We start from the raw sequence: 113,722 nt of genomic DNA, 5'->3' as shown, positions 1-113,722 counted from the left end.
GGCAGCACAGGTGGCAGCAAGGGGTTCAGAGCGGGGTCTTTCCTAGGCCTACCAGACAGGGCTTCTACCCCGAATCTCCTTCGGAAGAGAGTGTGTGCGTTCACACACCAGCCAAACTTAACCCGAAGTCCCTTCGAGTTCCTTGGACCCACTCCACATACAAGTTGGGCTTTGTCTTGCGCATTCTAGCTTATCTCGAGGTATTTCCAAGTTTTTAAAATGCTGGTTTTAACCTACTTTTTCTGAAAACACTGGGGCAGATAGGGAGAGGCACTGAATGATTAGCATGATAAGAAGGAAAAGAAGAGCCTTCTTATATGATAAGAAGGACAAGAAGAATTATTCTCATGATAAAAAGGATACTCTCTTTAGAAATGCAGATGTAGCTCTTTGGTACTCTACCAGCCCGCGTTGGCTAGAAGGAAAATACGGAGGCAAACGTGAACTTGCACCAAAACAAAACTGGAGGGCAGAGGGGAGGGGCTGCTGCCCTCAGTGCCGCGAGTGTGATTCGAAGTGGCTTCGCTCAACATTTACCCCGCAGCATGAAGCCATGTGTGAATAACTCCCTGGAGATGCAAGGGGTTGGACTTGGGACCATCGGCATGGAGTGAATGTGCTCTACCACTTTGCTGCAGCCCCTCTGCAAACACGAGGTACGCCTTTGACACCCAAGCAGTATTCCCTCTAATAGGGATTCCCAGATGATGTTCACCGCAACTCCCAGCATCCCCACCTGCAAAGGCCTTTGGCTGGGGATTCTGGGAGTTGTAGTCAACAACATCTGGGAATCCCTGTTAGAGGGAACACTGCACCCGAGACATCCCTGTCTGCATCAGCCTCTATTCTGGGCTCCCATTGCTAACCTGAGAAGAAGGTTACATCGGAAGCCATCTTCTACCGAGTCAGACCCTTGGTCCATCTAGCTCAGTATTGTCTCTACTGACCGGCAGTGGCTTCTCCAAGTTTGCAGGCAGGAGGCTTTCCCAGCCCTATCTTGGAGACAGGGCTGTCCCTAGCGGACAGTGACAGGGTGGTGAGGGACACGTCACCCGGGGGTTTGCCCAGAGAAGAGCCCAACCCAGCCAGGGTCACCTCTGTGCACAGCCAAGTGGAGCACACTGCAGGGGTCTGGCTGGGTCGGGGGGCAGCAGCTGTGGTGGGAGCAGTGGCAATGGGGACAAGGAGACGCTACCAGGCAGGAATCTCCATATTGCCACTGGTGTGGGGCTCAGGGCAACACAGTGCTCGGGGTCGGGGCGATTGCACCGATTCACACCCTTTCAAAAGACAGGCTGCCCGGAGATGCCGGGGGCTGAAACTGAGACCTTCTGCATGTAAAGCAGGTGCCCCACAACTGAGCTACGGCCCCATCCCTTAAGAGGTTGCATAAAGACTCTTTATACAAAAACAGGACTGAAGTAGGCTGCTGCTTCCATGAAGCATGAATTCAATCCCCGCCACGCCCAACCAAAACCACATGTAACTTAGAAAGCATTTCTAAACAAAAGAAAGCATCCAGGTCTTACAATTAAATCGAGTGAAAATGAAGGGGTTCCTTCTTCTTCTTATTATTATTATTACATTTATATCCTGCTCTTCCTCCAAGGAGCCCAGAGCGGTGTACTACTACATACTTGAGTTTCTCTTTCACAACAACCCTGTGAAGTAGGCTAGGCTGAGCGAGAAGTGACTGGCCCAGAGTCACCCAGCTAGTCTTATGGCTGAATGGAGATTTGAACTCGGGTCTCCCCGGTCCTAGTCCAGCACTCTAACCACTACACCATGCTGGCTTATGCCGACGTATCGCTTCTCTCTTTGGCTTGGATGGTGTTGCAAAGTAGGGCTTAGATTTAAGTCCTTCGATGCCATGCTTATTACACTGTGAGGCTGTTCTCACGCACAGGCAAAACCGGGCTAACGAAGCCAAACCTGGTCTTGCCCACATGTGAGAACCGCTGGGACCGCACCCAATCTAGGCGGCATCTCGGCGGCAAATCCGCCAAGCCAGCCACTCTCTTAAGTGGGGTTAAGAGAGTTAGTGCTCTCTTAGCCCTGATTTTTGGATCATCTGCCAGCCGGATACTGTGGGGCTCCCAACTGGTGTCAGGGGACTCCCCATCATGCACCATGCACCTGTGCAGTGCATTTTGGGAGTTCCAGGGGCTGAGGCAAAGCATCCCAGCCCCCGGCCCTCTGCACTGCCGGGGGCTGCCAGCAACCGTGTGGAGGGGCAATCTGCCCACCCAGGAAAAGCAGAGGGATCGTCTGCAGGGCAATGAGTGCAAGCAGCCTTCCTCGCCACTCTCCCTCCAGCCCATTCTCACCAGTCATGAGAAAGGGCTCTATGTTTCCAAAAGCCCAATATGGCATAGCCCCATGGTTTCTGGGCTGAGTTGCCAACTCCGACTGAAGTTCTCCTGGAGACTCCCCACCCCCAATATTTTTCACAATATCAAGCCATGAAGATCTCCTAGATTGCTTCCAAGAGTTACCTGGAGATTGGTGCCAGTTCCTGGAAACTGCAGGCCAGTCCCGGAGGGTTGGCAACCTTATTTCTGAGTTTCCCCCACGTCCCGAGTTGTTGTCTGTTGCTCCTAAACCAATGTCAGGTGAAGCCCACCTACGGATCTCTTTCTAGTGTTGTTCCTGCCTTTTAAAGCCATGTGCTGGAGGACCAGTTCAAACTTCTGTGCTCTCAGGACTGTAGGCCAACCGGAGTCCTATGAGTCATAGCTAAGATCAGGCATTGGGGATAGGTGACTAGCCTCCTCCAGGTAACTCTGGTTATTAATGCTTCAGCTGATATAATTCTGCAGCAGGAAGAAAACAGATGTGATCTGCTCCTCTTCTCTGCAGGAGTGCCCAAAGCCCTCAGCAGACCAGAAAACTGAAGAAGAAATGGTGGAAGAGACATTCGCTTTTACAGTACTCACATTCCAAGTCAGGAGGGATGGGTTTTACTTTCTCCAGAACTGAGTTTAGTATTTGTTAAAATAGCAGCTGTCACGATCTGTTCCATGCTGTATTCCTTATATTTGTTCCTTTCTACATATTGGTTCTTATGTACCATTTCCCAAGGGCTTAATCACAATTACAAATGATCCAGCTGGTGATCATTGCTCCATTGACTTGTACAGAAACAGCTATGGTTAGGTAGTAAGGACTTCAAGGAGAGGCAAACTGTGTGCCTCCCTAAACAGGGTCCTGGGTCTTCTCGTGGTTCCTCTTCCTTCTGGCTCCAGCAGCCTAGTTCTCAAAGGCACCTCTCCCCGCTCCATGCTGCAAAGCTCCATAGCCCTCTGCACATGCTTAGAATCACTCTCTTCTTTAAGACTTCAGAATAACCCAGCGTAATAAAACGTAACCACAAATGATGCATTATCATACATTTATCCTTACTTTCATTGCAGCTTCATATATAGCGTTAAGTGATTTTTTTTTAAAAAAAGTCCGACTTCCTTTCATACCTTTAATGGACCCCAAATTACTCTCTTGCCCAGCCTCTGCCCCCCCCAAACCCTATGGTCATCGCTGGGTTAGGAACTTGAATCAGGAAGCCAGAACAAAGAGCCCCACCCCTTCCGCTATGTTTCTATCATTACAAAGCAACTCAGTGCTATTGGAGTGCTAAAGGGACGTCACAGCTAAGCAGACAGGGGACAAGGACCCCCTTTGGGCCTTCTCAAGTATTGCTTTCAGAGCTGGCAATTGTGCTTTACCAAATACAGTAAATGAGGGGGCTGTGCCCCTCCTGGTCTCTCTCTAGGGCAGGGCTGCTCAACTTCGGCCCTCCTGCAGACGTCGGCCTACAATTCCCATAATCCCTGGCTATTGGCCACTGTGGCTGGGAATTGTGGGAGTTGTAGTTCAAAAACAGCTGGGGGGGCCTAAGTTGAGCAGGCCTGCTCTAGGGCCTCCCCAGGAAGGCCTTTACTCTGCTTCCCCACCAAAGAATAACAAAACAACATAAATGTTTTTCAGGCAGGAGTATTCAGTGTAGTACCAATATTTTGAGCATGAGACATGATATATGCCTGTTTCTGGAAGCAGCTCTAACTTTTAATTGTTCTAGAGTTTGTGCACAGAGGCGTAATTCAAGTGATTGTTCTGGTTTGTAATTGCAACACAGAACCAGTAAATGTGATTCATATCCCGTTATGCGAAGTTAAGCTTAATTTTTGGATTTATGGCCAGTCCCCTATGGTCTGTGATAAATTGACCCCCCTAGTATTTCGACTCTTCCCTCACCAAAATTCCTTCTAAAAGGCCCCTGGCTGGAAACATACTTTTAATATGAAACAGATATTGCTGAGTGGGTCTATAGGGATCATTCCTATGTCTGCATTTGTGGGTCTATAAGCACAGAATGACTATTTTATTTCTTTTAAGAATTTTTACTCCGCCTTTCCTTCTCAGTGAGCACAAGGCAGAAAATAATGATACACAGGCAGTGTGGCTTCTCCAAGACAGGGCTGAGAGAGATTCCTGCTGGCAACCTTGGAGAAGTTGCTGCCAGTCTGTGAAGACAATCCTGAGCTAGATGGACCAATGGTCTGACTCAGTATATGGCAGTTTCCTATGTCCAAGGTCACCCAGCAAGTTTCACAGCTGAGGGAGGATTGGAATTCATGCCTGGGGGGTTGGGGGGCTGTAGCTCAGTAGTAGAGCATCTGCTTTGGGTGCAGACGATCCTTTCCAGGTTCAACACTTGCCACCTCCAGGTTACGGCTGGGATATCTTCCCTTCTGAAACCCTGAAGAACTGCTGCCAGTCCGTGCAGACCAAACTGAGCTAGATGGACCAGTGGTCTGGCTCCGTATAAGGCAGCTTCCTATGTTCCTCCCTGCTCCTACTGTGACACTCTCACTGCCACTCTAAGAGGCACCTTTTAACGTGGTGATTCTCTTTATTTAGCAGGGGGAGAGTAATCGGCCCTCTCCACCCCCAGCACAGGACCTCCAGTGACTGTTGCTGGTGTCTCTCTTATGTTTCTTTTTAGATTGTGAGCCCTTTGGGGACAGGGATCCATCTTGTTTATTTATTTATATCTCTGTGTAAACCGCCCTGAGCCATTTTTGGAAGGGCGGTATAGATATCGAATGAATGAATGAATGAATGAATGAAGGGACACAGATCAGATGGGACCCCAACCCCCATTCACGACTCTGTAGCATGACAGAGTAAGAGAGCTGTTTGCCCTATCCCACCAAGGGTGGCCTGTCCTGTACCTCTGTCTTCTGTGCGAGGGAACATTTGTAACCAAAAAAGTACTTATTGGATTTGGGGATTTGTGACAGCGGCAGCAAAATCTGCCTTTGGAACCCTTGACACTGGGCAGCCTGGCCTCTGCTAGCAGGAATTCAGTGGAGGGAGAAAATCTCTCTCTCACAAACACGCCCCTTCATGTGCAGAGGGACAGGGTGCACAACAGTCCTCCAAGGGCCTCTTCTGCACCATCGCAAGAAAGCAATCCTATGGATGCTTATTCTCACTGTCATGAAGCTTACTCCCTAGTAAGCATAGGAGTGCAGCATTGAAGGTCCGTTATGCATTCTAACAGGCATTGCAGTGACAGAAATAGCAGAGAAGAGCACCTCTGAGCATACACAAAGTGCATTCCCCTGCACCTTGAGGGCTGCTGTTCAAATTTCTTGCACTCTGTTGGGCACTGCAGCACCACAAGAGACTGAAGGGAGAGGGAACTGGTGAGCCCTTAAAAGAACTACTTACAGCTGCATGCCAGTAAATGCTCTTCTGTTCAAAGGCCATGCATTTAGGAACACCTATTTCACCAGCAGGAAACTATGCCAGTTCATGCAATCAAATTGTGTATCCATACTGTTCTCTGAATGCAACAGATCTTAGTCTTGAAGTGTTGATTGACAGCTGGGACAAATGCAGAAGTTGAACAAATCCAAATTTAAAAGAATTGTTTGTAAATATTTGAGTAGCATGGGTATGTACACATGTTCTTTTATTAATTGTTCATACTGTTTTTAAGCTAACTTTAAACAAAATTTCCCCAATAGAGCCTATTTTAAACTCTGGTTCTTTACAGCTTATTGCAACGCTGGGGTTTTTGAAAAACAGAATTAATAAGAGTCCCAAGATCTTAATTATATTGCAGTTAGCAAGTTAATTAAGAGGAGGATTTTAAAGGGTAATCAAGAACAGAGCATAGTTTATAAGAAAGCTAATCCATACTATTGTTGTCGCTGCATTTTAATGGTTTCATATATAGATTTCCAAAGAAGTACAAAGACACCCTCCACATCTTTGTGGGGCCTTCTCTCTGCCACCCAGGAAATGGTTGAATAACCAGAATACAATAGAACAGGGGTTTCTTAAGGCCATTGTGGCTGATGATGGGAACTGTAGTCCAATGACATCTGGGGACCCAAGTCTGAGAATGCCCCTGTGATAGAGCATGCAGCATGGTCTGAACCTCAGCTCCCAGAAACCCCACTGGGGCTGGCAAACTCTTTGTGCAAATCGCAGAGGTCCTGTACAACTCAAAATTGGCTCCAACACTTTATGAGCAAGAGCAAGAGACCTGCAGTAGGGTGGCAATGATTTATATTTCTAGCTTAATATTTTAATTGTGTCTTTTTTACCATCTTGTTTTTAAAATTTGCTGTAAACCGCCTTGGGATAGTTTTAATGAAAGGCAGTATATAAATTTAACAATCAATCAATCAATCAATCAATCAATGAAGACCTGCCACCCAAGACCCTTGGCTCTCCCTCCCATGCCACACTGTAACCGATTTAGATGCTGCATTGTAAATGCATACACGTCTCTGTTCACATGTACATGGTTGTGTGTGAAGCACTAGCCCTGCATTCATCTTCAGTGTAAGCCCTGGTACAAGGACCCTTCAAGTGACCACATGTGCACTGAACATGTGTGAATAAGATCTGGGCATGCCTGCTTTGAGCATCAGGGGCAGAGCTGTAAAAGCACAGAGGACGGGTTTCAGGAACGCGTTGTGCCCTGCCTCCAGGAGCCGCACAGCCTAACGACAAATCTCTCCCCTTGCTCAACGGTCACAACACCCCCATCTCCCACCGCCAGCTGCCTCCTTTGGTGGCTCACCTGGGCTTTACCCACCCTCCTTTCTGGTTGATGGGGCAAGGATGAGCAGAGCTGGGCAGGCAGCCCAAGGAGGCAGCTGGTGGCGACGTGCCCCCTATGCGCCTGGTCCTGCTCATCTGGCCGATGGAAGGATGATGGGAAGAGCCAGGTGAGCTGCCAAAGGCGATGGCTGTTGGCACCCACCCAGCTCTGCTCATCTCCTTCCAGCAGCTGGGAGCCCAGCCTATGAGAGAAGAATGGGCAGAACCAGGTGAGCAGTGGTGGGTGCCAGCAGCCACCTTTCTTAGCATCCCATCGTCCTTCCATTGGCTGAGCTGCTGGCTGAGGGAAGGAGAGGTGGTGGTGGGTCGGTGGGTGGGTGCTGCCCAGGGGAGACCACCCATGCTTGAACACAGGCCTCCTCTTCCCACCCTACTACACCCCTGCTGGGCATGCATGGGCAGACACTATATGCAATGAACATGTGTAGATAAGGCCGGTGTCACTCACTGATTCACACCTGCCATCCTTTGTCATGACTCTTTGTCAGACATTGCTCTGAGCGGTGGCTCGGAGTCTGATGCTGATGGTTAGGAAAGGCCAGAGCCAGACACAGCCCAGACTCTGACACCAGACAAGAAATAGAAATAAAGTCTACTAAATACCATATAGACTAGAGGCACCATCACTTGAGCCTTAATGTCCAAACTGGCCTCAGTCCACCTGTGGCCCGTTAGAGCAAGTTGCTCACTAGGAGCAATCTCACACCTGCCTTGCTATGTTTTAATGAACGTCCTTACATGCCTCATGCATTCTCACTTGTGGCTTGGACATGGAATAATCCAGTCCCGAATGATGGCAGGGCAGCAGGGAAATTGGATGAAGGAGCATGTTGGCAGAAGAGGAATGATACCAGCAGTACATAAGAACAACCCTGCTGGATCAGGCCCAAGGCCCATCTAGTCCAGCATCCTGTTTCGCACAGTGGCCCACCAGATGCCGCTGGAAGCCACAGGCAGGAATTGAGGGCATGCCCTCTCTCCTGCTGTTACTCCCCTGCAACTGGTACCCAGAGGCATCCTGCCTCTGAGGCTGGAGGTGGCCCACAGCCCTCCAGCTAGTAGCCATTGATAGACCTCTTCTCCATGAAGTTATCCAAACCCTTCTTAAAGCCATCCAAGTCATTGGCTGTCACCACATCTCATGGCAGAGAATTCCACAAGTTGATTATGCATTGTGTGAAAAAGTACTTCCGTTTGCTGGTCCTAGATTTCCTGGCAATCAATTTCATGGGATGACCCCTGGTTCTAGTGTTATGGGAGAGGGAGAAGAATTTCTCTCTCTCCACTTTCTCCACATCATGCATGATTTTATAGATCTCTATCATGTCTCCCCGCAGTCGTCTTCTTTCTAAACTAAAAAGCCCCAGGTGTTGTAGCCTTGCCTCATAAGAAAGGTGCTCTAGGCCCCTGATCATCTTGGCTGCCCTCTTCTGCACCTTTTCCAGTTCTACAATTTCCTTTTTTAGATGTGGTGACCAGAATTGTACGCAGTACTCCACGTGTTGTCACACCATAGTTTTGTATAAGGGCATTATATTAGCCGTTTTATTTTCAATCCCCTTCCTAATGATCCCTAGCATGGAATTGGCCTTTTTCACAGTTGCAGCACATTGAGTCGACACTTTCAACAAGCTGTCCACTGATCCCAAGATCCCTCTTCTGGTCAGTCACCGACAGTTCGGATCCCATTAGCATATACAAGTCGGGGTTTTTCGTTCCAATGTGCATCACCTTCCACTTGCTAACACTGAACCGCATTTGCCATTTTGTTGCCCACTCATCCAGTTTGGAGAGATCCTTTTGGAGTTCCTCACAATCCGTTTTGGATTTCACTACCCAAGAGAGTTTGGTATCATCTGCAAATTTGGCCACCTTGCTGCTTACCCCTGCTTCGGGGTAATACTCGGGAAGTGGTGCCTTTATGAGCATGCGCACAGCTTGGATGTGAAGTGTCCCACTATGCTCTGGGTTTCATCAGAATGGGGAGCACCCTTATATGTATCACGGCATGTGATTCCACCCACCAGGTGCTGAGAGGGCATTAGGGAACCTACTATCAGGAAGTAAGGTGTGCACCAGCTGGGAGACTACTCCTAATACACTCTCCCAGATGGCCTTCCAAGAGGTGGATTAGAGGTTGCAGCAGGGCCAAGCTCACCTTGGTGGGCCCTTCGAACGTTTGTGTGAAGCTACCTTCTACCGAATCAGACCATTGGTCCATCTAGCTCAGCAATGCAACGTTTATGCTGACTGCCAGTGGCTCTCCAAGGTTTCAAGCAGGTGCCTTCTGCAACCTTACCTGGATTTGCCAGGGCCTGTTTCCGGGACCTTCTGTACACAAGGCTCATGCTCTACCACTGAGGTACAGCCCCATCCTCTAACGGGAATATCTTGCAGCAGACAGCACTCACATGTAGTCACCCATGCAAATGCAAACTATGGTAAAACCTGCTTAGCAGAGGGAACAATTCATCCTTGCTACCTACTGCAAGGCTGGCTTCTCTCTCCAGGCCTCCCTCTCACCTTGCCAACCACTCAGCCTCAGTTGCAGTAGCCGAAGGCACCCTGATGCAGTCGTCATCCAACATCTAGGGCACGAGATTAGGAACGTCTACACTCCCTTTAAAGCTCCAAATGGCTTAGGACCAGGTTATCTAGGAGAGTGCCTTCTTCTGCATGATCCCCACCACACACTAAGGTCATCGAGAGAGGTTCGTCTCCAGCTGCCACTAGCTCATCGGGTGGTGACTTGGGAGTGGGCCTTCTCTGTAGTCGCTCTTAGGCTTTGGAATGCACTCCCTATAGACATTTGTGGCTTGACATTTTGCCAGCCTTCAAAAAGCGCCCTTAAGACACATTTTCTCAACCAGGCTTTTACTAATCTCTGAATGTTTTTAGATTCTAAAATCGCTGCTTTTAAGAGTTTGCTTTATTTTGTTTTTGTGTTTATTTTTTGTGAACCACTAGAGCCTTTGGAGTCAGGAGGTATATAAGTTAAATAATATTATACATATTTCACATTAATGTTCAAGGGCATAGATTTGTACTTACGGTAACGTATTTACCTGAATCCAAGACTAGTCATCTCTCCCCTGCCCACCATTTTTTGATATTAAACCAGGTCATTTTAAATTCAGAGTCTTGTTCCTTTTGAATAGAAGCAAGTATACGTGTACGTAACATCTACTTAATAAGGCGGTCATCTTAAATTCAAAGTTGTCTTTGATTCGGGTAAATATGGCATGTGCAGCAGTCTACAGTCATATGGGAACCTTTCTCTTGGGAAAATCACAGCCATAGGAAAGCCAAATCTGGATCAGGACCATAATGAGGCAAAGGGTAAAGTTCCTTCCCCCCTGCCATGGTCCCAATCTGGTCCCAGACTGGCCCCCCTGTGGCTGCTGTTGAGAAAACAAAAACCAAACACTTCCGCACTAACTACAAAACTTGTAGTTTGGCTTGGAACTTAATTTCAGAAAGGGAGCTGGGAGAATAGTAACTGTTGATTTGACATATTTAATACTCTGCCTTTCCAGCCAAAGGCTTCACAAGGCAGCTTTAGAAGAACAGTGACAATCAGAGGTGCAGCTAGGTAATTTTGGAGCCTGGATCTAAAGGCTTTTAGATGCCACCACCCACCTGCTGCAAGCTAAGCATCACTCACACACACACACACACACACACACACACACACTCACACTCACTCTCTCTCTCTCTCACACTTGGGTTCTTGAGGGCACAAACAGCAACTGTACACAAAAGACTGTAAGAATATAAAACTGGTATATTTATGCAAACATGCATTAGCAGAAACACTTCAACTTGGATAATAAAATATCATCCCATATATTTCTTTCCCCACTCTCCCGTCTCAGCCACCTGGCACAGGTCAGTCATGCTCGGGCCAGCAACATGCGCAACCACACCACCCAGGACAGACTAAAGAGGATTTGGGGGACCTCCAAGGGGTAGAGGCCCAGGACTTTAGCCCAGAGGTCCAGGGGTAAGAGCACCTCTGGAGACACTGACTGATCAAGGCCAGGAGCCAGGAAATAAAAAGACACATGCAGTGTTACACAACAGGAGCTGGGAACTCACTAGTAATTTGCTGCCAAATTAGGGGAAAAATTCAGAATTTCAAAGATGGTGTAGTCCAGCCATGCAAAGCCTGCTGCCAAGAGCGTATTCTGAGCCTGTTGCTTTGCAGAAGAGCTTTCGTTCTCATGAAGCTGTAGTATAATGTAGTAACGGTAAAGCGTGCTGTGTCAAGTCAATTTTGACTCCTGGTGCCGAGCCCTGTGGTTTTCTTTTGGTAGAATACAGGAGAGGTTTACCATTGCCTCCTCCCACGCAGTATGAGATGATGCCTTTCAGCATCTTCCTATATCGCTGCTGCCCAATATAGTACCAGCGGGGATTCGAACCGGCAACCTTCTGCTTGTTAGTCAAGCATTGCCCCTCTGCGCCACTTAAGGTGACTACATCATACTGTAATACAGGGTGGCAATCTCTGTCCCTAGGCTCATGGGGCAGATGTTAAAATGTTGCATAGAGAATGTGCAGAACAGAAACAAGCAGCAGGATTCTGTAAGCTGGTTTCACACAGCACTTACAGCAGCAACACAGCTGTGGAATCTATATTTTCATGCGGGAAGCAGTTCTTCCTTCTCTCCTGGAAACAGTGTGAGATCCGACTGCCTAGGCTTGAGCTAGATGGCAAGATGAAACTAAACCAGTCAAAGACAGGATTTTAATAGCATGTCTTCCATTGGTTTAATTTGATTTTTAATTGATGCTTAACAGAATATTAATGACATTTTTGAGAGATCTTTCTGTCCTGCACCCCTGGGGTGGGACAGGCTGTACGTTCTAACTCACATAATAAAGAGACGGCCTGATGCTATTTTAGGGAGTTGCACCACCAAACCCAACGGCTCAAAAGCAGATTCTCAACCCACTTTAGATTTCTGACAGCTTGTTTACTTCCCCTCCCAAATAGGTTAGAAAAGACAAAACATGGACAACTTTGCATGGAACAGTGCCAAGCATCACCCTAACCTTTGAGAAAACTGACAATTTATACAGGACGATAATTATGGCTGCATGAAACCAATACCTCCCTCAAACCTGCTGAGGCACCCCCAGGGTTTGCATACACCATTGAAGAGTGCACATTTTTAGAGACCCCGAAGAAATGTATGCTGCTGAGAAATGGAAATTGTTAAGAGCAGCTTGCTGCAGCCCTGACAGGCATTTCACATTCAAAATGGTTTTAAAGTGATATTTTCAGACTGTGTTCCGAGGCAGATAAGGTTTTTTAAAGAAGGTCCTGCACACAGAGGGAAAGATACCCATGAAACGTGCCAGATAGAGACTCCTGGGTCTCCAACCCTGTGTTGGGTGTGAAAAAAGTGAAAAAGTTAACAAGCTATTTTCCATACTTCTCTGTTGATGCCTGAACCCTGACCTTGAGATCCCATCAAGCATGCTTGGTTGTCTTGGTGACGGCCTGTTCGCTGAGGATGAGCAAGCAAGGAAGCAAGGCAGAGTGAAGACATTCACAACATCTTAACAGTGGTCACAGTTATTTCTTCAACTGTGCTGTGTGATCACGGCTTTGCAACTTTAACACATTTATACACTGCCCTCTATATGATCTCAGGGCAATTCACAATTTAAACAATTAAAACCTAAAAATCATATAAACAGATTAAAATCACCATAAATAAAACTTTAAAGCATTAAAACTTGCCTTAGGCACAGAGGGTTGCATCCAGGGAGCTTTCGCTGGAGGAAAGGCACCTCTGGCAGCAACCCCTATATTTATTTTATTTTATTATTTATTTTATTTTCCACTCTTTCTCCAAGGAGCCCAGAGTGGTTTACTACATACTTGGGTTTCTCCTCTAGGGGTGTGCATGGAACCGCCAACTGCGGTCTGGCACTGGGGTGTGTGTGTCCCTTTAAGAGCGGCGGGAGAGTTTACTTACTCCTCCTGCCACTTTCCCGCTCTGGCGCCCGTAATCCTTAGAGTAATTGGGGTGGCAGGACACCTCCCTGCTGCCCCTTCCCCGAGGTTGCTTCAAAAAATTCCCAGGAGTCCTTTGCGTGCACATCACAGAGACGAGCGTGCCCCCACCCGAACCACGCTGCCCAGGTCCGGACCGGTCTGGTCCGGAGGCTATTTTAATGGCCTCCGGACCGGTCCGGGCCCATCTCTATTCTCCTCACAACAACCCTGTGAAGTAGGTTAGGCTGAGAGAGAAGTGACTGGCTGAGTCACCCAGCTAGAATCATGGCTGAATGGGGATTTGAATTCAGGTCTCCCTGGTCCTAGTCCAGCACTCTAACCACTACACCACGCTGGCTCTCTTAATTCCATATATAATAATAATGATGATGATAATAATAATAATAATAATTCAATTTCTATACCGCCCTTCCAAAAATGGCTCAGGGCAGTTTACACAGAGAAATAACAAATAAATAAGATGGCTCCCTGTCCCCAAAGGGCTCACATTCTAAAAAGAAACATAAGACACACACCAGCAACAGTCACTGGAAGTACTGTGCTGGGGGTGGATAGGGCCAGTTACTCTCCCCCTGCTAAATAAAGAGAATCACCACGGTAAAAGGTGCCTCTTTGCCCAGTTAGCAGGGCATATACGGCATCACATCATTCTGGTTTGGCTATTTTACTTTCTCTCGTGTGTCAGCAGGCCAACTGCCTTGAAGAAAAGCACATTTAACACAGCAGCTTCTCTTTGCTGCCCATCTCAGAACAAGAACCAACAAAATCACAGAGATGGAGGAGATGAGAGGTGTGTTGAGGATGCTATAGGGGGCAGCCTGCCAATATTCTTCACAACCAGTTTTTCCCAGCTAAACATTGATTGATTGATTGATTGATTGAGTGAGTGAGTGAGAGTGTACGTAAGTGTAATCCCTGTGTTAAAGGGATGTGCTGCGATTTGGTGTCCGAATCATGTTTCATGCACATCCCTAATACTTTCAGTGGATTATCATGCTTTATTGAAGTGTTTCTCAACCTTTTTGTACTCAAGGACCTCTAAACTTTTCGTGTGGATTTTCAAAGACTGCTACATTCTTTGTGCGGTTTCCTGGACAGCAGTTAGTAAAGGGGTTTCAAGTTTATTAGTACTACAAGTGAATTTCAGCCCGTTGAATAACGGGTGCTAGTAACGGCGCTCCTGGCCCCCCGCCGCCATTCCCCCTCCCTCCACCCTCCCAGCTCCTTTGTGTCCCCCCCCCAGGCCGGGGAGACGGAGGCCGGGACCGGGGGCGGAGCAGAGGCCATGTAACTTTAAAAAAAACATTGCTCCGTCGGCCAAAGAAAGCCCTCAATTTAAGAGGCAGAGAGGAGCTCGCAAGCAGAGCTCCTCTCTGTGCAAAGCCTCTTCCCGAACTGCCGCTTTGGGCGCAAAGGACGCAAGCGCCCAAAGCGGCAGTTCGGGAAGAGGCTTTGCACAGAGAGGAGTTCTGCTTGCGAGCTCCTCTCTGCCTCTTAAATTGAGGGCTTTCTTCGGCCGACGGAAGTGGGCCAGGGTAAGGGGGACTCGGCAGCTGGGAGGGAGGGTCGGCGGCGTCGGCCGCAGGAGCAATTTTTTTTTAAGTTACATGGCCTCCGCTCCGCCCCCGGCCTCTGTCTCTTTTGGCTGAGGCGGCGGCTCTGCCGCCGCCTCGGTCATTTCCCCCCGCCGCCGCTTCTCCGGCTTCTTCGGGGCAGCCGCTTCTGGCCGCCCAAGATGGCTGCCGGGTGCTGGCGATCGTGTCTCCCTTGCCCTGTTCTGGGCATGCGCTGTGCGCATGCCCAGAACAGGGAGGCACGAACGCACGCTTGGTGTCCGTCCACGGACGGACACCAAGCATTTTATTAGAGAGGATACTACAGGGGGGCACAACTCAAATGACGTGGTGGCCCAAAACTTAATGTGACTTGGATCATGGGGGCCAAGGTCAGTTTTTAGGGTGCTGATTATTAAAACCATAAAGATCCCTATTAGAGTTGCTTTTTTTGGGTTTTGTTTTTTTTACAATTTTTAAATTGTAAACCACCCTGAACCATTTTGGAAAGGCGGTATAAAAATTGAATAAATAAATAATAAAATAAAGTCACACTCAATATAAATCAATTAATTAAATCAAAGTAAAATTAATTAAAATGAATTTAATCAAAATTTAACTTTTGAAGTTCTGGCAGGCCAAGATTAATTTAAATTAAAATAAAATTGAATTAAACATACTAATAAAATAAATACAATAAAATCTGTACAAAATCACTAACAATAAAATTCATTGTTCTTTAAAAATGCTTTCTCTCTCCACCACTTCCCCCTCCCTTCGGCCCCATTCCGTTCCCTCGTTCCCTGTCCACCGGCAGCTTTCCTTCCCCGCCCTCCTCTCTCCCCCCATCGGGCCTGCTCCCTCCCTCTCCCACCTGCCATTTTTGCCTGCCCACCGGCCTCCTCTGCCAGGGTCCACCGCTGCTGTGCATCCGAAAAATGGCTGTGTGTGAGCCTTCTACCCCCCCCCCTTGGCGGCGGCCAACACAAGAGTGACGCTGTGGCCTGCTGTCTGGCCCGGTGTCGCTTCCCAACTGCGAGGTGTGCCCAACTGTGAGGCACACTTGGGAAGCAACACCGGGCCAGACAGCAGGCCACAGCGTCACTCTTGTATCAGCCACTGCTGCCAGGGCGTGGGGTGGGGTAGAAGGCTCACACATCCCCAAAGCATTTCCTGCAGCAGCAGCGGGCCCTGGCAGAGGAGGCAGGCAGGCAAAAATGGTGGTGATGGGAGATCCCGGGGGGAGGGAAAGCTGCCGGTGGTGGGAGGAGGCATGGACCAGCACTCAACTCGTTGTGGACCACCAGTGGTCTGCGGACCAGCGGTTGAGAAACTGTGCTTTATTGCCCTATAAGACCTGCAGCAGCCAAATTTGCAAAGTTTTAAAAGCTTCAACACATTTTAAGCACACAAAAACTACTATAAATTTGTTATCAAATTTATCATTCCTGTCAAAGGAATGAAAGTGACAATGGGCAGGAATGCCTTCCAAAGATTGCCCCATGGAGCGAGTACAACAGTTTGTTCATTGTTATCCTGACATTTTCCCCTGTCCAACTGAAATTTACCATAATTGTTTGTGGATAGGGATAAAGGGGTGATAACACAGATAAAGCTGTAAGTGCAACAATGTTATCACATGCTTTCCATCACTAGGGCGTTAGACTTTGTCAAAAATCCCTACATGCATCTATCCTCCAAGATGGTACCCGTGGCCAAAATTTGAAGTTGTGGCTTATGAATGACTTCATGGAACCTTGCAAAAGCAACTATCCAGAGCTCATCCAGAACAAAATAGGCATGTTTGTATTGAGCGTGGCGAGCCACTTCCAAATCACTACCACTGCTTGTAAAAGGAATTACATCATTGGGAGTAGAGACCAAATACTTTCACTCTAGCTATCATGTCAAAGTGAAGGTGAGGGAAAATGGTGCACTCTACAACTGAGAAATACAGCCTCATTTCCAACAACTGCCTCAGGTGGAGGAAGTCTACCGATAGCCCAGCAGAAACTGGGAACACTCATCCAGGATACCAGACTCATGCTCATTCCGTTTGTATGGAAAACCGACCATGCCACACCAGCACAGGAGCCTGAGCTCATACGCAACATTGGCATGATGGGTACCCCTCAAATTGTGCCACCCTAGATAGCTACCTATGCCTTGAGTTGCAAGTCGGCTCCAAGACCATCTGATAGTATGCCAAGAGCCACTAAGAGACGCCTGTGCAGCTTCTGGGGGTGTCAGAATGACACAAATAAAAGTTTGTCACTCCGGTTGCTCATGCTGTCTTAACAACGATGATTAATACACAAGCATGGCTCATGCACCAGAGATATGGTCGCTGCCAACACTGCTACCGTTCGCCCTGCTCTCCAGGAGAGCTATTGCTTCAAACAGCTGCTTCCTTTTGTCATCACACAGATGAATATCCAACACACAAGCTTGCTCGCTAAGATGCCTCCTGGGCACTCTCCTTTTAAAAATCACTAGCAGTCAAACGAGAGCTGTGAAAGAACTGCGTGCTGTAGGAGAGCACCCCACCAACGTAGTTCCCACTAGCGTACAAAACACAACCTGACAGCACTTGCATTACAGAGGGAAGGGACAAATGGGAACATTGTGTGTAAAGGAGCACATCTGATGCGACAAGACTAGAGTCACAAGATGGGCAGCTGAGCAACAGACTATGATGTACCAATTGGGTGACTCAGCTGCAAATAAAGACAAAATAGTTATTTAGTTATTTCACACCTAGGCCTTCAGTGTGAAACTCCATCCTCTCTTTTGGCAAAAGGTTAAGCAACTACCTGCAATCTTTGTTCTGTATAGGTCCTCTACATCAGGGATTCTCAACGTTGGGTCCTCAGCTGTTATTGGACTTCAGCTCCCATAATCCCCAGCCCCAGTGGCCTTTGGTTGGGAATTATGGGAGTTGAAGTCCAATAACATCTGGGGACCCAACGTTGAGAATCCTTGCTCTACATCAGCATCCTTCCCCTGCACCTACCAACGGCAGGCCTCCAATTTTGCTGCAGTAGCTGATGGGAGAGGAGGTTGACCACATGAGCTTAAGGCCATCTCATATTTAGCATCCCTTTTTGCATTTCCCCATCTGGATTATGAATGCAAAAACCTATATGGATTGTGCACAAACTGGATGAAAGACTGCACTGGATAGGATAGGGTAAGCATCTAGACAGACTACAATGGAGCTTGTCAACTCCTCATATGCTGTTTAAAAGCATAACAAGTAGTAAATTGGGGCACGAGCTGATGAGTTTGCTTCTTAAGACAACATGTAGAAATGTCAGTGGTATCCAAAGTACCTTAAGAAAAGGGCAGAAGTTCCCCTCTCTACACTAAGGGAACAGCTCATTCCTCATATGCTCACTGTAATTTTTTGGTAGCCAAAAATAAAAGCCCAAAGATGCTTATGCCTTCTGCTTAAACACTCATCAAAATTTATAGTAGTCCCAGAAGAACAGCAGCAGAAGCGTTCTACTCAAAACTCCCCCAAAAGCAGAAGCAACTGCCTGTAGTTTGAGAACAAAGAGCAACAGCCACTATTGGAAAGAGTGTGGCATCATCTAAACTGTTCAGGACGAGACCCTGTGATACACATCCAATTCCTATTATGTCCCTGTGCAGGTCAGCAGCACAGGCACGCAGCTTGGTGCGAGCTGACATGTTCCAAGAAATGGCCCATATATACTGCAGCATCCGACTCTTGAGGAGCTCACCCATACCATGTAATCTAATTGAAGAATATGCCGTACAACATTCACAGATACACAACCTTAAAAAAAAACCAGCAACCCAGCAGGTATCAAATACAAATGTACCCATGAGCTAAATACTATGAATCACTATTTGACAAGGCTGTAGAATCAAATCACATAGCGTGCTTTAATCAGAAATCCACACACCAGGTTTTATTGAAAATGAAAAAACCCTTCCTCTCACAATCTGCCCAAGATGACTTCACAATGAGCTTGTGTTGAAAGACGTAAATCACAAGAGGGCGAATTGCCTACCAGACAGGAAATACCTTGCAAAGAGGGGCAAAGTGTTCAGTTTTGGTACAGCATTTATTGCTCTTAAAGTGCATCGATTCTCCAGAGGGTATAGCCATAGCAAAGAAACTTCTGTTATGTGCCTTTGACACACAAACAGGCGCAAAGACAAAGGAAATGAAAAATACTGTTGTAAGAAGTTTAATTTAAAAAAAGAGAAATTCAACAGTGCCTAAATCTTTATTTTTCATAACCTACATTTTTTTTTAGAGACAGTTGTACATTTTATGACACAAAAAGGAAACTTAAATTACCAATAGTTTACATGTAAGCTTGATTCCAGTATTAAAATGGAACAAAACAAAAACCCTCAGAAAAAGGCCTCCATATTACACCTTCTGTTTCATGACTTGGCAGCTGTTAGCTCAGGTGTCTTCGATTGTCTGCTGCTGTCAGTGTAACAGGCTACACAACATGTAAAAACTGCAGCTAGCTGGAAGAGATACAGAGATTGGTGTGGACCCTTACAGTCAGAGGTTGTTCATGATATACTGCATCACTCTGGGAAACAAGGGAATCTCTGTGCCAACTGGTTATGTCTTTAGATGAGGGCAGCAACAAAAAGTTATTAAAAACTAAAAATTGAGCCTGACAATTTACTGGTTTCTCTGTGAGAAGATGGGGGGGGGGAAATCACATGGCAGGAGGGTAATGCAAAATTAAAATGTACATATTAAAGTATTCAGAAGCAAATTCTTGTTTTAAATACATTCCTTGAACCAAGAGCCTCAGAAAAACCTGCATTCTAGTTCCATATGAAGAGCACCAAAGCAGTCCTATCAGTTAAAATAAAGCCAATCGTAATTGGTTGCTATTTTTCTAACCCGGGGTTCTCAAGCTTGGATTCCCAGATGTTAGAGTCTGGCAACATCTGGGGACCAAGTTTGAGAACCCCTATTCTAACCTGCAACTCAGATTTTCAGGGATAGTTTTTATTTTGTAAATGTCAGATATGAATCTCTCTATGTAAACAGTCTACAGGACATCACATTTCTGTTCTAGTAGTGCTATACTGCCTGAGTGGGGAGAAAGTATTAAAGTGATTGGTGAAGTTATTTGGCATGTCACTTTTAAAAAAGCTATCAATGTAACATTTTAAATGCTTTACACAGATTTGGGCGAGAAGTAATTACAGTGTATCAACCTAGTACAAGAGGCAGCAAAATGCAGTCCCAACAGTACAACTCACTTTCTGGTCTGCTCTATATACACTCAAATGAATGACCCAGCTGTCCATGTCATTGTGGCCAATTCCTACGTTGTTTGCATTTCTGAACAAGCAAACTAAAATCTTACAACTGGCCTAAATCATGCCCCAATCTAGCTGCCATTTCCACTGCTTACTGGGTAAAACGATAAAACATTAAAATTCCACAGCAGTACCAGTTCTGATCATCATTTGTTTTTTAATTGGGAGTTGCACGAGTCTCCACCTCCTCCCACGGCATCTCCAAGGGTGCCTTTTCAGGAAGGCATGCACACAGCTCCCAGCTTGCTCATTGTAAGTTCTGCAGTGCAAAAAGCAGGTTGTCTTCCCTTCTTTAAAATGGTCAATTAAAATAGCAGCAACTATGCTAGGTAATCAACTGCCCTAGGTACTTTATAGCTACATGGAAACTTAAATGCAACTTGCTAATATTTTGGCCTATGGCAAGGGTAGGCAACCTTGGCTCTTCAGCTGTGGAACTACCATTCCCATCACCCCCAGCCACAATTTATTGTGACTGGGGATGATGGGAGTGGTAGTTTAACAATAGCTGGAGAACCAAAATTGCCCACCCCTGGCTAAAGGGGCTTAAGTAAACTTTGGGGCTACTGATTCTGTGGCAATGTTATTTCTTTCCAATTCAGGCATTTTAAAATAATAATAATAACAACAACAATAATAATTGCAGCTTATAAGATGTGATTTTCCATTCTTTCACACAATGTTCTCACACTGGTTGAAATGTACAATTCAAGAAAGTTTTAAAAGATTTCACAGGGCTTAAGACAAACTTGCTCCAATTCCCTTTTGCAGTGAAGAGGCAGACTCAACTCAGCACTCCAGAATAAAGTAAAAGAAACAAGGAAATAAAAACAACAAATTAAAGTAATATTCAAAACCACAACATTTAGTTTTATCTACATCCAGCTCAACATCAACATTTATAATATATCAATAATTTTTATCAGTTTTTTTTAAGGGTACCTTTTTATATGTTCTGATTATTTACAACTGTACAAGCAAAGCACACACTTCCAAGTGCACATATTTAATACAGTATTGACTATTTCCATTTACAGATTTTTCAACATTTTGAAAAAAGATCAACTGCTTAAGATCTTTTAAGGTATATTTTACAAAAAAACTGCCACTAGTTTCTGTACTACAGTATGTTTACTCAGTAAGACCAGTGACAATACATACATACTGTTAACTGAGTAGTTCTGTCTATGCCCCCCCACACTAACCCTTGAGGGGGTCAGACTTCCATAACTCTAAGCTGTCTTGTACAAAAGTTAAGGCAAAGTCATTTTCAAGTTTAAATAAAATTCAAGTCTTTAAATATTGGATGGAAATAATTCTTTAAAAAAATCAGTTGTTTAAATAAACTTTTTTTGTGGAATAAACTGTATTCAGCAGGAAAACATTTTCATCTGAATCATCTGCTGCTTAAACACTCAAAAGAAAAAACTTTAGGCATTTTAAAACAAAAATAATTTATAGTCAACTTTATTAGAAACTTGCTAATTTAGTGCATCCTCGTCCTTCAGAAAAGCATGTCACTTTTAAAGTAAGTGTGACAAAATTTACCCCAGACGGAAACAGGGATCCCTTCCTCCACCACACACACACACGCTCCCCCCCGCCCCCCCCGGCAAAAAGAACTCCATTATCTCAGAGAATGAAAAGAGTTTAAATCCACATGCCAATCTTTGTAGGTACAGAAAGGTATCAGCACTTAGGCCAATTAAGATATGAACTCTTTCAAAGAGCACTTTGAGCATATAGTTAAAAAACCCTACACAGAGCACGGGGTAAACCAGAAAGGACAGTGGTGACTTGAAATCAATTTCCTCTGGCTGAGAGGGGGAAAAATTGAGAGTTTCTCATCACAAGAGTGCTATTGTGCTATCTTGTGAAACACAGCCATTAGCTGGCATCTGCCATTTACAAGGGCTGATGTACTTAATTATTTTCTATTCACAATGTGCTTTGTTTTTTCTTTTCCTGAAAATTCAAGGAACCATTTTATTCTGGATTGAGAAGCTGGTTACTTGCTTGCAGTCCATCAAAACAAATAATTCTAGAGAAGCCTCGGAGGTGATCTTTATGAGGTTCATATTTGGCCAACAACAAAAACAGCTCAATTTTAAAACATTAGAATCACATGTATATTTAAACCTAAAAGTATAATTTCTTTGATGTGCTACAGCATCCAGAATTTAAAAAGAAAATAAGAAAAATCGAACTTGTCGTACGATCTTATAAAACGCCTGTTTTTCCTTGCACTCTAAATAATAGCGGCTGTTATTAGTTTTCTGGACACATTTTAGAGGATATGTACTTACAGATCAGTTATTTAAAAACTACAGCAGCACAATTCTGCTTAGTAGATTAGGAAAAAACTCATTAGATAGAGCTTGTATTCACACAGCCACATGGAGGCTTAATAAAAAAATTGATTTTCTCAGATAAATGCATTTTCCATCTAGAAAAAAAAAAAAAGATTTTCGGCATCACCTCCATTTCAGCACCAACCTAAATGTAAGGTTTAGATTAATTAAACCCTGACAGAGTAGACTGTTTGCTCAAGGGGAATTTGATGAGGGGAGCAAGAGAATTGGAGGAGCAATCTATTTTACAAAAAAGGGGGGGGGGATCAACTTGCAGGCATTTCATATTCTTAATACCCACTGCAAGCTCCTAACCAGCAGCTCATTCTTTGTACTCTGAGTGGCAACAGGGATTTACTTCAGGGTGAGAACTTTTTGAACCTCCTCCTAAGCACTAGTTTCACTGAGGAGATTTGGGAGGGGTGCTCTGTTCTTTAACGAGACGTTTCCCAACAGCCGGAGGTGGCGATCTGCGTCCCGACTGCCTTCTCTGGTCTTTGGGCTGCCCTGGATTAGGCTTCACAGGAGGGGGTTCTTTGCTTCTTTCTAGTGTTTCTGTGGGCTTCCTTTCATCTTTCCCACAGGCGACCGTGTTTGGCTTCTGTTCCTTCTGGGGCTGCAGTGGAGGCGGGTCCTTAGTTGTCCTCTGGCAGATCTCTGCATAACTAGGTTTTCGCAATTCCTGTGCATTCAGAAGCACAAGACATAGATGTAGCACAAGACAGTGGACTTTTTTTGGGGGGGGGGCTAAAATAGCAAAGGTAATATTGATCAAGAGTAACTGCAAATGTCCTAAGCATAATGAGTAAGGATGGAAGGGTGATTGACGTGACAGATGTACCGGGGTGGGACTTCTGAACCCCCATTGCATGCTGTAAGCATGTACAGTGTGGGTTTGGAAGAACGCTTGCTCTGGGCTTGGGTTACTTAAGACTACTAACACAGGAGTTACTTTATAGGGCCATGGAATTTCAACAGGACTTCCATCAAGTAATTCAGTCAGAGTGTCAGCCACTGTGTCACTACCCAGGTGTGACAATTCTGCCCACGACAAACATGAAATTGCAGGGACAGCTTTGAGAACGGAGAAAACATTTAAACTTTTTGTTTTCCAACAAGGAGTGGTCATGTTAAAGTCCTTTGAAAAGTAGGTTTCCATCTCCCCGAATCCCCCTTCTCAGCAAGAAATCGAGTTCTGACATGAGCTGAGCAAAACATTAGAGTCCATTTCTAGCTTGAATAGCTGACATGCATACACAATGCAAATCAATCTTTTCAGCCTGGAGCTGGAGATGCTGCCTGTGGGACAGTCGTCGTTTGGAAGAATAGTACAGGCGAGGCCGGGCAACTGAGTAAACCAACTAGAAGAGGCAGGGAGTACAGCACAGACACACCAAGCTGACATCATGAGATCATACAATGTTAATTCCTAGTACACAGCTTTTGCAGTCTAGTGTGGAACCAGTACACGAGGCCTACCACCACCAACCAACTCATAACACCAATGGGCAGGAATATGTAGCTAGTGAAAAACGACAGGTTGCTTACCTGTAACTTTCTTTCTTCTAGTGGTCATCTGTGCTCTTACACACAAATGGCCTTTGCAGGGACCACATCAAAGATTCTCCTTGGCATTTTGGCAGTAGCCCCGCCCCTCCTGGTGATGTGGGCATGTGCCTGGATCCCCTCCTTCAGTCCCCAAGTCCGTCAACCTAGAGAACTAGAGAGGGGAGGATGGGTAGGCATGTAAGAGCACAGATGACCACTAGAAGAACCAAAGTTACAGATAAGCAACCCGTCATTCTTCGATGTGGTCTCTGTGCTTTACACGAATGGGTGAACAGCATCAAGCTTTGGCAGTCTCCATGACAGTCGCATTCATGGGGAGAGAAATAGAAATAGTCCAAAAAAGGTCTGTCTTATGTTGGGTGAGTTGGACCCCTAAAGAGTTGGCCATGGGGGCGATAGTATGCATAGAGTTTGTAGCCTTCCAAAGGGGAACCAGGTTTAGAGTTCACAAAGTCAGATGGAGATGATCCTCGGAATGTCAGCTCTGATTGGGTGAACTGCACCTCTACATCTTCGTATTTGGAGTCTTGGTCACTGGTGTCATCATCCATGCAGTCTGGTTGTATGTCTAATTTATGTTCCAGGGGTTTGTCCCCATGTGAATATGGCTGCTCTGATGGGGCTGGAACCAGCCTCTGGGGCTGTGAAAGTGGGTCCAGAATGTTTAACACTGCGGAGTGGTGTGTAATGGTGCATGGAAGTAGTGGTTCTTGTCTCCAGTTGGACTGGTGACGTTGTGGAGATAACATTTCAGAGGAGAGAGCCTGTGAAGCTGACCTGACTGGATGGGGCATCTGTGTTGGGTTTCTGATGGTACCGATCTGTAGTGTGGTAGCCCCTAAAGGAAGGTTGCTTATCACAGGTGGCATAATAGTTATCTATACAGCCTGCTTGAGCTTGGCTATACATAATAGGAGCGCGTTTGATGGTTGAGTGTACAGTCGTGATCGACAGAAGGTCCTCTGTTTCGAGTTCAGACAGTCTAGTTCCTCGAGCTTGGAGACAGAGTCATCCATGTCTGAGTGAGGTTCCGCTTCACACAGAGGATCCTCTACCAGGAGCGCCTTGAGTTTAGAGTTGTTTACAAGTTAGTAGCAAACATCTTCCACTTCGCAAGGTGGATAATGTGGTTCCTCAGTATTGAGTGGCTCTTGTTTGGGACTGAAAGCAGATGTAAGGTTTGGTAAATTGGTACGGTGTTCCGAGGCAAGCGAATATTGCCGTGGAGCAGCACTCTTATGATGCTGCATGGTAGGCAGTATTGTCTTTGGCCTTTTCTTCTTCTTTGATTTCAGAATGGACTCCAAGTCCTCTGTTTAGAGTTTCTGCTTCGGAGGTTTTGGCGGGAGGTTGGTTGTCTGAGCAGAGGCTCTGTTAGGTTCTGTTCCCGTGGGATGGGGTCTCTTTTTCTTTTTCTTCTTTGGCGGAATCGGGCACTGTGTTTGTAAGGGAGCCGCATTGCAAGTCAATGGTACTGAAGTGCTCGGTACCAAGGAAAATATATTTGGAGTTGTGGGCTCATGAGAATGTCTGGATAGGCCCGATTTTTGGGTGTGGCCATGGCGATGGTAATGTCTTTTGTAAATTGTTTTTAGTGTGTTTTATGTATTTTAATCTGTAGTTTTTAATATTAAAATCTGTACACTGCCTGGAGATGTACATATCAGGCAGAATACAAATATGATAAATAAATAATTGGGCTGTGAGCCTGATTGAACTGTTGGTGAGCTTGAGGCCATGGGGCAAAGATGACTGTTGGGACTGTCTGATCCGGTTTGCAAGCTGGTGGGAGTCGCGGCCAACTAGTAATATTTAAGTGCCTTTTCCCAGAACCATGAATGTAAGCGAGAAACTCTGTTCTTACACGCTTGCTTAGTAAATTTAGAGCAATGAAGGCACATGTTGACCTTGTGGGCCTCTCTGAGGCAGAACAGGCAACGGCTGTGTCTGTGGAGTGGAGTTTAGCTCCACCATGGACACACCTTTCAAAGGTGACCTTGCTGGCCATACTAGAGGTGGAGGTGGGAAGCAGAGGTTTCTCTCCCCGGGGTAGGGGGTTGGATGGGGGTTGCGAAGGATAAACTAAACACACAAAAGGAGAAAAAGAGGAACTAACTAAAGAACAGTACGATGGAGCAAATACAAGAAGGAATCTGAGTAAATTCAAACTAAAGGGGTTTTTTAAAGCCTACTTTCCAGTAGGCTAAAGAGATCACCTGGCTGGGAATGTGAGTGTGTCCATCCACCATCAACTTTGTAAGGCTTGGACCAATATGAACCAAATCGGGTACAGTTGTGGCGACACATAGGGACACCTCAACCGCTTGGTTTGTGATCATGTCATTCACACCAATTCAAGATGGTGGACGTGCAAATTTTTGAGGCGCAAGCAGACTAACATGTGGACCACCTAACCAATTTGAACCAAATTTGGTACAGTTGTAGTGAATGAACCAGAGGGAACCTCAACATCGTGGTTTGCGATGATGTCATTCATCCCAATTAAAGGTGTCAGACACGTACGTGAACATCTGAGGCGCAATTGGCCTAACTTGTAAATCATCTAGCCGATTTGCACCAAATTTGCTACAGATGTAGGGGACACATAGGCTCAAGGGTGCAGTTTTTAAAGATGTCATCAACCCCGATTCAAGAAAGCAGATGCATGTACGTGTGAGGTGCAAGTGGAAACCAATTTGGACCAAATTTGGTACAGTTGTAGGGACACATAAGGACACCTGTCCAAAGCCTAGTTTGTGATGATGTCATCCACCCCAATTAAAGATGGCAGACGCATGAATGTTGGAGGTGCAAGTGGGCTAACTTGTGAACTGCCTAACTGATTAGAACCAAATTTATCAGTTGTAGGGATAGTGAAAGGAAAGTAGGCATGTTAGTTCTTACTAGAACTTGAGGGTTTTTTTTGAAAAAATCTCAGGACAACTCATGACAATGTCGATCTGTCGGCAGACAAAGGAAGACTGGAGAGGGGAATCCAGTCACATTCGCGTATCACCAGGAGTAGCGGGGCTACCATCAAAACGCCAGGGAAACTATTAGCTTGGAGAAAATCCAACGTGGTCTCTGTGCAGGCTCAAAACCTGGTCATATAAAGCGCATATACACGCGTATACACACACACCCCAGTTACACAGTGCAGGTAGTGAATGAGCCAGCTGGGGTGGTTGGTACAATCTAGGGGACGAATGCTCATAGTGATTTTTGACAAGGTCTATACCCCTAGAGATGGAAAATAGGCAATAAGCATTGAAATACTGGCAGCTTTTCATGTGTTCTCATGCTTTTATTGTCCTGACCATCGGGCCTGTAGCAGTCAAATTTGCAATGATGCCTTAAAAGCTTTTAAATGTTATAACACCACAACACACAAACTATAAAATTTTATGGATGTTGTCAGAGAATGGAAATGAATATTGGCAGGAATGCCCTCCAAAGACTGCTCCTGGAGAGAGTACAGGTTGTTCGTTGTTACCCTAACCCTTTCCTCTGTGCAAAAATGACTGCAATTTTACCCTAACCGATTGGGGGTAGGGATAAAGAAGGGGTGGTTACACAGGGAACTCTGTAAGTGCCACAATGCTATCACATGTTTTCCATCTCTAGGGGGGGTAGATGTTGCCAAATATTTCTATAAGCACATCCCGAGATAGTAATGATGGCCAAAAAGTGTGGGCATGGTTCAAGATCTAATGGCATGTTAGGGGCCACTTCAGACACCCTACTTGTACCAATTAGGTACAAACAGGATCCATTATCCTATTGTGATTAAATGATATGCCAAGAAAACAGGCTGTCTAAGCCCATCCAGAGTTTGAATTATGTAAAGAGAAATATATGAAACAGTGCTCATTTGTAGGAAGAACAGATTTCTAGCTCTTCCTTATTCTGCCCTCCCCAAGGAGCTCACTAGTCTGAACTTTGCAATAAATTGCTTCTATCACAACGTTAAGAAAACAAAGCACAGAGTGGAAGGTATCAAAGAGGACACCCTCCCCGCCACCCCGGCCCATTATAAAAGTCAAGATGAACTTACTACTACAGCAGCCCCATTGACTTGTACTGATTTGCAAGCAGTAGTGAGTGCGGAGGAAAGTCTTTCCATATTTTGTGTGTCTCTCTGCTGCTTTTCCATTGCTTTGGAGTCACTGCAAGAGATAGACATGAATCCTCAACTTCTGGCATTCAGCAAGTTTAAGGCAGCAAGCCTTTACTCAAGTTGGGAAGCAAGTCAGTCACTATCGTAGAGATCCAAGAAACTTCGCTCTCCAACTCAGATGCATGTATAATACTTCCCCCCACCCTCACCACAACATTAAGGACAAGGCTTAAAGTTAGTGTTTGAGTGCCCACTATCTAAATGACTGCGGTAGGTCATGGGGTGTTATTTACTGAACTGTTCAAGAGCTATTCACAATGTCACACCTAACTTTTTGAGGATGGAAAATACACCCTCTTGATTCAAAATATTGTATTTAAAGTCATGTGTAATGAAGTCCTTACTCAGGAGACTGGGATGGGGAAGGAGACCTCTCAAATGTTCCTGGTAGAACAGAAGAAACTGGCAGCAAAGGCTCTCGAGGAATTCCTGATGGAATAGTGTTTGTACTTGCATCCACGTTGAGGTTCTGCAGAAAATGAAGTTCAAGTCATTTTAAGTAAGTCAGCACCATGATACATACATAATCTGTGCTTGAATACACTAAGTGGCTTTATAGAATCAAGAGTTATAATAAAGACGCTAGCCACAGGAGCCCAATCCCTGCTATGGGGCACCAGCCCCTCAAAGATCACCCAATAAAGAAAGCAGGTACATTCTAACAAGATGCATACAAACACAAATAAGGAAATCAAGCCAAAGCTAGCCATGGGGGGAAATACTTCTTGATTCCAAGTAAGGTAATGTAATTAGATACTGCCAAAACAAGTATTTTTAATCCCAAAATGGAAAACAATGTTTTATGCTATATCGAGTTTAGGAATTCTTTGGTTTGGATCTAAAATGTTGCTTGTGTGGGTGGAACTTACTACCACTCACACAGAGGAGTTGCCGATTTCCCCATGCCTACAGTCCACTGTACTGCAATATGCATCGTTCTGGAAGGTCCCCTGACCCTGGAATGTAGCCTTTTTTTGGCACTGGAAAGGGGAGGTGGAAAAACCCCATTGTGTAAAGAGGACTCTACTTCTCTTTGGATTCAAGCCATCGACTCTGCAGTACATTTGGCAGCCTGACTTAGAGCTGGGAAGTGGCCACAGCTCAGTGGCAGAGCACCAGACATGCCACATGGGAAAGGGTCTCAAGTTCAGGGGTGGCCCTTTCACAAGGGCTGTCACTTCAGACAGCACTGTTGGGGTGCCAGCAGGGCAGCAAGATGCCCCCCTTCTGTTGTCACTGGAACAGCTCTTTGGGACGGATCTGACCCTTGGCAGCTCTGGAGGGAGTGCCTCTCCTTGCAAAGCTTGCAAACAGCAGGATAAGAACATAAGAACAGCTCTGCTGGATCAGGCCCAAGGCCCATCTAGTCCAGCATCCTGTTTCGCACAGTGGCCCACCAGATGCCACTGGAAGCCACAGACAGGAGTTGAGGGCGTGCCCTCTCTCCCGCCATTACTCCTACTCCTAGGATGACAGAAGAGACAGCTGCTAGCAATCTTCCTTCTCCCTGCCCTTCATGGGCTTGCAAGGGTTGGTTTTGAAAGGGGCTGGCCCCCACAGAGGCATGGGCCATGGCAGCATTTTGTGCTTTGCCTCAGGTGCTGCAATACATTCCTGCCCGTATGATGGCACCTCCAATTGGAGAACTTCAAGCAGGAGCAGGGACTATGGAGAGCCACTAACTAGTTTTGACAGTACTAGAGAAGAGAAGATGCATTTTTCCACTTGAAAAAGCAGCACTTTACAGCTATCGACCGGATATGGACGCCACAGATTGCATCTTGAGACATTGGGGCACAAAGCGTTTCTTCTGAGCTCTCTTCCCTCCACCTTTCTCCAAACATCTGTTGGCCAGTTCTGTGCCACTGCAAGGCCATCAGGTCATCAATTTACATAGGAATGTAGGAAGCTGCCATATACTGAGTCAGACCATTGGTCCACCTAGCTCAGTATTGTCTACACAGACTGGCAGTGGCTTCTCCAAGGTTGCAGGCAGGAGTCCCTCTCAGCCCTATCTTGGAGATGCCAGGGAGGGAACTTAGAAACTTCTGCATGCAAGTGCTCTTCCCAGAGTGGCCCCATCCACAAAGGGGAATACCTTACAGTGCTCACACATGTATACTCCCATTCAAATGCACACCAGGGTGGACTGTGCTTAGCAAAGGGGACAATTCATGCTTGCTGCCACAAGACCTGAACAAACTACACCAGCAGCTAGAGGTTTGCCTAATACAAATCACTGTAATTGTTTAATTATCACTGTAATTGTTTAATTGTTTTAAAATGTTTTTAAATTGTTACTTGTTATATTGTTTTTAATTTGTTTTAGTTCTTTACTGTTTTAGTGGTGTGTTTTAATTGTAAACCGCCCTGAGCCATTTTGGAAGGGCAGTATACAAATCAAATCAAATCAAATCAAATCAAATCAAATCAAATCAAATCAAATCAAATCAAATCAAATCAAATCAAAATCAATACATAATAGGTTTAGCCTGTGAAATCAGCGACACCAGCTTAGACAAATAAAAATTAAGTCACTTGTCACCGAGGACAGATCTGTAGCTCAGTGGAAAAAGCTTCCCCATACAAATGTTTGACAACCACTGTTGATCAGTTCTGGAGTTGGGATTTTCCAAGTGAAATGCAGGCTTCCCCAAAGCAGCAAAAGGCAGGTGGCTGGAGAGGATGAGAGTTCTTCCTCAGCCTGCTCCCCGCCCCCACCCCCACTTGTACATACTCACTCTTTCCTTTGATGTTCCTACTATCACATTTGACAACCGGTTCTCAAACAAGTCTTCTGTCTTTAGATTGCCAGCAGCTCCAGGCAATGGCGGAAAACTGGACAGTCCCAATTCGAAGCTTGGAGATGGAGGTTTTTGAGGGGGTGGAGACTGTGTTTGCCCTCTCTACAAGAGAAATTTAGCATAAGAAAAACTGCAGTATTGGGTTCTGAGAAGATACTGTGAACCTTTAGAAATACCTTAATATTAGACAACTACTGGTAAAGTGATTTGTGTTCTTGCTTTACACACACAAATGCCCTGACATTCTCTAGAACAGGAGCAGGAAACCCCGGGTCCCCGATGTCGCTGAACCACAACTCCCAACATGCGAGATGGTGGGATGATAGCAGCTGTAGTGCCAAGTTTGCCTACCCCTGCTCTAGAAGGTTCCTCAACAGCCATCTTTAGTGACTAGAATGTACTCCAAGACTGGACTGCAAGAATCTGGCTAAAACCCGGAGGGTGGCATGCACACTGCCCCTGCTCAAGCACTTGTGAAGTACAAAATGCACAAAGCGACATCTAGTTACACAAAACAGCTTGTGCAGACAGAAGCCGATTTCCCAGATGCATTCTGGTGGTTCTTGGGAGGAAAGCAGCAGCTCTGTGCATGAAAATGTCTCTACATGGGGATTATTGGTTTTTTTAACATGGCCCCAGCTGGCTACCTATAGGTGATGGCAAACAGAGCCACAAAGGTGTTTTTGTTTTTTTTAAAGGGAGAAAGCTGCAAATCTCAATGTTCATTTAAAAATGTTTAATTCAGCATTTTGTCCATATGCGTAATTATAGAAACATATCATGAAGTTAGCTAGATGCAGTCACCAAGCCAGAAAGGGAAGGGAAGAACTTGAACATACGGTACATCCACTACACAACACAAGAGGCTCCTTTGAAGTATAGATGTGGGGGAAATAAAGAGGCAGAACTCCAGCGAGACGGGAAAATGGCTTGGCATCAGAAGGTGGGATAAGACAACTTAAGGGAACCAAAAGGCAATGCAGTGGGGTTAAGGGAAATGCAATTCTCTCTACCCACCAACAGGCTAGTTTCTGTCTGCAGAGCAGTGTTCCCACTAAGGTGTGTGCACGCTCACAAGTTGTGTTATGTCCACTCAGTTTATCTTATTTATTTGTTAATTTTAGCTCCCTCTCCGGTTGAATCAGGAAGGCCCCACTCTGACCACATGTGTGCACACACTGCCTTGATACTGCCGCTCAGGACAAAGCTTGTTCTGCACACAGATGAAAACAATTAAGAGGGGCCACTGCTGCAGAGGAGGATAGCGGGGGCGATATGGATTTTGGGGGGAGATGTCCCATTTTAATAAACCCTGAAATTCAACAGCTTCATAACCTAATGAAAGGGAAAGGGAAGCAGGCTTTAGTTCTAATTAAGAGGCAACTGCACCCTGGTTATTTAGAATGGCCTTTTTCTTATTTGCTATCTAAACCACAAAGCTATGCACATGAGTAGCCCTAACCAGGTTAGGGAAGCCTGACCTGGGTAGGGCTGCTCGCTTGTGCGCAGTGCCGGGATCAATCCCAGTGCTGCCTCCCCTGCAAGCCCAGGTTTTGTACTTGGGCTTTTACCTGGGTTAGAGGGTGCAAGCGTGCTCTTTACTCCAGGTATGGGGTGGTTGTGTGTATGCTCAGGCTGCATGCCTAGAGCACCCAACTCCAATGAGTCCCAGACTCCAGCAATTTGAGCTGCATGGAGCAGTGCAGTTCATGCAGGTATGCAATGGGGTGCCCACAAGAACACACAAGGATCTTCTGGGGGAGGTACATAGAACACTGCACCCCCCCACCCCAGGGAATCATATGAATAGCTTTCATGTCTGTTCTGTACAATATTATGTTTCTGTGTTGATCAATATTCTTCTACCATCCATCAACAGCTAGGCACAACAGTTGCCTTGACTCACCGTGAACTTGTCCTCTCTCTTCTTTCGATAGCCATATGAATTTTTTCTAGAAAGAAATCATCAAAAACTTACTCATTACTCTTGTTCTATATTTAACTGTTGAAAATATGTTAAGAGTTACACTGACACAGGCAAGTCGTCCTGTTATTTATAGAAAGGCAGAGCTATTTTGCGGAAATAGGCCAAGAGTAATGCAGGCAAGGCATTAGTTTCCCATTCATTATGTTTTAAATCTGCTTGTTTGGAGACCACAGCAATTCTCAACAGCAGTGTTGTTTGGAGAACACAGCAATTCCACACAAATTCTCAATGCTCAGAAACATTCCCAAACCTGTCTCAATGGGGGCCTTTAACATCCACCTGAAGATCATGCTTTGGCTAGATTACAGGCCTACTCAAGCTATGCCCCCCATCTGTTTTCGGACTACAACTCCCATAATCTCCAGCCACAGTGGCCAATAGCCAGCGATTATTGTAGGCCAACATCTGCAGGGGGAGGGGGGCGAAGTTGAGTAGGCCTCGGTTAGCTCACAGACCTACTTCAGTTGGCCCTTGGGCATGGTCTGCTTTGAAGCAGCAGCCTTGCTGGAGCAAAGCAGTCTGGTTAGTACCAAGATGCGAGTCTGCCTAGAAAACCCACTTCAAGTACTATGATGGCAGAAAGGGAAGTGATCAATTTAACCGTGTACAGAATTTATTTTTGACCTGCCGAGGGCAGAAGACAAGAGAGTCCTGATGCTTACTGAAGAATCTGTATTGGATTTCAGCAAGCTTTAGATCAGGGCTGATCAACTTGGGCCCTCCAGCTGCGGTAGGACCAGAATTCCCACCATCCCCAACAAGGCGCTGGCAGGGGTGATGGGAGTTCTAGTCCAACAACAGCTGGAGGGCTGAAGTTGTGCAGCCCTGCTTTAGATGTACGTGAAATCTAAGCTCCAAAGACTGCATTGTTTCTGCACACCCATCCTTTTTGACAAGTGGGCCATAAACACAGGAAACATTCCCATACCAGTGGGAAAACCACACTACATATGCTTTCTCTACAAACCCAACAGCAGGAAACCCCTAATGATGCCACAGCCAGGCATACAGGCATTCCTGCTCCAGGACACAAGTGTCATACATTCCCATGACTTATGGGACCGTATGAACACCCATGTTTCAGAGCACCTAAACACTGATGAGTTAAGAGTCACTTGAAGAAGCACTCTATGTATGAGGGACTTGCACCCTCATTTTTAGCCTACTTTTCTTAAGGAAAATAAGCTTATAAGATCACCTGGCAGTGAGTAAGTGTGTCTGGGTGGTCCCCCCACCCATCAACTTCGCAGTGCCTGGACCAATATGAACCAAATTGGATGTAGGGACACATAGGGACACCTTAATGGTGCAATTTGCAATGTCACCCACCCCAATTAAAGATGGAGGAAGTGTGAATGTTCGAGGCGCAGGTGGGCTAACTTGTGAAGTGTCTAACCAATCTGAACCAAATTTGGTCCAGCTGTAGGGACGGTTCAAGAGCACAGTTTGTAACATCATCCACCCCAAATCCAGATGGCAGATGCATGAACATTTGAGACACAAGTGGGTTAACTTGTGGACCACCTAACCGATCGGGACCAAATTTGGTGCAGTTGTAGTAATGGCCACAAAAAGACACCTCAATGGCATAATCTGTGATGATGTCATCCAACCCAATTCAAGATGGTGGCTGCATGAACATTTGAAGCGCAAGTGGGCTAACATGTGAACTGCCTAACCGATTTGACCAAATTTGATACAAGTGTAGGAACACATAGGGACAGCTCAAGGGTGCAGTTTGTAATGTCATCCACCCTGATTCAATATGGTGGACTCATGAATGATTGGGGCACCAGTGGGCTAACCTGTAGACTGCCTAACCAATTTGAACCAAATGTGGCGCATTTACAGTGCGTGACACACAGCGACTCCTCAACGGTGTAGTTTGTGATGTCACCCACCCCAATTAAAGAGGGCCGACGCATGAACGTTTATGGCTGAAGTGGACTTCAGGATGGTAATTATCAATTAAGATTATAGTGAAAGGAAAGTAGTCAGATTAGTTCTTACCCAAACTTGTTATTCTTGAAAGGAATTGCCTCACAACTCATGCCACTTTTTTTCAAAATAAAAGAGATCCTAAAGCACTCTTAAGACCAATCAGCAGGACTTTAAAGAGGGTTGTTAGGCAGGTCCACGTATGTCTCTTAAAGGAAATGGTATCTGACTTGTTAAGTTTAAGCTAAGACCAACAGTGCTTGAAAGGTGGAGAAGGCAAAGAGGCACCTATTATTGACTAGGCTCCACCTACTGTAATTAAATGTTACAAATTGGAGGCACCCTTCAGGCTTGCCAACTGGATGCTGGTCAAGTTATGCATTTGTTGAGCTGCTTACAAAATTCTACCCATCATTGGCCACCACCTGCTCCAGAAGGCAAGTAACTCGAGCCCATACAAGCTCCAAATGGTATTATCTGTTCACAAAGGCCTGCTCTTTTGTGGGTTAAGGTATGGACCACGAATATCAGAGGGACACAGGAAGCTGCCATATACTGAGTCAGACCATTGGTCTATCTAGCTCAGTATTGTCTTCACAGACTGGCAGCGGCTTCTCCAAGATTGCAGGCAGGAGTCTATCTCAGACCTCTCTTGGAGAAGCCAGGGAGGGAACTTGGAACCTTCTGCCCTTCCCAGAGCGGCTCCATGCCCCAAGGGGTATCTCTTACACTGATCATACTTCTAGTCTCCCATTCATATGCAACCAGGGCAGACCCTGCTTAGCTAAGGGAACAAGTCATGCTTGCTACCACAAGGCCAGCTCTCCTCACCTCATACCAGACTATAAAGCCAGAATGTCAAGGGTGGTTATGGCAGCAACTACAACATCTGCCTGCAAAAACAGGTTTCATAAACCTACCAACCTGCTCCTACCACTAGGAGAGCCATTAAGAAAAGCATTGGCAAAGATGACAACATTCAAATGTACTTGTGGGAAAGTTATTCCAGATTACAGCAGCTGTTTTTATTTTTTTTCAGGTGTCAGGAGTACCAGTTCTGGAACCAAACCTGAATGAAACTTCAAAACAGCTGCAAAGATACACTGCACTGAAAACTATTATGTAGCGCAGATGGACACAAAGTTCTGATGTTTCAGACCGCCCAAGCAGCAGAGAATCTGACTTCTGGCAAGAAAACTGGTTTCCTGAGAAGACATCCCTCCACTAACCATAAAAAAAAGAAAAAAAGAAAAAAAAAAGAGAGAGAGAGAGAGAGAAAAAGGAGGGGGAAAAAAAGAGGGGGGAAAAAGAGGGGGGGGGGAAGAGTACATTTCCAGCCTTGCCAAAGTGGCAAAGAACATTTTCCTGAAGGCTTAGAAACCAAAAGGAACGTTAGGCAGAATAATAAGATGGGGTTTATGGGTAGGGGAGGGTGCACTTTCCCCTCCCTCCGCTTTCCCCCCACTGGCGCTCCATTTGCAAAGGGTCCATCAGAGCAGCAGCGTACCTCCCTGCCGCCCTGTTTCCTCGTTGGACCCTATGGCAGTAGAAGTACCCAACACACCTGTGTGCATCATGCCCGCAAGCGTGCACGTTGGATGTGACTGTGCAGCATGTGTGTGTAGGTGCGTCGGGTACTTCTGCTGACGTAGAGTCCGATGAGGCAATGGGGCGGCAGGGAGGTATGCTGCCGCCTCGACGGACCCTTTGCAAACCCACCCTTAAAGTCAAACCCCCTGCCTTCGAACTGGTGGAACTGCTGGTCGTTTGAACCGGTTTGGGGGCCCATAAGGGCCTCTGAACCAGTTCTGTGCACAACCCTACTTGTGGGCCCTCCCCAATGCCTTTCAATCAATTCCATTGATTTCTGTCACAACTAGTCTGCATGCCATCTCGTGTCTCCAGCAGCAGCCTACACAAGTATTGGGAAACGTTCCAAAAACGTTCCAAAACATTTGATTTTTTTTTTTTAATCGAGCGTTTTCTATCCCCTTTCCCTGTAAAAACGCTACATGTTGGAAAATACTGAAAAGGTTAAATAGTTTCATTAGTAGAACCAGGGTGGTTAAGATACTAGGTTCTAGACCCGGGGTTCCCAGATGTTGGACTACAACTCGCACCATCCCCAGCCACAATGGCCATTCCGAGTTGGGAGCCCAACACCAACTAGGGACCTGAGGGCGAGAACACCACTGGCCTACCCTACACCATTTAGAATTCTGCAAGTCAAAATATGATTCAATTTGCTGAATAGGTGTACAATATTAATGCAACATTCTCTGTTTAGGTAAGATTTGTTTGCAAAACCTGAACAACACTGCTATCAAATGGCAAAAGGTGGGTTTTACATCATTCCACCAGACGGCGAACTTGCAGACCAACAATAAAGCTAACGGTCTAATCACAATATAGCTAATAGGCTAGTCTAGCATTCCTGACTGTTGTAATCCACTATATGCATGGTATCCAAAATCTTCCCTCTCTCATCAGGTCTGCCAATTCTAATCTTGTTAATACCCATCTCCTTTCAGTTCTTTACTGTGCTTGCCCATTTTCTATTGTGGCACCTAATCACTAGAGTTCCTGTTCAACGCTTCATTTCTAGCCATCTTTAAAGGAACAATTTCAAATTCATTTTGTACTCCCCATACCCCAACTTACTTTCCCTCCCTCCCACATCTTCAGCTTGGGGCCTCTTTTTCCACTTCAGTCTCTCTTATTCTCTCTCCTTTCATTCCTGCATTGTGGAGACCCACAAGTTAACTGACTGACCTTTGCACAGCACCTAGTTGATGTCAGCGCTTATCACAATTTCAACACTCACCTTCCTCTGCCTAAGCTTGGGGATGAGTCAGAAGTTGTGGGTTCGACTCGTCCACTCCCTACCTCCCGCTTGGTATAGCTGGAAGCAGTTTGCATGCGTGTTCTGTTTTGCCCTGGCTGTCTTGTTTGTGGGCTTCTAACACCATTGATTAAGCGGTCAGCAGAAAAATTGAATATTGTTGGGCTCTCTAGAAGTCCAGGCCCTCTGTCCGCACTGGGTATTGTATGCCGTAGATGTGATTTGCTGGGATTCCTGGAGGGAGAAGTCAAAGCATATTAACTATCATAAAAAACCTTTAGTTTTTTTCATTCACAATCTGTTTAACACACTCTCCCGGAGAAAAGTGCGTTTCGCTAAGGTTCCTCATCAAAGACTCTTGAGAGGATAAGGAGGCCAGTTCATGTGTGGATTGCTAACTGGTTGAAGGACAGGAAACAGAGGGTAGGGATAAGTGGACAGTACTCTAAATGGAGCAAACTAAGAAGTGCGGTCCCCAAGGCTCTGTGCTGGGACCAATGCTTTTTATATTATTCACAAATGACCTAGAAGTTGGGGTAAACAGTGAGGTAGCCAAATCTGCAGATGACTCTATATTATTTAGGGTAGTGAAATTCACTAGATTGTGAGGAGCTCCAAAAGGGTCTGTCCAAGCTGGGGAAATGGGCAACAAAATGGCAAATGCGGTTCAGTGTTAGCAAGTGTAAAGCGATGCATATTGTGGCAAAAAACCCTAACTTCACATATACCCTGATAGGGTCTGAGCTGTTGGTGACTGACCAGGAGAGAGATCTTGGGGTTGTGATGGACAGCTCGTTGAAAGTGTTGACACAATGTGCGGCAGCTGTGAAAAAGGCAAATTCCATGCTTTGAATCATTAGGAAGGGGATTGAAAATAAAACTGCTAATATCATAACGCCCTTATACAAATCTATGGTGCAACCACATTTGGAGTACTGTGTACAGTTCTGATCACCGTACCTCAGAAAGGACATTACACAACTGGAGAAGGGGCAGAAGAGGGCAACCAAGATGATCAGGGGCCTAGAGCACCTTCCTTATGAGGCAAGGCTACAACACCTGGGTTTTTTTAGTTTAAAAAGAGATGGATAAGAGACATGATAGAGGTATATAAAATCATGCATGGTGTGGTGGAAAGCTAACAGATTTCCCCACCTCTCGCGTAACACTATAACCAGGAGTCATCCCATGAAACTGACTGCCAAGCAATTTAGAACCAATGAAAGGAAATACTTTTTCACACAACACATAATCAACCTATGGGATTCTCTGCCACAAGATGTGGTGACAGCCAACAACCTGGATGGCTTTAAGAAGGGTTTAGATAAATTCATAGAGGACAAGTCTATCAGTGGCTACTAATCTAGTGGCTACAGGCCACCTCCAGCCTCAGAGTCAAGATGCCTCTGTATACCAGCTGCAGAGGAGCAACAGCAGAAGAGAGGCCTCAGCTCTTGCCTGTGGGTTTCCTAGAGGCATCTGATGGGCCACTGTGTGGAACAGAATGTTGGGCTAGATAGGCCTTGGGCCTGATCCAGCAGGGCTGTTCTTATGTTCCTTCCAGGCATGGCAATACGAATGCCATTATCTCACCTTAACCACAATTGTTGGCATTGTTCTAAACTGTAGTTAATGCTATCTTTCTTTTCTAGTCAAGATTTGTTGTTCCTATACATTGTTGATTGAACCCTGTTTAAGCAGGCGACCTAGTCAGCCTCAACTGCAGCACCCCTTCAGCAGTATCTGTGGAGGCAGAGGATATTTGCTCTAGGGAAGGAGTGCATGGTCCTTTCATCTGCTCCTGAACTCTTAGGCGGTGGGGTACACTCTGTCTGCACTGGTCCATGGCAATGTTAACTATCTTGCAACTCCAACATCACTTCTGTTCTACATTTTGTGCTACAGGAGACCCTTGAGCATCGTGGGAGTAACGCAAACGGAAAGTTGTGCACATGTCAAATTCATGATATACACACTCTAAACCTAACCCCCCAAATGGGGTTAGGTTCTGTGCAGGCCGCTCCTGGGGGTTTAAACTTTAAATACTCAATCTTGAAGTGCTTCTCAGGTGGCACATAGGGCTGGATATTTAAATTTTAAACCTCCAGGAACAACTGTGCGCCAGCTGAGAAGCATGCAGGCTGCTGCTGGAGGTTTGAAGTTTAAATGCCCATTCCCCTGCATCAGCTAAGAAGTGGCAAGAAAAGTGGCAAAATGCTGGGTGTTTCAACTTTAAATCTCCTGGAGCAGCCCGAACGCCTCATCCCAGCAGGTGTAACCGCAGCTCCAGCAGACCAGCTTCGTTAGGGGGTACTTGGAGCCATTTCCACAAGTGGAAAACCCACAAGTAACCAGAAGTATTACCCCAGTAACTGAACTGGCCTACAAGGAAGTTGCCTCCAAATGGGCAAAAACCACGCAAGATGGACCCGTGGAAATAATGGGTCACCTTTATGCTGATTCATATTGTATTCCTAGCCTACCATTTTTGTTCTGCCCTTCTCGCTCTGCAGCGTATGCCTCCCCAAACAGCTGTCTTATCTTGAGAAGTGGGGCTGCAGCACTTTGTGAAGACACAATGCTCCTAATCCTTGTAAAGTGACTATTCCTCCTTTCAGCAGATAGATTTCCATTTGGAGGGATCACATAGAACACTCACCTTAATCAATCCTCCAAATTGCTATTGTAACTTTTAATATAACTCAGGGCTTTAATTAAGTCTGCTACATAAAAATCAATTAATAGTTTTTATCCTGTTATTCAGCAAGGATAGGCCCAAGTAGCCAAGTGAAAGGAACATCCTTAAAGTTATGTGTTTCTCCCAAAAGCTATTGCAAAAGTTTTCTTGAACAGCTCACAATGAAAAAACGCATCTTTCAAACTTGCCTGTTTCTGGGAGTATACTGTCTTAGTGAAGCAAGTGGAGAAGTAGTAGGTTTGAAAGTAGGAGATGTAAAACCATTGATAAATCCAGTATTCGGAAATGGCGTTACCTATAGAAGAAGAATAGTGTAAATTACATAGTTGTAGCTTTATGACTCAAGAGGCCCAAAGTAACAGGACTAGTTTTTTCAGACTTTGTCTCTCTTCACCTTAGCCTCTGAGCTGACCATAGCCTTTTTAGTTCATACATTCCATGCTAACAAGCTTCCTAACTGGATTGAGCAACACTCTTTTGTTGCAAGTTTAACAGTACCGGCAATATGAACCATTTTAATCAATTCCAAGGATATTATCCCAAGTGAGATCATAATCCAAGTATGGTAAGTATCCTACCCTCCTGGGTCTTCCATTTAAGGTATCTGCTTCCTTGTGGACACAAAAGAGATTACATTGCTTAGTCCTTCATATGTAGGATGTACAAGGCTAGTACAGCAGGGGGAAAGGCTAGAACTGCTCTCCCTGATGTCCTATTTATTTTTTACACTACAACCCAAATTGGTATAACTGAAGAGAAAAGCTGGCATATGCTTTTCCTTTATCTGTAGCTTGGATTTAATACTTCAATTTATCTCAAGTTTATCAAGAAAAAGCAAGGGTCCGGGCCAGACAGAAAAAATCCAAGTTACTTGAGAAAATCACCCCAGCTTTATAGACCCCATAGGAAACTGCCTTAGATCTAGTCAGATCACTGGTTGATCTAGCTCTGTATTGTCTGCACAGACTGGCAGCGGCTTCTCCAAGGTTGCAGGCAGGAGTCTCTCTCAGCCCTATCTTGGGAGAAGTCAGAGAGGGAACTAGGAACCTTCTGCATGCAAGCGCTCTTCCCAGAGCAGCCCCATCCCCCAAGGGGAATATCTTACAGTGCTCACACATGCAGTCTCCCATTCAAATGTAAACCAGGGCAGACCCTGCAACAATTTATGCATGCGACCACAAGACCAGCTCTCTTCCCCAGGAACTGAGGTTTCAGATAGTAGGGCTATAATCTTTCTGCTCACTTAGCAAGAACAGGCAGCAAGCTGTATAAAAGTTAAGCAAACGCTGGGTAATTTAACCTAGTGCTAAGTGTAAAAACCCACTCTTTCTGTTCCTTCAAATTTTATATAAAACAGAAATGTCTTAAATACAGATGTGTAACATTTTGCCTACCCATAAAGACTGCTGCTTGGTTTAAACTCTTGGAAGAAATGGCACAGCCTCTCAGAAGTAAAGCTGAGAAGGACTGGAAAATGAAGACTTAAAGGTTCTAACCCAGCGTTAAACATTATGCAAAATATGGCAATTAAGAAAAGCTGAAGAATACCAGACCTAACCACTGGACTGGGGGAGGTGGCTTTTTAAAAAGTATTCCCCATATTTAATAAGCCTCCCTGCATATAGAAAGTGGGGAGGGGGGATCAGTGTTCCCTCCCAGATGATGTTGATTACAACTACCAGAACCCACAGTTGTAATGGCTTTTGCTTGGGGATTATGGAAGGTGTAGCAGCGGAACAATGCTTGACTAGCAAGCAGAAGGTTGACGGTTCAAATCCCTGCTGGTACTATGTTGGGCAGCAGTGATATAGGAAGATGCTGAAAGGCCATTAGCACATACTGCGCAGGAGGTGGCAATGGTAAACCCCTCCTACATTCTACTAAAGAAAACCACAGGGCTTTGTGGGGGCCAGGTATCAAAATCGACTTGACGGCACACTTTACCTTTACTTTAGACAACAACATCCGGGAATCCGTGTTAGAGGGAACACGGGGGGCGGGGGCGAGGAGCATAGCCCTCTTTTCCAAAATGTTAGTTTAGCATATGCAGGGACTATTTTATGTAGATTGCAATATGTACATCTCCACTTCCTCCTCCTGCTGAGTTTTCCCTCAGATTCTCATTTATTTGTGAAATCAGAAGAAAGTGTGGCTACCCAGTTTTTTGGCATTTTAATTTGAAAGCCTGCATACCATAACAAAATAAAATAAACCACTGGGTCAATAGATCTTTATCAACTTCTGTTTAGACTGAAATTCAAGAGACCTGTTCTCTGAGAATAATTAGTCTCAGTTACATGGAAACAAGCAACAAGGCACATCTCTGTAGGAGGAGCAAGACTGAGAATATATACACACAGACAGGAAGTGCTACCATACAATGGAATTACAGACTGGACAGAACAGGCCCCTGTAACATGCAAGGCCACACAACAGCACGAGAATTTAACACGGCAGCCATTTTCAAATGCTTACCAGTGATGGATCAAGATAGCTGTGGGCAGTTGACCAAGTCTGTGGGGCAATTAAGCTGTACAGCGGAAACTGCTGTTGGGGGCTGTATACTGGAGGTAAGTAAAATGATGCTGTGTAACGCTGCTGTGTGTAGATGTTCATGTCTAGAGGTCTGTATCCATTCTTTGGCAAAAATGTATTTATAGCTATCGCCTTCGCTTTTATTCTTGCCTGCAAGACAATGTTACACTCTTAGTGTTAAGCAAATAAGTCTAACAAGCACACATAAGCAACCAAGTAACATGTTTACCTTGATAGGTTTTCCTTGGAAAGTTTTCACTTCTTCTCTAAGGTATCTGTAAGCCTTTAAGGACAAATATTTCAGAGACTGAGCAAATCATTCATCAGTTAAGACAATTTAAGTACAGGCAACTTCATTTCCTCCCCATTTATGAAGGACACTTCAGCTCAGTTCAGACTTACAGTTTGTAACTAGGTCTTCAAAATAGTTTTTTATTTATTTTCATTTGAGGTTTTAAACCAAATGCGCAGGGGTCACCTGCAATGCCAAAATTCAGTACGCAGGTTGGGGCAGAGGGAATTTGCATTGGCTCATTATCTGCTCCCAATCCATAAACCCCAGTTTAGTTTTAGGTCTGAAGCAGGCCTTGACAGCAATCTAGACATGGCCAGCATAAATTAGTCCTACTGAATCAAGTATAGGAATAGGAATCAAGTGCTTCACTGATTTCAGTAGGATTTAACTTTCTTCAAACTGGTTTGGTCCACATAATCGTTCAAATTTAGTTTTAGAGTCAGTAACTCATTGTGTGAACCTATGCCAGGATTACCGATGCTGGTTTGTGCCCCAAGGGGAATCAGATCCCTGCCTTGGTGTGGGTTGCATCACACGAAATGTCAGCTACTGACTTTAAACCTAGATTAAAACAATTATGAGAACAAGGCCAATGTGACCTATATGTATTGCAGACTCTGAACACTGAAATTCTGCATAATATGCTACCCCCTTTACCTCTCATTGTCTAAGGCTTCTGTCCCTCATGAATTATGGACCAACACTTTAGGGAACTCTGAGCATTACTGAAGGAAGGGATAAGTGACAACGTGCATGAGCACCATGAAGCAGTGAGTGCTTACCTGCTGTGCATCTGCTTCAGACTCAAACGTAATAAACCAGTTGTCGTTATAGGCAAACTCACAGTTGATGAATTTAGGCAAGTTATCTCCCTTGAAGAGTGCTTCAACCTCCTAAGGAAAAAGAAAAAAAGCTGGAGGGCTCATTGACAACTGGTTTATGACTAGCAAAATAAAGTCCCCTTTTAGTACTCACAGCTAAGAAACCAGGCACTGATATACCAGTAGCTACACCTAAATTCAACAGGGCTATGGAGGACTACTTCAAGGCAGTCCTAAAATGCCAGTGCTGATATTCAGACTAAATTTCTCATGAGTAAACCATCCAGACACAACAGTTTTGGACACAACCATCCAGACACAACAGTAAACCATCCAGACACAACCATCCAGACACAAATAATCCCAGTGAAACTGATGGAGCTAGTCATTCATAATATCATTCATCATAGGGTTTGACATGAATTAAGGCTCCACCTAATTAGTTGACCAACGTCTTAGTAAACTAGATATATTTGTGGATTATATGGACTCTATAAATTTTAATGCAACTACTCATGAGTAATTTAGCCTGGCTGTCAGCACAGGCACCTGGTCCCCAATAAGGACTTTTCAACTTTCACTTAAGCACCAGCCATACTTTTGTATGTGAGAGACCAAGTGCCGATCTCCTAAAAAACCCTTGCTAAGTGTACCAACTGGCAAGCTGTGCTATTCCCTCGTGCGTGAAGGGGAGCTTCATTCCATCTCATAAGGCTTGCTCCCTGCCGGAATGAATGCCACTCTCGCAAGAGAGACTTGGCATTGCAGGTTTAGACCAAGGTATCTTAACCTTGGGCCCCCAGATGTTGTTGGACTACAACTCCCATCATCCTCAGCCACAAAGGCCATGTCTGGGGATGATGGGAGTTGTAGTCCATCATCATCTGGGGGCCCAAGGTTAAAAAACCCTGGTTTAGACCATTAGATGCAAAGATGTCTCAACTGCAAGTTTCTAGTAGTTAGGGTGTGCTAGAGCACTGTGTGTTAAATTCTATATATTTGGTGAAGTTCTCAACATCCCATAAATGAGCAAGCAAACTCAGACCTCCCATGTATCCAAATATCTATATATATTCTCCCTCATCAATTGATGTATCACCAATTCACACAAAATCCCCCCAAACCCATGCTCATAAAACACTTATTTCCTCCTTTTTAGACACATTCTCACTTTATGAAGTCCCAATAATAGTTTGTTTCCTAAATATAGTTTCTATATATAGAAATATACATATAGTTTATAATACTAAATATAGTTTATAGTTCCTATAGTTTTTTTCCTAAATAAAAACCAGTGGAATTCCATCTGCAGGTGTGCATTCAACCACCTCAACTGCCTGCTATCGAAGGGCCATAGAAAAAACATTAATCTCACTCCAGTGCTGCCCATTACCCCATATTTATTGATCATTTTATACTGGCCTCTAGTGTAAACTTTACAGATTATGCCAAACACATTAATTTAGCTCTTATTTGATAGAGTATTGGACCAGCATGATGCTACAGCAACCTGAGTAAAAACTGAAGTTAACCAGCATAATCCTTTTTATCAGCAGGAAAGAAAACACTTTTCAATGATTAAAGATGGGTGACGTTTTGCCTTGCTGTCAGGGTGAGTCATTGGAAGCATGCTGTATCAAGTGCACTGCAGTTGACATAATCTCCTTATTCCTTTCCATGATGATCACAACTTCTACTCTCTTTCCAGGAACAGCCTTATGGTAAATGTGTGCAGAGGGACTGTTTGTAAGCTCTAGAACTAATTTCTGATGAGGCCCAAAGGTCATCTCTCAGGGACAGCTCAAGGTATTCTTTAAAGCATGCATTTAGTAATCAGGGAATGGAATAGGATATTTTTCTTGTAAGCTATATGGAGTACATATATTTAAAGTGTACCTATAAATGCACAATTCTAAATAGCTGGCGCTCATGCGCACGCCCTCTGTGGAACCAGAGAAGGAGGAGCTTGAGGAGCAAGATTTTGCAAAAACCTTCAGTGAATATGTTTAGCCAAAGGCAAGAAAGAGGGAGGCTGGATCTAAGATTCTTTTGGAAGCTTATTGACCCAGAACCCAAATCTGTGGATATATGTTTGTTCCATAAATTTCCTGAAACCAGTGGAACTCAAGTCATAGAGCCCTCTGTTACGTTGCAGTTTGATTTTTTCCCCTATTCTGGAGAACAAGGAAGAATGCAAGAACTTGGAGTCTGAGAAAGCCATGTGTTAGCCCTGGAGGAAGAGTTAGTAATCGAAGGGCTTGTGATTTATGTGAACGTGCTCCAGACAAAGAACTCTATGAAACTACTGAGGTATGCACTGCCAGAAACATCAAGGAGACTGCTATGATGCAAGGCCTTGAAACCAAGAACTTTACTGACCTTGGGCCAAGAGAAGTCTCTGCTACAGAAAGATCCAGTGAGGCGCAAAGATTTCCACTTCTACACAGAAAGGGGCCAAAAATGGCCTCCAGTATTTCCTTGGAACCAGAGAGAGACTTGCATTTTGACCCAGGAGAACTTAAACCTGATCAGCCTCCCCATGTAGTCAGTGTCTGTCTGAAACCTGAACTGATTCTGGAATTTGAGAATACGGTAGACTCAAGGAGGCAGTATACCACAGACTTTGCACCAGAAACATCCCAGGAGACAGCCTTAAACCTAGCATGGTGACCGCTCTACCCAGCACCTTGTGTGTGCTACAAGTCTTAGTACTAACTTTATGACTTTTCTTTTAGGCATGGCTTAGGAAGAAAAATGTGTTCCTGAACCTCATATCACTGTCTCTCCTTATGTGAATGTTAAGCTTTCTGAATGTAGGCTTTTATCTGTTCTTGTTGCCAATGTAAGCCTAAACCATCAAACTAACTCACTTAGCTCTGCCTTGGCAACCTTGCTTTGCTTTTTCAGGTGTGCAGGAGAAGCTCCTAAGAGAACTACCCTGTTCTGGGATAAGATTATCCAGCAGAGAGCAACTAATTCTGAATTGTTCCATATCTGTGCTATTCTTGTGTCTGCTTCTGCTGCATTTACAGTCTGAAAGGATGCTGAGAAGCTACAAATGAAAGTCAACTTCCATCAACAATTTGCTGCTCTGCTAAAAAAGTCAAATTGTTTTATATTTGCTTGCTAATGCCTGTATGTCACCTTAAGTGGTGCAGCGGGGAAATGCTTGACTAACAAGCAGAAGGTTGCCACTTCGAATCCCCAATGCTATCTTTCCCAGACTATGGGAAACACCTATATCAGGCAGCAGAGATATAGGAAGATGCTGAAAGGCCTCATCTCATACTGTGCAGGAGGAGGCAATGCTAAACCCCTCCTATATTTTACCAAAAGAAATCCACAGGGCTCTGTGGGCTCCAGGAGTCACACACATACATATATATATATTTCTCTTAGGCATACCTGTCGCTAATCCCGTGTGTGGCAGCTCTCGCAAGAGTTCATGAGCAGCTCATGGATAGCGATGGGGACGGGAGGGAGGGAAGAAAATGGCGACAGCCGGGCCATGGAAAAATGGTGGCAGTGGTGAATGGTGTTGCCAGCCAGCCAGTGGGCAGGCAGAGAAAACAGCAGGGGCGGGTGGGAGGAAGGCGGCGGCTAGGCGGGAAGAAAACAAATGACAGTAGTGGCCAGTGGGTGGACAGGGGGAAACGGCGTGTGTGTGTGTGTGGGGGGGGAGAGCGGTGGTAAACTAGAGGCACAGATGCTCTGTGCCTGGCCCAGCTAGTACTATAGAATTTTTGGTGACTAACCATTTTAGCACTCTGTGTATGCTCAAGTTGACTTTTATCTACAACACTAGTCTGCTAAGCTTAAGGGTTTTTTTTTATTTTGGGCCAGAATCTCTGCATGAATGCCTGAGGGCCTTTTTGCTTACTACCACCCAAAGATGCTGGAAATGGACAATGACTTACTTTTGATGAGCCTTGATCAGAGATGGTCTAAGTTTTTAGGGACCTGAACATGAAAACCTTTGAACTCTAAACCTCACTTTTGGAGTCAAATAGCCATGTCTGTTAGGGCTTTTCAGCCAAGACGATTTCAGAGCTTTCTACTTTGGAATATTTGTTGCCTTTCTTGATTTATCTACATTTTCTGTGCTATATTGAATTATTTTTCTTTGTTTAGTTAAATGTTTCTTTGCTCATTTATATAGAAAATTTATAAATCATTGTTTTGAAAGAATTTGCAGCTCCACACCATGTGTATATTTTGTATTCCTAGTGATTGCCAATTGTAGCTAGCTGGTGTATATGTATATATTCTTTTAGTTAGTGGACCGAGATGGTTAGAAAGACTGAGTTTCCTATTCAGATGGTCATGTTTAGAAGAGAACAGCACCCTGATCTGAAACTGAGGGGAGAGAAATGTGACAAATGTAGACCTCTATCATCTTGAAGTGAGAGCATCACTCCAGAACATCTAACAGACCCTCCCTTCAACAATTCCCTAATCTTATCTGACACAGGAGATAGGGCCATTTTGCATCTCACCACCCAAAGCGGAGGAAATTAGCATACTCTTTGATCTATGGACAAGTGTGAAACCCACACCTGCCTGGGCTCAGCTCACCCCCTCCCTCATGGCTTTAAAGCTAGCGGACAAAGGCCTGGCCAGTGTTCACCCTTTTCCATCTGCAAATGCTGTGTTCCAGTGAAGAAGCTGTAGAGATTAACCAAGGACTTGCCTATTGACAGACTAAGGTAAAACTCAGTGCTAGTCAGTTAGTTAATGCTTTCATATTTTCTTTTGAATTCCTGTGTGCCTTTCTTTACTTCCAGTTTCTACCTAATTTCCCCCAATTCCTTATTCTGTGTGCAAGCCTTATTTCTTAATAAAGTTCATATACTTAGAAGTGGCTTCAGTCCGATTTAACAGGTTCTGGAGTGTTACTTGCAAAATTCTTCCCCATGTGCCTCGTAAGATCATTTGCTACTGTTGAGTTGTTTTCAGAGTAATATATCATTGTCTAGAGCTGGGATTTGTGGACTCCGGCTGTACAGTGCCTGTAAGTTCCAAGCTAGATAGTTCTAGGTTGTTGGGAGTTGTGTCTAAACCGGTTCAGTGGCTTTAGATCAGTCTTCAACTGCTGGCAGCCTACCTCAAAGGAGCGGCATGCTCCTAGATTGGGATCTGAGATATTTCTCTACTGAGGGTAGATCCCAGGAAAGCCTAGAGTCGCCCCCATTATGTCACACCTTCTCACTCACATTTGCTGATGTTCAAAGCACTTACTTCAATAGGTGTAGATTCAGGTACTTCACGTAAAATCACAATGCAGCGATTCTGATTTGGCCTGACCTTTTCACCCTTCTCATCCACTTGGACTAAAGGCAATGCTGAGAAAATACACAAGATACTGTCACTTAAGTACAGCAAATTCAGTAGTTTTCTTTTATGCTGGACACTCTTAACATCCAATTAACAGAACGACCCTTAATCAAATCACAAATTAGTTTACTTGCTTGATAACAGCAGATCTACTAGTGTGACAGATCTGCCCAGCATAACTCAGTGAGACCTTTAAAAAAAAAAAAAAAATGCCTGGAAGATGCATCATGCCAATAATCTCAGACATGTCATCTACTAGGGAAGAATTTCTCATTCCCTTATATGGGTGGCCAGTATGACCCCTAGAGCATTTTGCACAAATCTTAATGGTGCTTTTTGTGGGGAAATCCTATTTTCTTCTTTGCCATGCTTTCCTGTTTGAAAAAAAAACATTGTACACTCAAACACTACTCTTTCCAATACTATGTCTGCAAAAGGGAATCAGCTAAGCAGGGCTCCAACATTTTGGCTTGGCCGCAGTTGTGAGGCTAAAATGGTGGTCGTTTCTCCATTCCTGCTAAGCAAGCCCCTGAGCCTGCTCAGGTGTCTAGAATGCTGCCAGAGCATTGGTGAAATTACCTCCTGAACCTCCCTTTCCCGAGTAGGGGTGAGCAGGACAGAGCAGGGGCTTCCTTGGCCAAAACATTCCAGCCAGCCATGACCAAGCAGCGTCTTCAGCAGGAACAAGAGGGGCGGGGTGCACAGCCACTGCTCAGCTAGGCTGCTCTGAACCAGTCCCTCAACACTTCCCCCCCCCCCCCAAACGCAGGAAAGCAAGGTGGTGGTAGCAGTTTGCTCGCATGGCTAAGGCACTTCATGCACCTTGAAAGGCCATGCCAAACTGCCCCCAGGTTTTCCTCCCAATACTGGAGAGGGAGAATTGCTGCTCAGCTGTAGGGACAGGCCCTGCTCTCTTCTGCTCCAGGGGGCTTATCAGGCCTGCTAGATGGTGGTGTCACAGTTGCCAAGCCAAGCCCTGAGCCATTTTTGGAAGGGCAGTATAGAAATTGAATGAATGAATGAAAAGCAACGGAAGCCTGAACATCCCAGCATGCCCCATATTGATTTATTTTATTTATTTAAAATATTTATGCCCCGCCCCTCCAGTACACTACTGCTCGGGGAGGATCACAACTAATAAAATAAATTAAGTAAACAAGTTAAAAGGCCAGGCTAAAACCACAATCAGAATTAAGTTTCAAATTAAAAGGCATTTTAAATGCTAAAAACTGAGAATTATAACGACTAATAATAACTAACAACTAAAAGTCGTTGAAGTTTGTGCATTCAAATAAGGAGACTCTACCCATGATCAGAATGACCTCAGATTTGATCTACTTAATACTGAACAGGTTTGCAGGTAATATGTAATATGTGCTTGACATCAAACTTAATCATTCAAAACCAACCCCAGAAAGCCTCTGGATATTACACATTCCATATATATTCAGCTGCAACCTCCAATTCAGCCTTTGTCTTATTTAGATTATCCAATGAGGACTTTCATTGGTTTTCATTATTTTTTGGAAAGAAGCATCTATATATATAATTCTCCTGGGTGTGCCTTTAGAACGTGCGTCCCGGTAGCCCAGCTGATTGGCTGGGCTGCGGGGGCACCTGATTGGTCCTGGCACACCCAGGAGAATTGCCTGGCCGGGCGGCTGCGGAGGCAAGGTGGCGGGCCCGGCCACACTGGAGGCAAGGTGGTGGGCCCGGCCGCCCGCGGTGGCACTCTCGGTCCAGCCACCCGCCCACAGCGGCACTCTAGGGGGGTGTGGAGGGAGGAGGAGGAGGCGGCATGGTGGGGGGGGTGAGGCGGAGGGAGCTGGCGGCAGCGGCACGGCTGGCCCTGCCCCCAGTCCCCGAGACGGCGGGGAACAGCTGTGTCCAGCTAGAGGCGCAGATGCTCTGTGCCCGGGCCCACTAGTTTCTTTTATACATCTGCTTTATACCAAAGATTCTTTGGAAATGTGTCTCCACATGCTTTTTTTGCTATTACAGTGGATATTTAATACTGGTGACTTTTTCTACATTTCCCCCACTTTCAATGTAACTCTACTCCAAGAACTTTACACTACCATCCCACAAGCCCAGTTCTCAAATTCTTTATGGAACACACCAGTAATAAAGGAATATATGACAACACCCAACTTTATTTCTCTTTGTCATCAATATCAGGAAATAGCATTAGCCACTTAAATTCCTGCCTACAGGCAGTAATGGATTGGATGAGGGATAATAAACAAGCTGAAACCAAGCAAGACATTGCTAAGGGACATGATCTGCAAGATGGAATAGAGCTTCCTGTTCTGGACGAGGTTACACTCCCCAAAAAAGAACAGGTTCATAGCCTGGGAGTGCTCTTGGACCTGGGCCTCACCCTGGCATCTCAGGTTGATGCTCTGGCCAGGAGCCCTTTTTACCAGCTATGACTGATTTGACAACTCCGCTCATCCCTTCAGGAGAATGACCTGAAAACAGTCATACAGCAGCTGGTAACCTCCAGGTTGGACTACTGCAATGTGCTCTATGTAGAGCTGTCTTTGTATGTAGTTTGGAAACTTCAGTTACTCCAAAATGCAGCAGCCAGATTGGTCTCTGGGGTATCCTGGGGAGATCACATTATGTTTTTAAACAGTTGCACTGGCTGCCGATAAGTTTCCAGGCAAAGTAAAAAGTGCTGGTTATTACCTTTAAAGGCCTGAGTGGCTTAGTCTGGGTTACCTGAGAGAATGCCTTTCTCTACAAGATCCCCACCACTCATTAAGATAATCAGGAGGGGTCCATCTGGTGGCAACCTGGGATCGGGCCTTCTCAATTGTCATCCCTAGGTTGTGGAACACACTCCCTATCGATTAAAAAGGATTGTCTTCCTTGGAGGCCTGGATTATCTTCCTTGAGCCTTAAAGACCCAACTTTTTAGCCTGGTTTTAATGATATCTAGTTTTAATTTTGTTGAGTTTTGATCTGGTTTAAATGCTTTTTTATTTTAATATAAACCACCCTTTAGGAAGGGCAGTATATAAATGGACTAAAATAAATAAACCCATGTATTCACAATTTGTATAAAAGCTGAATTTATGAGCTGTGCTTCCAACAAGATGGTCAGTCACTTACATCGTAGCACTTCAACAATCAAATCCATATCGGTGCTCAGCTTCTTGACGTGATCAAGGTTAGCTACTGTCATTATTGGCACATACTGATCACTGTCCATCTGAGATATAAGGTACATGTCACTGGCAAGATTCTCTCTGGTGGAAGAAGAGGAGACATTTTTACTACAAACCATTTTTCTGTTCATGGAAGTGTAAAAGCTGCAGTTTTTTTTATGATTTAGCCTATGTTCTTGCATGCACTTCAACTTCTTTTGTTTTGTGTGCAAGCATATAGATAGCAGTTGCCAATGAAGAACTCTTAGCATCCTTGTTTCTTATGTATAAGACCATGATTTTGGGTTAGAGAGGCCTTCACAACTTGGATGCAATCTGTTTTTATCCCAGACAGAAAACAAAATAAGGTTTATTGAATACTTCATAGGCTGCAATATATGGGTAGTGGGTTGTCATCTGCTTGGTATATCTCAAGTGAATGAATGAAATTTTATTATGGTCAATTACCAGCTGTGTAGATCTCAAGTTGTACAGGCTTGGCTTAAATCATGGTACATGTCATTGCAGACAATAATTTAATGGCAATATGTACAAGTGATAAGAGGTCCATGAGAGTATTTGAGCGTTAGTTAATTCACCATGAACATAGTTAACTTCAAGGTTTCTAACAGCTTAGCACTACACATTTCAATGATCACCATGTGTAAAATGTACCAGTGCCAAACATTACTTCCTAATGCAGATGACAAGCTGCACCTTCTATTGCGCCAGGGGTTGTCCACCTTGCTCAGTATTGCCTACACTGACTGGCCATGGTTCTCCAATGTTTCAGAGAGGGCTGGAAAAAACCTCTACCTGGATATGCCAGGGATTGAACCTGGGGGCTTCTGTATGAAAAGTACATGCCCTACCACTAAGTCATATCCCCTCACCAATCAACAAATCTATTTAGAATGCTTCCTTTTTTCTTGAAATGCTGAAAACAATCTTAATGCAAACAGATAACCCATGTATCTCTTTACCAAATGAACAGCAGCTTTAAAAAGCTGCCATTTGGGTATATTTTAATGTTTAGATTTTGGACAAGCTGAGCAAACTAAACTTTAGTTTAGGACTTGATCATTGTTTGCAATCTTTACACAGGTTTACTCTGCAGGGAATCCCCCCGCTCCATTTCCCCCCAAGCTGTCTTCTAGTTTTCAAGGTATGAGCCTCCCATATCTGTTCCCCTTCCAGCCATACATTTCCAAGCAACCCCAAGACCACAACATAGTTTCAAAGCTAAACATTAATGCAGGAAATAAATGCATGGTTTATTTCATCGTTACTATTCAGGTAAAAGCAAATATATCAAGAGTATTCACTATTAGTTAAGTCCTGTCATTCTCACCTAGATAAACAGAACTCCAGTGTTTTTTTAAGTACTTCTCGCAAGTCTTCTTGACCTTCTGGCTGCAGCTGTTCTTTACCTCCTAGAAATGGAAAATATGAGGTCAGCCCAAAGAGACAGAAAAGGAATCCCAATTCTTCACAAAAGTTGCTCCCTACTCATCTCAAAACCCTCATTCATAGTGGCACATATGCAGCTAAACACAGACTTGTCTTATACATGTGCATTACAGAAATAATCTTGCACCTAACATGCAAGCTGAACAAGAGGTTTCAATAGTTCTTCCTTAGGTACACTTTGTATATTTGGACACACCACCACCAAACCAGTTTGGCATTACAAGGGGTAGGCACAAGCCTCTGACTCACACACATTCTCCTTCCTTCAGACACCAAAATTTCAGCTCTGGCTTCCTGGTTTTCAACAAACTAATTGCAGTTTCATATGAACTCAGCAAACTATGGTTTGCCAAGAACTATGAAGCAGATAGAGAAATATGCATGAAGGGAGAACGCACATTACTTTGATGTTTGTGTACCTTACCACCAAACTATGGCTTTATAGTGCATCTGAATGAAATATTAGGGTTGCACCCCCCACCCTATAAGAAAACCTTCAAAACTGTTGATATCCTCCCATAAAAACCTAACACCAACTTCCAGGGCAGCTAACAGTATTAGTTAGAACACTAAGTTACTATAATCAAAACACTAGGCAGAAAGAGAACAGATTACCCAAACTGGACAGTCAAGCAACAGTTTTTATATAAGAAACATGAGTCAGTACACAAATATTTACATATTAGTCATGATTCCTTTCCAATTGCAACAGCTTTTTAAATTTTCATAAGGACCAAGTATGTAAATATTTGAACCGTGGTTAGTTTTATGTATCTGGAAACAATCAAAAGGAACTGGAGTATTCTGTTACTTTGCTCCACTGCACGTCTTTTACACACTCATTGTAGACATAGCACTAATTCTGACTTATGTTTAAGACCTTATTGCAGAGGAGACAACTGAGTGTCTGATATAACTGATAAATGTTTGTTAGCTGCAGCTATGCTGAATGGCTTTTAGGGGGGGGAAACCAAATTCTATACAAGAGCATTCTTGAACCAGTAACAGTAAGTGTAACAGTGAACACTGTTTGGAAGTACTGTACTGTATAAGCAATAATGAAAACTCTTGCCATCGTATACTAGAAGCTAGCACTGCAACCAGGAAAGCTAGCAATTTGACTACATTTTATTAAGTGTCCACATATTCATTACGAGTGAGATTAGAGAATTGCAGACTTGTTCGGAAGAGCACCTCACTTCTCGGCTTTGAGTTTAAAGGCAATGATGCAAGAATACTATCTGTATCACTTAAGTTGCCTTGGATGGTAAACACATCAGTGGCTTTTTAAATATCTAGTGACCAGGAAGAATTTAGGAATGGGATTCTATAGTAACAGATCCAAGCTCAACAACAGACATTTAATGGAAGTGCAACTGCTACCATATCAGTGCAATCAAAACAGATGTGGACAGACAAGGCACTTCCCACTGACTCTGATCTCAACTAGTCCTACTTTTCATATTAAGAACAAAGTCACATCAAGAAGTGCAAATCTTCAAGTCTTTCCCCCAATTCTAAGTTAACATGCGACTCACGATTTTGAAGTGCAGAAGCATCCAGATGGATGAAGCAGGCTGGTTACAGAAAACTGGGTTTCTACAGGTCTTACTTTAAATTAAAGCAGCCCACTGTCAACTGTTAGAGATGATGTTCTGGTACTCTATCGAAGTATTAAAGTTCTGCATGTGGCACAACCCTAGCTACATTTTGTGCAAGAATAGTATTTGGCAGCTGGTGTCCAATTCAGCACTCTTAGGATCTCAGTAAGTAAAGTAGAGTGTGTCGTTGAGTTGATGTTGACTCCTGGTGACCAGAGCCCTGTGGTTGTCTTTGGTAGACTGCAGGAGGGATTTACCATTGCCATCTCCTGTGCAATATGAGATGATGCCTTTCAGCATCTTCCTATATCGCTGCTGACCGATTTAGGTGTTTCCCATAGTCTGGGAAACATACCAGCAGGGATTCAAAACAGCAACATCTGGCTTGATTATCAAGTCATTTTCCCGTTGTGCCATTAGGGGCCTTAGGATCTCAGTTTGGGTCCAGTCAGTGCCTAGATATCTGACTGTTTGGGAACTCCATGAAATTGTTCTTGAGTTACAGGATGGAAGCAAGGCAGATATGAGTATAATGGCCGGATATAGGTGTAGGCTGCACAACTCTGCATTTCTTGGTGCAGGATTTTTCAAGTATCCAAATCGACCTCTGATACCTGACACACACTCAGTTCATCCAGTAAAAATGTGAATTCAGCATTGGAAATTCAAAGCCCCATAAGCTTCTGGAAAGGTCAGATCTTTTCATTTGCAATGACCAGGCTGAAGAGCAAGGATGAGTGAATCTTCACCACATTATACCAACCAGCAGCATCCAGACTAGTTTTGTGCTAGCATAAATGATGTTGCACTAGTGTAACAATGCAGTGCATGGTCACAGCATTAAGAAATTAACCCAGAGTAATTCCTGTGCTAGTGCAGCCTCTGGTACAAGCCTATCTATATGTGCACAAATAGGCAACTCCTTGTACAACCTGTTATAAAAGCCCATGCATGTACAAATGGGGAATTCATTGTGCAACATGCATTTGGGTGCTCTTTTGCTAGCAGTTAAAACTTTTCAGAGCACCACAACTGCAAAAGGGCCTCCTGCAAGCATCACTGTGGATGCTACCCTATCTAGTCATTTTTATATTTAAGCGTGTCATTGCCTACCGCAAGGCTAGAGGATTGGATGGGCTAGGTTGTAGAACATGTTGCCTGTGGGAATAAGAGGTTTGTCAACACTGGAGGCTTTTCTAGAGTCTTGAAGACACACCTTTTCGGCTTGGCTTTTATTAATATTTAAGTGGTTTTAATGTTTTTTAAATAGGTTTTATGTTAGTAAATTAAATGAGTTTATTTTTTACTGCGATGTGGCCAGTATATAAATGAAACACATAAATTCTCAAGTAAAATGAGAACATACTACTGGCTCGATATTAAGCTATTGTACAATTATTTCTGGAGAGAGAAATATTATTGACCCCTGCTAACTTGGCAAAGAGGCACCTTTTAACATGGTGATTCTCTTTATTAGCAGGGGAAGAGTAACTGGCCCTATCCACCCCCAGCACAGTACCTCCAGTGACTGTTGCTGGTGTCTATCTGATGTTGCTTTTTAGATGTGAGCCCTTTGGGGACAGGGATCTCTGTGTAAACCGCCCTGAGCCATTTTTGGAAGGGCAGTATAGAAATCAAAATGATGATGATGATGATGATGATGATGATGATGATGATAATAATAATAATATAATGAAGAATGAAAACACTAAACAGTATCTGATCCAAAAATACCACCTAGATTCAAGGAAAATTAGAGAAGTCCTGGAAATAATAAAACAGCAAATAACAGCAGTGTCAAAGAAGATTAGCAGATACGAAGCCAGAATTACACAATGTAGGCAGAATCTCCAATTCTAGTTGAATCAGAGATGTTTCTACCAAAGCATATAAGGAGAAACTGCAAGAAAGGTAGAAACACCAAATAAAGAAGAAGCAGTGCAATTCTGGGGGAAATTATGGGACAATCCAATAGATTATAATAAAAAAGCAGGCTGGGTAAAAGAGGTCAAAAAATGTAACCAACAAATGCAAGATCTAATAATAACACCAGAATTAATAAGTGAAAGAGCAACGAAAATTAAAAAATTGGACTGCACCAGGCGACGATCAACTGCATGGCTTTTGGCTTAAACACCTAACAAGCCTTCATAAACAACTATCAAAACAGTTCAATCACATTTTGCAAGGAGGTGATATTGAACAATGGCTAACAACTGGGAAAACTCATCTCATCATGAAAGACCCAGCAAAAGGTGCAGTTCCAAGTAATTATAGACCGATAACCCGCCTGCCAACCCTGTTCAAATTATTAACGGGAATAATAGCAGATGAAGTAATGCAACACTTATTATTGTTAAGCAGCTTCCAGTTGAACAGAAAGGAAATTGCCTGAACACCAGAGCCACAAAAGACCAGCTGCTGATTGACAAAATGATTTCAGAAAATTGCAAGAGAAGAAAAACAAATCTAAGTGTTGCATGGATTGACTACAAGAAAGGCTTCAACTCATTGCCTCACACATGGATACTAAAATGTTTAGAAACAACTGGTGTCAGCAAAAACATTCAGATATTTATTTAAAAAGCAATGAGCATGTGGAGTACACAGTTAACAATCAATGGTGAGACACTTGGACAGGTTAGCATTAGAAGAGGCATTTTCCAAGGGGACTCACTATTCCCTCTGTTGTTTGTAATCGCCATGATTCCACTTTCACAAATACTAAACAGAACAGGCCTTGGATACATCTAAAACATCAAGTAAAATCAACCATCTGCTGTACATGGACGATCTGAAGTTGTATGGAAAGTCCCAGTCAGAAATTTGAATCACTGCTAAACACTGTCCGTATATTCAGTAGCGATATAGCAATGGAGTTTGGACTAGACATGCGTGCTGCATTAATAATGAACAGAGGGAAAATAACAAAAACGGAAGGAATAGAACTGCCCAATGGAAGCAAGATCAAGAACCTGGAAGAGAAAGAACATTACAAATACTTGGGCATTCTCCAGGCTGATAACATTGCACACGCTGGAGTTAAAAGAAAAATTGGAAGTGAATACATCAAGAGAATTAGAAAAATCCTAAAGTCCAAACTCAATGGTGGGAACACCATACAAGCCATAAACACCTGGGCTATACCTGTTATCAGATACACTGCAGGAATAATAGACTAGACCCAGGCAGAGCTAGAGACGCTAGATCGTAAGACCAGGAAAATCATGACCATCAATCATGCTCTGCACCCCCACAGTGATGTAGATAGGCTATACCTCCCTCGCAGCTCAGGTGGAAGAGGAATGCTGCAAGTCCATCAAACAGTAGAGGAGGAGAAAAGAGGCCTTGAAGAATATATCAAGGACAGTGAAGAAGATGCACTTAAAACGGTCAATAACGAGAAACTATTCAACACCAATGAAACAAAGCAGGCCTACAAGAAAGAACAAGTAAAGAACTGAGTAGAAAAATGGAAAAAAAGCCACTGCACGGTCAATATTTGCACAATATATGTGGAAAATCAGACATCACCAAGACCTGGCAATGGCTTAAGAATGGCAATTTGAAGAAACAAACAGAGGATTTAATACTGGCTGCACAAGAACAGGCACTAAGAACAAATGCAATAAGAGCAAAAGTTGAAAAGTCAACAACAAACAGCAAGTGCTGCCTTTGTAAAGAAGCAGATGAAACCATGGACCACTTAATCAGCTGTTGTAAAAAGATCGCACAGACTGACTACAAAGAAAGGCATGACAAGGTAGCAGGGATGATACACTGGAACATCTGCAAAAAATACAAGCTACCTGTAGCCAAAAATTGGTGGGACCATCGAATTGAAAAAGTGGTAGAAAATGAAGATGCAAAAATATTATGGGACTTCCGACTACAAACAGACAAACATCTGCCACACAATACACCAGATATAACTGTAGTCGAGAAGAAAGAAAAACAAGTCAAAATAATCGACATAGCAATACCAGGGGATAGCAGAATAGAAGAAAAAGAAATAGCAAAAAATCACCAAATACAAAGATCTACAAATAGAAATTGAAAGGCTGTGGCAGAAAAAGACCAAAATAATCCCAGTGGTAATTGGCACACTAGGTGCAATTCCAAAACAACTTGAAGAGCACCTCAACACCATAGGGGCCACAGAAATCACCATCAGCCAGTTACAAAAAGCAACTTTACTGGGAACAGCCTATATTTTGCGACGATATCTATAATAACCAACAGTATAGCAATAGCAATAGCACTTACATTTATATACCGCTCTATAGCCGGAGCTCTCTAAGCGGTTTACAATGATTTTAGCATATTGCCCCCAACATTCTGGGTACTGAGTATTGGGTATTGAGTACTGGGTATTGAGTACTGGGTATTGATGATAAAATTCAGCCATCCCAGGTCCTTGGGAAGGACTCGATGTCTGGATAAAACAAACCAGTCAATAACACCTGTCTGACTGTGTAAACAAGAAATAATTAATATTATTATTATCTTTGAAAGTTGGAAAAGTAGACTTTGTGATAATTTTAAATCAATGAAATTATTATTATTATTAGTAGTAGTACTTGTTCTTCAGCACTTGCCTGCTATTAACAGCACACATACGAGCAGAATTACTTTGAAGTTAAACTACATGCCAAGGGCAAGTAATGATTCCTTCTAGGTGAGTTAGACCCAGGTGCATGCAGGGGTGCTGGTTAGAGACTGTGGTTTGGTAAAGAGTGTTGTATTAGTCAGCACATCCTATTTCAGCCCATCAAAGGTCATTTTTGTAGCAATGCCTATAATTCAGTACTGCTCAAATAGTTCAACTAGCTTGTAATTGCCTCAATTTTCTGGCCTGGCACATAGGTATTTAGCATAAGCATTACTTCACTTTGAAAGCTGGAAAAGTAGACTTTGCGATAATTTTAAATCAATGAAATTGTTGGAAGACTGTTCCTTACCTGTCTGTGTATTTTCGTGCATAGATTCATATTCTGAATGATCTAGAGCCAAAGGGTTCATATCTGTTTGGTCTGATACCGGAACTGTTAGCGATGGTTCCTGCAGTTCCGTTAACGATTCATTCTGGTGCTTTTTATCACCATCACCATTTGCCTCCAACCCTGAAGGGAAAAACCACACATTACAAACCCCAAAATGTCTTATTTGCTCTAGTTACCGAGAAATACTTTATACGCTGAATAATGTCAAGGGATAGGTGTATGCTGTGTGGTTCCCTCAGCACCCTCTGCTTCAGCAGCTTAATAATGCTGTATAGCACACTTAAGCAGGTACAACTTTGGCCCTCTTGCAGGTGTTGGACAGTAACTCCCATAATCCCTGGTTATTGGCCAATGCCTGGGATGATGCCAACTGTAGTCCAGAAGCAGCTGGAGGGCCAAAGTTGTGTAGCCCTGCCTTAAAGACTAAAGCAATAAATGTTAGACTGAAGGTGACATTTAGCTATTATATACTGAACCAGAAGCTGAAGTATATTTCTGTTATTGTAGCCATGCCATATTGCACTGAACTGGACTTGTTTCCTGAGCCTGTTGCAGGCCTTTAACAACTAGAATCAGATGTTGAGGTAGTACCAGATTGGTTTTAGTAGAAGGAACAGTGCATCTGTGCTCACTGTTCTGAATTAAGAGAGATTCAGACAAGGAGAAATACAGAACATATGCACCACACTGCACCTTCTATTAAAGACAATTTCCCCAGCTGGAGACAACAGCTAAGAGTTGCTTTGGTTGCTCATTATAGATTTAAGATGGCTAAGAGGGGAGCAGAAAAGGGAGATCTTGGGCAATCAGGCCAGGGGATAGGCAGCTGCCTCTGAAAATCTCTGGCTTGGATAACTTACAAGCAGAAGCAAGCTCATGCACAGGGATTTCCTTCATCCTCTCCTCTCTACAGCAGCCCAGAACCCCATCCCCCAGCAAAAACAAACAAAAAAACCATTCCTGAGCATCAGGGAACCCTGAACAACTTAGGATGTTGCTCAGGGACAACTTAGGATGTTGCTCAGGGGCTCAACAAAAATGGGGGATCTTGCACAAGCAGAAATGCCTTCTGTATATACAAGAGCATTTTAGGATCCAAGTCATCATTTACAAGACTCAACTATTAAAATTATTAATTACCTCAACAGTTTTGCTTCTGAGAAAACAAGTTTGGCTTTTTAAAAATGCCTCCTACCTTCTTTGCAGGAATCTGGCGGGTGGTCTGGTATTTCTTCCCAGGTTTTGCTCACACTACCATCAGTGGCACCACTTGCTTCCAAGTGTAACATATGATTCCCCCATACTTTTGCATTAGGATTTAATTCAGAAACCTTGCCTGACTCCTACAAAAGAATATTTGAATTATGTATTTGAAGAAGAAGCATGTTTGATACAAAATGCAACAAGTACCACAAATTCTCAACTAAGGGGAGCCTAATCCATCCTTTTTGTAGAGAAGTTTCCCCATGAAGTTAAAAATTCCTGTAATGTTCACACTGATATTTTTAAACAAGTGTATCCATAGCTGGCGTGACAAGAGATACACACTACCAGTAAAAAGGCACTTGGTGGTGAGATCTCCCATGTAAATCCACCCCATTCACTTAAGGCAAGTTCATAAATATTTAGCATTTCCAGAACTCTTTGAAGCATGTAAAACAAATTTACATATATTATTGCAGTTGTCCTTACAACAGTCCTGTGAGAGGTAGGTGCAACATTTATTCCCATACTGGAGATGGGTTCTTAGACTGGGTGACAGCTTGCCCATCTCACTAAGTCTATGGCTGGGGCATGATTGGAATTAGGGACTTGTCAGCTGGCACACCTACCTTCGCTAAACTACTTAAGTTCTGAAGTCATAAGCACTTTGCCTTCTTCAGTTCCCTTTCTTGATATAGAAGCTTGACTGAAGTTAACCATATTATAGCACAGAAAGTCTGGACATGACAAAGCAAGTGTGAGAGTAGCTTACTGATAACAAGTGGAGTTTTTATTCTCATCCATATTAGCTATCCATCAAGTCATAAAATGAGCTCTCTCTCCTCCACCTTTCCATGTGTGATGTTCTCCTTTCGGAACCATAAGATTACCTTGTAACTAATTTTTAATTTTGTTTTTATGTGATGGTAAATTGTTGTCTTTGTTTCAAATGGATGCTATGCTTGTTAGCTTTTTGTAAGCTGTCATGTGAACATTAAAGTTGAACGATCTAGAAATACAGTAAATGAAAAACAAGCTTGGTTCAAGTTAATTTTTCTGCTTTTACTTTCAACATGTTTTGTGAAAAAACAAATTTTTACAAGTAAGAATACCAAAGGAACCAATAAGGCACCAAAGAGCACAAAAATGCAGGATATATATCTACACTGTATGGCCCTTGTGACAATGAAGCCTTACCACAGAAAGAAATGAGTATGTGAGCAAGATGGGCACCTGTACCCATGGGTACCCAGAAGGAGACACAGACAAGTGAGACAGCATTAAGGTGGCAGAAGCAGACAAGAACGTGTACTAGGTGGGAGAGATTCTTCCAGTTAGACGAAGTGCATGTAGTGAGAGGGTTGCAAGTGATGAAATCTGGCTGTCAAAATGTTAGCTGCTGGCTTCTAGTACAGTTCAAACTATTGGAGTATTTGAGAGCACACACTTCTTCATAATCAAAGACTTACGTGGATGCAGCATTAGGTAGCTATTCATTATTTATTTATTTTTAAATGCATAAGTATATGGTGGTGCTAAATGGGTTCATTTATGCAATAGTTCCACTGAAGCACCATTAAGGCTTAAACCATAGTGGGATCTTGTTGAAAAAATTATGCTTGGAGTGGACATTTTGGCAATGAATTGTGTTCACACAGCTTTAGCTCATCAGTCTTTCTATATCAAGTTAACAAGATAGATTTGCTCTTTCTTGTGGGGATAAGAGTTCTAGCCCTGACAACTACTCTGCACAGCTCAGTTGTTCAAGAACCAATTAAGAAATCATTACCTGGTAATTTCATTTTAAACATAATGCTTCTAAACACCTCTTTTATTAGAAAGGGGAATACAAGGCTCTAAGAATTTACAGTTTGTGTTAAGCAGTTAACAGCAATGACTTACTATAACCAATGCTAGAAAAACCAATTAAAACTGGGTACTTGTATGTAAGCTGTACTTAACAGCTTACCTACTTATCTATGACAGCACTGCTTTAAGTTATCATCAATTGCTCCTTCCATTTTCATGTCATCCCTGTGACAGGGGCATACTTGCATTTGAATGCAGTCATAGAATGCATGCCTGGATGCTGCTGTGATGGACATATGCAAGGACACCTTTACTATTCTGTAACGAGGAGCAAGATCTCTGTAGAACTGGGCACAGCTACAGTAAAGGACCATGCAATGTGGAGACTGTTGCTCTTCGAAATCTGAGCTCATGTGTGGCATCCCTCAGGGTTCCATGCTGTCTCCAATGCTCTTTAACATCTTCATAGAACCACTGGGAGAGATCATATGGGGATTTGGTGCGGGGTGTTACCAATATGCTGATGAAACCCAGATCTACTTCTCCATGTCAACATCATCAGATGGCGGCATAATCTCCCTAAATGCCTGCCTGGAAGCAGTAATGGGCTGGATGAGGGAGAATAAACTGAGACTGAATCCAGATAAAACGGAAGTACTTATTGTGTGGTGTCAGAACTCCAGAGATGATGTTGATCTGCCTCTTCTAGATGGGGTCACACTTCCCCAAAACGAACATGTACATTGTCTCTGAGTGCTTCTGGATCCACACATCTCCCTGGTATCTCAGGTTGAGATGGTGGTCAGAGGGATTTTCTATCAGCTTCAGCTGATATGCCAGCTGTGTCCATTTCTTGAGATAAATGACCTCAGAACAGTGGTACTTATGCTGGTAACCTCCAGACTTGACTTCTGCAATGTGCTCTAGGTGGGGCTGCCTTTGTACATAGTCCAGAAACTCCAGTTGGCACAGAATGTAGCAGCCAGGGTGGTCTCTGGGTCATCTCAGAGAGACCACATCACCCCTTTGTTGATAGAACTACACTGGCTGCCAATAGATTTCCAAGCAAAATACAAAGTGCTCGTTATCCTATATAATAAAGCCCTAGAGTGTGCGCCCGTGTCTCTGGTGTCTGCATCCGTGTCTCCCTTGGCTGTTCTGGGCATGCGCGGAGCGCATGCCCAGAACACGCCGAGGGAGACACGACCGCAGGCACCAGGCGGCCATGTTGGCTGGGAGGAGGAGAAGCGGTGGCCCAAGGAAAAGCGGCCGCCGCGGAAACCGGGCGGGAGGAGGAGGTGGCAGGGGAAGCTGGCCGAGGTGGCGGCGGAGCCGCGGCCTCGGCTGGAGGAGTCGGAGGGCCAGGCTGCGAGGCGGCGGAGGGCCAGGCCGCAAAACAGCGGAGGCGGTGGGCCGAGGAGAAGCAGCCGCCGCCAAAGCCGGGCAGGAGGAGACGGCGGCGGGGGAAGCCGGCCGAGGCGGCGGCGGAGCCCCCTCCCCGGATGGTCAGCACATTCGCCCCCTCCCCCAGCAGCCTCCTCCCCCCGCCGCTCCCAGCTCGGGTGACGCAGGAAGCGTCTGCAGAGAATGAATCACGCCGTTCCGGAAAGCACAGCTGAGACCGCCGACTAAATATAGTGGGGCTTTCAAATGCCCCAGTTAGAAGGGACGACCCACATAGAGAAGCTGCAATGTGGGGCGCTGTGGGGTGTCCAGAGTCATCCAGAGTGCCTCTGAGCACATGCAGAAAGCTCTCCCAGAAGGACTGGCTGGCTGGAATAGGGACTTTCTCGCTCCTCCTCCTCCTCCCGGAGTGGTTGGAGAAAAGGAGGCTGTGGCTGCTGAATGGCACGGAGGAGCGGCAGAGCAGCTCCACGCGCCCCAAACCCCCAGTGACTCGCTCTCGCTCACCCAGCGGGGAGAGGGGTCCGGAAAGAGACTCAGGCCACCTGGTGATGCCTCTCCGGGCCCATCCTTGGGTTCCTTCCCACTACGGCCAAGCCGGTGCCTCTGGGAAGCACAGGGGCCGAGGTGGCAGCTTCTTCTAGATGGGAAGAAGACCCTCTTCCTTGAAAAAGACGGGGGACTTTCCCGAGCACCCCACAGGGCTACAGCCGCGGGCTGCAGGGGACCCCTCTCGCTGGGGGAGGATTCCCCTCCCTGCCCGCAGAGACCTCCATACACGATAGATGATAGTTTCCCATAGATATTTAAATGAGCCAAGGGTCAGAGACCTGCAGGTGATGGAGAGTCCAGGAGTTTCAACTGAAGCTACACCACCTAAATGGGTGCTGGGAAGGAACAGCACGGAACAGCTGGCCGGGGAAAACATCCACAAGCGCTCACATGTGGGGACTCGGCCGCTGTCGGCGGCGGCCGCACTCAGCCCCGCCGGAGACGGGGGGCCGGAGAAGAGAGAAAGTTAACTGGCCCCAAAGGTCTACTAGCGCCCGTTAATTTAACAGGCTTAAGGTTACTAGTAACCTATAAAGCCCTAAATGGCTTAGGCCTTGAGTATTTAAGAGAACATCTTCTTCATTATGAGGCCCCACCACTCACTGAGGTCGTCTGGAGAGGTCAGTCTCCAGTTGCCGCCAGCTTGGCTGGTGGCCACATGGGGACTGGCCTTCCCAGTTGCTGCCCCGAGACTGTGGGATGTGCTCCCTCCCTACTGAAATACGATCCTCTCCATCTCTGACATTTAAGAAGCACTTGAAAACCCACCTCTTCACCCAAGCTTTTTCAGCTTTTTAATTTTTAGATTGCCTAAATTGTTTTTGCATTTTAATTTTTAATTGGTTTTTACAATATCTTAATCAAATTACATTTAATTAAGTAAATACTTACTTCCCGCTCACCAATCTGCGCAGTTCATATTAGCTCTACAAATCTACTATTGCTATAATAATTCAAAACAAATATAGTCCACATTGCAAACTCAATTTTACCCTACCCAACCAGCTGTTATTACTAAATTTCAAACCCTGCTGAAAGGTCCATATTTGAAAATAGTTCTTTAAATAAAGTAAGAATGGCTCCCAATCTTCTTTAAAACATTCCAAGTTTTCATCCCTTATGAGTGCTGTAGGTTTTGCCATCTCAGCGTATTCCAAAATTTTTATCAACCAATCTTCTTTTGAGGGTATTTTATTATCTATATTGCCTAAATTGTTAAGATTTCCTAAATTAAGATTTTTGTGTATGTTTTAACGTGTTTTTTGTTTAGGGATGTGCACGAATTGATTTTTTCAATGCGATTTGTACCCAATTTGAATCACCCCTGATTTATTTTGGGTCTGAATCTCTCCCCCCCTTCCTTCCAGAATCACCCGATTAGATTTATACCCAAATTTTCTGAATCCAAATCAGTTCGGGTGAAAAAAAGTGGTTCTGGGGACAAAAGAGTGGGGTGGGTAGAAGCTACCACCCAAATTTCAAAGAAATTGGGCAAAGAGGTGATTTTTAACAAATTTTTCAAGTTGGTGCTTCTTTAAGCTTTTCCCCTTAGGGAATAATGGGGATTTCAGCAGCTTTAGTTATAACTCCAGCAGGGGGAGGAGGGCACCAGGGTGGCCCAGTACACATATGGTACCAACAAACCCACAAGCCCATGGGGCACTGTGTTTTGTTTTTTTCAATGTCTGCGGTGTTCTGAGAGTAGATTATCTAGTAGGAAATGAGCACTCTCATTTCCTACCAGAGAATCTATTCTCAGAACACCTCAGACATTGAAAACAAAACCCAATGCACCATGGGCTTGTCGTTCTGGGGGTGGTTGGCACCCTACACCACCACCCGCTCTGGGTCACCCTGGTGCCCCCAAGTGGAGTGATAGGGCTGCTGAAATTACCCATTATTCTCTATGTGGGAAAAGCTTAAAGACATGTAAACTTCAGGGGGGAAATTGAAATCACCCCTTTCACCAATTTATTTGAAATCTGGGTGGTAGCAGGCACCCATTGGGGCACTACCACCTGACCCACTCTTCTGCCCCCGAAACCCCTTTTCTGCCCTGAATCTGCCACAAAGACATGCCAACTTCAAAAAAGTTTTTTAAAACACCCCTTTGCCCAATTTCTTTGAAATATAGGTAGTAGTTTCCTCGTACCCACTGGGCACTATTATCCTCCACAACCCGCTCTGGGCCACCCTGGTGCCCTCCCCACCGGGAGTTATAACTAAGGCTGTTGAAATCCCCATTATTCCCTATGAGAAGAAGCTTAAAGACGCACCAACTTCAAAAATTTGTTTAAAATCACCTCTTTGCCCTATTTCTTTGAAATTTGGATGGTTGCTTCCACCCATAGGGCACTACCACCCAACCCACTTTGGCCACAAAATGGAGGTCTGAATCTCCTAATTTTTCAGGTCCGAATCTAGGATCATTTGTTTTGTACCCAAATCTGGGCAAATGAGCACAGGGGTGACTTGTTCTGTTGACAAATCACCCAAATCAGCCAGAGTTGGGTACAAAATGTTTTGTACCCGAATTGATTCCCACATCCCTAATGTTGTTAATCGCCCAGAGACAAAAGTTTGGGGTGGTGTACAAATTATTTATTATTTATCATCATCATCAAAATGTTTAAGTCAGAATTCTTCACAAATCAGAATTGTGTATTAAAAAAGGTGGCGTAGAAGAGACACCTTGTAAACCAAATAATGATCATAATATACTTACACAGTCTTCATCTCTATCTTGCCATCCCCAAATATGGCTGTGCTGTTGAACTAGCAATTGATAAGGGTATCCTCCAATGCCCAAAGGAGAAATGGGCAGGTCTCCAGCTTGGTTCCGTAGTGCCTCATTAGCAGCACATGTGCTATCAGTTTTGTGTGGAGATGAATTAATCCACAAATATGCCATCAGATATTCCTGGTCATCAGAAAGCTCATTGTTGGAAAACGACTGACTTAATGGAGCAGATTGACAAAATGGATTCACCATTTTAATGTTACCTAAATTACCTTGGCAATCTCTTGTATCCGTTTTAGATGTATTATCAGATTCATTTAAAATATCTTCCATAAGATCTAGCACACGCTTTGCGTTGCCATGCTCAGATTCTTGGTCACTAGTAGAGATAGGTATTTCATATGATGGTGTAGCAGCATATTTATCTAGCTGTCCAAGGTCAACACAAATCCCACTTGAATTGTTCGTTTCCACGTTGCAAATTTGAGTGCTTTTAGGATCTGTTTGACAAACATGTCCTATCTCAGCCTTCAGTACACGTGGGCTACTTTCAGGAGCACAATCCTTTACATCTTCCTTCAATGCACTAGCATGGCAGGTTACTTCAGATTTCAAGGGCCTCACAGGACACGTTCCTTCCATCTCATTTTGTTCAGGCGTGTTGGGTAAAGTATTATCTTCATGGTGTTCTGAATTTTTTTCACTTGATTCCATGAGTATCTTAGTGAGACTAGTTTCCACTTTTGTACTTCTAGCACCATTTTCATGAATTGATGCAGGAAAGAGATTCATGTCAAATTGGCTGTTAGCTCTATCAATTAAGTATTTTGTCAAAGACTCCTCCTGAACTACAGGCCTCTTCTGCACATTTATATGCATACTGTGCTTTTGCATTACATCTTTATTGGCATTCAATAGATAACTATCGCAAACCATGGATCCTTCAGAATCTGAGTTGGTTTCCATTTCCCCTTCGTGCTGCACTTCACAATTCAACCCATTTACAGGTACTCCTATACTCTTGTTTAGTTTGCAAGGGTCAGTCCCTGCACTCAGTTGATTATCCGGTCTATGGAATGTGCATTTGTCCCATGGCTCACATTGTCTATCATGCAAATCCACTGCACTTGCTTCAGCATGTGCCAGACACACACAGCAGCTGTTATCGTTAAGTGAAGCGGAATGTTCATGTGTTTTGCCATCCTTTTTTGAGAGTTCATGTGAGAGTTGAACTTGCAAGCAATTTTCTTTTTGGAATATCTCACATCCATTTACATTAAACAGTTCTGAAGTTGCTAATGTATCTTCATTTGCCCAAGACACCCCTCCCAAACTACTCTGCTCTGAAGATAAGTTTTCTATTTGAGCAGACTGTTTTTTCCCAGCCATTGTACAGGTATCATCTTCATTACCACTAAACTCTAGAACGTGTGATATTTCTTCCTCAAAGGCCAAGCTGTTTGACGTTGAAAGCATTTTGATTGCATTTCCAGTCAGATTTTCATGATTGTACAAGCTTTCAGGAGCAGGAACACTTTCATATTTCAAGAGCTGCTGTAGATTGAACTGCTCAGAAAATACAGACGTTTCCTTATCTCCGCAGGAAGATATTGTCCAAATGTTATCTGAACTTCCTGTTGAGTTCTGCCTGTTTTCTGACCTCTGTGTGTTGCATTGACTTTGGTTTTCTGTATCACCTCGATACACAGAGATTGTGGCATCTGTGTCAAATTCTAGAATTTTTTTTGCATTTCCTAATGGTTTAGCGTATCTCTCTTGTTCGATACTCTTATTTTCATTTAAATCAAACTTTAGAACTTCAGTGTCATAGCTGTTTCCAGAATTGCTCACATGGGTCACGCTGTTTTGTTGGAGAGAATACAGATGGTCCTGCTTTAAATGCATAGGTATTGGAGAATTATTGTCTTTACCCAACGATTCATTCACATAGATTCTACTACTATCTAGCATATCCATTTCCCAAGTTCTATTTTGAGGAAGCTCTTCAGCCTCTACACTATCTGCATCTATGGCATCAGCATTTAACGTATAGCCCCCATTCACCAAGCCAAAAGGCATGTGTGTCTCCATTTTACTTTTTGGCACCACTAATTTATCGACTATGTTAGAAGAAGCCTCTTTCAGGACACTGAAGTCAATTGGCAATTGCACGGACTTCTGAACTAGAAATTCTTCCCCACTTTCTAGAGGCCATGTCAAACTGTACATTTCCTGAACAGTTGAATTTTTTACATTTGAAGCAATCTCTCCAGGCACAATGGCTTGCCCTTCTACATCCATTTTCAGATCATCATCAACAATACAGATACTGTAGAACTGTCGGGGGCTTATATCATGCCTGTCTATATCAAGATACACAAAGGTTGAAGCTGTCGTTTCTCCATCTGCTCGATTTGACTCTATCACACTACACCTATCTTTAACAGTCTCCGTTTCATCCTGCAGCAGCAAGCACTTGCCTATAACTGGGCTGTCTTTTAGACTGTGTGAACTTAAGCAAGCTTCTTTCTGAAAACCTTGGCTTAAAGCCACAGGCACACGTGAAGTGGAAGTATTCTCCAACGAACACAATGGCTTTTTTGCTATAGTAAATCCATTTTCACCATTTCTATTAGCATGGTTGCTGCCTGCATCTGTCACATGTTGAGCATTACTATGACTAATTTCTGTTAGCCTCTCTCCAGCCTCCTCTTCCATTAGTTCACAATCTTGTAAACTGCCATACATATTCAAGACCTTTTTCATGTTAGTAAGTGGACAGAGGTCAAAAGGCCTGTCGTAGATACTCTTGGTGATGTGGTCACCTTCAGTAACCCCCACACAATTGTCGGAAGGATATGTAATGGACTCCTTGCAATTGTTAATAGCAGCTGCCCTACAAACTGTCTTTTGAGCTACATGCAGTTCCTGACTTTCGACTGTCTCCAAAATGGAAGTTAAAGTTTTACTTATCCCATTTTCAGATGCCTCCTCTTCGATAGATTTTTGTAACAGGCTCATTTTCTCATTCTTTGCATTGAGTTCTTTACTGAAACAGCAGCCCATTTTAAGTTGTATTTTGCGAGTCTCGGAACATCAAGCTCCTTTCTGCATATACCCACTTCACTTTAAGGCTGCCAGGATGACAAGCCAACACCCAGATGCCAAAAATAGCACTGTTTAAACAGTGCAGGGGGCTCACATGCTATTGCCACTCAAAATCCAAAGCCTGAGTTACTGAGAAATGCCTTAGTATGCTGCCATATGCACAGTACTATGCGAAGTTATTTGAACTAGAAAAATATAATTATATTATTGTACTTCTATAGTATCAGCTGTATTTTCCCGAGTTATCTGGACATATTAGCAGTCTTTCCTCATGAATGTCTTGTCAAACACACCATACATACAGGTGACTCTGAAACAAGCATCATACGTGCACACTAATCCAGGTCATACTGGATTACTACTTTGATGGAAAAATGAAAAAACCGACAGTGAGAAAACAGGAGTCTTCCACCCACTGTAAATTCTTAATTTCAAAGGTATTTTTAAGGGACTGCAACTTCCACTGCTTGCCTTATGGGGACATCCACCCACCGCCTTTCTGGCTTGTCTACCTTATAATCTAATTTACATACTGTTTTACATGACAAACTGATCCTAGCTTAGCTTCCCCATCAGAGCTACATTAAAAATGAAGCTGATGCTGGGAAGCAAGACTACTCACAAAGTGTATGGCTTACAGAATAAATGTAAGAAAAGGCCATGATTGAATCATTCCACATAGCAGAACTCAACCAATACAGTTTTCCCTCCAGCTAAGTTCATCGGGATATGGTTACATGCCAGCTAAATACTATTCAACACAGGACTCCACCCCGCACTGCAAGTTTCCTTCCAGGAGACAGTCCCTTCTTGCCACCGGCTGAGCAGTATATGGATGCTCCAGTTTGCACTAAAGGGTTTAGACATAATAATAATCACAGAATCTAGGAAATTGACCTCAGCTACAGACACAAATGCCGCTGGTGACACCCACCAAATGCTAACTTGATGCCCAATGCCTGAGCTGTTGGTGACTGACTAGGAGACAGATCTTGGGGTCATGATGGACAGCATGCTGAAAGTGTCACCATCGTGTGTGGCAGCTGTGAAAAAGGCAAATGCTATGCTAGGGATCATTAGGAAGAGGACTGAAAATAAAAATGCTAGTATTATAATGCCCTTATACAAATCTATGGTGTGGCCACATCTGCAGTACTGCATACAGTTCTGGTCACCATATCTTGAGGACATTATAGAACTGGAAAAGGTGTATAAGAAGGCAACAAAGATGATCAGGGGCCTGAAGCACCGTCCTTATGAGGCAAGGCTATAGCATCTGCAGCTTTTTAGTTTGGAAGAGAGGCGAATATGGAGAGACATGGTGTATAAAATTGTGCATGAAGAGTAGATTGAGTGGACAGAGAAATATTTCTCCCTCTCTCACAACACTAGAACCAGCAGTCATCCCATGAAACTGCAGGTCAGGAAATTTAGGACTAACCAAAGGAAGTACTTTTTCACACAGTGCGTAATTGATGAATGGAATTCTCTGCCATAGGATGTGGCGATGGCCACTAGCTTGGCTGGCTTTAAAAGGGGCTTAGACCAATTCACGGTGATCTATAGTTTGATGGCTACAGGCCACCTCCAGCCTCAGAAAACCAGTTGCGGGCAGTATTCCCTTCAAGGTGTGAGCATGTGCGCACACTCACAAGTCTTTTGATGTCAGCTCAGTTAATTTCAGATCTCACTCAGGTTGAATCAGGGAGGCCCCACTCTGAATGCACGCTCACTGCCTTGATACTGCCGCCCAGAACAAAACTCATTTTGCACACAGATGAAAACAATTAGAGTGAACACGGGTTACAGGGGAGCAACAGCAGGAGAGAAGGTGTGCCCTCACATCTTGCATCTGGTGAGCCACTGTGGGAAACAGGATGTTTGACTAGATAGGTCTTGGGTTGGGCCTAATCTTGGGCTGTCCTTATGTTCTAAAGATGGCTCTCACCTCAAAAGTCAGCTCTGAACCTTTCTAATTATCGCCTCAGAGCAATGAGGTTGAGAGCCAGCGAAACAAATTGTAGTCTTGTGAAAACTATGAACCTTTCATTTCCTGAGGTTCAAATTCAGACAGGTTTGCTTTGTTCTCTTGCTGACACAGTATGGCAGCGCGGCCTGCCAGGATTACATGTGGCCCGAGACCATGTCTGCATCATATTGCAACATATGAATCACCCCTAGCTAGTGCTGCCCACTGCTAGGCAAGTCTAGAGGGAACATAGTGGTTTTTAGTGTTTCAGTAGAGAGTGAACTGAAGGAAGCAAGCAAGAAAGCAGCAGGACCTTTGTGCTCAACCTGGCTAAAGCAGAGTCCTTTTCCATATCTTTTGGAGAGGGAGATTTGCCTTTAAAATTACACCTGGGCCACATCTATCAAGTACGGTTGGTCATATAAAACAGAACCAATTTGAGCAAACAAATGAAACATAGCCACCAATTCAGATGCCACATGTAACAAAACCAGTGTAATATTTCACATGAGACATCCTAAGGAAAACCAATGTTTTCTATAGATAATTTGTTTTTGTTTTTGTTTTTTTTTGTTTTTTTGGCATTTTTGATATCCACTTCATGAATAGCTATGTTGAAAACAATGATACACAGCTTGGCTTGAGCACACAACTCTTAATATGTTGACTTTATTAGCCAGTTTATATCTGAGTATCTAACACACTTGCAACAAGTTATTTCCACAGAATTAGTGTCCTACTTAAGACACTTACAAGCTAAGCATGATCCAAGTGACACTTACTAAAAATATTCCAATGTGCATCTTGAGACTCTTACTTTGCTTAAGTGTTCCAAGCAGTTCATCCATCTTCAGTGACCCCAACACCAGCCCTGTATGGTAGCGCACTGTAACCTCCATATTACAAGTGTGGGACTAACAAGTAGGGGCCCAGTGATTTGCACTGTTCTTTGAATGTTTAAAGCCAAACTTTGGAAGCTAGCACAGTTTAACTTTTGAAACCAATCCCACTCCAAACCCTCACCAGCTGCTGTGCACAAGCATCTCTAGATAGGAGAGAACTCACTGAGGATGATGCGAGTTGTAGTCTGACAACATCTGGGGGACCTCAAGGTTGGGGAATCCCTGACCTAGAGCAGCATTTCTTAACCTTGGGCCCCCAGATGTTGTTGGACTACAACTCCCATCATCCCCAGACATGGCCTTTGTGGCTGAGGATGATGGGAGTTGTAGTCCAACAACATCTGGGGGCCCAAGGTTAAGAAACCCTGACCTAGAGAATTGAGTTGGTTCTTCCTCCAGCTGTTCTTGCAGAGTTCCCATATTGGCTCATCTTGGAGGTCTCAAGATGCTGCTTAACTCCCAGCAGCAGATTGACAAAACACTTGCAGCCTTTCCTTGAAGGGGTTTTGCAGTCCCATCCCGGGGTGGGTGGGTGAAGGAGGATGACCAAAAGTTTAAGAATTAGTGGGCAGAGCTCTACCAACTTGCACCTTTCTTCTTATTCTCACCTTCTTGTCTACACAGATGCCCCCAAATTTGCTTTACTAGGAAAGTTGAGATAATTGGAAGGTTCTTTCAGCTTATTCCTTCACTCCCCACTCTATTATTTTTACAATTGCTAAATTAGACAAGTTTCACATTTTTAAAAGTACCAATCAAATTTTTCATTCCTAACACTTTCTACTTGAAGGTTTTTCGACTTATTAGCTGACTAAAAGTGAAAATGTCTGTCCAAGGTACTCTTGGCAGTGTTTTTTTTTAGAGATATTCCCTAGCACTCCTATGCCATCTGGTTCATTACTACATCTGGTTCATTAATACAGCCCTCTTGAATGGTGCAAGTCTTCAGATCTCTTCAAAAACAAATTTCATCCACCATCTCCCCTGCACTTATAATTGGCTTTCATGAATGAATCTTCATTGCTACTAGCAAATACATATGAGAGAGAGAGAGCATGCGCATTTGTTGCCTGGCTAAAATCCGACGCCATGATTGAGACTAAACTGCACGATACTTATCGAGAATATGACACTCATTTTTCATTCACATTTTATTTTGTGGAGGCAACTTGCCAGAGTGTTGATGAGCCTCTCCTTGTAAGAGAATCAAACTTACCTTCTTTGCTATAGAAATGAGAGCCATGAATGTAGTAGTAACAAGTCAAACATCAAGCATATTGGAAACTTTAAAATACTACTGCTTTGTATACTGCTTGTGTTTACACCAAAATCACACCAAAAGCAGCTTACAAGCATAAAATTAGGAATCAGGGTTGGTTGTCACATGGCAGCTTATCCCTGGTTCTAGAGTCTAGACAGATTCTGGAAAATATATACTTAAACAAGAGATTAGGTAATAGCCTAGTACAACTGTAAGCTGAAGGGTTGTTCCTGTTGTATATGCTTCATACAAATACAATGTTTTCAGATAAGATTTGTATTTAACTGATTCGGGAATGATTTGGGGCAAAACACAGAGTGGTATCCAGATGGGTCTTATGCTGGCAGGAAAGCTATTTTACCAGTGCAAGGACATCACACAAAGAAAGTATCCTCTTTTCCAGACTATTTCTTGTGCTGTGGTAGTGACCCAAACAATTAGTCAGGAAGCAGCTCATAGGGTTCATGGGGGCTTCCACTGTCCTGCAGGCCTCACAATGAACACTGCAGTGTCACTGGAACAGAGGATACTTTCCAGAGGTTGCATGAAAATGTGGTCGCAGTACTTACTAGATGAGAACTGTCTTTAACTTCTTGTACTTGCTGCACCTGAGGTTCAGCCACAACTTTAGTGTCCTGATCAGAAGTCATGAGCTGCGGGCTTTCTGGCTCTTCAGAGAGAACTGTATTGATCACCTTCTAAGCTGTAGAAGAGACAGCAGGGTGGGGGGGGAGTCATGAATAAAGGATGCAGAATTCATTTTGTATACTATTTTATATAAATATGTGTAGTCTCAGTTTGTAGTCAACCAGCAATGGTAAACAAAATGCAATGCCAATTATAAGCTGACAGAGCACACTAAATAGGTCTGTACTTTATCTTCCACGAAAAGCACCTGATTAGGTTCTTCCCTGGATTTTCATAGTCTAACTGGCAAAGAACTTCAGGTTTCCCAACATATAAGTATAGGACTTGCTGGAAACCTCCCTGCTACTGCAATGGTTCTAGGAAGTATGTTCCAGTAGCTCTGATTGTTTCCTGCATTTAATTGGGCTTAATGCCTCAAAGTTACTCTCCAAAAAACAGACCATGAAATTTTTGGCTGTCCAATTAGGCAATGGAGAACAGACCAACAAGCGATATGTTGTGATACGTCAGAATGAGAGAGAGAGAGAGAGAGAGAGAGAGAGAGAGAGAGAGAGAGAGAGAGAGATATTAATGAATAAATGTGTGTAAATATAAAGTAGCACAACATCAACCTGTAACACACAACAGATGAAGCTGACAGAATGCTCACCTGACATCATGCAAGCAACTGACATTTTTAATAAATAATGGACAGATGACAGACATGCTTGACTAGAAAGCAATGTAAGTGCACAGGTATCTTCATTTTTGCATGCAAAACCGGAGGCCATACACTTCTTGCCAAGGCAATTGACCACATTGCCAATAAGCATTAGTTTGTTAAAATGTTTATCTAGCAAAGGCTCTTCATAACAATGCAGTCTGATGGCCTCCCAAGTCAAGTCATTTGCAAATTACACCTTATAGACAATTTGAGATGATGACATTTCCATGTTTTTGAAATTATTCTACCATGCACAAGATTAGAGAGTCAGTTTGAAGAAAAACGCCTGGCAGATGTGCCTCTCATACATTTATATCAGTGTGATGTAGTGCAAAGAGTGACGTGCTTGGATTAGGAGGCCAAATTCCTACCAGTAACTTCCTAGTTGGCCCTGGAAGAGTCATGAGATCTCCATCTGTACAATGGGATTACCCACTACTATACTTGGAAAAGCTACGAGAATGAGATAGTGAGCAAAAGCACTTGGGCTAATAAAACATGCGATAGCAATGAAGAATCATAGTTTTAGCACACAAAAACCTATTTCCAAGGTTCCTGGACCAATACCCTGATACCTCTTTCAGCTGGGAGTAGTAGCTCAGCTGTCCAAGTATGATGTTAGGAGCAGACTATGAATTGCTAGGACAACTTATAGCACACTGGAGTACAGTGTAAAGGCCTGAAAGACATTTCAATTGAGAGCTGCATTCACACACACATTTAATAAGTCTTACTAAAAAATATTTCCATTTCACAGGAAGTAGTTATACTTAGAGGGATGAGAGTATAAAAATGAGCAGTGTGTCAAATATTCTAAGCAACATGACAGGGTGGATTTGATTTAAATCAAATCGATTTAAATCATGATTTAAATCACTAGTCAGTAAGACTAGATTTAAATCATGGTTGTTGTTTTTTACATAAAGACTCATTCTTGCTGGTATAATCTTAATATTTACAACCAGATGAAGGTTTCATTTTTGGTCCTCTTCTAGATAGAAAAATTGCCCAAAATAATCTTACAGAAACCTCTGGAAGAACATGACATTGTGAATGGATTAATGGAATTCATTTACCAAAAAATTTAAACATTGCATATATACAGCCTCATGCTACATAATTAAAAACTAGTCCTTATTTCATTATGAATACCTTTGGACTATAATGTATCTTAAACAGAAAACAATCTTTAGATAGATTTTAGTCAAACAATCCGATTTTATTTAGTACTTATTTTTAAAGAAATCATTGATATTTATCCACCCTGCAATGTGCGTCATCTGTATTCGGCCACCTGGCTTTCTTTCCTAGCCAAAAATATTAGGAGACAATCACACCATGGACTATCCTTGTTCCTAAGCTGACCCACCCATAAAAGTTTGCCAATTAACAGCACAACATGGAAGGTCTATGCCTGCCCACTAGACTTAGCATGGTACCGCTAGTCACTTCTTGTGATTAAAAAGAGGAAAGAGATTTCCTCAATTCCTGCCTGATGCAGAAGACCCACTGCTCTTACATCTTTAAGCAAGAAGCTTCTGGCTGAACACTATGACTTGGAACCAAAGATGTCCTAATGCAAATAAGAAAGCACTTCTGCTCACAACAGAGAGAGCATCTGGCTTTTGCAGACCCCTCTTTCCTGCTGCAGCTCCCCTGCCCCCACCACATGACAATGCTGTTCTGGAAGGTCCTCCCAGCCACTTTTGACTTTTCAGGATGCGGGGGGGGGGGGGGCCTGCAATAGAAAGCAGAAGGCAAACAAGCTCCATTCCATGAGCAGCAGGCTCCTCACAGAAATTAGGATTCAAGCCCTTGTTTTAATTATGGTAGTGAAAAATGCCAACAAAAAAAACCCCTTGCATTTAGACAGAACCCTTTTATAGAATGTTTTCCACACAAATAGCTACAAGATATTTTTGATCACTGCATACTAACTGAACTGATGTAAAGGTGCCTTTTTCCACAGCAACAATACATTTGTCAATTACTAAACATTTACCCAGAAACTTTCATTCTTTGCAAAGAAGAACTTTGTAGAAGGCTATTGGTATTTTCTAGTAGGTTAATCATGAATGCCACTTCCAGTCCCCCTTAGGATGTTCTCCTTAACAATCACAGTCCCTGTACAAAAACAAATATCCTGCCTGCTAACCCCTTTTTAGGTTAATAAGCTACTGAAGAGATGCCAGCAACTCTTCCCTTCTCTGGAACAGAGCTCACCAGCCCTCGGCCTCGGGATAAATGCATCTCCCAACAGGAAGTGGCACTACAACATTGTTTATACTCCCTTTTGATCTTGGCAGCATACTTATTATTAACAGTCCTCATTACACCTTGCATGGCTAGCAGGCACCTGTTTTCGTTGCTGCACAACAGCAAAGCAATACTTTGATTTGGAAAGCAGAGATGGCTTGTCAGTTTTCTCCCTCATTTCTGACAGAATGGTGTAACCGACTTGTTTTGTATTTCATGGCTAGTATGCAAATCCTTTTCCGTTATTACTGTTAAGAAATGCTAATATGTCAAATATACCAGAGGCCTGCAGACAAAAAATAGGTCCGGATGCTTCAAACTTAAGTCCACACTTTTGTAGCTCTTTTGTGTACTACATGTCTGCGTGTGCGTGTGCATGCATGCGCACACACCCCGCGCTCTCTCACCTCACTGGCCATTCTCCCCTTCAACCATTGCTCTGGACAATTTCCTCTCTCAATTAACATGTCTCATTTCTTATGCGCTTTCAACTTGTGCTACATTATCAGACCCATCCCAGATCCTACCTTCCTAGGCCACTAACTACTTGCACTCCACTTTGCCTGTCCTAGGACAATAATCAGGAGTTTTGGTGCCACATATTATCGGTATGCTGATGACACCCAAGTCTGTTTCTCCTTGTCATCATGATCAGCAAATAGCATCCACTCCCGAAATGAGCTGACTCCCTACAGCCAGCTCTCAGGGGAAACAAACAAACATTAGGCCCAGGCGGATTTTTTTTTTACTGGTAAGCAAACTGGCTTTGGAAGGCCATGATTTTGAATGGAGAAACAGAAGCAGTGACAAAGTGGAGCTTAACCCTCTCCCTGCCTGTCGTTTCCCCACCCACAGCTAAGGGCAGGGGGAGAAGGAACAAATAGAGAAAGCGTTGAGCACCCACAGGCTGCTGCTTCTCCTCTCAAAATCACAAGCTGTTTTTCTGAATGAAAGTGTCCGTTGGGGACATGATTACATGCATTTGCAAGTTATAGACAGCTTGCTCCCTAGATGTACCCCAACTTAACTCCTGAATTATCTGTCAGTTTTGACATGGCGTATTGGACAGAGTTCAGAAGGGCTACAGAAGATAATGCATGTGCATTGTACCTTTGGCAGAAACCCTGAGCTCACAGTAAGCATTTGGGGACTACTTCAGATATTACATTTTAACTCAACAGCTGCAGTAGGGTAGCATTGCTAGGACTCCTCTGCAGCACCAAACATGCTCTAGAGTCTGAAACTGATAACATGCATTTGTCCATTTGTAAGAGACACTGGCCTTCAGGTTGACAGGAACAAAAAGGGATATCTGAAGCAGTCTTCAGCTACTGGGGTAGGATATTCTTGGCCTTCTTGTAATCCCAATCCCAGGAGGACAGAAACTGATGGCAGCACAGGGGAGCCCGCCTCCCCCACTGAGCAGGAAAGGTGGGCAGGGTGGCCTCAGGCCCGGCCCTTTTCCCCTCAGGAGGAGGAGGGGGAGGGACCCTCAGGGGGCACCCTGACAGGCCCACCTTCTACGGGGTGTGTGTGGCGGCTTCAAGCTCACCTCACACTAGCAGGGGGAAGGTAGGGAGGCAGGGCTGCTGCCCCCCAAGCAGGCCTCCAGGCTGCAAGGAGGGGTGGCTCTAGGCCCAGCCTTGGCCCCTGTGCTGCCTCAGCAAGAGCAGGAGGAGAGGAGTGGGGAGGAAGCCTGTCTTGGGAAGTGTCTCTGAGAGGGGGCAGCCGTGGGAACGGGGCGGGGGCGGCTCTAAGCTGGAGTCGCTCTGGGGAGAGCATCTAGGGCTGAGAGGGACCAGTGCTATTTCCTGCACTGCAGCAGATAGTTCCATGTGTGTCAATTTATTTAGTCATCCATTATTTGCAGCAATGATATGAGAGAGATCACATGGATAAAATGCTTGCATGCATTAAAGAACAAACTAGAAGTATATCAGCTTTCTAAATACTAGCTATATGCTGCTATTTAAAAATAAATAAGATGGTTCCCTGTCCCAAGGGGGCTCAGGATCTAAAGTGAAACACACGAGAAATATGAGTGACAACCACTGGAGGGATGCTGTGCTGGAGTTGGATAGGGACAGTTGCTCTCCCCTTGCTAAATATAGAACGAGAAGCTGCCTCTTTGCTCAGTTAGCAGCGATAGTGGCATGGAGTGTTTCCCAAGCTTCAATGCCCAAGGAATGAATGCCAGGCATTTTCTGAATTGAAACTGAAGACACACTTCACTGTTATCAGTGGCCACTAATGGATGAGGGGGGACCAATGTCTCTGGGCCACCAAGGCCACGGGCTGGGCCACCATCAGTATTCTCTAATTTTTTCCATCTGTGTGTGGAGTGAGTTTTGTTCTGAGTGGCAGTATCAAGGCAGTGTGCACACACATAGATTCAGAGTGGGATCTTCCCGATTCACCCTGAGCAGGATCTAAAAATTAAATGAGCCAAAATTTAAAAAAGTGTGAGTGTGCACACATCTTAAAGGGAACACTGGTCACCATGGCACCCCCTTGTTCTCCTCTCACACTGGGTCTACTGCACTCAAGAGTGAAGAAGAGAAATAAGACAGCCAGTTGGCAAACAAAGCATGGGATGTGAAGAAGGGGGAGGGGGTCATGCAGCCCGTGGACATGTAGGCCAGTGGTCATGCAGCCAGTGGGCACGTAGGCAGAGGAGAGACTTCTTTAAAAAAAAAAAATCAATTTCCCATTCATGTGCCCCCTCACACCCATTTGGAGTTACTTGTTTAAATATTTTAAAAGTTCTAGAAATTCTGGTGCTGAAGTTGACCTGCCTGTCCCAAGTGAGGATTGAACAGATGCACAGCTACTGACAGGCAGTTTTTTTGGAGCTTATATATTATTATTTCTTGTTTGCACAGTCAAACAGGTGTTATTGATTGGTCTGTTTTATCCAGAACACAACACCACAACACAACATACTTTATTTCGGTCATTGACCAGAAACATTATCACACACAACAGAACGTAATTTGCATAAAATATAACAAAACTTAGCCACTGTGTTGGTGTATTTGATTAAAATTTGACAATAAATTTTTTAAGAGTGACTCATCTGGATAACCAGGAAACATCACAAGATACGGCAAGATAAGTGTTGATCGATCATTTTTGTAGAGGTCACAATGTAAAATAACATGTTCAGTAGTCTCAATATCACCTGAACCGCAAGGGCAAAGTTGGGATGCATAAGGAACCCCCCTAAACCTCCCTTGGAGCACCGCTGTAGGGAGCGCATTTAATCGAGCTAAAGATAGCGCCCGTCTGAACTTGGAAAAAGAAATATTATTTAAGTATGCAGCGGGTTTTGTGTTAAAAAGCCGATCTCCAAGGTAAACACCTTTTGGGATTTTGGCAACTTCTAACTGTAAATCAGTGTCAGAAATACGTTGTTTAATAGACTTCCTAGCACAATCATAACCCAAACTAATAAGCATATCCAGTGAAAACCCATAAAATTGGGATTTTGTTTTAACAAGACACTTCCAGGTAGAATCGAAATTGTCAATTAATACCAACAGGGCAAGTCCAGATTGAGAAAAGACTAATTTTAACCAAAATGCAAAAAATGCATTTCCAATACTCCGCTTCCAAGGGGCCAAGGCCCACCTCGCACCTAATGACAGCATTAGGAACACATCTGGGAAGCTGCAATATAGATCTAATAAACTTTGTTTGGATAGCTTCCAGTGTGATGAAATTGCCAAAGGGGCCCAACTGAGCACCATATAATAATAAAGGGTAGACCTTGGCACGAAATAGTTTAAGAGCGGCTGGAATACAAAGAGGCCCCTTTGTGAAATAAAAGGATCTGATTAGGTGGGCTGAGGCTTGGGCGTTCTGCACAATATAATTTAGATGTGCCTGGCGCTGACCCGAGGAGTGGAAAACCACACCCAGGTACTTAAAGATTTTAACTTGTTCCAAGTGATGACCATTCATTCGCCATATGTGGTGTTTGGGGCGCTTAGCAAAAACTAACACTTTAGTTTTTTGATAGTTTACTTTGATAAGCTCTTCAGCACAATAGGAGCTGAGCAATGAAAGGGCCCGTCTTAATCCTACCGGTGTCAGGGACATAAGGACCATATCATCAGCATACAGCAAAATGGCAAGATGTTTATGGGCCAATTTGGGGGGGTGGATCGAGGGGACACTCATGATGGAAATAATAGAGTTGATATATATATATATATAAAATAGAATGAGGGCCAAAATACAGCCCTGCCTTACTGCTCTGGAAGTAGGAATTTCAGCCGAGACTTGGCCCTGTGCGCTCAGGCGGATTCTTAGGCGGGTGTTCTCATGAAGCTTGTAAATCAGCACTAACAAGCGCTTATCCAAAGATAACTCATGAAGCTTTGCCCATAGTCTTTCTCTGGAGATCGAATCGAAAGCAGCTTTCAGATCTATAAAGGCCGTGTACAGGGCAGAGCCTGGCTTACTAGAATATTTCTCTACTAGGTGCTGTAGTATAAATGCTTGCTCCGTAGTGGACCGCCCTTGGTGAAAGCCTGCCTGTTCAGGGGCGAGAACATTATGGGCTTCCACCCAGTTGGTAAGCTTAGCCAAAAGGTATCTGGCATATAATTTTGAAATAATACTTAATAGACTTATAGGTCGATAGTTTGATGGATCAGTTTGACACCCTTTTTTATAGATAGGAACTATTATCGCTACACCCCAATCTGAGGGGACTTTAGCAGTTCTATCTATGTATGTGAACAGGGAGGCCAGGACAGGCACCCACCAATCCAGGTTTTGACGTATGATCTCAATATTAATACAATTGCTGCCCGGGGCTTTAGCAGGTTTAACTGATTTTATCAGCTCTTCAATTTCTGCACAAGTTACAGGGGGCCAGCTGGGGAGAGAAGAAATATCTACATCCAAACTATAGTTTGAAGAATTGACCTGCCTATTTAAGGAGTGGAAATGGCACTCCCAAACCTCATGAGGAATGAGGGGAGAAGAGACCGAGGATCTTACCTGTGGTGTCATCACCAGGCGCCAAAATTTAGACTGATTTTTCAAATTAGCGGCAGCAATCAATTCAGACCACTTCAATTGTGTATGTTGTAGTCTCTTTGACTTTAGCAACTTTTTATAAGATTGCTTCACTGAGGAGAGGACCTGGGGTCCAGGTCTAAAAACACCCTCGACATAAGATTTAAAGGCTGAAATAAGCTCTTTTTTTGCTGTTCGGCACTCCTGGTCGAACCAGGGGCGTGAAAAAGACCTGTGCCTCTTGCATGGTGATGAGCAAGGTTTAGCAAGCAGGGGGGCAAGAAGGCTGATTAATTTAGCATAATGTTCTAACATAGATGACTCATGAGGCCGGGAGCCCCCTGTTCTGAGCGACTCCCAGAGCATCAGAATCTTATCTGAGTTAAGAAACGATCTAGCCTGATGTTTTGGAATTGCACCTAGGGCACCAATTACCATTGGGATTATTTTGGTCTTCTTCCACAGCCTTTCAATTTTGATTTGTAGATCTTTGTATTTTGTTATTTTTTCTGTTTCTTTTTTCTTCTATTCTGCTGTCACCTGGTATTGCTATGTCGATTATTTTGACTTGTTTTTTCTTTCTTCTCGACTACAGTTATATCTGATATATTATTATTATTATTAATTCAATTTCTATACCACCCTTCCAAAAAATGCTCAGGGTGGTTTACACAAAGAAATAACAAATAAATAAGATGGATCCCTCTCCCCAAAGGGCTCACAATCTAAAAAGAAACACAAGATAGACATCAGCAACAGTCACTGGAGGTACTGTGTTGGGGGTGAATAGGGCCCGTTACTCTCCCCTACTAAATAAAGAGAATCACCACATTAAAAGGTGCCTCTTTGCCAAGTTAGCTGGGGTAATTGCCACAAAATGGGTCGAAGTCCACATTGTTATGCCAGCCACTGGCACTAGCTATACCACACTCAACCTTGGCAGGAACATCAGTTGCTTCTGATGATCTGGCTGCACACCAAATTCCCGGTCATCCTTAGTCTCTAGGTTTTTTTTCTTTAAAGAAACACTAACTTGACTTTTTAAAAGCTCTTGCAGGAAGGAAGAGCTAGTTCAATACGCAGCCAGTATTGTGATGATCAGGACTGTGCTTCAGAAACTCCTGTATAACGTTCGAACTGTAGATATATTACATTCATTAGAGTGCTAATAGGTGCGGTATCTCTATAGTTCGAATATTAATGACAGAGGCTCAGAGCAGCTTCTAAAGCACAGTTCTTATCACCACAATACTGGCTGTATTTAATTAAAACGAGTTCCTAGATTATGCCAGGTTTTCTGAAGGATTACTCCCTAGGTACTTTAGACAAGACACCTAGCAGCTTTCAAAAAACAACAAAACGAGTCAATTTGAGTTATGTTTGTACAAGTTTCACACTTATTTGAACACTGCCGAGTGCTCTGGACAATACAACTAGTTGCAAATAGGATTGAACAATCCAATAGCTTTTGGTGGTGGTGCCAAACAAGACTCAGCATTCTAGGTGCATAGCAACAGACATGGTCATGTGACCCTGTTGCCCTAGCTCACTGTCCAAGAAGTAGCCTCAGAGGAATTTTTTTTTAAAGCACAGCACATTTTAACATTTGCTAGCTTCATTCACTTACTGTACAGACTCGGTGGACTCTTGCAGGCACAACATGGGCCACACTAATTTTTTTCCAAGGAAGCAGAATTTTTTACAATAAGCAAAAGACTTAAAGATTCTGTTATTTAACTAATGTGGTGTAGTGCTTTAAGAAGACACTCAAGATTAGTTAAGGCACCACAAACATAAGAACAATCCTGATAACTTCTGGAGTGTATGATTTTTTACATGCCATCTTGAACACAGGTTGGGAGAGCTACGGAAGACAATTTGCAGCACTGCACCTGTGGTAAAACCTCGTTATGAGTAGGAATCCATTATGGGTAGTAATCAATCTGCACAGTGGCCCTGTCTCCACTTTTCTGAGAAACAAGAGAAGTGGAATGTAATGCGAAGCGACACCCTGAGTCCCAGAGTAATCAGTGTAGCAGCTTCTGGCACAATATCTTCCCATATATCTGTTCTATTATAGCAAACACTGTCTTCCATACTGACAATAGTCATGAAGTCCAGGACAGGACTGAACAGCTTAGGGTAGAGGTCTCCTGATTCAGCAAAGTCAACACCGACAAGTCACATAGGGATTATGCCCAGCTCTAGTAGTCCAGAGGATTAGCACAGTTGAAAGGAGGAATGCTGATCTCTATAGGGTTGCTATCTAGACTATTATTATACATTCAGAAGGGGGCATTGTCATCTCCATGGAATGTGGTCCTGTTGAAAATTACAGAAATAAGAATGCAGGAACTTTGGGTCCTACTTATGATGAATTCAACTTCCTTATTATTTAGTCAATTTATATGCCACCTGATTCTAAAGGCTCTAGGCGGTTCACAAAAATAAACAACAAAAACAAAATAAGAAAATGTTAAAGTGTGTAAACAATTTAAAACATTCAAATATTACTAAAAGCCTGGCTAAAAAGTCTCTTAGGAGCTCTTTTAAAGACTGGTAAAAGTGTTAACCCACATACATCTATAGGGAGCACATTCCACAATCCAGGAGCGACCACAGAGAACGCCCACTCCCAAGTCACCCCTAGACGAACCAGTGGCATAAAGAGATGGACCTCTCTTGATGACTTTAATGTGTGGTGGGGATTATGCAGAAGGCAGTGCTCTCCCAGTTAACCCAGTCCCAAGCTGCTTAGGGCTTTAAAAGTAATTACCAGCATTTTGTACAGAAATGCTAGGTTGATTTTCCGCTAGCAGCAACCACTCTGCATAGTTCAGGGAGTCTCTGATGCAACAGCCAATCTCAGTGGTGTTCAATCCAAAAGCTCTTGTAATACTACCTAGGACTATGTAGTGTTTAGAACTTTCCATGAGAAGCAACATGGCAAGTCCAAATCCTCTCTCCTCCCATCACTATTCCAGTTATTGCCACAATTTTATAACCGCCAACACAGCCACAGTGACAGTTATATTTCTTCAGTTTCCTACTATCTTCTCCCAGGGTACTACAATGAAGTATCTGCAGAATATAAAGAACACCTTTCAAAACTATTTTGTCCTCTTAACCCACTGATTAGAAGTTGCTAGCCTCTGTGGTTTGAAGAAGAAAAAAATGGGTCCGACAGTGGTTAAGCACAAGGCTGATCTTCTTAGCTGCTGTAAGCTGTCAATAACTGCTCTATATTCCGGTGTACTCCCGTTGCCTCATCAAGACCTTGCAGAATATTCCCTCTATATTGTGGTATTCCTGCCCATTTGCAACCATTGAATCATGGGAACCATCCTGCTCCCTATCAAAACTCTAGTCTTTTAATGAATAGTTATTTTGATAGAATCTCTTCAAAATGAAGGGACAAAATCATACCCAGACTGCCTCTCTGAAGGCAAGATGGCAGCAAAGAGTAAATGAATGCCTTCTCACCACCACCACCACCACAATGCAGCATGGCTTCCATTTATCATGCCTGGCTGGAAGCCATGCTGAGTAAGTGGCATGGCTGCAACAAAGATGCATTGTGCCCTGCCTTTCGCCAGAACCCCTTCCAGTTGGGCATTGGTGGCTTGCCACCACCAAGCACACACAGGATGCCAGTGGTAGGAAACAAGGCAAAAAACTGTCCATAACCGACACTTGGCTAGTTTAATGAAACGGTATGTTACCATCAAAGAGAACAACAAAGGGCCTTGGATTCCTGCTAACAACATCTGCCCCTTTAAGGAACACACGGCTGAAGGGTAGAAGCAGGAACTGCAGCAGAGGATTTAAAACAACTTCCAGAAACCTCAATGACAAAACTGAACTAAATGCTTATTTCTAAAGTTTTATTATGCAAGTTTAGCAATACAAGTAATACAGAATATGGGAACTAACTGCATATGATGACACTTTGGCTTGCTTGAAGCACAGCTAAGTTTCTGAAAGCTATTTCACCACAACACAGATACAAATTCTCACTACCAAGGTTCTTTTTTGAAATCCATGTCTGAATTGTGCTATATTTTGTAAGTAAAGCAAGAAGCTTCAAATGTTCAAAGTTACAGTGCCATTTAAAACCTATATTTAAATGAAGAAAGACACTAGCTTATTCTCCCATATCTCCTTGTTCTGACACAATCTTGGAAAACGAGCCTTTTCCTCCAGCAACTGCTAGACCACTTTTGAAGAAACCTGCAGTGGGTCCCACAGAACAAGGCAATTATAGCCCTGTCTCCAATCTTTCATGGCTGGGCATGGTGGCTTCTCAACTTTAGTTAGCCTTGGAAGAAGCAGATTATCTGGACCCATTTCAAACCAGCTTTAATGCAGAGATGGAGCCTGCCTTGTTCAGCCTGATGAATAATCTCCAATTAGGAATCAACAGGGTGAGTGTGGCCCTATTAGTCCTCTTGAATCTCTTGGCGGCTTTTGATACCTTCAGCCATGGTATTCTTCTTGACTACCTGAGGGGGTTGGGGGTGGGAGGCACTGCTTTGCAGTGGTTTCACTCCTACCTCTCGGGTAGATTCCAGATGGTGTCACTTGGAGATGGTTGCTCTTCAAAGCGAGAGCTACTGGATGGAGTCCCACAGGGCTCCATCCTATCTCCAGCACTTTTTAACATCAACATGTAACTGCTGGGAGAGATCAGCGATTTGGTGCAGGGTGCTATCAATATGCCGACAACATCCACATATATTTCTCCACATCAACTTCATCAGGAGATGGCTTAACCTCTCAAAATGCTTGTTTGGAATTGGTAATGGGCCGGATGAAGGAGAATTAACTGAAATTGGATCCAAACAAGATGGAGGTATTTGTTGTGGGAGGCCAGAACTTAGGAGATGGTTTAGATGATGATGATGATGATGATTAATTTGATTTCCATACCACCCTTCCAAAAACGGCTCAGGGTGGTTTACACAGAGAAATAATAAATAAGATAAGATGGATCTCTGTCCCCAAAGGGCTCACAATCTAAAAAGAAACACAAGATAGACACCAGCAACAGTCACTGGAAGTACTGTGCTGGGGGTGGGTAGGGCCAGTTACTCTCCCGCTGCTAAATAGAGAGAATCACCACGTTAAAGGTGCCTCTTTGCCAAGTTAGCAGGGGTTCTTCCTGTTTTGGATCTTCCTGTTCGGGATGGGGCTACACTACCCCTGCAAGATCAGGCACATAGCTTGAGAGTACTTCTGGACCCAAGCCTCTTCCTGATATCTCAGGTTGAGGCAGTGGCCAGGAGTGCTTTTTATAAGCTTCGGCCAATTCGCCAACTACGTCTACTTATCACGACAAATGATCTTAAATCAGTGGTGCATATGCAGGTAACATCCAGCTTGACTACCGCAATGCACTCTATTTTGGGCTGCCTTTGTATGTAGTTCAGAAACTGCAACTGGTGCAGAATGTGGCAGCCAGGTTCGTCACCTAGAGACCACAATACTCCTATTTTCAAAGAACACTGGCTGCCAATTAGTTTCTGGACAAAATACGAAGTGCTGATTATTATCTATAAAGCCCTGAATGGCTTGGGTCCAGGGTTTTTAAGAGAGCGCCTTGTTCTTCATGAACCCTGCTGCCTATTAAGATCATTGGGGGAGGTCCATTTGCAGTTGCCACTGGCTCACTTAGTGGCAACCCAAAACCGAGCCTTCTCTAGGGTTGCTCCATGTCTCTGGAACACACTCTCAAATGAAATCAGAATCTCCCCATCTCTGGTTGTTTTAAAATGACATTTGAAAACACACCTGTTTTAACAGGCTTTTAGTTTGTGATGTTTTAAAGTTTTAAACTTTTATTTATGATAATTTTAATCTGTTTATATGATTTTTAGGTTTTGGTTTGAATGGATTGTAAACCACCCTGAAATTATTATTTTTTTTTGGGGGGGGGGGTTATATCAATGTGACAAATACAATAAATAAATAACTACGAACACCAGATCAAGTATTGCATTTTGGCTTATGCCAAATCAGCTTTGACAGCAGTCCCTTTTGAAACAAGGCTTGGTTTCTCTCACCTTTCTCCTATTAAGATGATTTATTTCAAGAGGGAAAATTGCTAACAGCAAATGTTATTGCCTAATGCAATCGCCATTTCCTACAAGCCTTGTAATCATTTGAGATTTAAGCAGATCTCTCAAAAACTAACTTTTAGCGACCTGTTTTTTAAGGATCAGTCTAGCTATTTAGTTTTGATCTATATCCCTCATTGAGCAAGAAGAAATTTAAAATATGTAACTGAATGTAGATTCATTTAAGCATAACATTTCAATGGCTTGGCACACATAATCAAACTCTTTTGAAAAGAATGGCCTGATGACTCATCAGTTTTGTTGAGCTGTCATTAGCAGCAAGTTTGTTGTTGAGTTACATGGGAAGGTATCAAAACCTGAAATCCAGTATTCGTGAAGTTTTCAAAGTACGCCTTTTAATCAATGAAATGATTCCAACATGGAGAAAATATTAGGGCTTGTTTTTTAAAAAATTCTATCTCTCACTTGTATTCATCATAGCCAGATTGACACCGCTGTTTTTACAAAACACAAGGGAAGTTTGGCTACCATGATAAGGAACACTCTTCTTTGAGAAACGGCAAAACAGAACTCTGCTTAACCACACAATATACCTGAACCAAGTCTTCTGTTTTTAAATGAGCCAAGTATTAAATGAGTATTTACTGAGCTGAAACCAACAGTGAATTTGAAGGGTAATTCTAGGATATTGGAAATTGATGGAGCTACACTGGCTGCCAATAGGTTTCTGGGCAAAATACAAAGTGCTAGTTATAAAGCCCTAAACAGCTTAGGCCCTGGGTATTTAAGAAAGCGTCTTCTTCGCTATGAGCCCCACCGCCCATTGAGGTCATTTGAGGAGGCCTGTCTCCAGTTGCCACCAACTTGTTTGGTGGCTACACGGAGATGGGCCTTCTCGGCTGCTGCCCCGAGATAGTGGAATGCGCACCCTACTAAGATATGAGCCTCCCCATCTCTGGCAGTTTTTAAAAAATTTCTGAAAACACATCTCTTCAACCAGGCTTTCTCAGCTTTTCAAAGCTTGTTTTTAAATTGTTCTGATTATTTAATTGCTGTTTTATGATGTTTTTAATTGTTAATCATTGTTTTATGTTTTTATAATTTTTGTTTTAATTATTAACTCATTTAAATGGTGTTTTAATGTAAACCGCCCTGAGACTTTTGGGAGGGCGGTATAAAAGTTTTAATAATAAATAAATAATAAATATTCCAGCATGAGTTGCATCACTGCAAACCAATTTTTCCTTCAGAGCTTAATGCAAAAAAAAAAAAAAGTTAAAAAGGAAATGGGCTAGTTTTGAGACAAGAGCTTTAGGTTTCAAGATGAACAGGTTACACAAGTTACAACTGATCAGAGGTGGGGGAAAGTCCCTCAGTTTTAAAACTTTGACCCAATGAGCTGAAGGCACCTTTTGCGCATGCCGCATGGGTGTACTGCTTACCTGTAAAGCCTCAAATTGGTTCCAGAGGATCAGCAGACCCTCAGCACAGTTCTTTAGTGGATGAAGGTTGCAACTAGAGGGAAAACTGACAAACACACCCCACCCCTGGACACTAAGAATTCTGCACAGCACTTACTGTATCCAACTCAAGTATTTTTGGTCAAAATGGGTTGAGCTTTGCCTCAGGGAGGAGCTGTAGCTCAAAAGAAAAGCACTGCTTTGCACACAGAAGGTCCCAAGTTCAACCCCCAACATCTATTGGTGGAGCTGGGGGAAAGCAACCATCTAAAACCCCACAGAGCCACTGCCAGTCAGTGTAGGAGTCCTGGATAGACCAATAGTCTGACTCAGTAGAACCCAGCTTCATGTACAAGCTTGCCACCAGCTCAGAAATTCAGTTTCATCATGTATATATTTAAAATGCTGGGAAAAAAGCAAGCATTCTGTCTCCAAACACAGCACAAAACACAAGACTTCAGCATAGAGATATGCCTCTATGCTGTCACTTAAGTAGTCTCACTGATTTTATTGGAAGACATCAAAAAATTAGAAGCTCAGCAAAGTAGAACTGCATTGTGTCATAACTAGACTTCTAGTCAATATTGAGCATTATAACTTCTGCACATAGTCCAATGGTATTTTTTTAAAGACTTCTGAAAGCAATGCCATTTATTGAAAAAGTTAATTTTTCAGGCCTGAATCACGATCTTGCTCTAGTTCTTCTTTCAGTTCTAGTAAGAACTGAAAGAAGGTTCCTTGAAATGAATGTTGAGTTGAATGTCTGATATTACTATTAATGACTTTTAGTAAGTTACACACAAGACTACGTGACATGAGTTGGATCAGAAAGTGTCAAACTTTACTCCGGTTTATACAATTTCTGATCATAGCAAAATCTAGGATGCTGTAATTGAAAGAGCAAAACCAATCGCTGTGAAACTCGACACTTTCCCTAAATGGGTGAAGGTACGAGACTTGCAAAACTGCATGCCCCTCACCCCATTTTGCTCAACATGGAATTTATTCCCATAGTTAATAATGAGAAAGCACCCAATTATGATATTTCAGGTCCTAATGGTTAAGGAAACAAGGGCATGGAGCTGTAAGCTCAGTGGCAGAGCAACTGCTCTGCATGCAGAAGGCTTCAGGTTCACTCCCTGGCACCTGCAGGTAGGGCTGGGAGAGACCCTGCCTGAAACCTCAGAGAGCTGCTGCCAGTCAGTGTAGACAGCAGTTCCCAACCTGTGGTACTCCAGATGCTGCTGAACTACAACTCCTATCATCCCCAGCCACAATAAGTTGTGGCTACCAGTGTTCCCTCTAACCGTTGCATCTGGGGATTCTGGGAGTTGTAGTCAACGTCTGGGAATGCCTGTTAGAGGGAACACTGGTGGCTACACAATACTCAACACATGAACATGGACTACTTCAACTAAATATTAAGATAAAGGTGAGGGGGTTTATCACTGCTTTCAGTTTAGTATGAAACCACCACTGTACAGGATAATTTAAACTGTTGAACTTTAGTAGTTTAGCACCATTTACTTACAGCTCGTATGCTGTCCTAGTTTATACTTTATTACATTTCTATACTGCTCAAATAAAAGATCCCTAGGTGGTCAATTCAAATGCAAATAGCATCAATTTTATATCTCCAGAAGCAGATTTACCAGACTGGCTGGTATGAAGTTGTTAATTTTGCAACCATCAGGCCCAACTTCTGGAACTAAGAAGTTACCACAACCTTGTAAATTAAGATGCAAGTAACTATTGACATTTGTACATACCGACAAATGTCAGTAGTTACTCTCATCCACTCTTAAAGGCCACATAATCATTTCGTATCCTTTAACACATCACAGAACCTATGAATTTCATAGCTGAGTCAGCTGAGTCCAAAATGACTTTTGTATTTTCAAGTGTATTAAGCTCTAAATTCAGTGCAAGGAACCACCAACCCTTCAATATCAGATCCTGTAAACGCTTGACTACTTATTGCATGACAGAGATCTGATCTGATGCTTTAGTACAGTGTTACCCACAGGACGACAATGTCTACTAGCACTGTTTCCACCAAAATCATGCCCTCATGCAAACTGCATTATTTCAATACCATTCCAAGCCCCACAGACTCTCAACTCTTCACAAAAGATGCCCTAAAGTATCTATTTCTTATGCAAGGGGGAACAACCTCCACAAGCTTGAACTACAGTATCTACACTTCAGACACCCACTCAAACTCTAACAAATCTGATAGGCAAAGGGGTCAGGCCATTGGGAATGATACACTTATAGGCACAAATTGTGTCACAGAACAGCAACAGTTCTGCTCCTTTCAGACATTTGACCAACTGTGCAGGATAACCATATCCTTACTCAGTACCCCACAGCCTATTCCATCCACATATATACAGTATGTATGTACATACCCCTTTGTGTAAGCTCGCACATATTTTAGCTAGCCTCCTCTTCTTTATTATATATAATTTTTATTCTTATTCATAGCCATCCCTTGCATCCCTCCTGGAACTGATTGCCCCATAATGCACCAGGAAGGATGCGTCTCTCCTGGTGCCTAAGGGAACAAACCAGCTAAGAAAGTGGGGAACTTACACTGGTGCCCTTATGCACTAGGAAGGACGTTTAAGCTCCCCACTGTCATTCCTAGTGCATTATGGGACAAATCAGCTCAAAAGTGCAGTTTAAACTCCCTCGCCCCCTTCCTACACCTGACTCAGAGCAAGTCAGCCAATATACGCCAGCCAGTGTCCAATGGTGCACTGGCTGGGAAACACTGTCCTATGTGATCCAGTTTGTGCATGCATTTGACTTAACATACAGGTGCAAAGTATTCATGTTCTAAAGCAGTTTGAAACTCAAGTCCACCTTACCCCAGGCAGTGAATAGCCACATAAACGAGAGGGTTAATTCAGCTTTGCAAATAAGCTTACAAAGTTATTAGCATACAAAAATTCTTTGTAGCCTGCCTACAGACATATGGGTGGATTTAGAGCACCCTTTAGAAATCTTTGCTGTTCTGGGATTACAGAAAGAGTTTAAAAAGCAGGCAAAGATCCCAAGTGGGGAAAAAACTGGCTTTTCAATAGGTTTACTCTGACATTACTCAAAAGATTTAGACACAAATCATGGCCAAAGGGGCCAATTGCTGCCAATTCCCTTTCAGAGGTTCTAACCAAATAAGACCAGAAGTTTTTTGACCAAATGAGCTAGCAATCATTTATAACAAACTGTGTAGGGATCTACAAGCATCTCTCTTCTCTCCACCACGTTCCCATTAATCTGAGTCTGGGTTTGTTAGAACTTGGGCCAGAATTTACTGCCACTAAACATATGAACTAGCTGCTACTGTTTGGACACCACTTAGCTGCCTTTTTAACTCAGCTAGCTGTTGTAAAAAGTCCTGCATAGCCCTCAGATGAACTGTATGTAAGAATTTCCAGGTTGGTTGCTCTGCATTTGCTATAGAAGCTACAGCTATCTTTAAAGAAAGCTAATTAGCATTCACCTCACCTTTTCCTATGAGCTCGCTTCAGGGCACGGAAGAGGTAAATGGAAGATGAGAGCTCCTTTCATCCACGCTAACCACAAGCACAGAGTACAATCAACCGACTAGGAAATATCCCAAGTTATACCACTGCAATCAAACTAACAAGCAAGTCCCATTAATTTGCTTATGTCTTTGTCTGGATACTGCCCACTGAGTTGTTACATTGATTTACTGAGTGTTGCTCAGCACAACAGATTGAGAGCCCAGCTGTTTGTAACCCAAAGCAGGAAGCTTCTGGTGGAAGAGCATGTTCAGTGGATTCTTGCTGTTTTTCAAAGGGAAACTGTGTTGCACTTGGTCAACTAGCAGCAAGTTTATCAATAACAAGCCTACTCAAATGAAGCAGAGGGCCACCACAACATACAGCATTCTGAGCACGAGGCCATGAGTTGGACACATCAAGTTGAGGAGTTCCATGAGAAAACAGCAGGAAAAGAGGCCCTTGCTTAGGCTAGGATATTTTGCTCCTCCTCACTAGAGGCTGAGGTTATTAGCATGAAGCAACACTACTTCCACATTTCCCATCTGAATGATTCTTCTTGTCATTCAAAAAACTGACAATTTAGTGCAAGTTAAGGTTGCTTTTCCTCTTGCCCAAACACTTAGTCAGGGAGCCACATTTAGGGTTGGTGGGGGCTGCCATTGGCCTCTGAGCTTTACAATAAAAAACTTCGCACTAGAGTGAGGGTCCTTTCCAAAAATATTCCAAGCTAGTGTTCTTGTGTATCAGAGAAAACCAAGGGAAACGCAGATCAACAAAAAGCATATCACACTGGAAACAAAAGTAAGAACATCTGTATTTATTGGGTTTTGAAAGAGGGATAAACAACTTGCATTCACATTAAACCAGAAGTCTTGTAGAACTGGACATCAGGGAAGTGCACGAACCGGTTCACAGGCCATGTTAGAGGTCTGCGAACCGGTTTGCTGGTCTGACACTGGGGGGTGGGTGGGTGTTGCTTTAAGGGCGGGGGGGTTGTACTTAACACTTCCGCCACTTTCCCCCCATCAGCGCTCCATTTTTAAGCCAAATCTTCAGGGCAGCAGCATTCCTCCCTGCTGCCCCTGCCCCCTTGTTACCTGCTAAAAGCGGAAGTAACTTCCGTGCATGCGCCTGCCACCGTGTGCATCACACACATCACTGTGAAGTGTGCAGCATGCACAGCAGCAGGTTCCCTTTTAAAGCAAGTACTTACCTGCTCCTCTGCTTTTCTGGGCGTGGCACTCGCTGGTGTTGCTGAGGACGCAAATGGCCGCTGCTCATGTGTGGCAGCCATGTGCAGGCTGCAGGGAACAGTGCCACAGTCATGTGCAGCCTTTGGTAGAATGAGCACCGTGCCCAGAAAAACAGCAAGATGGCTGCGAACAAGGTGAGGACCTGCTTTTAAAAGCCCTCTTTTCTCTGCCGCACAGAACCAGTTTGCCTGCGTGCGCCCGAGCTGGTTCAGCACTTCCCAAAGAAGGCGCAGAACCAGTTTGTGCACATCCCTAGAATAGAGAAAGGGGTGGAATTGTGAAGGCAGGGTCAGAGTGCTATGGGATGCAGGTAGTACAGCCATTTTTATGTTAAAGTGTAAGAGAAGGACAATGACTATTCACAGCAGCAGCAGATAACAGATTTAGCTATGTTGAAATAAGTGTTGAGATTGGAACAATGGTGTCCTGTTAGAGCCTGAATGGGTGGGCCCTGATCTGTTAACAATGCAACCTAACAGCCATGGAATGCAAGAGCTACAGTAGGTGGTTCTCATTCAAGGCTAGATGCACGAGATCAATATAATGATAGTTTACATCAGCAACTCTGGATAATATAGCCTTCCTGGTTGAATTAAGTTACTTAAAGTGACATAAAAACCACAAACTTTGTTCAAGCAAAAACAGAATCAAATCAGATGAATTCTAGTTCAACTGTTTCTCAGAGTCACTCTGAAGTTGGTTGTAAATTGTGTATCACATGACATACGCTGTTACCGGCTAACAATGTGGTTCTGCTGTCTACATATGACAAAGTCAATCTCTAGGTAAAATAAAATGGATACAAATCTTACATAAAAAGTGGCAACCGTGCTGGTAGAACGTTTCAAGCCCCCAGAATACTCTACTGCTGACCAGTCTCTTCTCACCCTAGCTACCTGGGCACTAAGTAGCGAAGGCCAACCTTGCATGCCAGATCAGAGCACGCACCACCACGGCATACAAAGGCACCGTCGCTTCCCTGTTCAACACTCTGTGCATCCACCACAGCTGCCTTCTCTGGACATGCTCCACTTAGTGAGAGATTTGCAAGGCAGCTATCTGGTCTTTCATCTCTCCCTTCATCAAGCTCTATAAAATAAATGGCTATGTCTCCGTACAGGTTCCTTTGGCTGCATGAAAAATGGGAGTCAGACCTATGCAAACCCTGGTTGGTTGGTTATTTATGAGACTTCCAAGATCTGCCAACAGAGCCAGAGGTGGCTGCGCCCCGCCCCCCCCCGCAGCCCAGAGAGACCAGATTTGGGGGTTGATGGGGGGCAGCGACAGCAGCAGCAACTTCCCCCACTTCTCCATCTGCTGAACGGCTATACATGTTAAGATTGAAGAAATCTGCCATCCTCATCTGTTCCCCTTGAAAGAGGAGAGCTGGTCTTGTGGTAGCAAGCATGACTTATCCCCATAGCTAAGCAGGGTCTGCCCTGGTTGCATCTGAATGGGAGACTTGATGTGTGAGCACTGCAAGATATTCCCCTCAGGGGATGAAGCCGCTCTGGGAAGAGCAGAAGGTTTCAAGTTCCCTCCCTGGCTTCTCCAAGATAGGGCAAGATTTTTTTTTTTAAAAAAATAGGACAAGATTCCAGGTTCTGTCTCACTTAGGTGCCAAGAATAAAATATAACAAACACCTTAACATAATTCTGCCCAGGGAACAGGCTCCATTGCCTAGTTCTAAACCAGGTGAATGATGGCTTGAACTGCCACCTGCAGTTTGTATGGATTCTTGGAGACTGGCGAGGAGATAAGGTGATCACATGGGGGAAAGGCAGCAGGTCTAAGGAATGGCTGTGAGTTAAGAGTTTTGAGAACCCACTGATTGTGAATTGAGGCAGCCTACCTTTGGGAGATCATAGCTGGGGCACAGCTACAAAGGATGCTGGGGCACTTGTGCGAGGCCACACAGAGGCAGCTTGACCTGTGTCTGAGCAAGAGGCCCAGAGGCTTCATCAATGCCATGTGAATCCTTGCCAGTGCTATGTAGCAGCAGCAGCATGACTTGTTGCTGGGTAAGAGGCTGAGCAGCTTCACCAGGGCCATGTGGAGCCAGTGCAACTGGTGGTGGAACTGCTAGCAGCGGGCAGAAGCCTGGCAGTTCGGCCTGGTGTGGCTGGTGGCAGGAGTACTGAATGAGGGGCCACCTGTTGGCTTGGGGCGGAAGGCTGATGCAGTGGTGAAGGGGCAGGTTGCCCTGAGTCCCCTCATCACCTGCAGGAGCCATGTGCTGCTGGAAATGGCCTGGATTGGCAAGTGTTCACATTGCCTGGTGCCATTTTGCTTAGGTCTGGCCTTCACTCTTGGCTTTGCCCTTTCCACCCTTCTGCACCTAAAAATGGCACTACCACCCTTGTATTCCCGTGCTCTGGCTGCTGGTACTGAGGAGAGGCTGAAAGATGGTGGCACTTCTTTGAGGCCCTAGCCTACCAAGGGCCCAGCCTCTGTCCTCAGAGGCAGGTTCCTCTGAGAGGGAACTGGCCAAAATATCCTCCATCTGGGAAGGTTTCATGAGGCAGAGGGGAAAGGGGCTGCATTTCCCCAATGGGAGGAGAGCTGGTCTTGTGGTAGCAAGCATGACTTGTCCCCATAGCTAAGCAGGGGCCGCCCTGGTTACATGTGAAAGGGAGACTAGAAGTGTGAGCACTGTAAGATATTCCCCTCAGGGGATGGAGCCACTCTGGGAAGAGCATCTAAGTTCCAAGATCCCTCCCTGGCAGCATCTCCAAGATAGGGCTGAGAGAGATTCCTGCCTGCAACCTTGGAGAAGCCGCTGCCAGTCTGTGAAGACAATACTGAGCTAGATAGACCAATGGTCTGACTCAGTATATGGCAGCTTCCTATGTTCAACACCACGGAAATGCAGAGAAGAGGAAGAAACGGGGGGGGGGAGAAAGGACAAGGAGCTCCAGTTTATGCATCTAATCAGGAGCAAGACAAGGAACTGGGAATCCTGCTCCCAATGCCTCCTGGCATTCCTGTTACCTGATCCTTCTACCTGAATCTAACCTGTCTACCAGTAGCAAGTAGAGGATGATAATCCTTTGTTACTGATGACTCATTAGTTCCCCCTCCTAGCTAGAGAAAACTATATGCTTTGTAGAAACACTGTATTTGTTTGTTACTTTTAAAAATACCTTCTTCCACCAATACTCAGAGCAGCATTTTAGCCTCAGCGAAACTTTGAGGTTGGTCAGGCTGAGAAAGACAAGGAGAGGCAAGATTTATAGCCAAGCAGGTATTTCTACCAGAGTTTCCTACTTACAAGTCACACCAGGTGCAATCCTGTTCATTTGTCAGCTGTGTACATTGTCTATTCAAATTGTCTACCTCAACTCACACTCCACTAGTAGGCCATATTGCCTTGTTGGCTCCTAACTAAAGTAGGACAGCAATCCTGAAGCCAGTGTTTTTCACTGCCAAAGACAATACTACTCTTTTTATTACCACTGCTAAATTTAACACGCAGTCAGTGGGGCACAGAGGTGGCAACATTCAGCTGATGAAGCAATGAATCTTTTGTGTGACACCTCAGTTAGTTATTAAGGATCTGGAGCAACAAGCTCTGGAATTCCTACATCCTATTTCAATCAAATGAGAGGTGAAGAGGAAAAAAAGAGGACTCAATACAAAGGTGACTCACCTGAGTATTTCAGCAATGATCCCTAAGAAGGTGTGTATGTCACAAAGCTAGAAACCAACCACAGAAACAGCAAACACCAACTTTTAGACTGTGTGGCCAAGAAGAAGCTGCTATTCCTTACACATATGCCACAGGTGTTTGTCACTGCAAATCCTTCCTAGAATGCTAGGCAATACAAGAGAACCCCGTTATCTGTGGGGTTCTGTTCCGCTGGGGGGGGGTGGCACCACGGATAGCGAAACCAAGGAAAATGGGGCATTAGGGCAATGGGAATTGGAGGGTTACATTCCTGAGCCAGCGAAAAAGGGGACAAACACGACTGAAAGGGGGACAAATTGGGGCAAATCCTCTACCATGCTCTGTGTATCACCAGTTGTCCAGCTATGTCCCCCAAAGTCAAAAATTATGGTCTCCCACCCAAAAAAAAATTGCTTAAAAAAAACTTTCCACAAAAATGAGCTACAAAATGGCTCCTGCCCTCAAAATGGCAGGTGGAAATTACCCAACCCATGGATATGCCAGTCTTAACCTTTTTTAATTGCTGAATTTTATCACGTATACCAAGGTCGGGTGGCAATTACCCTACCATGGATATGAGAAACCACAGATGCCAGGACCACGATTAACGAGGCTTGCCTGTACCCGAAAGCCTTTCTCTGCTGCTTAACTTGAAGGGGGGGGGGAGAGATGAAAAGGAAGCTGGAGAGCTGACTAATGACAACAGCAGGGGACCCCCGAGTGGCAGAAAGCATGTTCCACAGGCACTTACCCAGATTTATCTGTGCTAGTCGGTCCCTAATTTCCGAGAGGTTCGGGGCTCTCGGACCCGCGAAAGGGCCTTTTCGGTTGCTGCCCCACTTCTATGAAACTCTCTTCTCCTCCAGATTAGTTTAGACCCTTCCTTACTGATCTTCAAATCTCTACTGAAGACTTTTCTTTTTCACCAGGCTTTTGCCCTTTAGTTTACTTCATTTGTTTGTTTTTTTAGTTACTTTAGTTTTTAATTTAGAATGTAATTTTTAATATTGCCTTGTTTGCATGTTTTTGTGCACCGCCTGGAGTCTTTGGAGTGGGCGGTATATTAAATGTTTCTAATAAATAAATAAACTGAATTTCAGCAAAGAACATTTCAAATACTAGCAGCCCACTAGAATAGGGACTAGCTCCCAGAAAACACAATTTATGTTAGAAGACCTGTACCCATGTTCTTCCACTTGCCTGTATAACTTGTTCTCCAAGTTTCTTTAACCATAACACTTAATATGCACCAGAAGATTCATCTGGCCATGCAACATTCTATCATAGTACATCATGCTGCAACAAATGAGCAGCACCAACTCTCCTGTTTTGAAAGGATGCATTTCAAGGTTTGACAAGATTCTATATGTACTGAACATTAGAGCAAATCAGATCATTTTAATCAAGTCAGACTGAGGATATGCATCTGAGATTTGTCTAACAGCCACCTTAAAATATTTAAATGCTAATTTATTTGATCAGTTTTCAGTTTGAGGTAGCCAAGTCAAGATCAGTGTTTAAAAACAAGTTGTTCTAGTAAGAACTAATCTGTTTACCTTCCTTTCACTATTCCAACAACTGGACTAAATTTCATCCACAAGATAGCCCACTTATGTGCCTCAAATATTCATACTTCCACCATCTTGAATTGGGGTGGGTGACATCACAAACTACCCTACTGAGGTGTCCTTATCTGTCGCTACAACTGTACCTGATCTAGAACCAGCGTGGTGTAGTGGTTAGAGTGCTGGACCAGGACAGGGGAGACCCGAGTTCAAATCCCCATTCAGTCATGATATTGCTGGGTGACTCTGGGCCAGTTACTTCTCTCTCAGCCTAACCTACTTCACAGGGTTGTTGTGAGGAGAAACCTAAGTATGTAGTACACCGCTCTGGGCTCCTTGGAGGAAGAGCGGGATATAAATGTTAATGATAATGATGATCATGATGATGATGATGGGTCCAGGCATTGTGAAGTTGATAGAGTGTGGGACACACATCAACCCATGGAATGCCATTTGATCTCATAAGCCTACTAAAAAGTAGGCCAAAAAACTAAGAGAAGTTTTGCAAAACAGATCACAAGAACTACAGTTGATAGCAGCTTTCAGGAGGATATTAGTTTTGCCTGCTTTAACAAGACCATGTTTTAAGAGGTACTGCTAAAATTGGTTTGTTCTGAACGAGTTAGACTTTTCATCAATTCATATACAATGACAAATTTAAATTGACTGTGTATATAAATACAGGCTAAGTTACTCATGAGAAGTCCCACTGAAGTTAATGGGACAAATTAGTCATAACTTGAGTAATTCAGTCTGGCTGTTAGCCACTGAGTTATTATTGCTATGTACGTGGTAGTACAAAATTCCTAGCCTCTATTAACTTACCTAGGATATTTGTAAGGAGAGCTGGTCAAGTGGGAAAAACATTTGTAAGTTGTTACAATACTTCTAGAGGAAGTCTCCCTGAAGACGTTCAGTTATAAGTACTATAACCATATGTCATTTGTTTGACTAATACATTTTGTCAGGTAATAAAAAAAATTTTAGTTGGGGCAACACCTAGATCTTCAATTATACATACCTTGGAAGCCTAATGTTTAACGTCAACTTCCTCCAAGTATTGCTGGCTGTTGCTTACTACTCTTAATGACTTCTTGTTGCATGCACATTTATGCAGCTTGTCTCATGTCTCACATATTTAAGCTGGATGTCAGCATACCTTCTTGACTACCATGACCTGCCTTCCATTTTAGGCCTGTTCAACCCATATATTTGCAGTTCTGTCCAGGTGTGCAATTACACAGAAATGCTGAGTTTCCTTGCACTATGCTCCCTAATCTTCCTTTCCTATTTTAGGGCAATGGGCTTCATCTTAGAAGCCAACATGGTGTAGTGGTTAGAGTGCTGGACTAGGACCAGGGAGGCCCGGGTTCAAATCCCCATTCAGCCATGATACTTGCTGGGTGACTCTGGGCCAGTCACTTCTCTCTCAGCCTAACCTACTTCACAGGGTTGTTGTGAAAGAGAAACTCAAGTATGTCGTACACTGTTCTGGGCTCCTTGGAGGAAGAGCGGGATAGAAATGTAAACATCATCATCTTGGCGTGCCAAAATACCTGAGGGAATCAAGTAGTTTAAGCGCTACAACCAAACACTTGTGAGTACACAAATAAGTTGATAGTGTGAAGCTATAGAACACAAATTTTGTTTTTCAACTACCTAACATATTAAGGACCCAAAGAACTGTGAAATCAGATCCCTGAGCCAAGGAAGAGTTACCCTTGTTTTCCCTCGAACTTTAGGCTCTCCAATGGCTTTTAAAAATTAAGGAAGGTTGCAAAATACATTTCTAAAATGGCATAGATGTCACCTAGTCAAAGGAAAATAGTCAATAATTCCACCAGGTGTGTACAAGTCATTTGCATGAGTTTAAGCTGCTCTTTAGATCACAGGTAATATTTTAATATTTTAAACACCATGCAGCTCTTTAAAATCTGTGTGCTGACATCACACTGATGCATTTTTGCCAGGCCTAGGGAAGGAAGAGCGGGTACCCCTAACCAGGCTTCCCTAGAGACCTTTCTGCACATCCAGCTTGACTGCCCTGAAATGCTACCAGCTTCTCTTTATTCTATTTGTTTACAGCTGTATTTGGGACTCTTTATGGCGCTAGAAGCAAACAATACCCTTAATGCCTTAGTCAGCAGGGCTCTTGCTATTCAACCCCACTTTAAGGTAACTATATAGAAAAGGCTCACAATGCATGCCATCCCCTTAGGTAGATTTAACTAATACACACACCAGCCAACTATACCAAATTAGACTTCTAGACAGAGGAAAATTCAAGTATGGAAAGACTAATACCATACCTAACATTGCTAGTTTAAAAGCAATTAAGAAATTCAGCAGCACTGAGCAATTAACTATTTACTAAGCAACTATTTACCAATATAATCAGTACCACCTCTCCCAAACCATTTTAGAGTAACTGTGCTTTGATATCCAAGTCTAATTAGCAACTTCTAACTGCTTGACATTTGCAGCAGCTTCAGGACTGTATAATGAAATATTATTGCTACTGAACAAAATGTACATAACAGTCCCATCACTTGAGAATTAGATCAATGGAAAACTAAAATTACTCACATTCAAACAGTGGCAAAAGAACACTGGCCGATACACTAACCAAGTGCTTGCACAATAAGCCAAGTTGTACTAGTGAAAGAATACTGCCGTTGCACTAAAAAGGGGATGTGTGCAAAAATTTCTTTTAGCACAAATAAGATGTGCCACAGGCGTGAAAGCATGTTTGTGGTAGTGCAATACTTGTCTGGAATGCAAGCTCCAAACTTCATGCAAGTAGCTAGTGCAACCATTTGACCTCCTTCCATCAGCACTTCATTATTCTCAAGCCTTCAAGTTGTATTTATTCCACATTCCTTTAAATGAAAGAAGCTAAGTATTAGGACATCCCCTTCTGCTTTAAACTAACTAAGACTTGCCTATGTTATGTCATAAGACATACCTCTTCTATGGCCCAGCACGCAGTGATAATCCTAAAAAACCCCTAATCCAGTACAGGACAGTGAAGAACATCATTTTTTAACCAAGAAAAACAAAAGCCACAAAACAATTTCTCATAAAAATAGTACTACACCTGCAGTTTATTAGTGTACAGCCAGCTCAGCAAGTATAGAATATTGTTTTGTTTCTGAATACTCCTGTTTGAAATGGAGAAACAAGCTTGAGCTTTCTATATCAGAATTGATATTTTGATCTAGGCAGTTGCATAGCCACATGCACCTGAACTCGTCATCAAAGTTCTTGCGTGCTTCTTTCAAAATGCTTCTAGGCTAGAGCTCCATGCCATCAGTTATTTTTATTTATTCATTTTTGCATTTTCTATCCCGCTCTTCCTCCAAGGAGCCCAGAGCAGTGTACTACATACTTGAGTTTCTCCTCACAACAACCCTGTGAAGTAGGTTAGTCTGAGACAGAAGTGACTGGCCCAGAGTCACCCAGCAAGTCTCATGGCTGATTTGTACTCGAGTCTCCCCAGTCCTAGTCCAGCACTCTAACAACTACACCACGCTGGCGTTCAGTTGATAGCATTTCATGTTTAACTGGAACCTTGGGGTAAAAATTAAACCTAACTGGAAATATGTCTGGGCCTTTTTAAGTTCCACATTCTTCTCAATACTCAATTTTCTGTTTAAGTCTATGCCCAGTGTGTTCTCTCATTTTTTAATCTAAATGCTGAATGAGTTTGTTCTCGCCAGCAGTATCAAGGCAGTGTGCACACACATGCATTCAAAGTCGGGCCTTCCCAATACAGCTTGAGCGGGATCTAAAATTAACTGAGAGGACGTCAAAAAACTTGGGTGCACGCACACCTTAGAGAGGTGACACTGTCTATGTCCTGTGCATTTTAGAGTATGGTTAACTGCGCAGAATGACTAAGGACGAACACTGGATGTCCTAAGGATGGGGTCACACTTCCTGGTGTCTCAGGTTGAGGCAGTGGCCAGAGGTGCCTTTAATCAGCTTTGGCTGATACGCCAGTTGCGTCCATTTCTTGAGATAAATGACCTCAGAACAGTAGTACATCTGCGGGTCACCTCCAGACTTGACTACTGCAATGTACTCTATGTCAGGCTGCCTTTGTACATAGTCTGGAAAACTGCAGTTGGTCCAGAATGCGGCAGCCAGGTTGGTCTCTGAGTCATCTTGGAGAGACCATATTGCTCCTGTCTTAAAAGACCTACACAGCTTGCTGATGTTTCCGGGCAAAATACAAGGTTTTGGTTATAACCTATAAAGCCCAGCTTTGGCCCTGGGTATTTAAGAGAACGTCTTCTTTGCTATGAAACGCCCACTGAGATCATCAGGAGAGGTTCGTCTGGTGGCTACTCGGGGATGGGCGTTCTCCATTGCTGCCTGGAGACTTTGGAATGCTCTCCCTGCTTAAATAAGAACTTCCCCATCTCCTACAACTTTTTAAAAGGCAGTCAAGACACATTTGTTCACCTAGACTTTTAATTAGATACTGTTTTAATAGTTTGGTGGTTTTTAACAGTTTTAACTTTTATATTGTTGTAATGCTTTAACCTTTTTATTTGTTGCTTTTATTGTACTGTTGTAAACCACCCAGAGACTTACATTTTGGGCAGTAGATAAATATGTTAAATAAATAAAACTAGCTGACCTGGCACAGAGCATCTGCACCCCTAGTTCTCCCTGTCTTTCCCCCTCCAGCCCCATTTCTTTCTGCCCCCCTCCAGCCCCATTTCCCCACCCCCACCCCCCCCCCCGTTCTCCCTCGGCAGCCAGGATGCTTTTCCTCAGCGGCCAGCGGCCGCTTCTCCTGCTTCTCTTTGGCCAGCCATCTGCCAGCCTGGAGGTGGCCGCTTCTCCTTCACAGCCGCCTGCTGGTAGCTGCTTCCCCTGTGCAGCTGCCTGCCGTCCTGATGACCGCCGCTTCTCCTCCACGCCCGCTTCTCCCATCCCCGTTGCTAATTCGCACCTCTCTCCTGAGAGCTGCCACGCATGGGATTAGCGACAGGTATGTTTAAGAGAATTAAATATATAGATTGTTATTCCCATTTTACAGCTGGCAAATGAATCCTTGGGCGAGATGTGCCTAGAATCCAGGTCTCAGATCTAAGCTCAAGGCTCTATTATCCTTGCCAATATAGTTCCCAGTGTTTTGCACTTGGTAGTCATAAGTAAAAACTACAACCTGAAATCTGCTATGTGAAAATTATGGTCTTTTGATTAATGAAACACTAACAAGATAATTGGAGGTATTAATGCCAAAACTAGAACTAAATTAGCTTCTCCTAGCATGGAGAAAACTATTTTTTCCCAAGCAGCAAACTAGGCTTTTATTTGATTAAAAACTATGCTTCTATTACCATACCAACTCTACAAGGATCCATTTACATGCAGCAACTGAGCCACAGGAGAACACACAGATATAGATGAACTAATTGATTAAATGCTGTGACTTTAAATGCACCAATCTGTAAGCCCCACTAAAATCAGTGAGACACATCAAAGTAAATACACTTAGAATTGTGGTGCCTGTCTCATATTTTAACCCAAAGAATTACAAATGTAGTCAGACAAAATCAGAAGACAAATCAAAGTGTAAGTCACTATACAGCATATTGGAATATATAGGTAACATGAAACACTGTCAGATGTGTATCAAGGTTTGGAGACAAACAAATAACAGAAGTACTTAAATTAACTGTAACCATTATTTACTCTGAAATTATACTACTTAGGAACAGAGTGTTCTAAGAGACATTTGCTTGCATATTATTTGGTTTTCAGTCAATGAATCAGCTCTATTAATTTTGAAACTAGAGAGGACCATCAAGCTATCAGCGGAAAAATTATCCAGTGATGTATAACTAGTATGAAGACTATAGTGCGTACACACACTCAATCATCTTTATTACGGACATAGACCGGCATTATTAGTATATGTGTGTGTATGTATATATATGCGTGTCATCATCAAATAGATGAGGTGATGGATCAGTTTTACATTAGAGAGGTCTTTCCATTACGAAAATTGCAGTTTTATATTGCATGCAAGTTTACTTAGTTACTTAGAGCACCTCTAATTTCCACCCAAGGAGTTGAGAGGAAAACCAACTACTATTCAAGAACTACAAGTAGCAGTCTATAAACCCTTTAAGAGTTGAGTATGCATCTACCCCCTCAAAACAGTTTAGTTTAGTTTTTTGACGAAGGCCAGGAAAAAGCGACAATGAGAAATACCCAGGGAACCTAGACTACCCAGAATCCAATCCCTATGTCTCAAGGTTGTTAGCATCAGCTTCACTGTCTCTACAACTTTGGTTCTGAAAAAGCACAGACCTCATGAGGGAACAAACTACTGCAGTACTTACACAATAAATAGAGTGCTGAGAACTGGCACTCTGGGAGTCCAAAAAAGACTACCAACTGGGCGGGCACCTTTACGGATAGCTGTAGTTCAGAAATTTACTTCAGTCAGTGAGTGTGTGCACACACACATTCAGTATTCGCTATGCATACATGCTTTTTTGCAGCTGGACTACTTGTATACCAGTTCTCAGCTTTATTCCATTGTAGAAGTATTTCACCATGAGGCCCAAGCATAATCTTCCATAATGAAAATAGTTTACACCTTCGACTGTCTCCCCCACTATACTCCAAAATATGTAACATACTTTGTTTTTCTTTACGCAACTGTGAAATCCTGTCATGTACAACTGAAACTGAAAATAATCATTAGTGAGTCAACATGGACCAGCAATTAAACCCCAACAAGCACCAAAAGCTCAGTCAAATACTATTTTGCTAATGCATGGCTATCCCTCACCAAGCTCTCTATGAGCCACATCCAGCACAATGAAGACTCACAACTGCAAGCTATGTTGTGAATTCAACTGTTCTACTGTTCCAGGCCACTTTAAGTGGTGCAGCAGGGAAATGCTTGACTAACAAGTAGAAGGTTGCTGGTTTGGGTAACACCTATATGAGGCAGCAGCAATATAGGAAGATGCTAAAAAGCATCAGCTCAAACAGCGCAGGAGATGGCAATGGTAAACCCCTCCTGTATTCTACTAAAGAAAAACCACAGGGTTCTGTGGGTGCCAGGAGTTGAAATCAACTTGACCGCACACTTTACCTTTACTTTACTGTCCCAGAAGCACTGTAAAATAAAATGTACTATCAGCATATGTATGCCACAGTGCCCAATATTCTCAAAAAAAGATCTGTTGATGAGGCTTTGTATGCAGGCAGAAACCCCCTCCTCCCCTACAACAAAAGGCCACAGACATAACCAGATAAGACAATGTGTGAACACACATTAGTTTAATGTGTGGAACACACTTTTTTTAAATGAATCAATATTCTGGACAAAGCAGTCACAAGCTGCAAGCTGAGATAGCAGAATCAAAAACACTGGACGAGGAGGAAAAGGGAAGGAAAAACAACTGAATGGCAAGCACTTTAGAGCTTCTATTAAACAGTTATATTCTTTGAAAACGTTCACACGCAGTCATGCAATTGTTGAGTTCAAATAAGTTTTTTTGGAGCTCCATTCTCATTATACTTCAGCTTTCTTGCTCCACTGTCTTTTCAGCCATATAATTCAAGTCAAAATTAATGCTACTAAGCATGGAAGCTTGGCTAAAACGTCATGACCCTGTCAGGCTTTCCGAACTTCAGCACACCCGAGTGAAAAGAATACCCCACCCCTCCATTCACAAGTGTTTTCATTTGCACTTCTCAACTTCACAAGCAACCGCTCGAAGACTGCGCCGCGACCACCAGCAAAAGGCATGCGGGATTTGCCCCATCAGGGCGTTCAGGCACGACGGGGGCGTTGGGGAGACGCCGGGCATTTACGCACCAGCCCCGAGTGTGTGATCTGGGACAGCCACCGCCTCCTCCGAGTCCGGTAAACGGGTTCCAATCCCCAGGCCGACGCGTTTAGGAGAGCTGGAGGAACGGAAAGAAATCCGCCTCCCTGCTACTTTCCAAGTCGCCCCAGCGAGAAGTGCAGCGGGAAGCGCCACCGAGCTGGGAGGTTTGGGTTCTGTTTGTTTTTCTCCCCCAGAGAACGTAACTTCAGCGGGCAGAGCGGGCCTGCCGTCTCGGGGTGAGGCGGCGGGAAGGGGACGCGAAGACGCGCCAAGGGGCCTCGGCGGCTGGGCTGCCGGGGCGGGGACGACCCAGCGCAGGGATCCCGTTTCTTCCAAACCGCTTCGGGTCAGCTCAGCTGGGAGGCGGCTCCAGCGCTGCACCTCGCGGGCAGAAAGGAAGGCGAGGAGGAAAGGGAAGCAGACACGTGAAGGGGAGGCGGGCAGCCCCGGCCGGGCCCCGCGCTTCCCTCGCCGGCGGCGCCAGGGGCCAGACGCAGTGCGGAGCTCCCGGCGGCGCACAGGCCAGCCCGAAGCGGGACCCAGCCGCCGCCGCCGGCGCAGCGGCCGGCCCCGCCCCCCTCAGCGGCCGCGGGTGGGAAGATGGCGGCGGCAGCAGCGGCGGGCAGGGACGGGGGAGCGGGAGGCAGGCGCGCGGGGAGAGGCGGCGGCGCGGAGACCGGCCTGGCTCACCTACCTGCCTGCCAACAGCCAGCCAGCCAAGGCCCCGGCGGGCCGGAGAGATCTCGCTCGAAGGTCGGGCGGCCAACGAAGAAGGCTCCTCTCTTGCGGGGGGCGGCGGCGGCGGGGCGGCTCCTGCTGCTGCTCCTGGTTGTCGTCGTCCTCCTCCTCCGCCGCCGCCGCCGAATCCCAGGAAGGGGGGTTGAGAGAGAAATAGAGCGAGCGCGCGGGGAGGGAGCAGAGTCAGCAGCGGGGCCCAGGCGGGGGGAGGGCGGCAAGCGGGTGGCGGGGAAGGGCGCGGAGAGGCGGGAGGAGGAGAAGGAGGAGACGGCAGCGGCGGCGGGTCCGGGCCCCGGAACGTCTCGACGCCAAGAAGCAGCAGCAGCAACCACAATTCGCTCGCCTGGGAGGGAGAGCGAGAGCGAGCGACGGAGAGAGAGAGAGCGCCAGGGAGACCCACGAGCCTCGCTTCCGGCTCCAGGCGGAAGTCCCGCCTCCGCCGGCGGAAGATATTGGCCAGCGCCTGGAGGTTCGCCGCCCCGCCCCTTCGCACGCACCTCCTCCCCACCGCTTTCTTTTCCCTCCTTTCGTATCGCCTCGGCAAAACCAAGAGGCTAATGGGAGTTGAGGGGGGCGGGTGGAAGAGGCCGGCAACCTCCGCCGCGCGTGATTGGCCAATGGCCGGGGCAGGACGTAGGGCGCGAGGCGAGGGTGCGGGTTACGTCACTTCCCCTTCAGGAGGGGGAGAGCGCGAGCGAGCGAAAAGGGAGGGGGAAGTGATATGTGTGTGTGTGTGTTGAAGGCTTTAGCAGCGGTTGCTTCGGCTCTGGGGCAGGTTCTGCTCCGATCATGAGGGCTCCTGCAAAAAGCTTGTCCTCCTTACCAGCTTCCGTTGGTGGGATGGCCCTGGTGTAGGCCTCAGTAGAAATGATCTAGTTTCCCCCCGTTGTTTCCTTTTTAAAGAAGTTCCTAGGGAGTTGCAACAGCCTCTCACCCTTTTAACTTACTTATTACATTTATATATTGCTGCCTAGTGATTAAAACTCAAGGCGGTTTAGAAAATATAACTTTAATCATGTTTAGAGAGGCTGGAAGGAATAAGAATTGGAGAAAGGGGCCTAGTCATGGTTTGGAAGCCTTTTGCTCTCTTTTCCTGTGGTTGCAGACCTCTCACTATGGACAAGCACCTGGCTGATCTATCAGGTGTTTGGCTACCATACCTACAAGCATTTATTTTACTTGTTATTATTACTCTGTCCTTGTTCCCTTATCTCCCAGTGTAATAGTAGTAATAATAATTTTAAAAGTTGTTCTCTGGGTAGCTCACAACAGAAGAATAAAAAATTCCAATAAAAATATAACAAGGCAAATTACCACACAAAATACAATGCATAGCAATAACATCTCTGCCCTTCCTGCTAGGGATGTGCCCAAACCGCAGTTTGAATCGTGGTTCGAGCACGTTTTGAGATCAGCGTGGGCAAACTTTAAGAAAGAGGAGAACAGGTCCTTACCTGCTCTCGGATGCCCCATGCAGCTTCCTGCTGGGGCAGCACTCAGCCCAAGTACACCTGTATGGTGCCAGCACACAAATGGCATCCACACATGCATGGGTGCCATTTGTGAAGTTATCACACAAATGGAGTCCATGCATGTGCATGCTGGTGCTGTGCGGAGGTACTTGGGCTGAGTGCCGCCCCAGCAGGAAGCTGCATGGGACAGCGGGGAACAGGTAAGGGCCAGCTCTTCTCTTCCTTAAAGTTCCCCTCCACTCCCAAAACATGCTCAAACCGCAGTGTGGGCACATCCCTACTTCCTGTCCTGTCCATTTCCAACATTGTCATCCTTGGCAAACCAACAACAACAAAAAGAGGCTTTGAAGAGCTAAACAGTCCCCCCCTCCCCCGGGTTTTTTTAAAAAATATATATATATATTATTTATTTATTTATTTGAAAATATCTATACCCCACCCGCTCGGGGCGGCTCACAACATTTATAAAATAGTTAAAATGTAAAATCAGACTAATAAAATTAACTAAATTAAGTTAAACAAGTTAAAATTCCAAGCTAAAACTTGGATTGTTAAAACTCCTAAAACTTGCAAGTTAATCTGTACGTGATATCAAATTTGGCATTCTGAAATTCTATAGATCCCTGTCCCAAAAACTTTATTTTCTTTTATTATAAGATGTGCCAAGGCTGCAGGCTTAATTAGCAGCAAACTCCATTCAGCACAGTGGGAGTTCAAAGCAAATGTGCAGAGGATCAGTGTACACAATTGCCATCAAAAGTCTGTATGAAACCTGGGCCTTCCAGATTTGATAGGAGAAAATTGAACCAAGTGTAGCTTGTCCATTACAGAGCTAAGACAAACACACACAAAACGGCACTGGCACAAATTTGCACTGGCACAAATATATATATATACCATTCTAGAAATAACAATATGCATTTCTAATGACTTTGTTTTAATTGACTCTCTTCAGAAGTTTCTAGAAATGTAAATTATAGAAATTCCACCTTGTACAAGCTGTTAGATTAACTCTGGCTCGTATTTGTTATGTATGTGACAGGTGACAGTATAGACATAACTACCATACCACTTTCCACTTTTGGTTCAGCCAGTCCCTCTGTGTTGGAGGTGTGGCTTGCTTTCTTTTCACTGCCCATGCTGTTTTGATTGCAAGCATTGAATTAAGTAGTAGCAATGTATGGGCATCTATTATGTTATCTTGTAATTGCAGGGCCTGGATCTGACAACCCTAAGGTTACAATTCTGTACAAATTTGGTTGGGAATAAATCTCACTAAACTTGGTGCAACTTACTTCTGAGAAAAGGAAGTGGTAAACCCCAAATTGTAGTCTCTTAGTGGTGGGAAGTAAATATTGCCCTTGTGGAACTGACTTCAAAGACACCGTGGCTGAATTTTGATCTAATGTGAAACCGGAGTTAAACAAGGCAGAGTTTGGAACTCTGTTACATCTGAATTCGTACAACCATGGTTTCATGGCGAAAGTGATCTGCCGTTTGCCTTGCCAAACTCCAGTTTAAACCTTCAGTTTGCAGTAAGGTTTGCCACCGAGACCAGAGGTTTAGTTGCCCAAATGTTATGTCCAAACGTGGATGGTGCCATAACTGTGGTTCAGTGGTTTTTGAAACTGCAATAATAGAGATGGTGGTGCAGACCTGCCCACTGTTATGCCCACTCCATGCCTCTGGCCACATGTCTCCAAGCACCAGTCCTGCCCCTCCTGTCTCTGATGCAGATAGGCAGTTGCCTGGCAACAGGGACGCTACCATGACCCATCCCAAACTTGTCAGCCTGTCAAGTGGCAAAGTAGGGTCATTCCCTCTCTCTGTCCCTTGCTTCCCACTCCAGGTAAGCAGCGGGGGAAAGAGGACAGGA

The 113,722-nt window shown here is 43.9% G+C and overlaps 1 protein-coding gene across 6 annotated transcripts; it reads right to left on the bottom strand.

The window, feature by feature from the left end:
* Positions 1 to 18,928: 18,928 nt before the first annotated feature.
* LARP4B (La ribonucleoprotein 4B) lies at positions 18,929 to 110,848 on the bottom strand. 6 transcript variants are annotated; one of them, XM_053262457.1, is made up of 17 exons: positions 110,327 to 110,848; positions 76,147 to 76,280; positions 61,825 to 61,972; positions 60,588 to 60,749; positions 53,907 to 53,988; positions 52,521 to 52,657; positions 49,308 to 49,411; positions 44,031 to 44,141; positions 43,183 to 43,236; positions 42,894 to 43,103; positions 40,607 to 40,713; positions 37,703 to 37,954; positions 32,860 to 32,905; positions 30,891 to 31,055; positions 28,494 to 28,618; positions 28,027 to 28,138; positions 18,929 to 23,085 (listed from the first exon to the last, which is right to left on the bottom strand). In XM_053262457.1, the coding sequence occupies exons 2-17, from the start codon at positions 76,225 to 76,227 to the stop codon at positions 22,804 to 22,806; spliced, it is 2,178 nt and encodes a 725-aa protein (XP_053118432.1). In that variant the 5' UTR covers positions 76,228 to 76,280; positions 110,327 to 110,848; the 3' UTR covers positions 18,929 to 22,803. The 6 variants fall into 6 exon arrangements, with proteins under 6 accessions (XP_053118432.1, XP_053118431.1, XP_053118433.1 ...); XM_053262456.1 differs by having other exon boundaries at positions 110,331 to 110,848; XM_053262458.1 differs by lacking the exon at positions 110,327 to 110,848 and adding an exon at positions 109,624 to 110,103.
* Positions 110,849 to 113,722: the final 2,874 nt, after the last annotated feature.

This window comes from Hemicordylus capensis, chromosome 6 (genome assembly GCF_027244095.1).
Source record: "Hemicordylus capensis ecotype Gifberg chromosome 6, rHemCap1.1.pri, whole genome shotgun sequence".
Taxonomy (NCBI): domain Eukaryota; kingdom Metazoa; phylum Chordata; class Lepidosauria; order Squamata; family Cordylidae; genus Hemicordylus; species Hemicordylus capensis.
Note: the sequence above shows the minus strand (reverse complement) of the source record. Positions and strands in the feature narration are given on the sequence as shown.

Coding starts and splice junctions, on each gene's coding strand:
- LARP4B (XM_053262455.1), bottom strand. CDS start 68,979: ATGGAAGGAACGTGTCCTGTGAGGCCCTTGAAATCTGAAGTAACCTGC. Junction 43,237..44,030: donor CTGAAGCAGATGCACAGCAG/GTAAGCACTCAC, acceptor TTGTCCTTAAAG/GCTTACAGATACCTTAGAGA. Junction 40,714..42,893: donor GCTATCTTGATCCATCACTG/GTAAGCATTTGA, acceptor CTTCTTCTATAG/GTAACGCCATTTCCGAATAC.